Consider the following 106,542-nt stretch of genomic DNA (forward strand, 5'->3'; position numbering starts at 1 on the left):
AGTGTGAAAGACAGCTGATATGCTCTTCTGTCTTAACAAGCCTGGGAGAAGCTCCCATGAGTTGTTCATCTTTCTCTCTCTCACTTGAATTTCAATTTATGGCCAAGTTATTATTTTTTACATTATTTTAGAAAACAAACAGAATGTCTGTGAAGTATTTTCGGATATATTACTAATTTGTTTGTAGTTTGAATTAGGTCATTTATGGGGGAAATATCAATCAGGGAAGAGGGTTAATAAGTGAGAGAGAAATGAAAAATGAAAATCAACCTTGCTGTTGTATGCACAACGAAGAATGAAGCCAGCGTCAAGTTTCTATAGAAAAAGACTGATGATATTTCACTCCATCATCACACATACTGGTGAAACTGGCTAGGGCATAAACACCGACATCATCGTAGACCTTATCAATCCATCTTATGATTGTCATAAGATGATGAAATGTTGCTATCTTTTGTCATGAGAAGCGATGACAACCAAACATGTTGTTGCAGTTGCATCAAACACTATTGCAAAACAAATCATGCAGTCTGTCTTCAGGTGCTGTGCTCTGATATGGGTTATCTAGACATTCATTGACCTTTTTGGATTGAGACAGATTGGTAGTTACTGTAGTTAGGCCAATGGATTGCATAGGTAGGTATACAGTAGGTAGATATATACAGTAGGTAGATAGATACAGTAGGTAGATATACAGTAGGTAGATAGTTTCTTTAAGTATTTAACATATCGCTTCTTATAAATACATGCAGTTGAATCTATGTCATTTATATCAGTCTGAATATGAGCAAAATCCTCCATTATTTATTGCCGCTGGTTGTTTTTTGTATTGTTTCCAGTCTGTTCAGACATATCATTGGTAGATGACATACTGGTATGGTGTCACTGGCACTGATGGAAAGGAAGGCAGGGCCTCACACATACTGCAACCATGGCAATAGAGAGAGGTTAAGAACAGAATCACAATTACTAGGTAGATTGTGGTTAACAACATCTGTCTATCTATGTAGACTTGTGTTGTTGAATAATTCCTGGATGGGGTATTGGTTGTTCTATTTGACAGTGTATCAGGATGTTAGGGAAGTTTGTAGGTCTTGGTTAGTAGGGAATGCACTGGAAATATATTGGACAGAGAGATGACAGACATTTAAGACAGTAACCAACACTACATCAGAACTCACCTGTGGAGCAGGACACTGGAATCTCTTACAGAGAACAGGAACATGTGAAAGTTGAAGACGTAATGTTGGTGTTTTAAGACTGCTAGTCATTCTCAACATATCATAAGCATCCATATCTTTTGTGTTTATCAAACAGACATATTGTACATTGTAATATTGTTTTTTTTAATTCATTCATTGTGTAATATATTTATGGAACAAAGCTTTTGTGTTTAACCAAATGGTGGGCGTATGGATGAGAAAAGGGACTTATTGTATACGTAGTAGAATAGAATAGATTCAAGTAGAGTAGTATGACTGAGACGGGTGTTGGAGGAATTTCCACTGTCATCCATAGAACTACCCTCTGGAATAACAGACCAAAGTGGAGGACTTTTTCCAGCAACTTCCGTTGAGTTCATTGTCTTCAGATCTGTCCTATGAAGCACCAAGAAAACCCTGTTTCTACCCAGAATTTCTGTATAGATCATTGTAGAACAGTAACGCTCTAGGCTTCTCTCCGCTTATATCATAATAGTGTTTTTGCGGAAGTCATAAGGGGTTGAATCTTCCAAAGTGTTTTTTCATTAAGTGACAGACAGGGAGATTTCTAGCCAGTTAGAAGATATGGTTTTAGAGGATACATGCCCCGCCCCCTTTAATCTCCAACAACATTCACCATTCATTCAAGTTTAACAAGTGCAAAGACTTTTTGTTAGTGTATATTGTTTATATTTGAACTCCTCTCAGCCCCAGAACCTCTCTGCCTGACACAGCAGAAGTCTGTACAGAGAATAAATATCCTGTCCACATACTGTTCTTACAGACACACGACACCTTGACATAGGGACGTTTCGCTGCTCAGTCTAGTTAAACACTATGTATTTGCATGGCGGTGCATTCCATTGATTATAGCATTGGCCGCATAGTCTCCCGGTTGTCTGCTCTTGTAGGAAGAGTATTTATCTCCCTCCACATAAGACTAGGACATTCCCGTTGAAAAGCATGCAGGGTTGAACAACTAAAAGGTTGTTTAAAGAGCAAAGTTACAGTTCCCCATCATTATCTCATGTCAAGCTTGACACAGTGGAGAGCAAAGCCAAGATCCATTTGGATCCTTTTCATGACAGTACTATAGAAACAGTCAGATCTTCAGAACTAGCAGCCTAATGAGGACATGGGATCTTTGAATTAACAATGAGTTCTATTAGTATTTTGATTACAGAAAAAATGACGACATGTATTTGGTCTTTTTTTTCTTCCTCTTCATGTGATTTATTTGGCAAAATGTACTTTTTTTGTAAGTTACTGTAAATGCTGCACTTTACATATGCACCAATAGAGGGCAGACTCCGGCAGTATCAGTGGCTGGCATTGGTTCACAGTCAGTCCCATCTCTGGAGATTATGCAGATTTTATATGTAAATCTAACTGATTTGTCAAAGATCTGAGCAGATGTTTTAAATGTTATTTGGATGCAAACTGTCACTTTAAAGTTGTGAAAATTAAGATCACTACATTTTAAACTATCTAGTTTTGGTCTTCAGGGGAAGTAGTAGGAAGGTTGGTTTGAGGAGGTTGAAGGCTGACCCCTGGAATGTGATCAGAGAACTGAAGTGTCTGTGCCTCTGTAGAGACGGTGCTTTTTCAAAGGTGTTATAATTTTGTTGATTTTCTTTCTTTTATGGCTTCTGTGGAAATGGAACATTTTGGAAATGTGTTGTTTATTATCATTTTTTGTTTGATGCTGTAATTATAAAACTTATCTGACTGGGGTGAACTTTAATATATGTTGTTGGTTTTGACATTTTGTGTGTTTCAATTTGTGAACACTCAGTTACATGTACACATTTACTGTAATTTAATGTAAGGAGAGACTAACACTGACTTATTTAATACGTTTCACCATTTATCAATAAGTTAACATGACACACATAAAGAAGTGAATACAGTAATACAGTCAAACCACAATAGATCATTTATAAGGTGAAGTATCATTCCCCCTTGTTAGTGGCACTGCAGCCAATTTGGGCAGTAGCGGGACCCACTACTCACACTGATGGGCCCCCATGATATCAGTGAACAGCCAATCATCTTCCAGGGGCGGGGTCAGAACCTGATGTGGATGAGGGGTGTGAACTGGGGCCGGGAAGGATCTGGCCACTCCCTCAAAGGGAATACAACTCTGATTCATATCATCATTCACGAATGAGAAGGTACCATCTTGTTGGGGACAAGACCTCTGAAGGATGTTGGGGTCTGGGAAGTCACAAGGGTAGCCTACAGAGGTGGACAGTTGGTTTGGGTTAGTATTTAAACAGGTGAACTGCCTATCTGTACCTTGTCTTCCCACAGCACTCTCCAACATACACTGTGAGCTGCCCTGGCCACTAATGAAGTCTCTTATGGCTGTTACTGGATCGATAGAACATCCGTATCCAGATCCGTATTTATACTGCCCTCCATCACAGTCAATCCTCTCCATCTCAGATCTACCGTCACTCCTACTGCTGCTGGTGTGGAGCATCAACTTCTCTATGAAATTTTCGGATTGGTTCAGATACGTGATGTCATCAACGTGTGCCTTATCACCTAGGCTCCTCCCATCACCAGGATACCCCCAGATGGTCTCTAGATGGGCCGGCGGGTCCCCATCATTCTGTGGTTCAACCTCTGAGTCCCACAGGTTCAACATGTCCATTCTCTGGCTCTCCACTGTGTCACTGTCTGCCATATTGTTTAGGGACTGGAAGCAAGCGGAGTTGTCTGCGACCGTTGTGACCCCAAAATCACAGGAATCTAGGGACAGAGGGGAGAGTCCGGGGGAGAGGGGTGTTGGGTTGAAAGTTGAGGTATCCAAGTTTAGAGGTAGGGCCCTCTGGTTTTGAGTTGGGGCCGTGATATTTGAATTTGAGTCGTGTCTGAGTTGTGTTTCATATTTCTCTCTAATGCTGTCTATCCAGCTATAAAGGCTCTCCTCTGAAGTGACATCACAACTGAAGGGTTCTGTGTGAAAGTGTTCCTCCTCTTGTTCTAAGACAATGGTTTTCTCTGATGTTATGGATGATCTATAGTCAGTTTGATTTTCTGTTCTGCCCCACTGTTTATGAGTCATTTGGTATGTTCCTTTACTTGGAGTGTTGCTGTTGGACTGGTCCATTTGGAGATGTTTGGGGTTGAGTCTCCTCCATTGGGCTCCAGGGTCTTTCTGTTCTGTTGCAAGGGCTTCAGTTTCATGTGAACAAAGGGAAAGGTTTGCTTCTGCACTTACAGGAGCTGGAGGGGAGTCTGAGTCAACATGGGGGTTCATTCAGAGGGAGGAGAAAGGACAAAAGGTGAAGATAAGTATAAACATCATAGGAGCCCAGTTTGCTTAATTTATGCATCAAGTCACCTGGATAATTAAAGAGAGAATACCTTCTTTAGAGGTGCTGTTAGATTGGTCAGTGGTTATTGGCTGTCGTGATGGGGAAGGTGTGTCGCTATTCGCTACCTCCGTTGAGAAGAGAACAGACACAAGCTGGTGATTGGCTGCCTCTATCTCTGCAAACTTCCTGTTTGAGAGAAGGGGCAGTATAACATTTCAGTTTAAGGCATCTTATAATGGCACTCACTCTCACCAGAAACACATACGGTACACACACACCTCTGGATCATGTTGTGTAGGAAGCGCCGGTGGTTGACTTGACGTTTGGATGGCCTGTTCTTCCTTGGTCTCTGGAGTGTCCGCATCATGTGGCCTGCTGCTGATGTCACAAAGGTAAAGAGGTCGCGACCCCAGGGAACACCTCGCTCCACCCTGGGTTCAAAGGTCACAGAGTTGGATGGACGCATGGCTGGAAGGAGGAGAAGGGAGGGGGGAGTAACAGGTCTGGGGTGTTAATCGGGGATGTGGTGAGAGAGAAGGATGAGGTGGGAGGGGTAACAGAGGTTTCAACATTAGGAGAGGGGGATAAGGTCAAATATGAGTTTCCTTAAGTCCAAAGACATTTCTTGTGAGCTTCCCACCATATGGGAGCATATACCACTAGAAGTGGCAGCAGATATGACTTGTAACAGAACCATTGAAAGGTGGGAAACTCGTAGTGTAATCTTGAAGGCCTATCTACAATGTCTAAGTTAGAATTATTCACTTTCACATTTTCAGTGGAACACCAGAATGCAACAACAACAAAAATGTCAACCTGCATTAGACATGAAATCTGTTGCCACAATTGTGAAACTACAACAACTTCACTAAGTCTTAAACTGACCTACAGAAACAAAACCCACACAAGTGGGCTGGGCACTCCTGTAACATATTAGGGTATCCCATAATTGTTCAGATATTACATTGGTTTAAAACAATAACCAAAACCCTCTAATAATTGGTCCAGCCGACTCTTTTCAGGGAAGATTCTGTCCAAGGTGTAATTGGAATGATGAAATAATGGTCATTTAGCAGACAGAATAACGGTCCATTCAAGAATCAAACCCATAACATTAGGGATGCCAGCGTCATGCTCCAACAAGCTGGACCATCAAAACCACTTATTAAACAAAAACTATTCTACAATATAGAACAATACAAAGAAAACTCACCTTGGCACTGCTGTGTCTATTTCTAGCTCTGTAGACTGACTCCCAATAATGTGTCAGAAAGACAGGTTGAGGTACAGATGGAGAGAGAGGTGGGGTTTCGTGGCTGATTGTGTGTGTGTATGTGTCTCAATGACTCAATGCTGAACGTCACACATCAAGCCCCTGCTCTGAGACAGAGCAGCCTGACAAATGAAGAGTGGCTGGGGAAGTGAGGGATGAGAGACAGAGACAAGAAAGAGGGCAATTATCTGAGAAGTCAACTGCTTGTAGAAGCGTAGGCGCACATCTCCATTGTGAGGAACACTAAAGGCAGCTTGTTAACTACTGAAAGACACAACGCACCAGTTGAGGTACTTAACAAGCTGTTCATTATCACATTTTCTGAGCTCAGAGCTGAGGTGGTTGCTAATGGCACATTGCCCTTGAGGGTCTGCAGAGGTCTGTCCTAGCACTCTATTTTACATATCTATGGCAGCACAGCGAATGAATAGACTATCCTCACCGCATAACTGAATAACGGGTAGTGTGTGTGTGTGTGTGTTATTTCAAATAGGAAAATCTATAGGCCTCCATCCCAAAGTGGGAGCGGAAATGATTGCCACCATCTTATTCCATGTAATTGGGAGTTTGGGGTGAACTATTCCTTTAAATATATACACTGTGCTTATCATTGTAAATTCAACTTACCACATGTAACCAAAGGAGGGAAGTGTGGTTTCAGGAGTGGCATCTATTTTTAGTGCAGCCACATGCGTGAGACCAGAGGGTCGACTCTGACTTTGGGAAACGGCATGTTGGTATAGATTTGCTGACTTATACTGTGGACCATTACTTTGGTAAGTGACATCACCCATAACCCTTTTCCAGCAGTAAAGAGTAGGAGTGTGGATCTTTGTTGTCACTATTGGCAGTTTTGCAGCAAGTAGCCACATACACATGGCTGTGGCAATGAATGGGAATGTGTTGAGAAACGTAATACCATTCTCCCACCAAAGTCAGTTATAAACACACACGATCTGAGTGCATCAGTCAAATGTCCTGCATTTAATAGGCTAGTACAGTAGGCTACTTTAAAAGCATAGTGGTAGTAGCACTAGTGGTGCAGGGTAGCCTAGTGGTTAGAGCGGTGGACTAGTAACCGGGAGGTTGCGAGTTCAAACCCCCGAGCTGACAAGGTACAAATCTGTCGTTCTGCCCCTGAACAGGCAGTTAACCCACTGTTCCTAGGCCGTCATTGAAAATAAGAATTTGTTCTTAACTGACTTGCCTGGTTAAATAAAGGTAAAATAAAAAATTAATTCAAATTTAGGTTGATTGGTAGTATTGTACCAGTATGACAACTCTTGCTATTCATCAGATCTGTCTAATTCATGTTCTGAACACTACATTCTGTATCCCTCTACCTCTTTTCCTCCATGTATCCATTCACTCTCCCTCCTGCTTTCCCCATCTGTGCTTTTCTCACATGCTTTCATTGCAAATGAAGGCTACTAGGTAAAGCCTAATCACACTCCCTCTGACAGAACTTTGACCAGCCAAGCAGACCTCTCTGACCTCTGAGAACCTGCCTCTTATTGGCTGAGAATTCCATTGACCCACCCTTCCTTGTCCTCCAGCAGCAAGCACTGTGAATCTTGTGCCTCTGCCACTGCTGTGTTCCAAGCGGTGGATGAGACAGCTAAGTTGTAAGGTAAGTTGTCTCTCTCTTTGTCTAAAGCAAGGAGTCAGAGCTCAATTTGACAAGGCAAAACAACAAGGTTATTTTGTTTAATTTATCTATCATAGCCCACTGGATTTGAGGATTGGGTGGGATAATGTAACGAAATCAAAAGTCCACTTTTATCCAAAATAAACTGATCATTGAATCTAGCTTGTGATGCTGATAGCCTATAAGTAAGTGTAATATAATTCATTAGTCATAAGGAATGTTTTCTTTCTTATTCCATAATGTTAACACTTTGTTTCTCCCCTGAATTCACCAGTAACCATGAGTCGAGCCTGGGCCTTGTTTAAGGCCCACCCCTACATCAGCAATGTGGTCGGATACACAACCCTGTTCGCATCCGCGGACCTCATACAGCAAAGCATGCTTGGAGGGAAACAGAGTGGAGGATTAAACACAGACAAGGGAACACACATCATCCATGACTCAGAGGGGGCCAAGCTTAACATGGAGGGAACCAATATTTCCACTGGTACTAAAAGTGTCACAACATGGGCTGATATTGACTGGTCCCAGACCGCACGAGTGGCCTTTGTTGGGTTCTGTTTCCATGCCAATTTCAACTACCATTGGCTGAAGGGTCTGGAGAGGATGTTGCCAGGGGGAGGGGCCAAAAAGGTGTCAGGGAAGGTAGTGCTGGATCAACTGGTTGCTGCCCCCGCTACTATCAGTGCCTTCTTCATAGGTGTGTGTGTGTGTGTGTGTGTGTGTGTGTGTGTGTGTGTGTGTGTGTGTGTGTGTGTGTGTGTGTGTGTGTGTGTGTGTGTGTGTGTGTGTGTGTGTGTGTGTGTGTGTGTGTGTGTGTGTGTGTGTGTGTGTGTGTGTGTGTGTGGCTGAGGAGTAAGTTTCACACATCCCCAAGTGCTACACGTGTGTGTTGGTGTGATATAACTTCCAATGTGTAAGGCTTAAACATTGTTCTATAATATGAGTTACTCTTTTTAAGGTCTTAGTGTATTAGAAAACAAAGAGGACCCATTGGAAAACTGGAGGGAGAAATTCTGGACTTCATACAAGGTAAGGATGCAGAGCATGAATTAGTTGCTGAAGGAAGAGAGGAAAGTCTAGGTCACATTAATGGTCTCTGTTGGGGCTGTGTTTCTGGACCTAAGGAAGGTTTTTGATACTGTTAACCATGAGATTCTCATCACAAAATTGTCCAAGTTCAACTTTTCCCCTGATGCCTTGAGATGGATGAAATCATACCTTGAAGGCAGAACTCAGTGTGTCAGAGTGAGCAATGAGCTGTCGCCCACTCGTAGCTATGATGTGGGCGTGCCCCAAGGGTCAATACTGGGGCCCCTCCTGTTCAGCCTGTACATTAATGATCTGCCTTCTGTCTGTACTGGGTCTGAAGTTCAAATGTATGCAGATGATACAGTGATATATGTGCATGCAAAGAGCAAACAACAAGCTGCACAAGAACTCACTACTGTAATGGTCCAGGTTACAAAGTGGCTCAGTGACTCGTGTTTGCATCTCAATGTGAAAAAAACTGTTTGCATGTTCTTCACAAAGAGGGCAACAGATGCTACTGAGCCAGATGTCTATGTGTCAGGGGAGAAGCTCCAGGTGGTATCCGATTTTAAGTACCTTGGCATCATACTTGATTCCAACCTCTCTTTTAAAAAGCATGTGAAAAAGGTCATTCAAATAACCAAATTCAACCTAGCTAATTTCCGATTTATACGAAATTGTTTGACTACAGAGGTAGCAAAACTGTACTTCAAATCTATGATACTCCCCCACTTAACATACTGCTTGACTAGTTGGGCCCAAGCTTGCTGTACAACATTAAAACCTATTCAGTCTGTCTACAAACAGGCTCTCAAAGTGCTTGATAGGAAGCCCAATAGCCATCATCATTGTCACATCCTTAGAAAGCATGAGCTCTTGAGTTGGGAAAATCTTGTGCAATACACCGACGCATGTCTTGTATTCAAGATCCTCAATGGCCTGGCTCCCCCTCCACTCAATATTTTTGTTAAACAGAAAACCCAGACATATGGCAGCAGATCCACAAGGTCTGCCATGAGAGGTGACTGTATAGTTCCCCTAAGGAAAAGCACCTTTAGTAAATCTGCATTCTCTGTGAGAGCTTCCCATGTCTGGAATACACTGCCATCAGACACACATAACTACACCACATATCACACTTTCACAAAATGCTTGAAGACATGGCTAAAGGTCAATCAGATTTGTGAACATGGTCCCTAGCTGTGTGTTGCCGCTCTCCATGTTGTCTGTTGTCTGTAGCTTGTGAGGTGTTGGAAACACTTTGTTGCTTTTATGAATTTTGTCTTGCTGCTTTTTGTTTTATGTTGCTCTGTCTGTATGCTATGTCTTGCTTGTCCTATGTTGCTATGTCTTGCTTGTTCTATGTTGCTATTGTCTATATTGTAATTGTTTTTAATAACCTGCGGTTGAAAATTAGCCGGCTGGCTGGCTAAAACCGGCACTTTTACTGAAATGTTGATTAATGTGCACTGTCCCTGTAAAAATAAAAATAAACTCTGTCTCCCTCTCTTTTGTTGGGTATGACAGACTGGAGTGGTCTACTGGTCAACAATGCAGGTAGAAACAATAACACATTATATGCATACACACACACACACACACACTGATTCTCTCTCTCTCTCTCCATCTCTCTCTGTCTCTCTCTCCCCCTCTCTCTCTCTCTCTCTCTCTCTCTCTCTCTCTCTCTCTCCCCATCTCTCAGGCATTGAATTTCTCCCTGGTTCCCCCAGTTGCTCGTACAGTGTTTGTGGGTGGCATCACGCTGGTGTGGACAGTATTCCTGTGCCATTTCAGACAGCAGAAAGATGATACACAAACCAGACCCCCCTCTCACTGATATGGATGTTATTGGATGACAAAATTGTGACAACTATTTAATTGAATAGCTTTTATGTGCTGCACGCTTATAACTTGATTAAAGTAGTTATTTTAAAGAATGTGTTTTTCATCTTTGCATGATGGCCTTGCAGTTAAGAGCGTTGGGCCACTAACTGGAAGGTCGCTGGTGCGAATCCCCGAGCCTACGAGGTGATATATCTGTTGATATGCCCTTGAGCAAGGCACTTAACCCTAATTGCTCCTGTAAGTCACTCTGGATAAGAGCATCTGCTAAATGAAAGCAAATATATATATATATACACTGCTCAAAAAAATTAAGGGAACACTTAAACAACACAATGTAACTCCAAGTCAATAAATTTCACATGCTGTTGTGCAAATGGAATAGACAACAGGTGGAAATTATAGGCAATTAGCAAGACACCCCCAATAAAGGAGTGGTTCTGCAGGTGGTGACCACAGACCACTTCTCAGTTCCAATGCTTCCTGGCTGATGTTTTGGTCACTTTTGAATGCTGGCGGTGCTTTCACTCTAGTGGTAGCATGAGACGGAGTCTACAACCCACACAAGTGGCTCAGGTAGTGCAGCTCATCCAGGATGGCACATCAATGCGACCTGTGGCAAGAAGGTTTGCTGTGTCTGTCAGCGTAGTGTCCAGAGCATGGAGGCGCTACCAGGAGACAGGCCAGTACATCAGGAGACGTGGAGGAGGCCGTAGGAGGGCAACAACCCAGCAGCAGGACCGCTACCTCCGCCTTTGTGCAAGGAGGAGCAGGAGGAGCACTGCCAGAGCCCTGCAAAATGACCTCCAGCAGGCCACAAATGTGCATGTGTCAAACGGTCAGAAACAGACTCCATGAGGGTGGTATGAGGGCCCGACATCCACAGGTGGGGGTTGTGCTTACAGCCCAACACAGAGAACACCAAGATTGGCAAATTCGCCACTGGCGCCCAGTGCTCTTCACAGATGAAAGCAGGTTCACACTGAGCACATGTAACAGACGTGACAGAGTCTGGAGATGCCGTGGAGAACGTTCTGCTGCCTGCAACATCCTCCAGCATGACCAGTTTGGCGGTGGGTCAGTCATGGTGTGGGGTGGTATTTCTTTGGGGGGGCCGCATCAGCCCTCCATGTGCTCGCCAGAGGTAGCCTGACTGCCATTAGGTACAGAGATGAGATCCTCAGACCTTTTGTGAGACCATATGCTGGTGCGGTTGGCCCTGGGTTCCTCCTAATACAAGACTATGCTAGACCTCATGTGGCTGGAGTGTGTCAGCAGTTCCTGCAAGAGGAAGGCATTGATGCTATGGACTGGCCCGCCCGTTCCCCAGACCTGAATCCAATTGAGTACATCTGGGACATCATGTCTCGCTCCATCCACCAACGCCACGTTGCACCACAGACTGTCCAGGAGTTGTCCACCTCATCAGGAGCATGCCCAGGTGTTGTAGGGAGGTCATACAGGCACGTGGAGGCCACACACACTACTGAGCCTCATTTTGACTTGTTTTAAGGACATTACATCAAAGTTGGATCAGCCTGTAGTGTGGTTTTCCACTTTAATTTTGAGTGTGACTCCAAATCCAGACCTCCATGGGTTGATAAATTTGATTTCCATTGATAATTTGTATGTGATTTTGTTGTCAGCACATTCAACTATGTAAAGAAAAAAGTATTTAATACAAATATTTCATTCATTCAGATCTAGGATGTGTTATTTTGGTGTTCCCTTTATTTTTTTGAGCAGTATATATATATATATATATGTATACAGTGGGGAGAACAAGTATTTGATACACTGCCGATTTTGCAGGTTTTCCTACTTACAAAGCATGTAGAGGTCTGTAATTTTTATCATAGGTACACTTCAACTGAGAGAGACGGAATATAAAACAAAAATCCAGAAAATCACATTGTATGATTTTTAAGTAATTAATTTGCATTTTATTGCATGACATAAGTATTTGATACATCAGAAAAGCAGAACTTAATATTTGGTACAGAAACTTTTGTTTGCAATTACAGAGATCATAGGTTTCCTGTAGTTCTTGACCAGGTTTGCACACACTTCAGCAGGGATTTTGGCCCACTCCTCCATACAGACCTTCTCCAGATCCTTCAGGTTTCGGGACTGTCACTGGGCAATAGTGACTTTCAGCTCCCTTCAAAGATTTTCTATTGGGTTCAGGTCTGGAGACTGCCTTGGTCTCTCCAGGACCTTGAGATGCTTCTTACAGAGCCACTCCTTAGTTGCCCTGGCTGTGTGTTTCGGGTCATTGTCATGCTGGAAGACCCAGCCACGACCCATCTTCAATGCTCTTACTGAGGGAAGGAGGTTGTTGGGTAGCCTAGTGGTTAGAGCATTGGACTAGTAACCGAAAGGTTGCAAGTTCTAATCCCAGAGCTGACAAGGTACAAATCTGTCGTTCTGCCCCTGAACAGGCAGTTAACCCACTGTTCCTAGGCCGTCATTGAAAATAAGAATTTGTTCTTAACTGACTTGCCTAGTAAAATAAAGGTTTTAAAAAATCCATCCTCCCCTCTATATGGTGCAGTCATCATGTCCCCTTTGCAGAAAAACATCCCCAAAGAATGATGTTTCTACCTCCATGCTTCACGGTTGGGATGGTGTTCTTGGGGTTGTACTCATCCTTCTTCTTCCTCCAAACACAGCGAGTGGAGTTTAGACCAAAAATCTCTAATCTCTAGACCACATGACCTTCTCCCATTCCTCCTCTGGATCATCCAGATGGCCATTGGCAAACTTCAGACGGGCCTGGACATGCGCTGGCTTGAGCAGGGGAACCTTGCGTGCACTGCAGGATTTTAATCCATGACGGAGTAGTGTGTTACTAATGGTTTTCTTTGAGACTGTGGTCCCAGCTCTCTTCAGGTCATTGACCAGGTCCTGCCATGTAGTTCTGGGCTGATCCCTCACCTTCCTCATGATCATTGATGCCCCACGAGGTGAGATCTGGCATGGAGCCCCAGACCGAGGGTGATTGACCATAATCTTGAACTTCTTCCATTTTCTAATAATTGCGCCAACAGTTGTTGCCTTCTCACCAAGCTGCTTGCCTATTGTCCTGTAGCCCATCCCACCCTTGTGCAGGTCTACAATTTTATCACACAGCTCTCTGGTCTTGGCCATTGTGGAGAGGTTGGAGTCTGTTTGGGAGAGTGTGTGGACAGGTGTCTTTTATACAGGTAACGAGTTCAAACAGGTGCAGTTAATACAGGTAATGAGTGGAGAACAGGGGGGCTTCTTAAAGAAAAACTAACAGGTCTGTGAGAGCCGGAATTCTTACTGGTTGGTAGGTGATCAAATACTTATGTCACGCAATAAAATGCAAATTAATTATTTTAAAATTATACAATGTTATTTTCTGGATTTTGTTTTAGATTCTGTCTCTCACAGTTGAAGTGTACCTATGATAAACATTACAGACCTCTACATGCTTTGTAAGTAGGAAAACCTTAAAAATCGGTAGTGTATCAAATACTTGTTCTCCCCACTGTATATGTACAGTACCAGTCAAAAGTTTGGACACACCTTCTCATACAAGGTTTTTTCTTTAATAGTACTATTTTTTACATTGTAGAAAATAGTGAAGACCTCAAAACTATGAAATAACACATACGGAATCATGTAGTAACCAAAAAAGTGTTGAACAAATCAAAATAGATGTTAGATTCTTCAAAGTAACCACCCTTCGCCTTGATGACAGCTTTGCACACTCTTGGCATTCTCTTAACCAGCTTCACCTGGAATGCTTTTCCAACAGCCAACCAGCTTGAAGGAGTTCCCACATATGCTGAGCACTTGTTAGCGGCTTTTCCTTCACTCTGTGGTCCAACTCATCCCAAACCATCTCAACTGGGTTGAGGTTGGGTAATTGTGGAACCCCGGTCATCTGATGCAGCACTCCATCACTCTCTCCCTTACATTCCTGGAGGTGTGTTTTGGGTCATTGTCCTGTTGAAAAACAAATGATAGTCCCACTAAGGGAAAACCAGATGGGATAGCGAATCGCTGCAGAATGCTGTGGTAGGCTTGCTGGTTAAGTGTGCCTTGAATTCTAAATAAATCAATGAAAGTGTCAACAGCAAAGCACCCCTACACCATCCCACCTCCTCCTCCATGCTTCACGGTGGGAACCACACATGCGGAGATCATCCGTTCACCTACTCTGCATCTCACAAAGACACGGCGGTTGGAACCAAAACTCAGACACAAGGACAAATTTCCACGAGACTCGCTTGTACTCGTGTTTCTTGCCCAAACAAGTCTCTTCTTCTTATTGGTGTCCTTTAGTAGTGGTTTCTTTGCACCAATTCGACCATGAAGGCCTGATCACGCAGTGTCCTCTGAACAGTTGATGTTGAGATGCGTCTGCTACTTGAACTCTGTGAAGGATTTATTTGGGCTGCAATCTGAAGTGCAAATAATTGTAATGAACTTTTCGTCTGCAGCAGAGGTAACTCTGGGTCTTCCTATCCTGTGGTGGTCCTCATGAGAACCAGTTTCATCATAGTTTATGGTTTTTGCGACTGCACTTGAAGAAACTTTAAAAGTTCTTGAAATGTTCCGCATTGACTGACCTTCACGTCTTAAAGTAATGATTGACTGTCATTTCGCTTTGCTTATTTGAGCTGTTCTTGCCATAATATGGACCTTGTCTTGTACCAAATAGGGCTAACTTCTGTATACCACCCCTACCTTGTCACAACACAACTGATTGGCACAATCGCATTAAGAAGGACAGAAATTCCAGAAATGAACTTTTAACACAGTTAATTAAAGGTTAAATAAATAAATTACTAAAAATAAAAACAAGTCACACCTGTTAATTTAAATGTATTCCAGGTGACTACCTCATGAAGTTGGTTGAGAGAATGCCAAGAGTGTGCAAAGTTGTCATCAAAACTTTTTTGGGTTACTACATGATTCCATATGCATTTTTTCATAGTTTTGAGGTCTTCACTATTATTCTACAATGTAGAAAATAGTACAAATAAAGAAAAACCCTTGAATGAGGAGGTGTGTCCAAACTTTTAACTGGTACTGTATATTTGAGAAATGCATTTTTTTCTGACACAAAAACATACATATTTAAATATTTTATAAAGTTCAAAAATAAAGAGCCTGACAAATTACAAGGAGAAACTAGTTAAATGTTCTGTTCTGTTAATAAAATTGCCTATTAATTGTATGTAAATCACATGGTAAAATATAATAGACTACTGTATTTTGAAATGTAATTTGTTTTTCACATAGTGGTTTTATTGGTTAGAAAGTCACTTCACACTAGCATATACACAAATGATGAATGGATTAAATTAATTAACGAATAGAATAACATAAAATATAAATATAATAACTTTTGGACGACGTGATGATCACACAGGAAGTAATAGCAAAATAGCCAACGAAAACGCGTGTGACCTCCGTAATCGCGGAGATGTGTTTATCGCGAGACAGCGACCCTTCCTTTTTCCTTTCCATTCTGAGTCTAAGATGGTAGGTACAGATTCTGAAAACATCGTTAATGCTCCGACTTGATAATCTAAGTCCATCCTCACTTTTACAGTAGCACAACTCAACCATTTCTATGTAAATATTTGCCTTGATGTCTTTGGTTTGAATTCCTAATGGTATTGACATACTATTTGGCGTTTTAGCGATACAGTTCAGTCCTTCTCTACCGGGGGTTAGCGTCACAGTAGCTAGCTTGCTACCTGGTATTTTCACTAATTACTGAAAGACTGCGTGTAATTTAGACACAAGATAATGGTACTGCTGTTCGAGAAATTTCGGGAACTTTTGTATCTTCGTTTTGAGGCTTTTCCAAGGCCGAATGTATCGGATATCTGACTAGGTTGATGGCCCTAAATGAAAACGTGCTATTTGACCAGTGTTGGTGAACTATGTTACTCCACTGTCTCACTAGTTAGCCGCTGTGTATGAGACTGCAACGTTATGCTAAACGGTATGCCGCCAAATTCAAGTTGGGTATGATTGATTTGTGTGCTGTTTAGGTATGAGTTACACAGACCACGTCTACTAACGTTACAGTCGTTTGAGGCCTAGCCATAAAGCATAGGGTTCAGAAGCATGCAACGGTACTTTTCCTGGTACAGTGATCAGAAGTGTCATAAACAATGTGTAACTAATGATTTGGTTTTCAATTGATCAGTGCGCGAATGGCAAGTTTGCATGTATTTACCTGCACCATCTATTCCCAGGGAGTCGACATCCGACACAACAAGGACCGCAAGGTGCACCGAAAGGAGCCCAAGAGTCAGGATATCTACCTGAGGCTCCTGGTCAAGGTAAGTGTCACAACCTTTATACATTGATTCAAGTTAACATTAAGGCATTGTCATGTAAACAAGTAGTCCGACAACTACGTTGTTGATTTTCCCATCTTAATGTTATACTTTTTTTGGTTAATTGTAAAATCTATGCAGCACATAGCTCAAGAGTAACCCTTGTTAACATTTTACATTGAGTAGTCAATACTTTCTACTTAATAAATGTTTATGTTCTCTTCCCCACAGCTTTACAGATTCCTGGCCCGTCGCTCCACTGCTCCCTTCAACAAGGTGGTCCTCAGGAGGCTCTTCATGAGCAGGACCCACAGGCCTCCGATATCAGTGTCCCGCATGGTGAGTTACATCAATCCTTCCCTTTGCTGTGTTTGTAACCTGCTACAGAATCAAATTGCTACAATCAACTCAATTGAATGGCAGTAACGTTCACAGATTCAACGACTTAAGAGGGCAACAGTACAAGTGGGAGGACAACTTCAGCTGGTACTCCTGCTTATGCCTGTTGCGCTACAATGCTTTATTGGTGCTTTTGACACTTCCTTGCTCAAACATTCTAGTTAGGATTCTCTTTTGACCTTTGACTCCTATGTCATTGTTAATATACCTTCTGATGATTTGGTACCTTTGAGTGAGCTGGAGATCTTTCCACCTCTCATGTGACTTCTTGAACATGTCCCATTTGGGGTGGCAGGTAGCCTAGTGATTTTAGAGCATTGGGCCAGTAACCGAAAGGTCGCTGGTTCCAAACCCACTAGGTGAAAAGTCTGTCATACCCGTATTGCTCCTGTGTCTGCTAAATTTCTTAAATGTAATGGCCCAGTTTCCCAAATGCATCTTAAGACTAAGTTCATTGTTGGAGCTTTGTACAAGCTCAGCGGTTTCCCAAAACCATTGTTACTAAAATTGGACTTGAAACCGCTCATTATTTACTGAGTGTTCATCGTTGGATGCTTTTTTTTTGCCCATCTGCGTCACTTTATACACAAGCTCTCCGCTAAACATAGAATCAAGATGTTTCTGACCGCAGATAACTTCAGAACAAAGTTGACTACAAATACGAAGTTGCAAATGTCTTTGTTACAAATGAGCAAAGGATAATAATTGAGAAAAAAATATTGCAATGGAAACCGAGATGACCGCATTAAAACAGTCTAGGGGGGATATAAGTGGTATCACTGAGTGGTCATGACTTCAAAACCAACTTATACTCTATCATACTAACACTGTCAAATCCCAGCTGTACGATACCAAGGGTCCTACAGCTCATTAGGGATGACGTTAAGAGATTGACAGTTCTACCTTTTAGCACTATAGGGACGAGCAGAGTTGATAAAGAACATACTCCCTAGGCTACCGTTCCTTATGTCCTCTGTACCCCTTCAATTCTCTCAGTACTGGTTTAAAGAGATGTGTAGTTTATTTTCTGGCTTATTGTGGAAAGATAAGAAACCAATAATTAACCATACACTGTCCATGTCAAGAAGCAAGTGTGGATTAGCTGTTCCTGTTTATTTGTATTACTTGTCTTGTGACAGTAATTTGATCTCTATATCATCATTATCTCTATATAATCATTATGGTATTACCCCAAGTGCTACTGTAAGATAAGCCACTTGAGTTTTCATGTGATGTGGCAAAGATACTTCATAAAGGTTATCTATGCAGCATCCCTCATGTCCAATATGGAACAACCCCTTGTTTACTACAGGGAGAAAGACATTGGCTAATATTACCTGGCTATGCCAAAACATCAGTCAGGTGGGGTAAGGGATGGTGATGTCAAACCATTTTAAAGAGTTGATAGCAGAGTTTGGCTTAAATAATATGGCATTTCTACCTTATTTGCAACTTAAATCGATAATCTATTTCCTCATGGTGTTGATGTGGGATCTAAAAGTGATGGACAACAAACTAAGGGGGCGGCAGGGTAGCCTTGTGGTTAGAGAGTTGGACTAGGAACCGGAAGGTTGCAAGTTCAAACCCCTGATCTGTCGTTCTGCCCCTGAACAGGCCGTTAACCCACTGTTCCTAGGCAGTCATTGAAAATAAGAATGTGTTCTTAACTGGCTTGCCTGGTTAAATAAAGGTCAAATAAAAAAGGGGTGCTGCTAATTGGAAAGGAACGGTTTCCACCTTGTACAAACAGCAACATCCCTACTCCGTTACATTGGGAACAGGACTTGGGTGTATCTCTCACTGCAGTACAGTGGGATGCAATATGGAAAAACATTGATATCCAACTAACTGTAAGGTGTAAAATTATTCAAATGGTCTTACATAGGCTTATATTACACCTCACAGGTAGATTTTTTTTTTTTTTTTTTTTTAAATCAAAGCCTTTCAGAATTGTGTTGGCATGGCTGCGGTGAGGTTGGTACACAAATGCATATTTTATGGAAATGTCCAGACGTCAACATTTTTTGGACTGAGGTAGATATGTTGTCTGTCCTGTAGTGTGCCTGCTAGGAAGTAGGGTTGACAATATCCAACCTAGAACCACGCAACATATCACTGTACTGGCTTTCCTATCAGTCAAACCAACAATACTTCTGAATTGGAGAGAGTGTAAACCACAGTGCTTCAGCATGGAAGTCATGGATTTGTTGACTATGGAAAGAGTGTCATCGGCCCTCCAGGACTATGACAACGGGCTAGACTCTAGCAGGTCTCTGGGACATTTATATGTAAATCAAAGAGCCTTGCCTAATATATTAATACTCTGTATGTGTTTGAACTGTACACCCTGTTGAACTGACTTGAGTCCAGCCAGGTCACACAGGATAGGATAAAACACAGGCTACATATAAAAAAATATGCCTGTTTCAGTAATCTAAATTGATTTGATGTTCAATTAGTTATATTTTTATAATTGTAGGTTTTTGCCTCAATATTTCATGTGTAACATGTGCAATGATGACAAATCTTATTTGGTGCATTATTATTGGATTAGACAACTGCCTAAATATTTATAGTCAAGTGGTAATATCCCTCTAGGATCTGATCTGTCATCAGTATGATTTGAATGGAGAAAGTTGATCTGAGAGCTGCGCTGCCTTTCTTTCGTTCCGATCAGTATTGAGGCAGCTCCAACCATGCACTTGTGAACACTCTTGCAGTGTTGTGTTTTTGGGAAACTCATGTTACATATTCGCCAGTTTGTAGGAACGGTGCATCAATTAACCCTCGTTAGCCTAAGTTCCATTGCTATTGAGAAACCGGGACAATGTCCTTCCAGGTTTATTGATATGAATACACAGCTAAGTGAAAGCATCTTAGTATTTATCTTTACCCTGTGGCGGTTGTCCCTCGTCTGAACTATTTGACGTCCTCTTCAGATCCGTAAGATGAAACTGCCTGGTCGTGAGAACAGAACCGCAGTTGTCGTGGGAACCGTCACTGATGATGTCAGAATTCAGGATATCCCCAAGCTCAAGGTAAAGGTTGTTTTAACTTACTGGATGCCTGTTTGGCTCAGGCTTTTGCTCCAGCACTTAACACACCTGGTTTAACCTGGGGTGTATTTATTGAGGAAACTGTTTAAGAGAAAAACTAGCATTTCTATTGGACAAATTCAGGTAGGTCCCTCCGTTGCCTTTGCTTCCGTTTTAAGAAACGTTTTGCAACAATCGGCGGAGTAAATACACCCCTGACTATTTTAATCTGGTGTTGGGCTACAACAAAAGCCTTCACACCCTGTAACTAGGTAGCTCTTCTGGACTAGTGTTAGACTACTTCACTGAAAATGAATTAAGTGTTAACATGAGTTGCTAAACGTGCTCTGTTCTCCCTTCCCTTAGGTGTGCGCTCTGAAGGTGACTGACGGCGCTCGCCGCAGGATCCTGAAGGCCGGAGGTCAGGTCATGACCTTTGACCAGCTGGCTCTGGCTGCCCCCAAAGGACAGGGCACCGTGCTGCTGTCAGGTAAGAAACACTGCTAGTTTGAACGATGTTCAAGTTTAAAGTTATGCTGGGAATATTCTGTTGTACCTTTGCTCTACAGTCCTGTTACTGTTATCACCGCCACAGTCGGATTATGGCTAAACCCTGCCTGTTTCTAAAATTTCTCTTAAACCTAACCTTAACCACACTGCTAACCTAAATCTGCCTAAATTAAGGCCAAAAAGCTAATTTTGTGTTCATTCATTTTTACATCATAGGCAATTTTGGCATTGTGGCTATTAAGTAGTGACAGCCCTGTTACTCTGGTCTGAAACTCACTTGTTTTCCTTCTTTCAGGACCCCGTAAGGGCAGAGAGGTGTACAGGCATTTTGGAAAAGCCTGTGGAACCCCCCACAGCCACACCAAGTGAGTATTGTACCCCTTTCTTGAGATTGCTGCTCTCCTAGGGTTTCATTCAATATCTATCAACTTAGAGAATGTTTTCCAAATTGTTTGACAAGTTTGTTCCAGTTTGGTTTTCACTGAAAATCACAAATGTTTTAAACTGAGGACACTTTCTGAATATTGAGAACTTCGATAAGATGTTTTGTTAGTACGGGGGCTTGTTGTGGAGAGCCCTACTTTAGAATGAGGATACTAGATGTGCATTGTGTAGAGAAGGACAAACATGTTTCTCTTGTCATGTAGAAACAATTGTCAGTGTGTCTGAAATGTTCTAATCTATATGTTGCACCTCACTGAATTAGCCCCTGAGCCCAGTGTTAAAAAACAGCAATTGAATTCATTGTTAGAATTTAGTATTTCAAAACTGGTAAATGAGATGTGGGTCCTCTGTATAGGGATTTTGTAATCCAATCTGACCTTTAATCATCAGGAAGATATGTTTTTGCGTTTTTCAAAACTCAAAAGGCAGTGATTAGGGTTGTTTTAGATGGCGATAATCCTGATCCCACTGGAAGGGTGCATTCAGGGTGGGTTTATAAAGGTGAAAGGCTCTACAACCAAGATATGTCAATATAACTAAGGTGAGGAGGTTTAAAATACTCTTACATCTGAATTAATTTGACTGCAGTACAGGTACTGAATGTGGCAATTTGTTTGTATTGAGAAGTGTCAAATACAGGTATGATTTCAATAGGTCCACGTGAATCATGTAGATCTGAACTAAATTGGGGGGGGGGGTGTACTTAGCCGTGATGGTGAGAGCGGTGTGCAGACAGTGATTGTCCTTCTATTATGTTGGATTAATGAATCTTTTCATTTCGCTTGTAAGAACAAGAGCACAGGCCAGTCTGACTAGGCTTTGCGGTCAGGTAGACTGAGAGAGACTACCATAAAGGAGAAAGTCACGCATGCGACTTTACATCGTTGAACATCGCGAGTAACAAAAGTTGTCGTGTTTTTGGGCCCTCGCCAGTTTGCGTCCCTGCAAGTAAATGCATGTGCCTTTTTGATTCCGTGTTTAATCGTCACCTACAGGGGTTGCAGGTGTAATTGCAGGGTACAGTGAAAATCTTATGATATAAATACAAATACCACTATATACATTAGTTTACTCCTCTTGGGTTCCCTATGACAGTATAGTGGTAGTTCCATAACCTGTCCAGTAGATGGCGAGGGGTAGGTAGGCCTGTTCAAAGCACTGGACATCTGGATTCAGTGATCTTGATGTTGTGGCCTCTTGATCAGAATGATCCATCTGATTTTATTTTTTGGAAACGTCCAGATTGATCTTGAATTGCAAAACGGGGGATTCCAGGATCTGGATCATTCTGATCCAAATAAAAATGTTTTTGGTGTAGAACAATTTGTTGAACTCAATGTTTATTTACAAAATATTAAAAATGTATGCGCCTGAGATCCACTAGATTCACTTTCTCCAACCCAGTTATATCATATCAGTGATTACTTGAAGGAATGGAGAAGGAAAAATGCATAATTTAAATACATCAGGCCTAGCTGTATTTTGCTAGTTTTGTCCCCAGACTATAGCTTTGGTTTACATGAAGTTGATGGACTGGCAGATTTGCATTAATCTGCAGAATCTAGGAAGTGGTTTGAAACACTTAATCACTGAATTAATGGCATATCCTTCTCTCCCTCAGGCCCTACATTCGCTCCAAGGGCAGGAAGTTTGAACGTGCTCGTGGGCGCAGATCCAGCCGTGGATACAAGGCCTAAAGTCTTTTTTGTTTTCCATGGAATCTGATACAAATAAAGATGGCGATATAAAATGAATCGATGTCTCTGTCTATTTGGGGTTTTTCAGAGCTTTGTTGCGCTTGCATAGTACTTCACTCTAGACATTTTCTTGTGCAAACCTGATGGACAACTTGAATCAAGCTACTATTTCTATTCACTCCTAGGACCAGTTTTATAACATTTAGTACTATTAATACAATTGTTTTTCAGTGCCTTGTGTAATACTTTTATTTAGATAGGTGATGGGTGCATTGGAAGCATGGACACAGTCTAGCCTAGACCGTATTGACTAGACTGAGGACAAGACTGGACTCAGTGTCATGATCGACTGAAAGTTACTATCTGTGGCCTCCACAATGCGGTGCACTGGCGCCGTTAACTATTGGAGAATGTTGGTAGGTCCGGAATGTCTTTCCTTATCAGGATTGGACTTCCTCCCCGCCGCTCAAACTATCCAGTCCTCCCGTGTTTCATACACGCTTCCTGGAGGATAACCACAGCCGTCCTACGGAGCAAGCAAGCCGGGGAGGTAGAATGAGGTAATTTGAGTTCAGTCTATACAGTTGGATTGATATTTACACGGTTATTTTACCAATTGAGTATTAAGTAGCTATCTCCAAGCTAGCTAGTCAGCATATTGTTCCTAGCTGACGTTAGTGACATGACATTGTTTAGCTAGCTAATGACAAAATGATGGCCAGCCGGATAGCGCCTTGCTGCTAACGTTAGATATTGTGGCTAGACCGAGTTTTTAGCCAGGATAAACAACCAGTTGCGTTTATAACGTTATAGCTAGCCAATACATGATTTTCAACACAGCATTGTTGATTAGCATGCTATCCACTACTGTAATAAGTTGGGATATCTTATATTGTCTAGCTTGCTGCTAACCCCAATTGAACGGTAACTGCTTTGTATACTGTATTCCCTGGCGATGGCTACTGTAGCTACCAGTCAACACAACATGGGTAACTATAACAATTTGAAACGTCAGAAGTAGCTAGCTAACTTATCAGCTAGCTTGCAATAGTTACGTACAGACTGCTGAGCAATGATTATTAACTGTAGTTAACGCTTGTCATTTGCTAACGTTAGATCGCTACGAAACTAGTAGCTCGATGGCTTCATTCTAAGCCAACGTTATTTGTCAGTCGCTCTATCCTACTAGCTAGCCACCTGAGAACGGATCACTCATTTCTAAACAATGTTGTGTGCAAGACTGCCAAATGGATCCTAAATGTTCCGAGCACGGTCATAGTAAAACCAAATTAGAGCGGCGATACCCGCCACCCTACAAATGCACCAAGGTACCCGCACGAGCAAATGCACCAAGTATTTTTCTTTAATCAGAGGCTGCATATCTGCCAAGTCTTGATTGTCAGCACCTTAGATAAAAGTTATAGACTGAACATAACAATTCATACTTAAAGGGAAGCCTCTTATGGGTCAGTTTTGTTATGTAGTCTATGATGACTGAATCTGATAGACACTTAATTCAAGGTTTTCCAGGCTTCATGTTAACCAACACATTGTGTTTTCAGTCCATAGTATTTCACTAGTAACAATGTAAAGAACCAATTGGTGATGACTGAGTAAACAATATTTGAAGGTCGCTACGAGTTATGCCTGCCGAAGTCAGTCCTGGGCAAGAATCTGTCTGGTAGGCTCATCCGTCAATGAATCATACTTCCACTGGTTACAAATTGTGAAAGAGAGTAAGTAGACTCAAGACTGTCTGGACAAACGCCATCCGTCAATGTGTCCACCAAACTCGGTTAATTTCATTAGGCATACGTGGTAATAAACCAGTGCTCATTTACCCAAGTTAGGTCGTCGCATCAGTGAGCACAGATGTCAGGAACGTGTGATTCTAAATCAGCGTGGTTTAGCCATCATGGCATGACTTCAAGGAATCCTGGACATGGGGGATAATGCATGCACACAGATTGCCTAATCCAGTTTGAACCACAATCTCTCACGAGTTTGCTGCCCTTCTTTCACTTCTGCAACTGGCCAAAGAGTCACTCACCTTTTGGAACAATGTAAAACTGTATCGACTGTGAAACACGCATACGCACCACTCTAAACTTAGAAACAGGACATGTGGAGAGGACATGGTGAGGGAGCCTGTCTCAGTCACTCGGCTGGATTGTTGGAAAAGTTGATTTGAAAGTCATTTCCTCGTTTTCTACTGTTGTATTGTTTTCATAATGACTGCCTTACAAGGTGCTGCTGCACATGTTTGTGTCAACGAAACATAAAGGTACTTTTGGGTGGAGTGGCATTGATACTAGAGCTGGGAAGATAATTTTCAGTTTATCGTCAACAATCACTTATTGCAGGCATTTTACTGATATTGTTCATCACGATAAGTACTAGCCTATACTAGAGAAAATGTGGAGTTTAAATTGAAATAAGTTTGCTAATATGGGTGATTGTTAATGGGACAATTGATGGCTACGACCATCAAACTATTAGTACTAGTTTTAAAGGGACATTTTTATTGATACTAGTCACTTCCTTTTATGCTTCTTCAGCACTTGAATATATAAACTGAGTATTTTCTGCTGGAACACATTGGAAGCTAATAGATGACTAATACCATTATTTCTCTCTAGGTATACTTATCTATGTGAAGGAACATGAACATGGACCCTTGAACTCAAGAAATGAAACCCCCCTGGCACAATCTAGTAACATTTTTGAGTTTTTATCAGTTTTGTTTGGTTTTCCATCTCTGTCTTTGATGGATAACAACTGATTATGTGGCATTTTTCATTCAGATGACACTTAGAATTGGACATGGACCGCGTTGCTATCTCACTACTGTAAAGCCTGCTTGTCTCTTGAAGAGTGATATTTAAATTCTACCTTGACACACCTTTCTCCTGCCTCCACATATCTCTCATTTCTGTGGAAGATCTGGACGTTTGACATCAGCACTTACCACACAATGTTCCACTGCAATCTAGTGCTAATTAAATTGCTATAGCCTCCTTGCAAGACCAAGGTGTGTTCATTTTTGTCTGATTCATAGTTTTAAGATTTGTTGTATTTTATGTTATTTAAACTCTTGTTTGACATGTAGCCGTCATTTCTAAGCTGCACTTTATTGATAAATATCAAGATAATTTCAAACTGTAATTTAAGCATATCTTTGAGTTATGTATATTTTTAATCTTTAGGAGTATATATATTCTGTTTTAATTTTAAACTGGAAAAGTATATCGTTTTTGTTTACAAGCCTCATCTGTCTATCATTCCGAAATGGACAAATCTAGAATCTGATAGCATTTAAGGACAAGGCAGACATAATCTGGAATTGACAGATCTAAGATCTATCCTTGTCTTCGGCATTTGCATTGTGAAGGCTGGTGTTTCCCATTGTTTTTATCTGTTCCTCTGTTGACACACTAAAGAGAAGAATCTCCATCTGAAGGCCAGTGGGATCGTAGAACACGTGCAGATGGATTTCACATGTCAAACTCAGAGGTGCTTTTGTGGCGTTGCCTTTGCAATTCAAGCACTGAAGTGGAAGAATGATTTTAAGGAGGTTTCAGGGATAAATAACTTGTGTTTTAGTTTTTAAGACAGACTGACAGGTCTATAGTTATATTTTGGTCATCCCAGCAGATCCTAAGGAGAGGTGCTTCTATTTGATTCTCCTTTAAGGTGGCCATTAGTCGCCGAAATGAACTGACATGTGTATCACTACCTGAATTTAAACAGACTTATTCCATCCAACAAACTTCCAACTGCATGAAACACTCACACACCGTCCACCTGTCAGGAAACAGACCTTACCTACCCTAAACCTAAGGGTTGGAAGTCCGCTCCCCGTCAAGCCCGCCACACTAAGGATGCGTTCCCCAGAGCCCCCCATCCCATCCCCAGCTGAGGCGCTACTCCACTGCCAGTTCGGGGGCTGGGGAACGGGCAGCAGCTGCAACAACAGCTGCCCCAACAGCCCTGGAGGTCCTGGGGGTCTGTCGTCCCCTTCTCCCTCCCCCAGCCCCTCTCCTGCCTCCAGCTATGCCTTGACCCTCACCCCCTCTCACATCCACGTCCAGCGCCTGGCCCCCCGCCCTGGTAAAGAGGCACGTCTAATACTACCCCTGTCAGAGCTGGCAGGGTGCAGCTGTCCCCGCGCCCCTGCTCCCCCCTTGCTGGTTCTATACTGGTATCCCCCGGGGAGGCGGAGGAAGGGGGTGTCCAGGAGGAGGCAGGTGAGGGTGTACCTGGCTGAGGCCAGGGTGGAGGCTGAGAGGTGGTCCACTGCTATACAATGTCTACTCAGGGGAGTCGCCATCACTGCTGACACGGGTGAGTGTGTGTTCCACTAACACAGCTACAATCAGTTATCTTGTCTGTTTGTATGCTATGTTACAGTCCAGGCACAATATGTGTAGGGTCTGAGGTTATTGTAACATCCCAGTTGTTGGAATCAGTCTGATGTTATTCTAAATGTCCATCAGACTGGCACAGTGTCACCGTGTGAGAGAATGAAGCCAAATCAGCACTCGTTATGGCGTTTGGCGTCGACTACTTCTTATCCTGTGTACAGACTAACTGTGCCTTCATTAACTTTATGAGCACCATTCACTCCATAAAGTTTGTTTCCATTACTGGGAGCGTTTCTGTTAGTTATTGTTAACTGGAGTCATACTCGGTGATCTGAGGTCCTTTGTGATGTAGGAGGCCAGAGGTACAAGGGAATATAGGCCTAGGCTACTGTATGAATACCATACCATGCATGTTCTAACAGATACAGGTTAGTTCAGCTAATTTCTGACCATGCTAGATATAGGCTACTGCATAATGGCTGTGTGATAAGGAATGAATGGATATAGGCCAATGCTATTGTACTGTATGTACGTACATACATACAGCATGCTATGTTCAGTCAGGAGGCCTGACTATTAAAAGGCTAAAGTATTGTTTAAGGGTTCATTCATGTATGTGAACAAACATGTTATTTAATCTTTCTTGGCTGTGTGTGTGTGTGTGTGGGCTAGGTTATCCCTTTAACACTTACTTTCCTCTACTTTCTCTGTCTCTGCTCTTATCTTTCCTGCACACACAGTCTGTATCATTCAGCGTCTAACCAACACAGCATCCCTCCCTCCCTTCCAACTAACTCCCACCCCTCACCAAGACAAGCTCCCTCCCTCCCTTCCAACTAACTCCCACCCCTCACCAACACTGCCTCCCTCCCTTCCAACTAACTCCCACCCCTCACCAACACTGCCTCCCTCCCTTCCAACTAACTCCCACCCCTCACCAACACTGCCTCCCTCCCTTCCAACTAACTCCCACCCCTCACCAACACTGCCTCCCTCCCTTCCAACTAACTCCCACCCCTCACTCACCAAAACGGCCTCCCTCTCTTCTCACTAACTCCCACCCCTCACTCACCAACACAGCCTCCCTCCCTTCCCACTAACTCCCACCCCTCACTCACCAACACTGCCTCCCTCCATTCCCACTAACTCCCACCCCTCACCAACACTGCCTCCCTCCATTCCCACTAACTCCCACCTCTCACCAACACGGCCTCCCTTCCAACTAACTCCCTCACCAACACTGCCTCCCTCCCTTCCAACTAACTCCCAACCCTCACCAACACAGCCTCCCTCCCTTCCCACTAACTCCCACCCCTCACCAACACAGCCTCCCTCCCTTCCCACTAACTCCCACCCCTCACCAACACAGCCTCCCTCCCTTCCCACTAACTCCCACCCCTCACCAACACTGCCTCCCTCCCTTCCAACTAACTCCCACCCCTCACTCACCAAAACGGCCTCCCTCTCTTCTCACTAACTCCCACCCCTCACTCACCAACACTGCCTCCCTCCATTCCCACTAACTCCCACCCCTCACCAACACTGCCTCCCTCCATTCCCACTAACTCCCACCTCTCACCAACACGGCCTCCCTTCCAACTAACTCCCTCACCAACACAGCCTCCCTCCCTTCCCACTAACTCCCACCCCTCACCAACACAGCCTCCCTCCCTTCCCACTAACTCCCACCCCTCACCAACACAGCCTCCCTCCCTTCCCACTAACTCCCACCCCTCACCAACACAGCCTCCCTCCCTTCCCACTAACTCCCACCCCTCACTCACCAACATCTATTATCCATTTCAACATTCCCTTTTCTTCCAATTGTTTTGACTCTCCTTCGCTCATTATCTCTCTCTTGTCTCCTTCCTCTCTCCCAAACACTCTTCTTTTCTCACTGTCTCTGTGCATTAGTCTACACCCTCAGTGTCTGTCTGTGCATCCTCCCCCCATAGTCTTTCATCCTTGCTGTCTTTACACATTTTTCAGTCTCCTCTCCTCCTCCTGTCTCCTCTCATCCATCTATCTATCTGCCCTCTGTCCTCTTTTGTTTTGTACCTCCTTCCTTCCTGCTGTCTGCATTTCTTTATCTTCCTCTTTCAATGTCCTCCCTCTTTCTCCTTTCCCAGTTACTACCTCTCTCTCTCTCTAACTCCTTGTACTCTGTCTAGTCTGTTTCTCTCCCCTGCAGTGTGAATTAGACAACCTCCTAGCTGCTGGTTCTGCTTCTATAATGGCTTTAGTCAGAGATGTGTGCAGTTAGTGTTTGGTCCACTTCAACCCTATACAGTAGGTGCTGCTGTGTAGATAGGGCTCTGCTTGTTATTACCAGGTGTTTTGTGGAAGACTAAACACTGAAGTGTTCAGTTAAGTACCTTGTATCCTGTCCTGGGCCTTGAGGGCCTTTTCATTCTTCAAGATTTAATTATGAAGAGCCATTAGTCAAATGGAATCATTATTACTTATCTGGTCAGAGACAGTCCCTTTGAGATGAGCTGAAAGAAACCTCTAGGTTTCTTCCTAGGTATTGGCCTTTCTAGGGAGTTTTTCCTAGCCACCGTGCTTCTACACCTGCATTGCTTGCTGTTTGGGGTTTTAGGCTGGGTTTCTGTACAGCACTTTGAGATATCAGCTGATGTACGAAGGGCTATATAAATACATTTGATTTGATTTGAAAGAGGTTTGCCTTGTCACAGATACACTCAAGGTCTAAGGGTGGGAAACACTGTGCTTTATGGCAGGGTTTCCCAAACTCGGTCCTCCCCAAATAATCAAAGCTTGATGTTGAGTTGGTTATTTGAATCAGCTGTGTAGTGCTGGGACAAAACTAAAACATGCACCCGGGGGGGTGGGGGTCCCAGGACTGAGTTTGGGAAACCCAGCTTTATGGCATCACGTACGTTTGTTGTTCTCTTGTACGAAGCCTCGTATTTTTGATAGAACAATCAATCAATTTGTTTCTAATGATTGGCTGCTTTCCCTCAGAAATTGGCAAACGTCTACTGCCCCGTCCCCGAAGGCTGCTGCTATTGGTGAACCCCTTCAGTGGGAGAGGCCAGGCTATGCAGTGGTGTCAGACACACATCCTGCCAATGATCAGAGAGGCTAACATCAGCTACAACCTGATACAGACAGGTAACACACACCGTAACATCAGCTACAACCTAATACAGACAGGTAACACACACAGTCACGTCAGCTCTGCAACCTGATACAGACAGGTAACACACACCGTAACGTCAGCTACAACCTGATAGACAGGTAACACACACCGTAACGTCAGCTACAACCTGATACAAACAGGTAACACACACCGTAACGTCAGCTCTACAACCTGATACAGACAGGTAACACACACCGTAACATCAGCTCTGCAACCTGATACAGACAGGTAACACACACCGTAACATCAGCTCTGCAACCTGATACAGACCGGTAACACACACCGTAACGTCAGCTACAACCTGATACAGGCAGGTAACACACACAGTAACATCAGCTCTACAACCTGATACAGACCGGTAACACACACCGTAACGTCAGCTCTACAACCTGATACAGACAGGTAACACACACCGTAACGTCAGCTACAACCTGATACAGGCAGGTAACACACACCGTAACGTCAGCTCTGCAACCTGATACAGACAGGTAACACACCGTAACGTCAGCTACAACCTGATACAGTCAGGTAACACACACCGTAACGTCAGCTACAACCTGTTACAGACAGGTAACACACACCGTAACGTCAGCTACAACCTGATAGACAGGTAACACACAACGTAACGTCAGCTACAACCTGATACAGACCGGTAACACACACCGTAACATCAGCTACAACCTGATACAGACAGGTAACACACACCGTAATGTCAGCTCTGCAACCTGATACAGACCGGTAACACACACCGTAACATCAGCTACAACCTGATACAGACAGGTAACACACTGACGCCAGCTACAACCTGATACAGACAGGTAACACACACCGTAACGTCAGCTCTGCAACCTGATACAGACCGGTAACACACACCGTAACGTCAGCTCTGCAACCTGATACAGACGGGTAACACACACCGTAACATCAGCTACAACCTGATAGACCGGTAACACACACCGTAACGTCAGCTACAACCTGATACAGGCAGGTAACACACACCGTAACGTCAGCTCTACAACCTGATACAGACAGGTAACACACACCGTAACGTCAGCTCTGCAACCTGATACAGACAGGTAACACACACTAACGTCAGCTACAACCTGATACAGACAGGTAACACACACCGTAACGTCAGCTCTGCAACCTGATACAGACAGGTAACACACCGTAACGTCAGCTACAACCTGATAGACCGGTAACACACACCGTAACGTCAGCTACAACCTGATACAGGCAGGTAACACACACCGTAACGTCAGCTCTACAACCTGATACAGACAGGTAACACACACCGTAACGTCAGCTCTGCAACCTGATACAGACAGGTAACACACACTAACGTCAGCTACAACCTGATACAGACAGGTAACACACACCGTAACGTCAGCTCTGCAACCTGATACAGACAGGTAACACACCGTAACGTCAGCTACAACCTGATACAGTCAGGTAACACACACCGTAACGTCAGCTACAACCTGTTACAGACAGGTAACACACACCGTAACATCAGCTACAACCTGATACAGACAGGTAACACACCGTAACATCAGCTCTGCAACCTGATACAGACCGGTAACACACACCGTAACGTCAGCTCTGCAACCTGATAGACAGGTAACACACACACTAACATCAGCTACAACCTGATACAGACAGGTAACACACTGACGTCAGCTACAACCTGATACAGACAGGTAACACACCGTAACATCAGCTACAACCTGATACAGACCGGTAACACACACCGTAACGTCAGCTACAGCCTGATACAGACCGGTAACACACACCGTAACGTCAGCTACAACCTGATACAGACCGGTAACACACACCGTAACGTCAGCTACAACCTGATACAGACAGGTAACACACCGTAATGTCAGCTACAACCTGATACAGACAGGTAACACACTGTAACGTCAGCTACAACCTGATACAGGCAGGTAACACACACCGTAACGTCAGCTACAACCTGATACAGACAGGTAACACACACCGTAACGTCAGCTCTACAACTTGATACAGACAGGTAACACACACCGTAACATCAGCTACAACCTGATACAGACAGGTAACACACACCGTAACATCAGCTACAACCTGATACAGACAGGTAACACACACCGTAACGTCAGCTACAACCTGATACAAACAGGTAACACACACCGTAACGTCAGCTCTACAACCTGACACAGACAGGTAACACACACCGTAACGTCAGCTACAACCTGATACAGGCAGGTAACACACACCGCAACGTCAGCTACAACCTGATACAGGCAGGTAACACACACCGTAACGTCAGCTCTACAACCTGATACAGACCGGTAACACACACCGTAACGTCAGCTCTGCAACCTGATACAGACAAGTAACACACACTGTAACGTCAGCTCTGCAACCTGATACAGACCGGTAACACACACCGTAACGTCAGCTCTGCAACCTGATACAGACCGGTAACACACACCGTAACATCAGCTACAACCTGATACAGACAGGTAACACACACCGTAACGTCAGCTCTGCAACCTGATACAGACCGGTAACACACACCGTAACGTCAGCTCTGCAACCTGATACAGACAGGTAACACACACCGTAACATCAGCTACAACCTGATACAGACAGGTAACACACTGACGCCAGCTACAACCTGATACAGACAGGTAACACACACCGTAACGTCAGCTCTGCAACCTGATACTGACCGGTAACACACACCGTAACGTCAGCTCTGCAACCTGATACAGACAGGGAACACACACCGTAACATCAGCTACAACCTGATACAGACAGGTAACACACTGACGTCAGCTACAACCTGATACAGACAGGTAACACACCGTAACATCAGCTCTGCAACCTGATACAGACCGGTAACACACACCGTAACGTCAGCTCTGCAACCTGATACAGACAGGTAACACACACCGTAACATCAGCTACAACCTGATAGACAGGTAACACACACCGTAACGTCAGCTACAACCTGATACAAACAGGTAACACACACCGTAACATCAGCTCTGCAACCTGATACAGACCGGTAACACACACCGTAACGTCAGCTACAACCTGATACAGGCAGGTAACACACACCGTAACGTCAGCTCTACAACCTGATACAGACAGGTAACACACACCGTAACGTCAGCTACAACCTGATACAGGCAGGTAACACACACCGTAACGTCAGCTACAACCTGTTACAGACAGGTAACACACACCGTAACGTCAGCTACAACCTGATAGACAGGTAACACACAACGTAACGTCAGCTACAACCTGATACAGACCGGTAACATCAGCTACAACCTGATACAGACAGGTAACACACACCGTAATGTCAGCTCTGCAACCTGATACAGACCGGTAACACACACCGTAACATCAGCTACAACCTGATACAGACAGGTAACACACTGACGCCAGCTACAACCTGATACAGACAGGTAACACACACCGTAACGTCAGCTCTGCAACCTGATACAGACCGGTAACACACACCGTAACGTCAGCTCTGCAACCTGATACAGACGGGTAACACACACCGTAACATCAGCTACAACCTGATAGACCGGTAACACACACCGTAACGTCAGCTACAACCTGATACAGGCAGGTAACACACACCGTAACGTCAGCTCTACAACCTGATACAGACAGGTAACATACACAGTAACATCAGCTCTACAACCTGATACAGACCGGTAACACACACCGTAACGTCAGCTCTACAACCTGATACAGACAGGTAACACACACCGTAACGTCAGCTCTGCAACCTGATACAGACAGGTAACACACACTAACGTCAGCTACAACCTGATACAGACAGGTAACACACACCGTAACGTCAGCTCTGCAACCTGATACAGACAGGTAACACACCGTAACGTCAGCTACAACCTGATACAGTCAGGTAACACACACCGTAACGTCAGCTACAACCTGTTACAGACAGGTAACACACACCGTAACGTCAGCTACAACCTGATAGACAGGTAACACACAACGTAACGTCAGCTACAACCTGATACAGACTGGTAACACACACCGTAACATCAGCTACAACCTGATACAGACAGGTAACACACCGTAACATCAGCTCTGCAACCTGATACAGACCGGTAACACACACCGTAACGTCAGCTCTGCAACCTGATAGACAGGTAACACACACACTAACATCAGCTACAACCTGATACAGACAGGTAACACACTGACGTCAGCTACAACCTGATACAGACCGGTAACACACACCGCAACGTCAGCTACAGCCTGATACAGACCGGTAACACACACCGTAACGTCAGCTACAACCTGATACAGACCGGTAACACACACCGTAACGTCAGCTACAACCTGATACAGACAGGTAACACACCGTAATGTCAGCTACAACCTGATACAGACAGGTAACACACTGTAACGTCAGCTACAACCTGATACAGGCAGGTAACACACACCGTAACGTCAGCTACAACCTGATACAGACAGGTAACACACACCGAAACGTCAGCTCTACAACTTGATACAGACAGGTAACACACACCGTAACATCAGCTACAACCTGATACAGACAGGTAACACACACCGTAACATCAGCTACAACCTGATACAGACAGGTAACACACACCGTAACGTCAGCTACAACCTGATACAAACAGGTAACACACACCGTAACGTCAGCTCTACAACCTGACACAGACAGGTAACACACACCGTAACGTCAGCTACAACCTGATACAGGCAGGTAACACACACCGCAACGTCAGCTACAACCTGATACAGGCAGGTAACACACACCGTAACGTCAGCTCTACAACCTGATACAGACCGGTAACACACACCGTAACGTCAGCTCTACAACCTGATACAGACAGGTAACACACACCGTAACGTCAGCTCTGCAACCTGATACAGACAAGTAACACACACTGTAACGTCAGCTCTGCAACCTGATACAGACAGGTAACACACACCGTAACGTCAGCTCTGCAACCTGATACAGACCGGTAACACACACCGTAACGTCAGCTCTGCAACCTGATACAGACAGGTAACACACACCGTAACATCAGCTACAACCTGATACAGACAGGTAACACACTGACGCCAGCTACAACCTGATACAGACAGGTAACACACACCGTAACGTCAGCTCTGCAACCTGATACAGACAGGGAACACACACCGTAACATCAGCTACAACCTGATACAGACAGGTAACACACTGACGTCAGCTACAACCTGATACAGACAGGTAACACACCGTAACATCAGCTCTGCAACCCGATACAGACCGGTAACACACACCGTAACGTCAGCTCTGCAACCTGATACAGACAGGTAACACACACCGTAACATCAGCTACAACCTGATACAGACAGGTAACACACCGTAACATCAGCTACAACCTGATACAGACAGGTAACACACCGTAACGTCAGCTCTGCAACCTGATACAGACCGGTAACACACACCGTAACGTCAGCTACAACCTGATACAGACAGGTAACACACTGACGCCAGCTACAACCTGATACAGACAGGTAACACACACCGTAACGTCAGCTCTACAACTTGATACAGACAGGTAACACACACCGTAACGTCAGCTACAACCTGATACAGACAGGTAACACACACCGTAACGTCAGCTACAACCTGATACAAACAGGTAACACACACCGTAACGTCAGCTCTACAACCTGATACAGACAGGTAACACACACCGTAACGTCAGCTACAACCTGATACAGGCAGGTAACACACACCGTAACGTCAGCTACAACCGGATACAGACAGGTGACACACACAGTAACATCAGCTCTACAACCTGATACAGACCGGTAACACACACCGTAACGTCAGCTCTACAACCTGATACAGACAGGTAACACACACCGTAACGTCAGCTACAACCTGATACAGGCAGGTAACACACACCGTAACGTCAGCTCTACAACCTGATACAGACAGGTAACACACACCGTAACGTCAGCTACAACCTGATACAGGCAGGTAACACACACCGTAACGTCAGCTCTGCAACCTGATACAGACCGGTAACACACCGTAACGTCAGCTCTGCAACCTGATACAGACCGGTAACACACACCGTAACATCAGCTACAACCTGATACAGACAGGTAACACACTGACGCCAGCTACAACCTGATACAGACAGGTAACACACACCGTAACGTCAGCTCTGCAACCTGATACAGACTGGTAACACACACCGTAACGTCAGCTCTGCAACCTGATACAGACAGGTAACACACACCGTAACATCAGCTACAACCTGATAGACCGGTAGCACACACCGTAACGTCAGCTACAACCTGATACAGGCAGGTAACACACACCGTAACGTCAGCTCTACAACCTGATACAGACAGGTAACACACACAGTAACATCAGCTCTACAACCTGATACAGACCGGTAACACACACCGTAACGTCAGCTCTACAACCTGATACAGACAGGTAACACACACCGTAACGTCAGCTACAACCTGATACAGGCAGGTAACACACACCGTAACGTCAGCTCTACAACCTGATACAGACAGGTAACACACACCGTAACGTCAGCTCTGCAACCTGATACAGACAAGTAACACACACCGTAACATCAGCTCTGCAACCTGATACAGACAGGTAACACACACCGTTATGTCAGCTCTGCAACCTGATACAGACAGGTAACACACACTGTAACGTCAGCTACAACCTGATACAGACAGGTAACACACACCGTAACGTCAGCTCTGCAACCTGATACAGACAGGTAACACACCGTAACGTCAGCTACAACCTGATACAGTCAGGTAACACACACCGTAACGTCAGCTACAACCTGTTACAGACAGGTAACACACACCGTAACGTCAGCTACAACCTGATAGACAGGTAACACACAACGTAACGTCAGCTACAACCTGATACAGACCGGTAACACACACCGTAACATCAGCTACAACCTGATACAGACAGGTAACACACACCGTAACGTTAGCTCTGCAACCTGATACAGACCGGTAACACACACCGTAACATCAGCTACAACCTGATACAGACAGGTAACACACTGACGCCAGCTACAACCTGATACAGACAGGTAACACACACCGTAACATCAGCTACAACCTGATACAGACAGGTAACACACTGACGTCAGCTACAACCTGATACAGACAGGTAACACACCGTAACATCAGCTCTGCAACCTGATACAGACCGGTAACACACACCGTAACGTCAGCTCTGCAACCTGATACAGACAGGTAACACACACCGTAACGTCAGCTACAACCTGATACAGACCGGTAACACACACCGTAATGTCAGCTCTGCAACCTGATACAGACCGGTAACACACACCGTAACATCAGCTACAACCTGATACAGACAGGTAACACACTGACGCCAGCTACAACCTGATACAGACAGGTAACACACACCGTAACGTCAGCTCTGCAACCTGATACAGACCGGTAACACACACCGTAACGTCAGCTCTGCAACCTGATACAGACGGGTAACACACACCGTAACATCAGCTACAACCTGATAGACCGGTAACACACACCGTAACGTCAGCTACAACCTGATACAGGCAGGTAACACACACCGTAACGTCAGCTCTACAACCTGATACAGGCAGGTAACACACACAGTAACATCAGCTCTACAACCTGATACAGACCGGTAACACACACCGTAACGTCAGCTCTACAACCTGATACAGACAGGTAACACACACCGTAACGTCAGCTCTGCAACCTGATACAGACAAGTAACACACACCGTAACATCAGCTCTGCAACCTGATACAGACAGGTAACACACACCGTTATGTCAGCTCTGCAACCTGATACAGACAGGTAACACACACTAACGTCAGCTACAACCTGATACAGACAGGTAACACACACCGTAACGTCAGCTCTACAACCTGTTACAGACAGGTAACACACACCGTAACGTCAGCTACAACCTGATAGACAGGTAACACACAACGTAACGTCAGCTACAACCTGATACAGACTGGTAACACACACCGTAACATCAGCTACAACCTGATACAGACAGGTAACACACCGTAACATCAGCTCTGCAACCTGATACAGACCGGTAACACACACCGTAACGTCAGCTCTGCAACCTGATACAGACAGGTAACACACTGACGTCAGCTACAACCTGATACAGACAGGTAACACACCGTAACATCAGCTACAACCTGATACAGACAGGTAACACACACCGTAACGTCAGCTACAGCCTGATACAGACCGGTAACACACACCGTAACGTCAGCTACAACCTGATACAGACCGGTAACACACACCGTAACGTCAGCTACAACCTGATACAGACAGGTAACACACCGTAATGTCAGCTACAACCTGATACAGACAGGTAACACACTGTAACGTCAGCTACAACCTGATACAGGCAGGTAACATACACCGTAACGTCAGCTACAACCTGATACAGACAGGTAACACACACCGTAACGTCAGCTCTACAACTTGATACAGACAGGTAACACACACCGTAACATCAGCTACAACCTGATACAGACAGGTAACACACACCGTAACATCAGCTACAACCTGATACAGACAGGTAACACACACCGTAACGTCAGCTCTGCAACCTGATACAGACAAGTAACACACACCGTAACATCAGCTCTGCAACCTGATACAGACCGGTAACACACACCGTAACGTCAGCTCTGCAACCTGATACAGACCGGTAACACACACCGTTATGTCAGCTCTGCAACCTGATACAGACAGGTAACACACTGACGCCAGCTACAACCTGATACAGACAGGTAACACACACCGTAACGTCAGCTCTGCAACCTGATACTGACCGGTAACACACACCGTAACGTCAGCTCTGCAACCTGATACAGACAGGTAACACACACCGTAACATCAGCTACAACCTGATACAGACAGGTAACACACTGACGTCAGCTACAACCTGATACAGACAGGTAACACACCGTAACATCAGCTCTGCAACCTGATACAGACCGGTAACACACACCGTAACGTCAGCTCTGCAACCTGATACAGACAGGTAACACACCGTAACATCAGCTCTGCAACCCGATACAGACCGGTAACACACACCGTAACGTCAGCTCTGCAACCTGATACAGACAGGTAACACACACCGTAACATCAGCTACAACCTGATACAGACAGGTAACACACCGTAACATCAGCTACAACCTGATACAGACAGGTAACACACCGTAACGTCAGCTCTGCAACCTGATACAGACCGGTAACACACACCGTAACGTCAGCTACAACCTGATACAGACAGGTAACACACTGACGCCAGCTACAACCTGATACAGACAGGTAACACACACACCGTAACGTCAGCTCTACAACTTGATACAGACAGGTAACACACACCGTAACGTCAGCTACAACCTGATACAGACAGGTAACACACACCGTAACGTCAGCTACAACCTGATACAAACAGGTAACACACACCGTAACGTCAGCTCTACAACCTGATACAGACAGGTAACACACACCGTAACGTCAGCTACAACCTGATACAGGCAGGTAACACACACCGTAACGTCAGCTACAACCGGATACAGACAGGTGACACACACAGTAACATCAGCTCTACAACCTGATACAGACCGGTAACACACACCGTAACGTCAGCTCTACAACCTGATACAGACAGGTAACACACACCGTAACGTCAGCTACAACCTGATACAGGCAGGTAACACACACCGTAACGTCAGCTCTACAACCTGATACAGACAGGTAACACACACCGTAACGTCAGCTACAACCTGATACAGGCAGGTAACACACACCGTAACGTCAGCTCTGCAACCTGATACAGACCGGTAACACACCGTAACGTCAGCTCTGCAACCTGATACAGACCGGTAACACACACCGTAACATCAGCTACAACCTGATACAGACAGGTAACACACTGACGCCAGCTACAACCTGATACAGACAGGTAACACACACCGTAACGTCAGCTCTGCAACCTGATACAGACTGGTAACACACACCGTAACGTCAGCTCTGCAACCTGATACAGACAGGTAACACACACCGTAACATCAGCTACAACCTGATAGACCGGTAGCACACACCGTAACGTCAGCTACAACCTGATACAGGCAGGTAACACACACCGTAACGTCAGCTCTACAACCTGATACAGACAGGTAACACACACAGTAACATCAGCTCTACAACCTGATACAGACCGGTAACACACACCGTAACGTCAGCTCTACAACCTGATACAGACAGGTAACACACACCGTAACGTCAGCTACAACCTGATACAGGCAGGTAACACACACCGTAACGTCAGCTCTACAACCTGATACAGACAGGTAACACACACCGTAACGTCAGCTCTGCAACCTGATACAGACAAGTAACACACACCGTAACATCAGCTCTGCAACCTGATACAGACAGGTAACACACACCGTTATGTCAGCTCTGCAACCTGATACAGACAGGTAACACACACTGTAACGTCAGCTACAACCTGATACAGACAGGTAACACACACCGTAACGTCAGCTCTGCAACCTGATACAGACAGGTAACACACCGTAACGTCAGCTACAACCTGATACAGTCAGGTAACACACACCGTAACGTCAGCTACAACCTGTTACAGACAGGTAACACACACCGTAACGTCAGCTACAACCTGATAGACAGGTAACACACAACGTAACGTCAGCTACAACCTGATACAGACCGGTAACACACACCGTAACATCAGCTACAACCTGATACAGACAGGTAACACACACCGTAACGTTAGCTCTGCAACCTGATACAGACCGGTAACACACACCGTAACATCAGCTACAACCTGATACAGACAGGTAACACACTGACGCCAGCTACAACCTGATACAGACAGGTAACACACACCGTAACATCAGCTACAACCTGATACAGACAGGTAACACACTGACGTCAGCTACAACCTGATACAGACAGGTAACACACCGTAACATCAGCTCTGCAACCTGATACAGACCGGTAACACACACCGTAACGTCAGCTCTGCAACCTGATACAGACAGGTAACACACACCGTAACGTCAGCTACAACCTGATACAGACCGGTAACACACACCGTAATGTCAGCTCTGCAACCTGATACAGACCGGTAACACACACCGTAACATCAGCTACAACCTGATACAGACAGGTAACACACTGACGCCAGCTACAACCTGATACAGACAGGTAACACACACCGTAACGTCAGCTCTGCAACCTGATACAGACCGGTAACACACACCGTAACGTCAGCTCTGCAACCTGATACAGACGGGTAACACACACCGTAACATCAGCTACAACCTGATAGACCGGTAACACACACCGTAACGTCAGCTACAACCTGATACAGGCAGGTAACACACACCGTAACGTCAGCTCTACAACCTGATACAGGCAGGTAACACACACAGTAACATCAGCTCTACAACCTGATACAGACCGGTAACACACACCGTAACGTCAGCTCTACAACCTGATACAGACAGGTAACACACACCGTAACGTCAGCTCTGCAACCTGATACAGACAAGTAACACACACCGTAACATCAGCTCTGCAACCTGATACAGACAGGTAACACACACCGTTATGTCAGCTCTGCAACCTGATACAGACAGGTAACACACACTAACGTCAGCTACAACCTGATACAGACAGGTAACACACACCGTAACGTCAGCTCTACAACCTGTTACAGACAGGTAACACACACCGTAACGTCAGCTACAACCTGATAGACAGGTAACACACAACGTAACGTCAGCTACAACCTGATACAGACTGGTAACACACACCGTAACATCAGCTACAACCTGATACAGACAGGTAACACACCGTAACATCAGCTCTGCAACCTGATACAGACCGGTAACACACACCGTAACGTCAGCTCTGCAACCTGATACAGACAGGTAACACACTGACGTCAGCTACAACCTGATACAGACAGGTAACACACCGTAACATCAGCTACAACCTGATACAGACAGGTAACACACACCGTAACGTCAGCTACAGCCTGATACAGACCGGTAACACACACCGTAACGTCAGCTACAACCTGATACAGACCGGTAACACACACCGTAACGTCAGCTACAACCTGATACAGACAGGTAACACACCGTAATGTCAGCTACAACCTGATACAGACAGGTAACACACTGTAACGTCAGCTACAACCTGATACAGGCAGGTAACATACACCGTAACGTCAGCTACAACCTGATACAGACAGGTAACACACACCGTAACGTCAGCTCTACAACTTGATACAGACAGGTAACACACACCGTAACATCAGCTACAACCTGATACAGACAGGTAACACACACCGTAACATCAGCTACAACCTGATACAGACAGGTAACACACACCGTAACGTCAGCTCTGCAACCTGATACAGACAAGTAACACACACCGTAACATCAGCTCTGCAACCTGATACAGACCGGTAACACACACCGTAACGTCAGCTCTGCAACCTGATACAGACCGGTAACACACACCGTTATGTCAGCTCTGCAACCTGATACAGACAGGTAACACACTGACGCCAGCTACAACCTGATACAGACAGGTAACACACACCGTAACGTCAGCTCTGCAACCTGATACTGACCGGTAACACACACCGTAACGTCAGCTCTGCAACCTGATACAGACAGGTAACACACACCGTAACATCAGCTACAACCTGATACAGACAGGTAACACACTGACGTCAGCTACAACCTGATACAGACAGGTAACACACCGTAACATCAGCTCTGCAACCTGATACAGACCGGTAACACACACCGTAACGTCAGCTCTGCAACCTGATACAGACAGGTAACACACACCGTAACATCAGCTACAACCTGATACAGACAGGTAACACACCGTAACATCAGCTACAACCTGATACAGACAGGTAACACACCGTAACGTCAGCTCTGCAACCTGATACAGACCGGTAACACACACCGTAACGTCAGCTACAACCTGATACAGACAGGTAACACACCGTAACGTCAGCTCTGCAACCTGATACAGACCGGTAACACACACCGTAACGTTAGCTCTGCAACCTGATACAGACAGGTAACACACACCGTAACATCAGCTACAACCTGATACAGACAGGTAACACACTGACGTCAGCTACAACCTGATACAGACAGGTAACACACCGTAACATCAGCTCTGCAACCTGATACAGACCGGTAACACACACCGTAACGTCAGCTCTGCAACCTGATACAGACAGGTAACACACACCGTAACATCAGCTACAACCTGATACAGACAGGTAACACACTGACGTCAGCTACAACCTGATACAGACCGGTAACACACACCGTAACGTCAGCTACAACCTGATACAGACAGGTAACACACCGTAATGTCAGCTACAACCTGATACAGACAGGTAACACACTGTAACGTCAGCTACAACCTGATACAGACAGGTAACACACACCGTAACGTCAGCTACAACCTGATACAGACAGGTAACACACACCGTAACATCAGCTACAACCTGATATAAACAGGTAACACACACCGTAACGTCAGCTCTACAACCTGATACAGACAGGTAACACACACCGTAACGTCAGCTCTACAACCTGATACAGACAGGTAACACACACCGTAACGTCAGCTACAACCTGATACAGGCAGGTAACACACACCGTAACGTCAGCTACAACCTGATACAGACAGGTGACACACACAGTAACATCAGCTCTACAACCTGATACAGACCGGTAACACACACCGTAACGTCAGCTCTACAACCTGATACAGACAGGTAACACACACCGTAACGTCAGCTACAACCTGATACAGGCAGGTAACACACACCGTAACGTCAGCTCTACAACCTGATACAGACAGGTAACACACACCGTAACGTCAGCTCTGCAACCTGATACAGACAAGTAACACACACCGTAACATCAGCTCTGCAACCTGATACAGACAGGTAACACACCGTAACGTCAGCTACAACCTGATACAGTCAGGTAACACACACCGTAACGTCAGCTACAACCTGTTACAGACAGGTAACACACACCGTAACGTCAGCTACAACCTGATAGACAGGTAACACACAGCGTAACGTCAGCTACAACCTGATACAGACCGGTAACACACACCGTAACATCAGCTACAACCTGATACAGACAGGTAACACACACCGTAACGTCAGCTCTGCAACCTGATACAGACCGGTAACACACACCGTAACGTCAGCTCTGCAACCTGATACAGACCGGTAACACACACCGTAACGTCAGCTCTGCAACCTGATACAGACAGGTAACACACACCGTAACATCAGCTACAACCTGATACAGACTGGTAACACACACCGTAACGTCAGCTCTACAACCTGATACAGACAGGTAACACACACCGTAACGTCAGCTACAACCTGATACAAACAGGTAACAGACACCGTAACGTCAGCTCTACAACCTGATACAGACAGGTAACACACACCGTAACGTCAGCTATAACCTGATACAGGCAGGTAACACACACCGTAATATCAGCTCTACAACCTGATACTGACCGGTAACACACACCGTAACGTCAGCTCTGCAACCTGATACAGACAGGTAACACACACCGTAACATCAGCTACAACCTGATACAGACAGGTAACACACTGACGTCAGCTACAACCTGATACAGACAGGTAACACACCGTAACATCAGCTCTGCAACCTGATACAGACCGGTAACACACACCGTAACGTCAGCTCTGCAACCTGATACAGACAGGTAACACACACCGTAACATCAGCTACAACCTGATACAGACAGGTAACACACCGTAACATCAGCTACAACCTGATACAGACAGGTAACACACCGTAACGTCAGCTCTGCAACCTGATACAGACCGGTAACACACACCGTAACGTCAGCTACAACCTGATACAGACAGGTAATACACCGTAACGTCAGCTCTGCAACCTGATACAGACCGGTAACACACACCGTAACGTCAGCTCTGCAACCTGATACAGACAGGTAACACACACCGTAACATCAGCTACAACCTGATACAGACAGGTAACACACTGACGTCAGCTACAACCTGATACAGACAGGTAACACACCGTAACATCAGCTCTGCAACCTGATACAGACCGGTAACACACACCGTAACGTCAGCTCTGCAACCTGATACAGACAGGTAACACACACCGTAACATCAGCTACAACCTGATACAGACAGGTAACACACTGACGTCAGCTACAACCCGATACAGACAGGTAACACACCGTAACATCAGCTACAACCTGATACAGACAGGTAACACACCGTAACGTCAGCTCTGCAACCTGATACAGACCGGTAACACACACCGTAACGTCAGCTACAACCTGATACAGACCGGTAACACACACCGTAACGTCAGCTACAACCTGATACAGACAGGTAACACACCGTAATGTCAGCTACAACCTGATACAGACAGGTAACACACTGTAACGTCAGCTACAACCTGATACAGACAGGTAACACACACCGTAACGTCAGCTACAACCTGATACAAACAGGTAACACACACCGTAACATCAGCTACAACCTGATACAAACAGGTAACACACACCGTAACGTCAGCTCTACAACCTGATACAGACAGGTAACACACACCGTAACGTCAGCTACAACCTGATACAGGCAGGTAACACACACCGTAACGTCAGCTACAACCTGATACAGACAGGTGACACACACAGTAACATCAGCTCTACAACCTGATACAGACCGGTAACACACACCGTAACGTCAGCTCTACAACCTGATACAGACAGGTAACACACACCGTAACGTCAGCTACAACCTGATACAGGCAGGTAACACACACCGTAACGTCAGCTCTACAACCTGATACAGACAGGTAACACACACCGTAACGTCAGCTCTGCAACCTGATACAGACAAGTAACACACACCGTAACATCAGCTCTGCAACCTGATACAGACAGGTAACACACCGTAACGTCAGCTACAACCTGATACAGTCAGGTAACACACACCGTAACGTCAGCTACAACCTGTTACAGACAGGTAACACACACCGTAACGTCAGCTACAACCCGATAGACAGGTAACACACAGCGTAACGTCAGCTACAACCTGATACAGACCGGTAACACACACCGTAACATCAGCTACAACCTGATACAGACAGGTAACACACACCGTAACGTCAGCTCTGCAACCTGATACAGACCGGTAACACACCGTAACGTCAGCTCTGCAACCTGATACAGACCGGTAACACACACCGTAACGTCAGCTCTGCAACCTGATACAGACAGGTAACACACACCGTAACGTCAGCTACAACCTGATACAAACAGGTAACAGACACCGTAACGTCAGCTCTACAACCTGATACAGACAGGTAACACACACCGTAACGTCAGCTATAACCTGATACAGGCAGGTAACACACACCGTAACATCAGCTCTACAACCTGATACAGACCGGTAACACACACCGTAACATCAGCTACAACCTGATACAGACAGGTAACACACACCGTAACGTCAGCTCCGCAACCTGATACAGACCGGTAACACACACCGTAACGTCAGCTCTGCAACCTGATACAGACAGGTAACACACACCGTAACATCAGCTACAACCTGATACAGACAGGTAACACTGACGCCAGCTACAACCTGATACAGACAGGTAACACACACCGTAACGTCAGCTCTGCAACCTGATACTGACTGGTAACAAACACCGTAACGTCAGCTCTGCAACCTGATACAGACAGGTAACACACACCGTAACATCAGCTACAACCTGATACAGACAGGTAACACACTGACGTCAGCTACAACCTGATACAGACCGGTAACACACACCGTAACGTCAGCTACAACCTGATACAGACAGGTAATACACCGTAACGTCAGCTCTGCAACCTGATACAGACCGGTAACACACACCGTAACGTCAGCTCTGCAACCTGATACAGACAGGTAACACACACCGTAACATCAGCTACAACCTGATACAGACAGGTAACACACTGACGTCAGCTACAACCTGATACAGACAGGTAACACACCGTAACATCAGCTCTGCAACCTGATACAGACCGGTAACACACACCGTAACGTCAGCTCTGCAACCTGATACAGACAGGTAACACACACCGTAACATCAGCTACAACCTGATACAGACAGGTAACACACTGACGTCAGCTACAACCCGATACAGACAGGTAACACACCGTAACATCAGCTACAACCTGATACAGACAGGTAACACACCGTAACGTCAGCTCTGCAACCTGATACAGACCGGTAACACACACCGTAACGTCAGCTACAACCTGATACAGACCGGTAACACACACCGTAACGTCAGCTACAACCTGATACAGACAGGTAACACACCGTAATGTCAGCTACAACCTGATACAGACAGGTAACACACTGTAACGTCAGCTACAACCTGATACAGACAGGTAACACACACCGTAACGTCAGCTACAACCTGATACAGACAGGTAACACACACCGTAACATCAGCTACAACCTGATACAAACAGGTAACACACACCGTAACGTCAGCTCTACAACCTGATACAGACAGGTAACACACACCGTAACGTCAGCTACAACCTGATACAGGCAGGTAACACACACCGTAACGTCAGCTACAACCTGATACAGACAGGTGACACACACAGTAACATCAGCTCTACAACCTGATACAGACCGGTAACACACACCGTAACGTCAGCTCTACAACCTGATACAGACAGGTAACACACACCGTAACGTCAGCTACAACCTGATACAGGCAGGTAACACACACCGTAACGTCAGCTCTACAACCTGATACAGACAGGTAACACACACCGTAACGTCAGCTCTGCAACCTGATACAGACAAGTAACACACACCGTAACATCAGCTCTGCAACCTGATACAGACAGGTAACACACCGTAACGTCAGCTACAACCTGATACAGTCAGGTAACACACACCGTAACGTCAGCTACAACCTGTTACAGACAGGTAACACACACCGTAACGTCAGCTACAACCCGATAGACAGGTAACACACAGCGTAACGTCAGCTACAACCTGATACAGACCGGTAACACACACCGTAACATCAGCTACAACCTGATACAGACAGGTAACACACACCGTAACGTCAGCTCTGCAACCTGATACAGACCGGTAACACACCGTAACGTCAGCTCTGCAACCTGATACAGACCGGTAACACACACCGTAACGTCAGCTCTGCAACCTGATACAGACAGGTAACACACACCGTAACATCAGCTACAACCTGATACAGACTGGTAACACACACCGTAACGTCAGCTCTACAACCTGATACAGACAGGTAACACACACCGTAACGTCAGCTACAACCTGATACAAACAGGTAACAGACACCGTAACGTCAGCTCTACAACCTGATACAGACAGGTAACACACACCGTAACGTCAGCTATAACCTGATACAGGCAGGTAACACACACCGTAACATCAGCTCTACAACCTGATACAGACCGGTAACACACACCGTAACATCAGCTACAACCTGATACAGACAGGTAACACACACCGTAACGTCAGCTCCGCAACCTGATACAGACCGGTAACACACACCGTAACGTCAGCTCTGCAACCTGATACAGACAGGTAACACACACCGTAACATCAGCTACAACCTGATACAGACAGGTAACACTGACGCCAGCTACAACCTGATACAGACAGGTAACACACACCGTAACGTCAGCTCTGCAACCTGATACTGACTGGTAACAAACACCGTAACGTCAGCTCTGCAACCTGATACAGACAGGTAACACACACCGTAACATCAGCTACAACCTGATACAGACAGGTAACACACTGACGTCAGCTACAACCTGATACAGGCAGGTAACACACACCGTAACGTCAGCTCTACAACCTGATACAGACAGGTAACACACACCGTAACGTCAGCTCTGCAACCTGATACAGACAAGTAACACACACCGTAACATCAGCTCTGCAACCTGATACAGACAGGTAACACACCGTAACGTCAGCTACAACCTGATACAGTCAGGTAACACACACCGTAACGTCAGCTACAACCTGTTACAGACAGGTAACACACACCGTAACGTCAGCTACAACCTGATAGACAGGTAACACACAGCGTAACGTCAGCTACAACCTGATACAGACCGGTAACACACACCGTAACATCAGCTACAACCTGATACAGACAGGTAACACACACCGTAACGTCAGCTCTGCAACCTGATACAGACCGGTAACACACACCGTAACGTCAGCTCTGCAACCTGATACAGACCGGTAACACACACCGTAACGTCAGCTCTGCAACCTGATACAGACCGGTAACACACACCGTAACGTCAGCTCTGCAACCTGATACAGACAGGTAACACACACCGTAACGTCAGCTATAACCTGATACAGGCAGGTAACACACACCGTAACATCAGCTCTACAACCTGATACAGACCGGTAACACACACCGTAACGTCAGCTCTACAACCTGATACAGACAGGTAACACACACCGTAACGTCAGCTCTGCAACCTGATACAGACAAGTAACACACACTGTAACGTCAGCTCTGCAACCTGATACAGACCGGTAACACACACCGTAACGTCAGCTCTGCAACCTGATACAGACCGGTAACACACACCGTAACATCAGCTACAACCTGATACAGACAGGTAACACACACCGTAACGTCAGCTCCGCAACCTGATACAGACCGGTAACACACACCGTAACGTCAGCTCTGCAACCTGATACAGACAGGTAACACACACCGTAACATCAGCTACAACCTGATACAGACAGGTAACACACTGACGCCAGCTACAACCTGATACAGACAGGTAACACACACCGTAACGTCAGCTCTGCAACCTGATACTGACTGGTAACACACACCGTAACGTCAGCTCTGCAACCTGATACAGACAGGTAACACACACCGTAACATCAGCTACAACCTGATACAGACAGGTAACACACTGACGTCAGCTACAACCTGATACAGACAGGTAACACACCGTAACATCAGCTCTGCAACCTGATACAGACCGGTAACACACACCGTAACGTCAGCTCTGCAACCTGATACAGACAGGTAACACACACCGTAACATCAGCTACAACCTGATACAGACAGGTAACACACCGTAACATCAGCTACAACCTGATACAGACAGGTAACACACCGTAACGTCAGCTCTGCAACCTGATACAGACCGGTAACACACACCGTAACGTCAGCTACAACCTGATACAGACAGGTAACACACCGTAATGTCAGCTACAACCTGATACAGACCGGTAACACACACCGTAACATCAGCTACAACCTGATACAGACAGGTAACACACTGACGTCAGCTACAACCTGATACAGACAGGTAACACACCGTAACATCAGCTCTGCAACCTGATACAGACCGGTAACACACACCGTAACGTCAGCTCTGCAACCTGATACAGACAGGTAACACACACCGTAACATCAGCTACAACCTGATACAGACAGGTAACACACTGACGTCAGCTACAACCTGATACAGACAGGTAACACACCGTAACATCAGCTCTGCAACCTGATACAGACCGGTAACACACACCGTAACGTCAGCTCTACAACCTGATACAGACAGGTAACACACTGACGTCAGCTACAACCTGATACAGACAGGTAACACACCGTAACATCAGCTACAACCTGATACAGACAGGTAACACACCGTAACGTCAGCTACAACCTGATACAGACAGGTAACACACCGTAACGTCAGCTCTGCAACCTGATACAGACCGGTAACACACACCGTAACGTCAGCTACAACCTGATACAGACCGGTAACACACACCGTAACGTCAGCTACAACCTGATACAGACAGGTAACACACCGTAATGTCAGCTACAACCTGATACAGACAGGTAACACACTGTAACGTCAGCTACAACCTGATACAGACAGGTAACACACACCGTAACGTCAGCTACAACCTGATACAGACAGGTAACACACACCGTAACATCAGCTACAACCTGATACAAACAGGTAACACACACCGTAACGTCAGCTCTACAACCTGATACAGACAGGTAACACACAACGTAACGTCAGCTACAACCTGATACAGGCAGGTAACACACACCGTAACGTCAGCTACAACCTGATACAGACAGGTGACACACACAGTAACATCAGCTCTACAACCTGATACAGACCGGTAACACACACCGTAACGTCAGCTCTACAACCTGATACAGACAGGTAACACACACCGTAAAGTCAGCTACAACCTGATACAGGCAGGTAACACACACCGTAACGTCAGCTCTACAACCTGATACAGACAGGTAACACACACCGTAACGTCAGCTCTGCAACCTGATACAGACAAGTAACACACACCGTAACATCAGCTCTGCAACCTGATACAGACAGGTAACACACCGTAACGTCAGCTACAACCTGATACAGTCAGGTAACACACACCGTAACGTCAGCTACAACCTGTTACAGACAGGTAACACACACCGTAACGTCAGCTACAACCTGATAGACAGGTAACACACAACGTAACGTCAGCTACAACCTGATACAGACCGGTAACACACACCGTAACATCAGCTACAACCTGATACAGACAGGTAACACACAACGTAACGTCAGCTCTGCAACCTGATACAGACCGGTAACACACACCGTAACGTCAGCTCTGCAACCTGATACAGACCGGTAACACACACCGTAACGTCAGCTCTGCAACCTGATACAGACCGGTAACACACACCGTAACGTCAGCTCTGCAACCTGATACAGACAGGTAACACACACCGTAACATCAGCTACAACCTGATACAGACTGGTAACACACACCGTAACGTCAGCTCTGCAACCTGATACAGACCGGTAACACACACCGTAACATCAGCTACAACCTGATACAGGCAGGTAACACACACCGTAACATCAGCTACAACCTGATACAGACAGGTAACACACTGACGTCAGCTACAACCTGATACAGACAGGTAACACACCGTAACATCAGCTCTGCAACCTGATACAGACCGGCAACACACACCGTAACGTCAGCTCTGCAACCTGATACAGACCGGTAACACACACCGTAACGTCAGCTCTGCAACCTGATACAGACAGGTAACACACACCGTAACATCAGCTACAACCTGATACAGACAGGTAACACACTGACGTCAGCTACAACCTGATACAGACAGGTAACACACCGTAACATCAGCTACAACCTGATACAGACAGGTAACACACCGTAACGTCAGCTCTGCAACCTGATACAGACCGGTAACACACACCGTAACGTCAGCTACAACCTGATACAGACCGGTAACACACACCGTAACGTCAGCTACAACCTGATACAGACAGGTAACACACCGTAATGTCAGCTACAACCTGATACAGACAGGTAACACACTGTAACGTCAGCTACAACCTGATACAGACAGGTAACACACACCGTAACGTCAGCTACAACCTGATACAGACAGGTAACACACACCGTAACATCAGCTACAACCTGATACAGGCAGGTAACACACACCGTAACGTCAGCTACAACCTGATACAGACTGGTAACACACACCGTAACGTCAGCTCTACAACCTGATACAGACAGGTAACACACACCGTAACGTCAGCTACAACCTGATACAGACAGGTAACACACACCGTAACATCAGCTACAACCTGATACAGACAGTTAACACACACCGTAACGTCAGCTACAACCTGATACAAACAGGTAACAGACACCGTAACGTCAGCTCTACAACCTGATACAGACAGGTAACACACACCGTAACGTCAGCTACAACCTGATACAGACAGGTAACACACCGTAACATCAGCTACAACCTGATACAGACAGGTAACACACCGTAACGTCAGCTCTGCAACCTGATACAGACCGGTAACACACACCGTAACGTCAGCTACAACCTGATACAGACCGGTAACACACACCGTAACGTCAGCTCTACAACCTGATACAGACAGGTAACACACACCGTAACATCAGCTACAACCTGATACAGACAGGTAACACACTGACGTCAGCTACAACCTGATACAGACAGGTAACACACCGTAACATCAGCTCTGCAACCTGATACAGACCGGTAACACACACCGTAACGTCAGCTCTACAACCTGATACAGACAGGTAACACACTGACGTCAGCTACAACCTGATACAGACAGGTAACACACCGTAACGTCAGCTCTGCAACCTGATACAGACCGGTAACACACACCGTAACGTCAGCTCTGCAACCTGATACAGACAGGTAACACACACCGTAACATCAGCTACAACCTGATACAGACAGGTAACACACTGACGTCAGCTACAACCTGATACAGACAGGTAACACACCGTAACATCAGCTCTGCAACCTGATACAGACCGGTAACACACACCGTAACGTCAGCTCTACAACCTGATACAGACAGGTAACACACTGACGTCAGCTACAACCTGATACAGACAGGTAACACACCGTAACATCAGCTACAACCTGATACAGACAGGTAACACACCGTAACGTCAGCTACAACCTGATACAGACAGGTAACACACCGTAACGTCAGCTCTGCAACCTGATACAGACCGGTAACACACACCGTAACGTCAGCTACAACCTGATACAGACCGGTAACACACACCGTAACGTCAGCTACAACCTGATACAGACAGGTAACACACCGTAATGTCAGCTACAACCTGATACAGACAGGTAACACACTGTAACGTCAGCTACAACCTGATACAGACAGGTAACACACACCGTAACGTCAGCTACAACCTGATACAGACAGGTAACACACACCGTAACATCAGCTACAACCTGATACAAACAGGTAACACACACCGTAACGTCAGCTCTACAACCTGATACAGACAGGTAACACACACCGTAACGTCAGCTACAACCTGATACAGGCAGGTAACACACACCGTAACGTCAGCTACAACCTGATACAGACAGGTGACACACACAGTAACATCAGCTCCACAACCTGATACAGACCGGTAACACACACCGTAACGTCAGCTCTACAACCTGATACAGACAGGTAACACACACCGTAACGTCAGCTACAACCTGATACAGGCAGGTAACACACACCGTAACGTCAGCTCTACAACCTGATACAGACAGGTAACACACACCGTAACGTCAGCTCTGCAACCTGATACAGACAAGTAACACACACCGTAACATCAGCTCTGCAACCTGATACAGACAGGTAACACACCGTAACGTCAGCTACAACCTGATACAGTCAGGTAACACACACCGTAACGTCAGCTACAACCTGTTACAGACAGGTAACACACACCGTAACGTCAGCTACAACCTGATACAGACCGGTAACACACACCGTAACATCAGCTACAACCTGATACAGACAGGTAACACACAACGTAACGTCAGCTCTGCAACCTGATACAGACCGGTAACACACACCGTAACGTCAGCTCTGCAACCTGATACAGACAGGTAACACACACCGTAACATCAGCTACAACCTGATACAGACTGGTAACACACACCGTAACGTCAGCTCTGCAACCTGATACAGACCGGTAACACACACCGTAACATCAGCTACAACCTGATACAGACAGGTAACACACACCGTAACGCCAGCTCTGCAACCTGATACAGACAGGTAACACACACCGTAACGTCAGCTACAACCTGATACAGGCAGGTAACACACACCGTAACATCAGCTACAACCTGATACAGACAGGTAACACACTGACGTCAGCTACAACCTGATACAGACAGGTAACACACCGTAACATCAGCTCTGCAACCTGATACAGACCGGCAACACACACCGTAACGTCAGCTCTGCAACCTGATACAGACCGGTAACACACACCGTAACGTCAGCTCTGCAACCTGATACAGACAGGTAACACACACCGTAACATCAGCTACAACCTGATACAGACAGGTAACACACTGACGTCAGCTACAACCTGATACAGACAGGTAACACACCGTAACATCAGCTACAACCTGATACAGACAGGTAACACACCGTAACGTCAGCTCTGCAACCTGATACAGACCGGTAACACACACCGTAACGTCAGCTACAACCTGATACAGACCGGTAACACACACCGTAACGTCAGCTACAACCTGATACAGACAGGTAACACACCGTAATGTCAGCTACAACCTGATACAGACAGGTAACACACTGTAACGTCAGCTACAACCTGATACAGACAGGTAACACACACCGTAACGTCAGCTACAACCTGATACAGACAGGTAACACACACCGTAACATCAGCTCCAACCTGATACAGGCAGGTAACACACACCGTAACGTCAGCTACAACCTGATACAGACTGGTAACACACACCGTAACGTCAGCTCTACAACCTGATACAGACAGGTAACACACACCGTAACGTCAGCTACAACCTGATACAGACAGGTAACACACACCGTAACATCAGCTACAACCTGATACAGACAGTTAACACACACCGTAACGTCAGCTACAACCTGATACAAACAGGTAACAGACACCGTAACGTCAGCTCTACAACCTGATACAGACAGGTAACACACACCGTAACGTCAGCTACAACCTGATACAGACAGGTAACACACCGTAACATCAGCTACAACCTGATACAGACAGGTAACACACCGTAACGTCAGCTCTGCAACCTGATACAGACCGGTAACACACACCGTAACGTCAGCTACAACCTGATACAGACCGGTAACACACACCGTAACGTCAGCTACAACCTGATACAGACCGGTAACACACACCGTAACGTCAGCTACAACCTGATACAGACAGGTAACACACCGTAATGTCAGCTACAACCTGATACAGACAGGTAACACACTGTAACGTCAGCTACAACCTGATACAGACAGGTGACACACACAGTAACATCAGCTCTACAACCTGATACAGACCGGTAACACACCGTAACGTCAGCTACAACCTGATACAGGCAGGTAACACACACCGTAACGTCAGCTCTGCAACCTGATACAGACCGGTAACACACACCGTAACGTCAGCTCTGCAACCTGATACAGACAGGTAACACACACCGTAACATCAGCTACAACCTGATACAGACAGGTAACACACTGACGTCAGCTACTACCTGATACAGACAGGTAACACACCGTAACATCAGCTACAACCTGATAGAGACAGGTAACACACACCGTAACATCAGCTCTGCAACCTCAGTCGTTAACCGGTATCACACACACACACGGGTACAACCTCCTAACAACACGTCTCCTTTTCTTCTCAGAGCGACAGAACCATGCCAGAGAGTTGATCAAAGAGATCTCCCTGCCACAGTGGGACGGCATCATCATCGTCTCTGGAGATGGCCTGCTGCACGAGGTGTGTGTGTGTGTGTGTGTGTGTGTGTGTGTGTGTGTGTGTGTGTGTGTGTGTGTGTGTGTCTGACTCTGCTCTGCTTTTCTCTCTCCAGGTGATCAATGGTTTGATGGAGCGTCCAGACTGGGAACTAGCAATAAAGACACCTGTAGGTATCCTTCCCTGTGGCTCTGGAAATGCCCTGGCTGGCTCCATCAACCACCATGCAGGGTGGGTCACACACACACATCCGACCAGCTATGTGACACATGTGATGACTTGACCAGAGATATGAGACTGATTCAAACATAAACATGAAATATTTTAGAATGTCTTGTTCGATCAATGGTGAGAATGCTGGAGATACTAGTAGAACATTCCAGTTCAGAGTTCTGGTCCCATGGTGTGTCTGGATTGAATTAATAATTTCCCCACCACTTGATACATTTCTCAATGCTGATGAAAATAAACACGCACCTTTACAGTCACATACACACCCACAGTAGTTTTCATTGGAAATAAAAGATGTGCAGTCTAATTAGCATTGGGACGATATATGATTCTATCGAATATTGGGATGTTTGACATTGCCTAATATGTGAAGTCCAAGATGGTAGGTATATCGTGACGTCCAAGATGGTAGCTTTATCGTGAAGTCCAAGATGGTAGCTATATCGTGAAGTCCAAGATGGTAGCTATATCGTGAAGTCCAAGATGGTAGCTATATCGTGAAGTCCAAGATGGTAGCTATATCGTGAAGTCCAAGATGGTAGCTATATCGTGAAGTCCAAGATGGTAGCTATATCGTGAAGTCCAAGATGGTAGCTATATCGTGAAGTCCAAGGTGGTAGCTATATCGTGAAGTCCAAGGTGGTAGCTATATCGTGAAGTCCAAGGTGGTAGCTATATCGTGAAGTCCAAGGTGGTAGGTATATCGTGAAGTCCAAGGTGGTAGGTATATCGGGATGTGCAAGACTTCTGTATTTGAACTTTCAAAATCGAACGGTGCAGTCTTATAAGTTAGGCTGCAACGATATGTTGAAAATGAAGTCTAAATAAATGAAGACATTTTTTTGCCTTACTAAGATTATTTCATGAGAATGTGACTAGAAAATCATATATAAGGACAAAACTTGCACAATCTGGAATTATTTAGTCAATATTGGTGGCTCCCGAGTGGTTCGATTCCAGGCTGTATCACAACCGGCTGTGATCGGAAGTCCCATAGGGCGGTGCACAATAGCCCAGCGTCGTCCGGGTTGGGAGGGTTTGTCCAGGGTAGACCGTCATTCTAAATAAGAATTTGTTCTTAACTGACTTGACAAATTCTTTGAATGAACCTTTATTTAACTAGGCAAGTCAGTTAAGAACAAATTCTTATTTACAATGATGGCCTACCAGGGAACAGTGGGTTAACTGCCTTGTTCAGGGGCAGAACGACAGACTTTTACCTTGTCAGCTCGGGGATTCGATCCAGCAATGGCCCAACACTAACCACTGGCTACCTGCCGCCCCAAAAGTTAAAGGTTAAATAAAAAAGAGGAAATAATATAATAAAGTCGCCAAACGATCATATCGGATATCACAATATTTGGAGTAGCATATCGTAGAAGAGGTCTCCCCAAATATCACCCAACCTTAATTCTAATCACGGTCAACCTTTAGACTTTAGTTTCTTGATGTACAGCCCATTTACCTTATTAAAGTACTGTAGACTTTAGCATCTTCAACTAATCCTTATGCCTCTCATATTGTTGTATCAGCTGTTTCAACGAATCATCGAGACTGATAGAGATATTCTCTCTTCCCTCTTTCTCCTACCCCCACTATTCCCTCCCTCTATGTCCTGTTATTTCTTGAGTTCTCTCCTTTATCTCTGGAAGACACGTCAATAAATGAGTCCAGTCAATATAGTTCAGTCTGTTCTTTCATCTCTCTCTCCTTCTTATCTCTTGTGTTTTCTTTACGATGGTTTGTTTGGCCACCATTCACTGATTGTGTGTGTCATAAACATTGTTTACTTATATTACACAGTATTAATCTCCTCTCACCTTTCCTCTCTGTATTTCCATTCCTCTCCCTCTCCACATTCTCACCCTTTCTCCATTCTCTTCCATCCACTGTTTCCCTTGTACTTTTCTCTTCATCCCAGTTATGACATGTGCCTTCGGGAGCCTCTCCTCCTCAACTGCTGTTTTCAGCTCTGCCGTGGCGGAGTCAAGCCCATGGATTTGGTCTCTGTGACAACCAGCCCCGCCCCTTCTCAAAGTGGCCGCCCGGGTCTTCCCAGAAGGATGTTCTCCTTCCTGTCTGTGGCCTGGGGCTTTGTGTCTGACGTGGACATCGAGAGTGAGAGGTGTGTGTGTTTTAAGTTAATGGCGTGGCTGCGGTGCCGAGTTCTCTAGAGTCCCGATAGCTAGCTTCTGCACATGTGCGGGATTCTCTATTTTACTGCTCCCTCTGCAGACACAGCTTATCAAACACAAGCAGTACACTGAAGGGCAGTTTTTTTCCATCATCATTGCGAACATTGGCTAAGCAGGAGGCAGTCAACATAGTAGTTGAATGGTCGGCTGCCCAGAAGTGGAACAGGCTACTCAGGCAAATTTCAGTCATTGTCAAATCGTGCACTACTTGCATGATCATTGAGAAGCAAAATTACAGTTGTATGTGATTTGTAGTTTAAATGCAGATTGTTTTTGCCCCAATACAATGTGTAGACAGTTTCCTACATGTGCTACTGCAATATCCTTAGTTACAAGAGACAAAGTTGTAGCCTACATTAGCATACTATATATATATATATATATATATATTTTTTTTTTTTTGTAATGTTGGTTCAAATAGCTGCAGGTTTTATATCAATTTGAGGCAGAGATGTAGGCTCTACCATGTCTATCAAAAAGGTTGATAGCAAGGGTTCAGAAGAGGCTGAGTAAAGTGAAGGGAGGTGGATGTGTGTAAACTAACACATGGGCAGAACGTGATTCGGTTCTTTAACTCTGGGGAAGAGGCTTCCAGGGTGACGGGACAGGGCGCTTGCCTTCGGTCACTCATCCTTAAATTAAGTACATGCAATCTTTCACTGTACCTCCTTGATCACTCTTATTCCTAATTAATAAGTATTGTGTTATGTTCTCTGTTGTTGCCCTGGTAACTAAATGCTGTAATGGTGTGATGTTGCAGGTACCGGGGTCTGGGGTCGGCACGGTTCACCCTGGGCACTCTGGTCCGCCTGGCCTCCCTGCGCTCCTATAAGGGCCGTCTGTCCTACCTGCCCCCCTCCATAGTCGCCACATCCCCAGACGCCATCCCTCCGCCCCTGCGCAGACCCCTGTCCCGCAGCATCACTGAGGGCCTGGAGGGCTTCTGCCACACCCCCATCCAACGCACCAGCTCTGACATGGGCCTCAGCGAACAGAGGAGTCTGAGGAGGGTAGACACGGAGAGGGAGATGGAGAGGCAGAGAGAGAGGGAGAGGAGGAGGGAGAGGGCCAGGGGAGGGGGAACGGGGGTGGTCAGGGCGAGTAGCTTGGCAGAAGATAGAGAGAGAGAGATGGAGGGTGAGGTGGGGAGGTCAGGGACATGTTCGGAGAGATCTGGGATGAGTTCGGAGTCGAACGAAAGGGAAGATTGCAGGATGGGAAGGGAGGATGGGATGACGGGGAACATGGAAGAAAGGCCAGATGAGGAAAGAGAAGACGGAACGATGGAGCAGGACTCAGGGGTGATAGAGGATATAGAGGAGAGAGTGAGGAATGGGGAAGGTAGCAGCGGCTCAATGGATGGAGTGATGGAAGCGAAGGAGGTTGGAGAGGGGTACGGGGTGGACATGGGGCGAGAGGCCAACGAGGACCCAGAGGGGTGTTACTCGTACCCTGACAACCTCCAGCAGACCAGACTGGCTCTAAGGAAGAACTCTGCCCCTTCCAGCCAGATAGCTAACGCCTTCTTTAGCCAGCCCCTCAGCCAGGAGGCTGACCCCGTGTCTGGAGCCTCGTACAGGGCAGAAGAGATGGATCTGAACGGAACATACTTCCAGAAAGAAGCTTACCCACTGGACATCGCCCGGGAGAGAGCCCTCACCATATCCTCTCCCTTCAGACACTCTCCTTTCTCCTTCAAGCCCAAATCTCTGGACCAGAACACATCCCGCCCCAGACCCCTATCTCTCCTCCACCACCCCCACTCAAACTCCCTACCCCCTAAACTCCCCTCCCTGTCCCTCTCCTTGTCTCCCACGCCCCCTTCCTCCCCGTCCTGTGCCTCCCCTCACTCCTCTTCCTACCTCGTTCCGCGCCCCAACACCCCCAACTCCACCTCCCCTTCCCCGTCTCTCCAGTCCCCCTCCTTTACCTTTGACATTGCAGAGCCTGCTGGACCCCTCAAGAACCGCCCCACCGTCTCACTCCCTTTCAACCCCCCCAGGGATGACCTCCTGCCCCCCTTGGACCAGGCCCTGCCGACCCGGGACTGGGTGACCATCGAGGGGGACTTTGTGCTTGTACTGGCCATCTACCAGTCCCATCTCGGGGCAGACCTCCACGCCGCCCCCCAAGCCAGGTTTGACGATGGGCTGATCCACCTGACATTTGTGCGGGCAGGGATCTCCAGAGCCACCCTGCTCCGTCTGTTCCTGGCCATGGAGAGGGGGGCACACCTGTCTCTCAGCTCCCCCTATGTAAGCCACGTCCCAGCCAGGGCCTTCAGGCTGCAGCCCCTCTCCCCACGAGGAACACTCACTGTGGACGGGGAACTGGTGCCATACGGCCCGCTGCAGGCACAGGTAGAGAGAGCGATGGCGTGAGAAAGTGGAGTGGGCAGTTGCTAAGATTTTAAAACTGATTTTGAAAGCTTTTTTCAAATTAAATATTTTCACTAACAATCCCAGCTCGTAAGTGCATGTAAATCCACTCCACATCTATAGTACTGAACTGGTGTATTGTCTTTGGTACGATGTTACCCTCTGTATTCTGCCTGTATTATATTAAACCCTTGATGATGGCCTATCACTTCAGTGCAACAAAAGCTGTTAGACTTTTCTCTGGTATATTAATAACCACATTATACACTTCTAATACCTATCTTTAGTTCCCTTCTCTAAAGTATTATACTAATCACTCTATCGGTTTGTCTCCCTCAGGTCCATCCCTCTATGTCCCGGCTCATTGTCGGTGACTCTGGAGTGAAGATCACCCGATTCTGACAAGGGATTGGCTGACCAGATCAGCTGATACGACGCTCTCTCCAACTATATAATCTCTGTTCCCATCTACGTTCACAGAGAAAGGGGAGAAAAAAAGCCTCAGACTGAAAATAGAGCGAATAATTTCTGGTGTTTAATGGAAGGGATCACCTGCTGAGCAGAGCGGCGGTGCAGGACGCAAGCTGAGGGATTAATAGAGGATTTTAAAAACGGATGAAAACGAGCTTTGTTGCACAGCTGTTGGATTACACTCCGTTTATCCTGAGAAGCCTGTACCTGCATAGCCATGGGAACAAAATAGGGGGGAAACAAGTTGAATGTGTATGGGGGAGTGTGTATTCGGTGCATGTGTGTAGTGTATACATTCTAGTATGCACAAATGGCATGCAGAGATGCACATTTCCTGACCTTGCCTTACAGAGTTCAGATTTCTTTGTTCTCTATCAAAACTGTCCTAGAACAGTTCTAGAACTTCTTCAGAGGGAGCCACACCCTCATGCAGATCCCCTTCCGTATTGGAACCGCTGTCCTTCCCTGTAATGCCTTAAAGTACAACTCCTGTGACTTTGCCCTTTCAGTCTTATATAAGAAGCCTAAACCTGCGACAACGCAAATCTCCATTCACCAGAGGCTGGTGGGAGGAGCTATAGGAGGACGGGCTCATTGTAAAGACTGAAATGGAATGGTATCAAACCCATACAAAACCACATGTTTGACTCTGTTCTATTTATTCCATTCCAGCCATGACAATGAGCCTGTCCTCATATAGCTTCTCCCACCAGCCTCCTCTGCCATCCAGGTATATCAGAAGGGACCGTCCACTACAGGAAAAACAAAGCAAAGCTGATGAGCATACTGTGGTGTTAAGTTTGTATTGGTGTGTATGTAATATCTGTGAACAAAGGAAGTTAATTAGCAATCCCATGGAGACGATTACTCCTAGAATAAACCAGTAAAGTTAGATCGACACTGAAATAAATATAAAGCTCATTGAGTCCTTTTACACGGGTATTCCACAATAGGATAGATGGGACTGTTGAACATTAGTCATCATGGTGTATAGTGCATTTGCCTGTTTTTCTTCGCAAAAAGGGTGCATGATGATGATGCTAGATTATGAAGTTGCCACAGAGTGAACATGAGACTGTTGCTTGATCAAGTGTCATGTATGTTGTCACGGAATCCTCAGAGTCTCACAAAGAACCAGAATGCTGGTTGTTTTCAGCAAATAGTCACTAGTTCCACATGTGTAAACTGCCTTTTTACATACCTCTGTTGTAGTCCGTTTTAATTGATATAATTGTGAGTAGATTCTGAAGTGTTATGCAGCTGCAGAAAATCAACACTCGATTGTATTCTATCTCTTAGATAAAGGTTGCTGTTGAAAGGAACAAGATGTACTTGTCTTGCTGGTGTTATTTACCACATGACAAGCAGATCGTTTCCATAGGAGACAGTTACAAACTTAAACAGACAACATAAACTCAGTAAATGATTGATTACCATCTTGAAGATTTAGCTAGTCACAGACAAGACTGTGCCTCCCAAATCAAGTCATAGCCTACATTTCAGAAATGGATTTCTCAATGGTATGTAGCCTATACAGTTGAAGTCGGAAGTTTACATACACTTAGGTTGGAGCCATTAAAACTAGTTTTTCAACCACTCCACAAATTTCTTGTTAACAAACTATAGTTTTGGCAAGTCAGTTAGGACATCTACTTTGTGCATGACACAAGTAATTTTTCCAACAATTGTTTACAGACAGATGTCACTTATAATTCACTGTATCACAATTCCAGTGGGTCAGAAGTTTACAAAAAACTAAGTTGACTGTGCCTTTTAAACAGCTTGGAAAATTCCAGAAAATGATGTCATGGCTTTCGAAGCTTCTGTTAGGCTAATTTACGTCAATTGGAGGTGTACCTGTGGATGTATTTCAAGGCCTACCTTCAAACTCAGTGCCTCTTTGCTTGACAGCATGGGAAAATCAAAATAAATCAGCCAAGACCTCAGAAAAAAAATTATAGACCTCCACAAGTCTGGTTCATCATTGGGAGCAATTTCCAAATGCCTGAAGGTACCACGTTCATCTGTACAAACAATAGTATGCAAGTATAAACACCATTGGACCACGTAACCGTCATACCGCTCAGGAAGGTGCGAAAAGTGCAAATCAATCCCAGAACAGCAGCAAAGGACCTTGTGTAGATGCTGGAGGAAACGGGTACAAAAGTATCTATATCCACAGTAAAACAAGTCCTGTATCGATATAACTTGAATGGCCGCTCAGAAAGGAATAAGCCACTGCTCCAAAACCGCCATGAAAAAGCCAGACTACAGTTTGCAACTGCACATGGGGACAAAGATGGTACTTTTTGGAGACATGTCCTCTGGTCTGATGAAACAAAAATAGAACTGTTTGGCCATAATGACCATCGTTATGTTTGGAGGAAAAGGGGGGAGGCTTGCAAGCCGAAGGACACCATCCCAACCGTGAAGCATGGGGTGGCAGCATAATGTTGTGGGGGTGCTTTGCTGCAGGAGGGACTGGTAAACTTCACAAAATAGATGGCATCATGCTTCACCTGCTGTTTTCAACTCTCTAAAGACAGCAGGAGCGGTAGAGATACTCTCAAAGATTGGCTATGAAAAGCCAACTGACATTTACTCCTGAGGTGCTGACTTGTTGCACCCTCGACAACTACTGTGATTATTATTATTTGACCATGCTGGTCATTGATGAACTTGAATTTGAACTTCTTGGCCATGTTCTGTTATAATCTCCAACCAGCACAGCCAGAAGAGGACTGGCCACCCCTCATAGCCTGGTTCCTCTCTAGGTTTTGGCCTTTCTAGGGAGTTTTTCTAAGCCACCGTGCTTCTACACCTGCATTTGCTTGCTGTTTGGGGTTTTAGGCTGGGTTTCTGTACAGCACTTTGATATATCAGCTGATGTAAGAGGGTCTATATAAATACATTTGATTTGATCATGAGGATGGAAAATTGTGGATATATTGAAGCATCATCTCAAGACTTCAGTCAGGAAGTTAAAGCTTGGTCGCAAATGGGTCTTCCAAATGGACAATGACCCCAAGCATACTTCCAAAGTTGTAGCAAAATGTCTTAAGGACAACAAAGTCAAGGTTTTGAAGTGGCCATCACAAAGCCTCAATCCCATAGAAAATGTGTGGGCAGAACTGAAGAAGCGTGTGTGAGCAAGGAGGCCTACAAACCTGACTCAGTTACACCAGCTCTTCCCACTTATTGTGGGAAGCTTGTGGAGGACTACCCAAAACGTTTGACCCAAGTTAAACAATTTAAAGGCAATGCTACCAAATACTAATTAAGTGTATGTAAACTTCTGACCCACTGGGAATGTGATGAAAGAAATAAAAGCTGAAATAAATATTTTTTTCTACTATTCTTCTGACATTTCACATTCTTAAAATAAAGTGGTGATCCCATCTGACCTAAAACAGGGAATTTTTACTAGGATTAAATGTCAGGAATTGTGAAAAACGGAGTTTCGATGTATAAGGTGTATGTAAACTTCCAGCTTCAGCTGTACTTAGTATGTCTATGTTGAACGGGTGTTTTAGTTAACCTTAAAAACATATGATTCTTATGTAATTGTGACTGGAACAAATTGAATATGTCAGGAATTTAATCTCATGAGCATGTATCAATCAGTTATGCCATGTTTGACTGCTCGGGGCTGTTTGGTCCACAGTACCCCCACTGCTTGATATGGATTAGTCATGTCTGAGTAATTCAAGGCCTCTGTTCTCTTGCCTGCTAATTTTAGGCCCTGTTCAAATACTTTCAGATGCAGCCCTTCCTCCCTTCATTTTTTTATTTAACCTTTACTCCTTCCTCTGAGTAATCCCTGATATCACAAGACTTGATAGGTGAAGGCTATGTGATATAATCCTTGCTGATGCAGTGTCGCTAATCAGTTAGTTTATCAGTGATTACTTTAAGAAAAATATTTCATTTCAAACGTGGCCTTGGTCCCTAGACCAAAGCTGTCCATCCCTGGTCATGCAAAGTAAATTGACAGGATATACACCAAGCTTCCTTCTATGGCCTGAGGATAAAACATTTCACAAGACTGGATGATGGTTCTCGGGCTGGTGTCTTATGCATTATGACAAAATATTCACTCTCAATTTTAAGAGACTCGCTGTGACAATTTAAACCTGATGTACTGCTCAGTGTCTGTGACCAGGGTCCTACAACCGGGAATTCGGGAAAACTTTCAATAAATTCCCTGGTTAACTGAATTTTGCAACCCGAGGTGTGACCCCTTGCTAATGCCAGTAAGATGGATAGTCTATAGATGGATTGGCCTGTAATAAACTTGTAATTATTACTAAAATGAAAATATATACATATAATGTACAGTTCATAGTTATATTGTTTTTTAAATGTTTTTTCCTTAAAATAATAAATGTATCTTGTAAGCTTGTCTACCTCTCTACAAAATGTTATTTTCCTTGCATCAACCCCCCCACCCCCCACCCCCCCTCAGGAGTACCCAACATGTTTTTGTTGTTTATGGAAAGACTGCGTACCTGTTTAGTACACGTGGCATTGATTTGCTTTAGCGGAGGAAAAAATCACCCTACCGACAACATTCTTAGCATATTTATCTGGAAGACCATTGTTTGAAACGTGACTTAATAACGAAGTCTAGCCCTGGTGCCTGTCCGCTGATTTAATAAGTCTCAGTCCGCTGATAAACAAGGAAGCTGATGCCTCAGAACCTTTTCCTCCATCCCCCTCTCTCCCTCTCCTTTGACTAATCTACCCCTGCCACAGTGTCTTGTTATTGCCACCCCCTGGCTCCTCTTCCCATGGCCTCCCTCCTTCCTCTGTTCTTTGAAGTAGGCTCTCCTTCCTTTTGATATCTGATCTCTGAACCAGCCTGAAACTCATGTCTGTCTTTGTTGTATCTCAGAGAGCCTGATCAAATACATTGAAATGCTACCTTCCTTAGGTAATCACTGAATTGACAAGGTTGGATTGCAAACACGTGACAGGGAGGGAACCTTGCCTTCTCACAATACGATCATTACTGGATCACCAGGAGAAAGGATGCATTTTCCCTTCCTTGACACTCATCCATGGTGTGGGCCTTTATAAAAACCAATGTCTATCCTTTTGTGTTGGACATTTGTCAGGCAAAAAACTATATTGGCATATGTTTTCCCTAGGTCCAAATTGTATTAGAATTTGGAGTTACTTGACACTCCAGAGTACATTACATAATCATGTAGCTGCCCATGTGATCTCCAGGTCTGCCCTGTGAGAGGTCACATCTGACCTTTTCTCAGTGATGATAAGGAAGTGTGTGCTGAACATTGTCCCTCACCTAATTATTAAAGGCCTAGTGCAGTCAACTTTTTTGTTGTTGGTGTTTTACATATATTTCCACACTGAAGTTGGAATAATACTGTCAAAATGTGGATAATGCCCTTTTAGTGAAAGAGCTGTTTGAAAATACTGCAACAAAAATTCTGCCTGTTTTGGTGGAATGGAGCTTTGGCCTTTCCATGGTGAAGTCACCATGTGGTAAATTAGTTAATAGACAAATCAAAATCAACAAAAAAAAAAATCACATGCACCGAATACAACAATTGTAAACCTTACTGTGAAATTCTTACTTACAAGCTCTTCACCAACAGTCAAATCAAATTGATTTATATAGCCCTTCTTACATCAGGTGATATCTCAAACTGCTGTACAGAAACCCAGCCTAAAACCCCAAACAGCAAGCAATGCAGGTGTAGAAGCACGCTGGCTAGGCAAAACTCCCTAGAAAGGCCAAAATCTAGGAAGAAACCTAAAGAGGAACCAGGCTATGAGGGGTGGCCAGTCCTCTTCTGGCTGTGCTGGTTGGAGATTATAACAGAACATGGCCAAGATCTTAAAATGTTCATAAATGACCAGCATGGTCAAATAATAATAATCACAGTAGTTGTCGAGGGTGCAACAAGTCAGCACCTCAGGAGTAAATGTCAGTTGGCTTTTCATAGCCAATCATTAAGAGTATCTCTACCGTGCCTGCGGTCTCTAGAGAGTTGAAAACAGCAGGTCTGGGACAGGTAGCACGTCCGGTGAACAAGTCAAGGTTCCATAGCCGCAGGCAGAACAGTTGAAACTGGAGTAGCAGCACGGCCAGCTGGATTGGGGACAGCAAGGAGTTATCATGCCAGGTAGTCCTGAGGCATGGTCCTACGGCTCAGGTCCTCCGAGAGAGAGCATACTTAAATTCACACAGGACACCGGATAAGACAGGAGAAGTACTCCAGATATAACAAACTAACCCTAGCCCCCGACACAAACTACTGCAGCATAAATATTGAAGGCTGAGACAGGAGGGGTCAGGAGACACTGTGGCCCCATCCGATGATACCCCCGGACAGGGCCAAACAGGAAGGATATAACCCCACCCAATTTGCCAAAGCACAGCCCCCACACCACTAGAGGGATATCGTCAACCACCAACTTACCATCCTGAGACAAGGCCGAGTATAGCCCACAAAGATCTCCACCGGGGAGCCAACCCAGACAGGAAGATCACGTCAGTGACTCAACTCACTCAAGTGACGCACCCTTCTTGGGACGGCATGAAAGAGCACCAGTAAGTCAGTGACTCAGCCCCTGTAATAGGGTTAGAGGCAGAGAATCCCAGTGGAGAGAGGGGAACCGGCCAGGCAGAGACAGCAAGGGCGGTTCGTTGCTCCAGAGCCTTTCCGTTCACCTTCACACTCCTGGGCCAGACTACACTCATTCATATGACCCACTGAAGAGATGAGTCTTTAGTAAAGACTTAAAGTTGAGACCGAGTCTGCGTCTCTCACATGGGTAGGCATTCCATTCCATAAAATGGAGCTCTATAGGAGAAAGCCCTGCCTCCAGCTGTTTGCTCAGAAATTCTAAAGACAATTAGGAGGCCTGCGTCTTGTGACCGTAGCGTACGTGTAGGTATGTACGGCAGAACCAAACCAGAAAGATAGGAGCAAGCTCATGTAATGCTTTGTATGTTAGCAGTAAAACCTTGAAATCAGCCCTTGCCTTAACAGGAAGCCAGTGTAGGGAGGCTAGCACTGGAGTAATAATCACATTTTTTGGTTGTAGTTAGGATTCTAGCAGCCATATTTAACACTAACTGAAGTTTATTTAGTGCTTTATCCGGGTAGCCGGAAAGTAGAGCATTGCAGTAGTCTAACCTAGAAGTAACAAAAGCATGGATACATTTTTCTGCATAATTTTTGGACAGAAAGTTTCAGATTTTTGCAATGTTACGTAGACGGGAAAAAGCTGTCCTTGAAACAGTCTTGATATGTTCGTCAAAAGAGAGATTAGGGTCCATAGTAACGCTGAGGTCTTTCACAGTTTTATTTGAGACAACTGTACAACCATCAAGATTAATTCAACAGAAGCTCTCTTTGTTTCTTGGGACCTAGAACAAGCATCTCCGTTTTGTCCGAGTCTGAAACACAGGTTTCTAGCGAGGGCAATTTTGGGGCTTCACCATGTTTCGTTGAAATGTACAGCTGTGTCATCCGCATAGCAGTGAAAGTTAACATTGTGTTTTCGAATGACATTCCCAAGAGGTAAAATATATAGTGAAAACAATAGTGGTCCTAAAACAGAACCTTGAGGAACACTGAAATTTATAGTTGGTTTGTCAGAGGACAAACCATTCACAGAGACAAACTGATATCTAACCGACAGATAAGATCTAAACCAGGCCAGAACTTGTCCGTGTAGACCAATTTGGGTTTCCAATCTCTCCAAAAGAATGTGCTGATCGATGGTATCAAAAGCAGCACTAATGTCTAGGAGCACGAGGACAGATGCAGAGCCTCGGTATGACGCCATTAAAAGGTCATTTACCACCTTCACAAGTGCAGTCTCAGTGCTATGATGGGGTCTAAAACCAGACAGATTTAAAGATGAGTCCGTAATTAGCTTTCTAATGATCATGAACTTTTCCTCAAAGAACTTCATGAATTGATTACTGCTGAAGTGAAAGCCATCCTCACTTGGGGAATGCTGCTTTTTAGTTAGCTTTGCGACAGTATCAAAGAGAAATTTCGGATTGTTCTTATTTTCCTCAATTAAGTTGGAAAAATATGATGATCGAGCAGCAGTGAGGGCTCTTCGATACTGCACGGTACTGTCTTTCCAAGCTAGTCGGAAGACATCCAGTTTGGCGTGGCACCATTTCCGTTCCAATTTTCTGGAAGCTTGCTTCAGAGCTCAGGTATTTTCTATATACCAGGCAGCTAGTTTCTTATGACAAATGTTTTTTGGGGTGCAACTGCAAGGTTAAATTGAGTTCCTCAGTTAGGTGGTTAACTGATTTCATGACTAGAAGCTTTCTTTCAATAATGGCAGGAATGGAGGAGGTCTTTATCCTAGTGAGATTGCTAAGGCGAACACCGCCATGTTTAGTTTTGCCCAACCTAGGTCGAGGCACAGACATGGTCTCAATGGGGATAGCTGAGCTGACTACACTGACTGTGCTAGTGGCAGACTCCACTAAGCTAGCTAGCTGGCTAACAGCCTGCTGCCTGGCCTGCACCCTATTTCATTGTGGAGCTAGAGGAGTTAGAGCCCTGTCTATGTTGGTAGATAAGATGAGAGTTCAAGAAAGAATTAAGAAAATATTTACCAAATAAACTAAAGTAAAAAATAACACAAAATAACAACAAGGCTATATACAGGTGGTCCTGGTACCGAGTGTATGTGTGGGGGTACAGGTTAGTTGAGGTATTTTGTACATGTAGGGAGGGGTGAAGTGACTATGCATTGATAATAAACAGCGAAAAGCAACAGTGTACAAACCAATTGGAGGGGGTCAGAACTTTGAGGATCTGGAGACCCATGCCAAATCTTTTCAGTCTCGTGAGGGGGAAAAGGTGTTGTCGTGCCCTCTTCACAACTGTCTTGGATAGTTTGTTGGTGATGTGGACACCAAGGAACTTGAAACTCTCGACCCGCTCCACTACAACCCCGTCGATGTTAATGGGGGCCTATTTGGCCCGCCTTTTCCTGTAGTCCACGATCAGCTCCTTTGTCTTGCTCACATTGAGGGAGAGGCTGTTGTCCTGGCACCACACTGCCAGGTCTCTGATTTCCTTATGGGCTGTCTCATCGTTGTCGGTGATCAGGCCTACCACTGTTGTGTCGTCAGCAAACTTAATGGTGTTGGAGTCGTGCTTGGCCACGCAGTCGTGGGTGAACAGGGAGTCCCGGAGGGGACTAAGTACACACCCCTGAGGGGCCCCAGTGTTGAGGATCAATGTGGCAGAGGGAGATGTTTAGTCCCAGGGTCCTTAGCTTAGTGGGCACTATGGTGTTGAACACTGTAGTCAATGAACAGCATTCTCAAATAGATGTTCCTTTTGTCCAGGTGGGAAAGGGCAGTGTGGAGTGCAATTGGAACGGTATGCGAATTGGAGGAGGTCTTGGGTATCCGGGAGGATGCTGTTGATGTGCGCTATGACCAGCCTTTAAAAGCACTTCATGGCTACAAATGTGGGTGCTACGGGGTGGTAATAATTTAGGCAGGTTACCTTCGGTTCCTGGGCACAGGGACTTTGGTGGTCTGCTTGAAACATGTAGGTATTACAGACTCGGTCAGGGAGAGGTTGAAAATGTCAGTGAAGACACTTGCCAGTTGGTCTGCGCATGCTTTGAGTACACGTCCTAGTAATCCGTCTGGCCCCGTGGCTTTGTGAATGTTGAACTGTTTAAAGGTCTTGCTCACATCGGCTATCGAGAGCGTTATCATACAGTAGTCCAGAACAGCTGGTGCTCTCGTGCTTGCTTCAGTGTTGCTTGCCTCGAAGCAAGCATAAAAGGCATTTAGCTCGTCTGGTAGTCTTGCGTCACTGGGCAGCTCGCGTCTGGGTTTACCTTTGTAGTCTGTAATAGTTTTCAAGTCCTGCCACATCCGACGAGTGTCAGAGCCGATGTAGAAGGATTCAATCTTAACAAGAGAGTTAAACTATTTTGCCAATAACAGCAAGTTATTTTTTTTCAGACCACTCCCAGACAGTCCAAGCAAAATTTGTGTTTTTGAAATTACTCTTTGCTAAAAAAGTTTTTAGTTTGTTTTCAATTAAAATGAACAAAAATAATCACAGTAAGGTACTTAATATACTAATCTCATATGTATATACTGTATTCTATTCTACTATATTTTAGTCAATGCCACTCAGACATTGCTCGATCAAATATTTATTTCTTAATTTCATTATTTTACTTTAAGATGTGTGTATTGTTGTGAATTGTTAGATACAACTGCACTGTTGGAGCTAGGGACACAAGCATTTCGCTACACCCGCAATAAAATCTGCTACAAATGTGTATGTGACCAATAAAATGGTCATTTTCCAGGCAGTTATTGGGAAATAAACCAAGTTCTACGATATTGGCCAAAACAACCTCAGATGTTTGTGTCACATATGAAAGTGGCTTGTTATCACTGTCTTTGGTTGTGTGGCTTCTTTCTGGGTTCAGAAGTTCCTTACAAAAATGGCCGAAAGGGAGGACGTGTTTATTTAAAACAAAACGTTAGCGTCACTTCCTGTACCACCACCTCCTTTGTCTGTGCCCCAGGTTTCGGTACGCAAGGCTGGTTATTTATTTATTTCCTTTTTATTTGGAGGATATATTTTCATATATATCCATTACTTTTTCATTTATTGAATGACAGTCGACTCTGAAATATTTATGCCTAAAAGCAAAGCGCCAAAAATGGATGACCTGGACTACAGTAAGTATCACTACGCTAACGCTTCGCTTATAATAACACTCAGCTAGCCAGGTAGTTGTAACAGCAGGCATTTCACTACACAATTAGAGCACAGTTATCACTAAACAATATTAACGTTGTATGCATTATAATGTACTGCATGTTTCTCATATGAGAGTCCCATATAACCGCAGTCGACGTAAGCTAATAATACAGTACTGGCTAACGTTAACTCGCTAGTTAGCAAGCTAGCGAACTCTTTAGGCTTACTGGGTAACTAGTTGTAGCTAACTACTTATTGTAGTTTGACCACTCATCCAAATAGCTAGCTAACATTATTCATTACAGTATTGGTTACCATTTCACGTTAAACTTACCCACTGTCCTTCAAGAATCAAAACATTGAATAACTTAGCTAGCTCGTTAGTTATTCACCTCATTCTGAGGGGCGGGGTTGTTGTTGATTTACAGATGTCATTTAGCATCCCAAACACATGAACCCCATCGTGGCACAATAGTGGCTGGTCACTCTACCGAGGTAGTACTGTGGTTTGCAGAGATACTGTCGCCTCTATTTTTTTAAACTCCAGTCCAGGCTGGGGACCCAGAGGACTGCACATCGTTGTTCCAGCACTAACACATCTGACCTGATACAACTAATTAGATAGTGGCTTGATAATTAGTCTAAACAGGTGTGTTAGAAAAACAATCTATCCTCTGAGCGAAGAAGCTACAAAAATCAGTGCAGCACTGATAACAGGCCTAATCCATTTAGTTACTTTAGTTGAACACATCTGGGGATTGACAGTAGCTAGAGAGAAGTGTCATTTGGAATTAATACTTTTTTTTGTGCAAATTGTCCTTCATAGTTCACATATGCCGAAAGGGAGGACGTGTAAAAAAAATTTTTTTTAATGTAGATCTTATCTCTGTCCCCAACTAGTATTTGTCATGTCTAACCACTCCCGCTGTCACATTAGAGATTGTCAGGATTCCATGGAATGTTTCAGAGTGAAAGCCCTGCAGCCAGTGTTTTGACTTATTTGATTTTAAACTTTGTTTTTCCTCTTATCTACAGTACTTCTGTTCTGTGTCGATAGGCTACTTCTGTGCAATACTAGTTGGTTTTCTGAGCTCTGTGAACTGTTCTTTATCGATGAATAGGCTGTAAGGTTGAGTGCTCCAGTATATCAAGGCTGCAATGAGATGCCCTTCATCAACCGCCTGATTTTCCACACATTTCCATTTGACTAGACAACCAAAATGGAGGAATTAGGTACAGGTCAGTGAGTGGAGAAACTAGCAAGAATAGAGAGGGGAAATTGAATAACTGTTTGGAAAAGGGGATTGGATATGACTAGTTTTGTGTTTTGTAAAACACGGCTTTTACTCAAACGTCTTATTGTTTTCAGTAAGAAATGCACAGTAGCAAACAGACTTTGAATACTGTCCTATTTCAGGTCAATTTTAACTTAGTTCTCTCTGTCCCCACCATTTTCCCATTCTCTCCCATTTCCATGCTCCCTGTTTTTCTATCCCCATCCATCTTTTTATTCTCTCACCCCTCTTCTCCCTCCTTCCCTACAGTCCCGGTAGACCTGAGTCCAGAGGAGCGCTCTGAGCTGGAGGACATCCGTCGGAGGAAGGGAGCTCTGCTGCAGGAGATCCAGAGGCTCAGAGACGAGCTCAGAGAGGCCATCATAGAGGTGGAAGGACTGGAGACCAGCACAGAGGGCAGGTGAGAAAAACACAGATGGTCCCCTGAATATTTCAGTTCCATTATTCAGTGTGTAGCACAGTCCCTCCCCCCTGGTGTATCTGAAGTTGAATTATAATGGGATGATTAGAGAGAGTCCATGTGACAGCCGTGTTTCCCCAAATAACTTCCTATGCATTCAAGTAACCTCTGCATTTACTCAATATTGCATCTATGGCAACTTCACTTTTAAGTTTATGTAAAAAATTATAGCTTCCAATTGGCTTCTTCGACTATTCTCCTCTCCCTGGCAACTTCCCCAGGTCATAGCTGCAAATGAGATTGTGTTTTCAGTCAATGTAGCATTTCTAAGAGCTATTTTAGTGTGACTTCCCCACTCTGTCCTCTCCATTACCCTCTAACTGTATGTATAATTGATGAAGAGGTATTGTGTTGAATGAGATCCACTCCTTGTCTTTCCTCCCTGCAGTAAAACTCTACAGAAGAACAGGCATGTGGCCATGGGAAGGAAGAAGTTTAACATGGACCCCAAAAAGGTGAAAAGGGGACATGGAATGGATACATAAATCTGATCAGCTTTACTCTACAACCCCCTCCCACCACAACTCCTCTCTTTCACCACAACCCCTCTCCTGTCTGTCTTCTCATCAATCTCTTGAAGTGTTTACTCTCTTTTGATTGTAGTTTCTGTCTGTCTGTGTAGGGTATTGTGTTCCTGGTGGAGAATGAGTTGCTCAGACACACTCAAGAGGATGTTGCCCAGTTCCTGTACAAAGGAGAGGGACTCAACAAGACTGCTATAGGAGACTACCTGGGAGAGAGGTAACCATTCCCTCTCTCTACCTTGCTATTGTCTTTGTTATTGTTGGGCTGAACAGCATCAGAAGTCTACGTTCCTCTTCTCTCCTGTAGGGAGGACTTTAATCTCAAGGTCCTGCAGGCGTTTGTTGACCTTCACGAGTTCACTGATCTCAACCTGGTCCAGGCTCTCAGGTAAGCTGGGGTGTCCTCTATGATAAGCTCTGACATTTAATAAAAAACAGTACATCAATTTCAAATTGTAGAGGATAAAAACACTACATCAGCATCTTTGTTACCATGACAGCCAGTGCTCTCACTGACCTTTTGACCTCTGACCTTTGTGTGAAACCTGCAGGCAGTTCCTGTGGAGTTTCCGTCTGCCTGGCGAGGCTCAGAAGATTGACAGGATGATGGAGGCCTTTGCCCAGAGATACTGTCACTGCAACCCTGGGGTCTTCCAGAGCACTGGTACACACACTTACCGTTGTTACAACACAGAGGTCTACTAGCCACTTCTCATCCTATGGTTCCGCTCTCTCCTCAGATACGTGCTATGTGCTGTCGTTTGCTATCATCATGCTGAACACCAGCCTCCACAACCCCAACGTGAGAGACAAGCCTGGATTGGACCGCTTCATCTCCATGAACAGAGGCATCAATGAGGGTGGAGACCTGCCAGAGGACCTGCTCAGAGTGAGGGAGGGGAACATAGGAGCTATGGGGAGGGGCTAGGGGAGTTTCTGTGGAAGTGAGGTGTCGTTGGCTCTTGACTGAGTGATTGTTCATCTTTTTTCATCAGTTTGGAGGGGTTCAGTGGAATGTCAGTGGAATGTCTCTCGTTCAGATAAAATATCAGTGTGTTATAGTGAATCTCCCTGCTGTTAGTCTCTCCTCAATGGTCTTTCGCATTTAACCCAACCCCTCTGAATGTCTCTTGTCTCTGTCTACCACAGAATCTTTATGACAGCATCAAGAACGAGCCCTTCAAGATCCCTGAGGATGATGGGAACGACCTGACACACACCTTCTTCAACCCCGACAGAGAGGGCTGGCTCCTCAAACTAGGTGAGCTGGCCGTGGCGATGCCGGGTGGCGGGAGGGGGTACTGCGGCTTCTCTCTGCTGATCACCTCAAGGTGGTTTCAAAACCAAATATGGATTATTTGGATGGCTTAAAAATATATTAACATTCTGTAATGTCTGTAACGGTCCTGATTAGCCCCAGGGTTTTTGGATAGTGAGCGTAAACTTGTGTGCTCTCTCTCCTAAGGCTTTGTGCTGTTATGTGCCTGCTTCCTTCTCTCTCAAGTTTACACTAAAGATAATGATACACCGCCAATGTTCTGAGGCAATATTGCCAGACTTGTTGTCCAGCAATGTTGCCTAAAACATCGTCCATGTATTATGATCTTAAGACTGCCATTGCATGATGGGTAAATAGACAGAACTGTCCACACTGAGGGAGCTGCCCTTGGATTCTCATAAAATCAGTTTGTGTTTTCTCCGCTATGTTAAGAATAGGATTGGGCCACAGTAAACTGATCCTAGATATGTGTCTATGAGCGACTTCTACACGGAGCTTCCCTCAGTACCTCACTCTCTTGCATCATGGCAGTCTGAACCGTCTCCTCTCGCATGGTGGGGTCTGTGATCTGTTTGTCACTAATATCTCTGCCGTCTTCTCCCTCCCGGCCCTTCTCTCCCTCCCGACCCCAAAACCTCTGGTCCCTGTTGTCTCTGCTTCTCCCTGTGATTTCCACACTCTGCTGCTGCCGCTTGTTTCTCAGGAGGTATGTACTGGGAGAATGGGTCCATGAGAAACACTATCATTCTTATGGAACCTAAATGGCCAACAGGCATATAGAAGAAAAGTTATTGTCCACATATGCCTTTTGACAGACATCAGATGTCACATATTACCATGTGAGATGAATTGACATACAAAGGCACAGTAACATTGGACATGTAAGGCTATACAAGCTGTCTGAATAACTGTAATATCCTGAAGGTGATGTGTAGTAATGGAGTATTTACTTCAGTATGTGGAACAGTCAAGTGGAATGAGTTTCTCCAGTCCAGTTGGTATTCTGCTGACCTCCAGATACCACCCTGTCTCATGCCTCTATTGGTCTGTTCGTATTTCAGGAGGACGGGTGAAGACCTGGAAAAGAAGATGGTTCATTCTCACAGACAACTGCCTTTACTACTTTGAGTATACTACAGTAAGTCAACATTATAGCTGCCAAAGTGCCACTGTAGAGCAATGTGATGGAAATGTAATCCATTACAGAGAGGGTAAAGAGCTATGTAACAGAACATTGTAACGTGGATCAGTGTTCTGTACTACAGTGTGTATAATGTGTGTGTTCAGGATAAGGAGCCCAGAGGTATCATTCCCCTAGAGAACCTGAGTATCCGGGAGGTTGAAGACCCCAGGAAACCTGTGAGTTTGTTATCAATACATTTAGAATGTCAACATAGGACATGATCACTGCACCATTTCTCCTGACTCCCACTCTTCCCTCCCAGAACTGCTTTGAGCTGTACATCCCCAACAACCGTGGTCAGCTGATCAAGGCCTGTAAGACGGAGGCAGACGGCAGAGTGGTGGAGGGGAACCACAACGTGTACCGCATCTCTGCCCCCACACCTGAGGAGAAAGACGAATGGATCCACCACATCAAGTACGTAGGGAGGCAGGCAGGCATGAAGGGAGAGTAGGGTGTATGGATGGATACATTTAGAAATGCATCAGACTAACATTCTTCTATTCTGTTTCTGTTTCTTCCATCCCTCTCTCCAGCTCTGCGGTCAGCGTGGACCCCTTCTATGAGATGCTGGCTGCCAGGAAGAAACGCATATCGTTGAAGAAGGAGGAACAACCGTAGAACATTCCCTTCTTCCTCTCTCCTCTTCATCTCTCATTCCAACATGGGACACAAGCCTTTCTCTCCTCCCTAGATTAATTTCATTCCTCACTTTTTTTCCCTCTCTTTCTTTCTTTGTGAGGAGGACTTGTTGCTATCCTGTTTAAGAGACTGGCCAGCACAAACCGGCAGTTCAGGAGTTCACCACTCATCCACTACTGTCTGCTGCTGCTAGCGGCTGCTCTGTACGCTACCACACTACAAAGTGTCCACTACTACCCTATATACTACAGTTCACTCACTCAAAGCCTCCTTCTCGTCACAACACCTCTCCTTCCTTCTTTTCCTTGAAGTGAACTGTGAAATAAATGTGTATTTTATTCAGGGTAGCAAGCAGGGCCACTGAACCTTCCATCACAAACAGGTTGCAACTCATCAGTCTGAAGTGACTTCCTCTCCATCTGTAACTGATCTAACATTGGGGCAACGGTCCAGTTCTAACCGGTCACTGTGTGAAGGACAGAATGCCCGGTGGCTGAGGAAGCCACTTTAACCTGTTAAGATGCAGCCCTAGTTGTCTGCTGTGCTTTACTCTAACATCTTGGCTCCAGGTTAGCATGTCTATATCAGCATTATCAAAGTGCCACTTTTAATACTGTAGCCTCTATGAAGGAGATGACACTGGTCCTTACTGCTTAGCCTTAGACCATAAAAATGTCATTCTCATGTTAAATTTGTTATGATCAACCATCTATGGGAAATGTTCCCAGAAGAACTGACCAATAAGGCAACAATTGACCAGTGAACACTAAAAGACGACGACTCTTGTCAATGACCACTGGCGTTTCCTTCACAAGACTGTTAATAAACTCCCTCATACAGACACGTAAACTGTTAAACCCAATTCTATAATACGCTACAGTGGGTTTAAGAAGTTACAACGGCAGCTTATTACAACGTATACTTCATTTTTTTGTGAATACTTGTTAGAATATTGTTTACAACACAGATTTAATTTATTGTTTATTTTTGTTTGTTACATCTTTTGTTTTGTAAGAGCTACTGTAGAACTGCATGTGGAGATGAGGGTTAATCCTCCATACACACAGATGGACCAGACTCGTGTTAGTGTTGGGTGCATTTGAGAAAGAGTGTTAGTGTTCCCTGTTGACACAATAGAATCAACCTCCAATTGGAACATTATGATTATTCAGGACAGGAGAGTGATGACATCACAAAACATTTAGGATAGAAATGTCTAATATAGAACAGGCATGGTTCTATGTGGTATGGAACAGGGAATCCTGTCAGTTCTATACATTCCATTTCTATCTGCACTGTTGATGATGTTGCACCGTCCTGAAGGAACCTCTATTACCCTCTAAGAGCCTGAATGAATGAGGCTCACTGAAGCACAAACAGGTGTCCCAGATGCCTGTAATGGCTTTCTTTCAGCCATAACCATCATGGATATATGAAAGGGCTGCATAGGTGTCCTTCATAATACTGATGCCCATCCAATCCTGTCAGATCTGTGACCTAAAAGGAAAGCAAGCTATGGGGGGTTATTGGGACATCACCCTATGATAAGTCTGAAACGACCTGTCTATTATAAGAACTGAAATGATGGTTCTGAAGTTGAATCATCAGTTAAGCCAGGAAAAGGCATCAGATTCCTCTTAATGTGATTGAATTGAAAAGGACAACAAACATGGAGCACTAATATATCTTTCAATATTGTAATTGCTGAAATATTAAAATGTATTAAATGAATAACAATGTTAAGGATACATGTGTAATGATACATTATGCCTGAATTGACTCGTAGATATTTGCATTAGTTGTTTTTCATTGGATTAACATTTCATTAGACTGAATATGGCAAATGCAGAATTAGGATTGTCTGCTGCACTTTATCAATATTTAAGCAGCTGTACCTGCTTTAAAGAGCTGTACCTTTTAGATGGCAATACTAACTGCATCTGTAGTAGCCTCCAGTGGTGGCCAGGCTGTCCTGCATCATCCTCACTGGTTGTGATGAAGGCTTTACAAATCCATATTTTGATCACTTCCGGCTCTGATAACAAAACTACAGAAGTTTTACTCTAAATGTTGTTTACATAGGAAAGTCTAGGTACAAAAAAATGTTCTCTTAGTCTTTTCTAGTTATTCTCTGAGTATTTGATGTGACAGACACACAGCAGCGAGCCAACCTACAGGCAGGGCTGCTGTACACTACACGACACTAAAACACAGTAGACCTATCTGGGTATTCTTGAAGTGCAAAGTTGCCAAAATGGAGTTGGGACGTCCACCACTACTTCTGTCCCCCAGACCCCAACATCACTACTTCTGTCCCCCAGACCCCAACATCACTACTTCTGTCCCCCAGACCCCAACACCACTACTTCTGTCCCCCAGATCCCAACACCACTACTTCTGTCGCCCAGACCCCAACATCACTACTTCTGTCCCCCAGACCCCAACATCACTACTTCTGTCCCCCAGACCCCAACATCACTACTTCTGTCCCCCAGACCCCAACACCACTACTTCTGTCCCCCAGACCCCAACACCACTACTTCTGTCCCCCAGACCCCAACACCACTACTTCTGTCCCCCAGACCCCAACACCACTACTTCTGTCCCCCAGACCCCAACACCACTACTTCTGTCCCCCAGACCCCAACACCACTACTTCTGTCCCCCAGACCCCAACACCACTACTTCTGTCCCCCAGACCCCAACACCACTACTTCTGTCCCCCAGACCCCAACACCACTACTTCTGTCCCCCAGACCCCAACACCACTACTTCTGTCCCCCAGACCCCAACATCACTACTTCTGTCCCCCAGACCCCAACACCACTACTTTCTGGGATAGTGTTTGATTTAGTATTTATTTATTTTTGTTTTACAGCAATGTAAAGATGGATAGGTCATCTGTGCTATATGTAGCAAAAACAAAACCACGGTACACGGGTGCCAGTCAACTGTTGTGAAACAATAAAAAGTGAACTGAGACAATACTCATTTACAATGTAAATGTGTTTATTACAGTGAACGGTATTCCCCAGAACCTTTTATTCCATTGTGACTAGGGTTGCAAAATTCTGGAAACTTTCAATAAATTCCCTGGTTTTCCTGAAATTCTGGTTGGAGATTTCCCAGAATAAGCAGGAAATCCAACCAGGATTTGTGGAAAACCAAGGATTTAATTGAAAGTTCCTGTAATTTTGCAACCCTAATTGTTACCCACTTATAGCCCAAGTGTTTGCGTGACCCATAGAGAATAACTAGGGCCCTAAAGGTCGATTTAGCATGGGTTGCACCATTGAAGACTTTCACCATTTTGAAGTAGTCAACTGGGTGGGTCTTTCTATGGGTTAAGGAACGATCACATGATTCCATCTGGGTAATCAGGTGGGATCAGCCAATGAATTATACTTGTGAGCAAATATTCCATAACTGCAGGTGACAGTAAATCTCCAACCTTGGCTTTATATCTGTTTTAACAACACAGTACAGGTGGCAGTGTGGACACTCAGTTTGTTTGCCAATTCGCAGAAGAAAATGGACTGCTTCAAAATGGAGAATGCTTCAATGGCCCTGTCCATGAACTCACAGACGTCGTAATGGGACAGATTCAATGATGCGAGGTTGATCTAAATCTATGGTGTGACCCACCAAATGTAGAAAACCCTACAATCCAGACCAAATCCAGCCATGACCCATGACAAGCTGGCCATGGCCCAATTGGGTCTTGACCCACCGTTTAGGAATCAGTGACTGGGACAGTCTGGCCTATCTCCTGAGTGATGCTGGTACACAAAGGAGATTCCATGTTCCAACCAGGAAGGGCAGGAAGAGACATTAGGGCACTTGTCAAAATCATTCCACGGAGGGCCAAGTGTCTGTGGGTTTTCACTCCTCTCGTGTACTTGATTGATGAATTAAGGTCACTAATTAGTAAGGAACTTCCCCTCACAAAAACCCACAGACATTAGGCCCTCCATGGAATGAGTTTGACACCTGCATTAGCTGGAGCAAGATCTTAAGGCTTAAATGTGTGGTCTAAGTTCACACCTGAGCTGTGAGTGCCTGCATGGATAACAAGGTCAATCAAGCAAATCTCCACGGTATAGGACACAAGAGGTTGGTGGCACCTTAATTTGGGAGGACGGACTCGTGGTAATGGCTGGAGCGGAATGAGTAGACTACTATCAAATATATCAAACACATAGTTTGATACCATTCCATTCGCTCCGTTCCAGCCATTATATGAGCCAACCTCCCCTCAGCAGCCCTCCACTGGTATAGGCCACCCCATCTCTAGCGCCACCTGCCCTGATGTGGTGATCTGTGGGTACTGTAGTGTGGCCACATTGGGTTGCTGAGAGATTGATTGTGTGTGCTGGGTGTTAGTAGCAGGCTATCAGCAGTGAGGGAAGCAGACAGGTCAAACAAGACGTCAGGTGCAGTCTGAGGTCAGAATGGGATTCAAGAACATAAATGGATTAGTAAACAAACATTCAAACAGCCACATCAAGGTTTTTATTTACAAATAGTATCAAATCATTTCTGATACGTGTGCAGTATCCACAGACAACGTCTACTGATAGAAACACAGCCAGATCAAACATTTCCAAAGCCACAATGTTATTACAGCAAATGTTATATTAGCCTAATATAACATTTGGATAAAAAAGGAATTTGAGAAATGTTTTATAAATTTGGCCATCAAACAACAACACGATTTCAAATAAAAAGGTACATACATTGACAAATAAAGTAGTACAAATAAACACACACTTTTGTTCAATATCAGTAAATAACAAGAACTCAATTTCAGTGGAACTTTCTTACCTGCTAAATACAAAGTGCATTGTGAATAAAATCGTAAATCTGTTGCTTGTCTGATTCTTGGTTTAGGGGTGAAACTTGACTCCTACATTAAAAAGAGAGATAAAGAGAAATGTGGGGTAACTCCCTTACATTTTCACTCCCCTACGTAGTAGCATGATTCATAATACATTAAATCAAGCTTTAAAATGAGTTGTATGTGTACTAACAAAAATATGAACTCAACATGTAAAGTGTTTGAGTTTGAGTTTGAGTTTATTTTATTTTTACAGGGTCAGTGCAGATTAATCAACGTTTCAGTAAAAGTGCCGGTTTTAGCCAGACGGCTAATTTTCAACCGCAGTCCCTGGGCAGGTTATTAAAAACAATTACAATATAGACAATAGAGACATAGGACAAGCAAGACATAGCATACAGACAGAGCAACATAGGACAAGCAAGACGTAGCAAACAGACAGAGCAACATAGAACAAAAAGCAGCAAGACAAAATAAATAAAAGCAACAAAGTGTTTCCAACACCTCACAAGCTACAGACAACAGACAACATGGAAAGCGGCAACACACAGCTAGGGACCATGTTCACAAATCTGATTGACCTTTAGCCATGTCTTCAAGCATTTTGTGAAAGTGTGATATGTGGTGCAGTTATGTGTGTCTGATGGCAGTGTATTCCAGACATGAGAAGCTCTCACAGAGAAAACGGATTTACTAAAGGTGCTTTTCCTTAAGGGATCTATACAGTCACCTCTCATGGCAGACCTTGTGGATCTGCTGCCATATGTTTGGGTTTTCTGTTTAACAAAAATATTGAGTGGAGGGGGAGCCAGGCCATTTAGGTTCTTGAATACAAGACATGCGTCGGTGTATTGCACAAGATTTTCCCAACTCAGGAGCTCATGCTTTCTGAGGATATAACAGTGATGATGGCTATTGGGCTTCCTATCTAGCACTTTGAGAGCCTGTTTATAGACTGACTGAATAGGTCTTAATGTTGTACAGAAAGCTTGGGCCCAACTAGTCAAGCAGTATGTTAAGTGGGGGAGTATCATAGATTTGAAGTACAGGCAAACTTCCTCTGTAATCAAACAATTTCATATAAATCGGAAATGAGCTAGGTTGAATTTGGTTATCTGAATGACCTTTTTCACATGCTTTTTAAAAGAGAGTATGATGCAAAGGTACTTAAAATCAGATACCACCTGGAGCTTACCCCCTGACACATAGACATCTGGCTCAGTAACATCTGTTGCCCTCTTTGTGAGGCCCACAGTTTTTTCACATTGAGATGCAAACACGAGTCACTGAGCCACTTTGTAACCTGGACCATTACAGTAGTGAGTTCTTGTGCAGCTTGTTGTTTGCTCTTTGCATGCACATATATCACTGTATCATCTGCATACATTTGAACTTCAGACCCAGTACAGACAGAAGGCAGATCATTAATATACAGGCTGAACAGGAGGGGCCCCAGTATTGACCCTTGGGGCACAATCATACCTTGAAGGAGTTCTGCCTTCATTCATCTCAAGGCATCAGGGGAAAAGTTGAACTTGGACAATTGTGTGATGAGAATCTCATAGTTAACAGTATCAAAAGACTTCCTTAGGTCCAGAAACACAGCCCCAACAACGCCCCCTTTGTCCATCTTGGACTTCACATTTTCCAGAAGAAAGCAGTTGGCCGTTTCTGTGGAGTGTTTCGCTCTGAAGCCAAACTGCATGGAGTGTAATATGAAGGTGCTGTTGTTGAGGTGGGCAATCAGTTGTTGACACCACAGGTAGTATACTAATGGGCCTATAGTTACTCACGTCAGCAGGGTCGCCTGATTTAAAGATGGCCGTTATTATGGCTGACTTCCATACCCTTGGAAACACCCCGAGACCAATAGATGTGTTGGTGACCTTAGTAATGGGGCCAATGAGTGACTCTTTGTAGTTTTTAAGAAAGGTAGAGTTCAGCCCAAACACATCTTTGGCTTTAGAGTTCTTTAGTGAGCTAATCACCTTGTTCACCTTTGACTCAGAAACCTCCCTTATGATGAAGACAGGTTGAGCGTCATTCACTAGCACTGAGCCCAAGAAACCAGTGGAGGGGTTCTGTGTCAGTACCCTGACAGAGTCAATAAAGTAGGAATTGAAGGCTATTGCTATTCCGACTGCATCCTGTGTTAGATTGTTATTCACCATGATTTCTAGTCTTTTTGCAGTGTTACTATGGTCTTTCCCTGTTAACTTTTTTAGATTCTCCCAGGTCAGTTTAGAATTTCTCTTTGCTTCACCAATTATGTTAATACATTTTTTTGCCTTTGCCTGTCTGATTTCTTTCATCACCTTATTTCTCAACATGGTAAACCTACGTCTGTCATGCTCTAATTTGGATCTTAGGGCAATTTGTAGAGCATAATCTCGTTCTTTCATCAGTTTCCAGATTTCTCCATTTAGCCAAGGAAGAGTGCTCTTTTGGCCAGGTTTGGATTTGATTTTCTTTAGCAAACTATTTATTGTAGTCTGGATTGTGGATAGAAAAACTTGACTATCAGCTTCCACGTCTGTATCGGACAAGCGATCATTCCAGTTAATTCCCTTAATTGCGTTTTCAAAATAGCTTAATTCACTCTTATGTATTCTTAGGTATTCAACAAGTCACCCTGGTTGGCCCTTTAACTAGCTGTGTAAGGTCAAAGGTATTAGTGATCCGTTTGAGGGTTTTCCTACTAAACTTGTCTTCATAATTAATGTTAAAATCTCCCATTAAGATTACCTCTTTCCCAAAGTCACAGTCCCTAAGCATGGTCCCATGTTTCATGAGCTGAAATAAAAGATCCCAGAAATGTTCGATACGCACAAAAAGCTTATTTCTCTCAAATTTTGTACACACATTTTTTTACATCCCTGTTAGTGAGCTTTTCTCCTTTGCCAAGATAATCCATCCACCTGACAGGTGTGGCATATCAAGAAGCTGATTAAACAGCATGATCATTACACAGGTGCAGCTTGTGCTGGGGACAAAAGAAGGCCACTCTAAAATGTACAGTTTTGTCACAACACAATGCCACAGATGTCTCAAGTTTTGAGGGAGCATGCAATTGGCATGCTGACTGCATGAATGTCCAACAGAGCTGTTGCCAGAGAATTGAATGTTAGTTTCTCTACCATAAGCCGCTGAGGCCTGAGGAGTATTTCTGTCTGTAATAAAGCCCTTTTGTGGGAAAAAAAACGAATTCTGATTGTCTGTGCTTGGCTCCCCAGTGGGTGTACCTGACTCCCAAGTGGGTGGCCTATGCCCTCCTAGGCCCACCCATGGCTGCGCCCCTGCTCAGTCATGTGAAATCCATAGATTAGGGCGTAATGAATTTCTTTCAATTGACTGATTTCCTTATATACACTGTAACTCAGTAAAATCTTTGAAATTGTTGCATGTTGCATTTATATTTTTGTTCAGTATACATATAAAGGCTCATAAAGCAAATTTCTTTGCTGGGAATTCATGTCTCAGGTAAATCATTGAAACATTTTTCTGAAATCAAAACAATAACACAAAGCTAGAATCCTGAATTGAAACCATAACAAAGAGGTCACCCCACCTCTGTTTTGGTATAAAGCTGAGATATGGGCCTGGAGAAATGTAACCACTCTTAAATTCATAGACAGAGCTGTGGATGCAAAGACTGACCACCCATGATATCAACATTATCAGTTTTACCCATGTTTGGAGGCTATACAGTGTTTGTTTACATTTACATTGTTTACAAATATTGGAGTAAAACAAGCTTATATTTTGGGTTCTGATATGGTATGACATTTGAACTAAGCTCATGATTCATTTCTAAGTTATATTCTTCAAGAATCAATGGGTATATATCATTAATTTATAAGTCCAAAAATGGATGTAACAACTAAGGACTCCGGCTTTAAGGAAATGTACTCAATGTACTATTTCACAGGACAACAGGAAGAAAAAAAGTAGCTGTATGTTTCAAGGAATCTTCTTTCAAAGAGAATCCATTGGTCAACCTCACGCTCTCCTTCTACCTATGTAACCACTTTCAAAGTCAATTATACAGGCCCACTATAAGGATGCTGTGTACCGTAACAACAATATCTATTGATCTTCATCAACTATATGACAATATGTCATATTATCCTTGTTGTGACATTAAAACAGCAGTAACATTTTAGTAACACTAATAAAGGGTCAAATAGAAGCTAGAAAAATAGATACATATACAGAGCCTTCAGAAAGTATTCACACCACTTGACTTATTCTACATTTGTTGTGTTACAGTCTGAATAAAACATTTATTACATTTAGATTTTTTGTCACTGGCCTACACACAATACCCAATAATGTCAAATTAATAAAAAATGAAATGTCTTAAGTCAATAGATAGTCAACCCCTTTGTTATGGCAAGTTAAAATAAGTTCAGGAGTACAAATTTGCTTAAAAAGTCACATAAGTTGCATGGACTTTATTGTGTGCAATAAAAGTGTTAATGTTATTTTTGAATGACTACCTCATCTCTGTTCCCGACACAAACAATTATCTGTAAGGTCCCTCACAGTCAAGCAGTGAATTTGGCTGTGACAGGAGAAAATTGATCAACAACATTGTAGTTACACCACAATGCAAATCTAATTGACAGAGTGAAAAGAAGGAAGCCTGTAGAGAATAAAAATATTCCAAAACATGAATCCTCTTTGGAACAAGGCACTAAAGTAATACTGCAAAAAATGTGGCAAAGCAATTCACTTGTTGTCCTGAATAAAAAGTGTTATGTTTGGAGCAAATCCAATACAGCACATTACTGAGTACCACTCTCCATATTTTCAAGCATAGTGGTGGCTGCATCGTGTTATGGGTATGCTTGTAATCGTTCAGGACTAGGGAGTTTTTCAGGATTAAAAATAAATGGAATAGATCTAAGCACAGGCAAAACCCTCGAGGAAAACCTGTTTCAGTCTGCTTTCCAACAGACACTGGGAGATTAATTCACATTTCAGCAGGACAATAACCTAAAACACAAGACCAAATCTACACTGGAGTTGCTTACCAACCAGATGTGAATGTTCCTGACTGGTCAAGTTATGGTTTTGACTTAACTCTACTTGAAAATGTATGGTAAGACCTGAAAATGGTTGCCTATAATAAACAACCAATTTGACAGAGCTTGAAGAATTGTAAAATATTGCACAATCCAGGTCTGGAAAGCTCTTAGAGACTTACCCAGAAAGACTCATAGCTGTAATCATTGCCAAAGTTGCTTCTACAAAGAATTAACTAAGGGGTGTGAATACTTGTGTAAATGGTTATTTATGTATTTTATTTTCAATACATTTGCAAAAATTTCTAAAAACATGTTTTCACTTTGTCATTATGAGGTATTATGTGTAGATGGATGAACGTTTGTTATAATTTAATACATTTAGAGTTCAGGCTGTAACACAACAAAACATGGAATAAGTCAAGGGGTGTGAATACTTTCTGAAGGCACTGTATATATAGTCCATTTCATTATCAAAACATTTTAATTCCATAATAGTCATAACACAGTCTCTGGGAATGGGGGTCTACCGTCTTTCAGACTAAAAGGAAGGCATAGTTTTAGTCAGGTGGTAATATTAAGTGGAGTGGATTCTCTATCCTGTGTGATCTCATACCCCCTCTGGATCGGAAAACAATCCTTCTTCGATAGGAGTACTTTTAAGTATGTGTGTGATATGGATCCATTGGTAATGTCATAATAGTTGGTTGTCCTTAGTGACAGGGGTCGAAGGGGTACTTGGTGACCCCTCCGTGGAGCTCCACCAGGTTCTCGGACCAGGTGATGACGTCCCCACTGAGGTGGCTGTTGCAGGAGGCCAGGCTGTAGATGTCATGGGCCGTGAGGACATTAGCCCACATTTGGAGGTCAGAGATGTCCCCCATAAACGCCTGCGTGGCGTCGAAACGACCTCCCAGAGTGTCCTGGAGGAGAGAGATAAGGTCATGTTAGGCTCATTCTAAAGTTAGGATTTGTACTTAAGAAAGGAGCCATAAATGCATTTAAACTAAACAATGGGGTTTGTTTGTGGCTAGCTTTGGATCACATGATGCTGCTGAGGGAAGGACAACTCATAATAATGTCCGGAATGGAGCGAATGGAATGGAATTGAATGAAAACCATGTGTTTGATGTATTTGATACCCTTTTACCTATTCCACTCCAGCCATTACCATGAGCCTGTCATCCCCAACCTCCTGTATGTATGGTAGGTGGTAGTCAGCATTCATTATATGACAAAACCTATCTGCTGCTCTAAATGAGACAAGGTCAGGGTTCAGAGGTCAGAGGCTAGGATTACACAGTAATTACTCTGACCGCAAACACGATCACTGTTTCTGAGAGAAAGCCCATGCTAGTGAAGTGACTGCTTTTGTGGTTGGTTAAGGGCGCACGCACAACAGTCCTTCTGCTTGGGCTGCGTTTACACTGGTGGCCCAATTCTGATCTTTTGCCCAATTATTGTGAAAAAAACAATTAGTGGTAAAAAATAAGAAGATCAGAATTGTGTGACTGTGTAAACATAGCATTCTAGACAGCCGTGGCGTGATACATAAAGGGAGGCTATACTAGGATAAGGGCTGAGGAGGGAAGGAAGGGAAAGGGGATACCTAGTCAGTTTCACAACTGAATGCATTTGCCATGACGTTGCCCTCTTGGGGATAGCGAGTACCATCCCCCTCTCTCTGCACCATCCCCCTCTCTCTGCACCATCCCCCTCTCTCCCTCACCCCCTACCAACAGGCTCTGTTAGGCAGGTCATAAATTCCTTGAGGAGTTCTCTCCTCATGGCCAGAGTATAAGAGAGAGTGAGTTTTCAGAGGAGAACAAAGGAACCTCTTCTCCAGCATATAACTTGAGAATTGAACAATGTACATGTTTTGGAGAAGGTGTACGCGGTCGAGGAAGAATCCAGCTACGCGGTCGGGGAAGAATCCAGCTACGCGGTCGGGGAAGAATCCAGCTATGCGGTCGGGGAAGAATCCAGCTACGCGGTCGGGGAAGAATCCAGCTATGCGGTCGGGGAAGAATCCAGCTATGACCGGTCGGGGAAGAATCCAGCTATGCGGTCGGGGAAGAATCCAGCTACGCGGTCGGGGAAGAATCCAGCTACGCGGTCGGGGAAGAATCCAGCTATGCGGTCGGGGAAGAATCCAGCTACGCGGTCGGGGAAGAATCCAGCTACGCGGTCGGGGAAGAATCCAGCTATGCGGTCGGGGAAGAATCCAGCTATGACCGGTCGGGGAAGAATCCAGCTATGCGGTCGGGGAAGAATCCAGCTATGACCGGTCGGGGAAGAATCCAGCTATGCGGTCGGGGAAGAATCCAGCTATGCGGTCGGGGAAGAATCCAGCTATGACCGGTCCATTTCGTTTAATGATTGTGAAACTCATGAGAGACAATACAGCCACATTACCATAACTCTGTTTATACAAGAGTCTCAGTTATGAGGCTTGCATCTAATTGTTGTATAAAATGAATGAGTAAAGATTAAACTATTTGTGAAATTGTGTAATGTGATTTTAAACTGTTTAATGAAAGGGAACCCAATTCCCTTTAAAGTTAACTAAGACATTGGCCCACCCCATGAGCACAGACATTGATCTGGCATCATGGGACAGCCTTTTTCTGCTCTTCCGAATATAATCCCCACCTGGAGAATCATTTTCAGACCAAGCTTACCTCAATTATGAGCGGGCTAAGATTTGAGCCCAGACTAGTACCTCATCACAGAAGGAGTTCAGGTTTGAGTAGATTGCTGAATCTTTTAACCATACCACGTGGTTAAACTCTGAGACTATCGATCCGGCAGAATAAGAGTTACTCTTCGATACTAATTAGTAGTCAGCAGCTAGAAATGATGTACCCGTGAATGCGAGGACCGACAACCGCAGAAACATCTATTCTATTACAACATTGCTGAATGTTACTCTGAACATTCTAACCACAGCAGAGAGAGCGAGGGCGGACAAACTTTCCAACAGAAACAAACTTTCCAACAGAGATCACGACGACACACTGAGTGTAAATATATATATTGATTGCAATTATTCCCGAATGAGTGAGCGTTCATGTGCAAAGGATTGGCATTTCAATTGTTATAATTATCAACTTTGTAGTGTCTTTTATCTCAGTTGACCCCCACTTCCCTTTTGTCCATCAAACCGCGATACCGGTTTAGCCCACTAGGTCACATTCCCTATCATTTCCTTGTAACCATATCTACTTGTTTGTTTGTGTATGCATTTCTTTGATTATTTAGTTAGTTAATAAATAAATGATTGAGACACTTGATGTATGGATGACTCATAGTGAAGACTGGGATCGTGCAGATAGCCAACAATTTACGATGTTTGGAATGAGACTAACGTGAGGTAAAGAATAATTCATTAATTAGAATACTAATTGATCAGATATTAAAATATCTGAAAGTTATATTAGGATAAATATAACTTTGTAATCTGAATATTTTCCTTGGTGCCCCGATTTCCTAGTTAGTTACATTTACATTATTAAAAGACCCACATTCAACAGAAATGTGGCTTCCCCATTTAACCTAACCTCTCTGAATCAAATCAAATCAAATCAAATTTATTTATATAGCCCTTCGTACATCAGCTGATATCTCAAAGTGCTGTACAGAAACCCAGCCTAAAACCCCAAACAGCAAGCAATGCAGGTGTAGAAGCACGGTGGCTAGGAAAAACTCCCTAGAAAGGCCAATACCTAGGAAGAAACCTAGAGAGGAACCAGGCTATGTGGGGTGGCCAGTCCTCTTCTGGCTGTGCCGGGTGGAGATTATAACAGAACATGGCCAAGATGTTCAAATGTTCATAAATGACCAGCATGGTCGAATAATAATAAGGCAGAACAGTTGAAACTGGAGCAGCAGCACAGTCAGGTGGAAGTTGAAACTGGAGCAGCTGATACAAATTATATTATGTGTAAGTATTTCATTTTCATTTTCATTCAGCAACTGAATCAGAGAAGCTCGGTGGGCTGCCTCAATTGGTGTCCACTGCATAGGCGCCCGGGGAGCAGTTTGTTGTTGTTGTTAACTGCTTTGCTCAAGGGGTTAATGAGTGAGGTCGCAGGGAAAATGGCTTAGTGTGCACTTTTCTTGTCTTGTGTAATGCAGAAGCTTTTTGTAGACACTCAATAACCAACTGAAAGAATTTGAAGATTACCTGTTCCTGTCCGAGGATGAAGACCCCTCCAGGTTTGATGGGATGCCATGCGGACAGGTTCTCTCCAGAGCCCCTCTTCACCCCGTCCTGGTACGCCTCCCACTCACCGTCCCTCGTCGACCACGTCACACACACATGATGCCACTTTCCATCGCTGATAGAAAGGGGCAGAGTCACTGCCTGGGGGGAAGGGAGGAGAGTAGGGATTGAGTACCACCAAGTTGACAGCACAAGGAGATAACTTGTGTGTTTCCAGTAGTAAACAGGTAAAGATTTGTACTACTTGATGACTTGGTAGTAAATAAGTAGTTGAAACACTACAGCTTTACTACACAGGCTTGTCAATAGTAATCAAGTAGAGGTTTTACTACTTGATGTTGGTAGTAAATAAGTGGTCATACTACAGGCAGACAACACCGGCTTTTCGTGACCACAAAAGACAAGACAGGAAGTAGTTGGCTGTTGTTAGGTAGCTACTGTTTTTGCCCATCCTGAATGTAATCCTCTCCCATCCTTCGTCGTCCTGTCTTTCATAGTTAGCTCTTATGCTGACACCAGTTCCTTTAAGTTTTATGAATATTTTCATGTCGTTGTTTAGTCGTTTATATAACTTATTAGGAAATGAAAAAGGATCAGGAGAAATTCAGTAGTGATCAGTGGTGACACTACATGCACAAATGGCAATAGAAATTCAATAGGGATTGAGTAGGCATACAGAAGTAGGCTTTGTGTAGTAATTCAATAGTGAACATGTAGGAATTGTGTAGGTATGTGTAGGTTTTAAGTAGTACATAGCCAAAAGTTCCGTAGTTACACAGTAGTTATTAAGGGAGAATTATGTAGTGGTTTAAATAGGAAATATGCATTGTTCACCATTGATGAACGGTCCCAATTTGTCACTCATTACCATTTAAATGACTACATGAATCACTACTGGTTTACTACACATCTCAACAGCAATCAAACAGTAAAACCAGTAGGGTTGTGTAGATCTTGTGCAGTATTGCTGAGTAGTAACTCCGTAGTATTTACTGGGTATATACTCAGTGAATTACTGGGGGGGGGGGTCTCTAAATTATGCAAATTAACTACTCTCCTGTTTGTTTAAAATGTAGTGGTAAATATGTTTTACAGTGGTAAATATGTAAATAAATGCTTCCAAATGAAACAAATACCCCCACCTCTCTGTCATTGTTTAAACCATTTATTTATATGTGCCAGCACTGTCCACTCAGTAGTGCTGAATTTCGGCCTAAGTTCCTTTACACATAGATTTTCCTTTGTGCTTCCTAATTTTTGCCATTTGTTTGCCATGTGTTCTTGATTTAAAAAATGGCCTTTATTCCAATCGTTAGACTTATTCTTTGATTTATCATTGTTTGCGTTTGTCAGTCACCTGTTTAGAGCACTCATTAGTTGTTTTTCAGGTGCGTGTGGGTACTGGTGTTCTCTGTGACCGAGGTAAAAGCAGATTCATGTTGGATATTTCCTTACGTCCACCAACAGCAGTTAGGGACCGTCAACATAGTGACAAATCACATTTTTTAAATGCCAATAGCTCTTTAAGCATTTCTCCTAAAACTTTCAAAACGAGTTGTAGCTAACTCCATGCTATAGACGCACATTGCACACACTTTTTTTACACTATTTTAAATGATTTATTTATTTTAACCTCAAACAAGGTTTATAATGTACACTCAGTGGGCCTACACATTGCACACCCTTTTGTTTGTCCATTTGCATCTCATGAGATTTTACAATAATATTTTAAAGATTCAAATTTCAATAGCTTCTCTTAGTCTCATGACCTACAACCCTCAAACTACTTTCAGAATATCCACCGAATAGCCTTATATGTAGCACAACCTTTTGTTTGTCCATTTTCATCTCACAGAATTTTACACATATTTTCAATGTTTTTCAATGTTTCTAATTTCAATAGCTCCTTGGTCATGTGACCTACAACCCTCAAACTACTTTCAGAACATCCAGTCACTAGCTTTATATATGGCACACCCTTTTGTTTGTCCATTTTCATGTCAAACAATTTGACATACATTTTTCAAACGTTCAAATGTCAATAGCTCCTTGGTCATGTGACCTACGACCCTCAAACTGCTGTCAGAATATCCACTGAGTAGCCTTATATGTAGCACTTTCGTTTGTCCATTTTAATCTAACGATTTTACAGTAATTTTCAATGTTTTTCAATGTTTCTAATTTCAATAGCTCCTAAGTCATGTGACTTACTGGACTCAAACAAGGTTCAGAATGTACACTCAGTGGGCCTACACATTGCACACCCTTTAGTTTGTCCATTTCCATCTCACACAGTTTTATATAAAAAAAAAGTACATTTAAAATGTCAATAGCTCCTTGGTCATGTGACCTACTGGACTCAAACAAGATTCATAATGTCCACTGACTACCCTTCAATATTGCACACTCTTTAGTTGGTCACTTTTCATCTCAGGTGATTTGAAATGAATGTTTCAAACTTTCTAATTTCAATAGCTCCTTGGCCATGTGACCTACAACCCTCAAACTACTTTCAGAATATCCACTGACTAGCCTTATACATGGCACACCCTTTCATTTGTCCATTTTCATCTCACACGATTTTACATTAATTGTCTGCTCTGCTCCCCAGAAGGACAGTGTCACTCACACCTATTCACTTGGTCCTTCTCCCTGGGGCCTTCCTGACCTCCAGGCAGGCCCCCATTGATCTGGTGACCTCTGACTCCAGGCTTCTAGGCCTACACTCCCTGCCCGCCTGCCTGCCCTCTCCCTGGGTCTGAGAGTGTATAGCTTACTCCCTGGAACCACAGATCTCCAGGCCGCCATACCTACTCTCACTACCCGGCCAACACCCCTCTCACTGGGCATCACCCATCACCTCGTCCCGGCAGGGGCTCAGCATCTCCATAACCTTGCCCACCAGGCGAACCGGGACACCCACACTTAAGCACCCCTCCCCAGACACTAAGACGTCTATATTCCCGCTGTCAGGGACCATGTGCACCTGGTAACCCGCCCGCTTTTTTCCACTCAGAGACTAAGTCTCCAATCCAACCTCCATGGCCCCCGAGTCCAGCTGCCCCTGCTCGGACTCTGAGTGCCCCCCGCATTGATGGAGGCCTCCTCGTGCACCTGGTAACCCTTTGACTTCCACAGCGAGACCCAACCTGACTCACAGTCCCACCAGAGGACAAGCCCGGCCGGATGGGCGACCACCACCTAGCCCCCTACCTATCCAGAGCCCCATGTTGATGTCTTACACCTTCTACCTTCCTGCCTGGGCTCTAACACACTCTGTGTCTGGCCTCTGAAAAAAGTTTGTACTTTGTTTACGCTCCCTAACTAATTCAACTAGGAATTCAAAATGCTGCTCACATCGCCATGTTTATGAGCTTTGGAAAGCAAATGAATATCCAAATCGTGAAAATAAGACGTGCAATATTGTACGCAATTTTTCCAACATCATGATACTTATTTGGAGTCTGTGGCTCAAGTGGTTTGAAAGCTATTGAGGTTTGAAAGCATGAACATCCGTTGAATACCCAACTTGAAACTGTCTTGACCTCGGTTTCTCTGTGCCATCTGTGGCCAAAAGTAGTAGACCATTTATTTCGCTTTATTATTTTCTATTAATATTTGTTTTCTTTCCTGGATCAGCTGATGATGGTAGACAATATTACTAGACAACTAGTATCCAGCTAGACACCAATGTGCATCCAATCCATCCAACAAGTAGCCTATACGTTAATGACAGTAGGCCTACAAGGTGACTCTTTGGTTAGAAGAGGATAAATGATTAACGTTCAATGTTCTAATTCAATTGTTAAATGCTTAATAATGATAAATAACACTGTCATCAATTTCATCAATGTAAAGACAGAAAGGAAGTGTTTTATGTCACACGATCTGTGAAGACTCCAAGCATTAACTCATTAACTATGGACTAACTCATGAACAAGGGTGGAAAACATGTTTTGATTTATTTAACTCATGTATTATATTGGATGTAGGCTACCGGTTCTGTGTGTGTTCATGTGTGTAAAATTGCCTCTGCTGAGAGGGTAGGCTAACAGAAGTGATGTAAGCCTACTGGAAGGTAAAAGGTAGGCTAACAGAAGTGATGTAAGCCTACTGGAAGGTAAAAGGTAGGCTAACAGAAGTGATGTAAGCCTACTGGAAGGTAAAAGGTAGGCTAACAGAAGTGATGTAAGCCTACTGGAAGGTAAAAGGTAGGCTAACAGAAGTGATGTAAGCCTACTGGAAGGTAAAAGGTAGGCTAACAGAAGTGATGTAAGCCTACTGGAAGGTAAAAACAACTGGCAATAAAGATAAAACACCACATAACTGTCTACCAGTAGATCTATTTGAAGTTCATGGTAATAGGCTTACACATTGTAGCCTAGTCTGGTAAGTTCACTGTGTGTTAGGATGACCAGACCATCCTGTTTATCAGGTGTCCACACTTTTCAGGCTACAAAAAAGGTCCATTTGTCAGCAAGAAGCATCAATTAATGTAGGCCTAATCAATGGCAATGGCTGAATTTCAATAGGCACACTTCTTGGTGTTTTGTAACACATGTCTATTTCCATTCATCAAATGGCACAAGTATACGGTTGAAATCGGAAGTTTAGTCATTAAAATGTGGTTTTCAACCGCTCAACAAATTTCTTGTTAACAAACTATACTTTTGGCAAGTCAGTTAGAACATCTACTTTGTGCATGACACAAGTAATGTTTTGGGGGGGAGAAATGTCCTCTGGTCTGATGAAACAAAAATAGAACTGTTTGGCCATAATGACCATTGTTATGTTTGGAGGAAAAAGTTGGATGCTTGCAAGCTGAAGAACACCATTCCAACTGTGAAGCACGGGGGTGGCAGCATCATGTTGTGGGGGTGCTTTGCTGCAGGAGGGACTGGTGCACTTCACAAAATAGATGGCATCATGAGAAAGGGAAATTATGTGGATATATTATTGAAGCAACATCTCAAGACATCAGTCAGGAAGTTAAAGCTTAGTCGCAAATGGGTCTTCCAAATGAACAACGACCCCAAGCATACTTCCAACGTTGTGGCAAAATGGCTTAATGACAACAAAGTCAAGGTGTTGGAGTGGCCATCACAAAGCCCTGACGTCAAACCCATAGAAAATGTGTGGGCAGAACTGAAAAAGCATGTGCGAGCAAGGAGGCCTACAAAGCTGACTCAGTTACACCAGCTCTGTCAGGAGGAATGGGTCAAAATTCACCCAACCTATTGTGGGAAACTTGTGGAAGGCTACCCAAAACGTTTGACCCAAGTTAAACAATTTAAAGGCAATGCTACCAAATACTAATTGAGTGTATGTAAACTTCTGACCCACTGGGAATGTGATGAAAGAAATAAAAGCTGAAATAAATCACTCTCTACTATTATTCTGACATTTCACATTCTTAAAATAAAGTAGTGATCCTAACTGACCTAAGACATGGAATTTTTATTAGGATTAAATGTTAGGAATTGTGAAAAACTTAACTTAAATGCATTTGGCTAAGGTGTATGTAAACTTCTGACTTCAACTGTACATGCAGTTTGGATGCTGGAATTATTTTAATTTTAATTTTTTTTGAATTTTTTACCCCCAATTTCGTGGTGTCCAATTGTTGTAGTAGCTACTATCTTGTCTCATCACTACAACTCCCGTACGGGCTCGGGAGAGACAAACGTTGAAAGTCATGCGTCCTCCGATACACAACCCAACCTAGCCACACTGCTCCAACCCGGCTGGATGTGCGCTGTGTGTCGGCGGAAACACCATGCACCTGGCAACCTTGGCTAGCGCGCACTGCGCCCGGCCCGCCACAGGAGTCGCTGGTGTGCAATGAGAAAAGGACATCCCTACCGTCCGACCAAGCCCTCCCTAACCCGGACGACGCTAGGCCAATTGTGCGTCACCCCATGGACCTCCCGGTCGCGGCCGGTTACAACAGAGCCTGGGCGCGAACCCAGAGTCTCTGATGGCACAGCTGGCGCTGCAGTACAGCGCCCTTAACCACTGCGCCACCCGGGAGGCCCATGCTGCAATTATTTTAAAGTGGATGAACGCGCATAGGTAGCCTACATTTTGAAGTGATTTGTTTGACAATCAGATGAAAATATCATGACTGGTTGTGTTAATGTCACATTAAAAGGTAATACATTTTTTACAGTTTAAATAATGTCTTTATTATTAGTCCCATAAAAAAATTGAAATCGATAGAGACCCACAAAAATCATGGTGTAATTCACCCTCTGTCTGAGACTGTCTCCACCTGCTGTCTAAGTAAGCTGCTCTCTGACGTCATCGTCACACCATTAAGACGGATCACTGGTGTCAGAAAGTCCATTCGGTTAACCTTCGGAGTTACAATGCTCTTCAGTGTAGCCTAGTTATTATATACTGAGCTTCTGAGCTACTGAGTCCAACAGGCCTTCTGGGCTAAACCTTTGGCTACAGAGACGTGGCTTACGTGGTTTTTATCCTCACAGCTGAAGTGTTAAAGCCAAGAGAGTTATATAGCATCCACTCTGCCCATGTCCGAATACCCATTCTAGCGTACTATACTGAACAAAAATATAAACACAACATGCAACAATTTCAAATATTTTACTGAGTTACAGTTCATGTAAGGAAATCAGTCAATTGAAATGAATTCATTCGGCCCTAATCTATGGATTTCACATGACTGGGAATACAGATATGCATCTGTTGGTCACAGATACCTTAAAATAAAGGTAGGGGCTTGGATCAGAAAACCAGTCAGTATCTGGTGTGACCACCATTTGCCTCATCCAGTGCGACACATCTCCTTCGCATAGAGTTGATCAGACAGTTGATTGTGGCCTTGTGGAATGTTGTCCCACTCCTCTTCAATGGCTGTGCGAAGTTGTTGAATATTGGCAGGAACTGGAACATGCTGTTGTGTGTTTGTTTGTTGTCTGTAGCTTCTGCCTGCCCATACCATGACCCCACCACCACCATGGGGTACTCTGTTCACAACGTTGACATCAGTAAACCGCTCGCCCACACGATGCCATACATGTGGTCTGTGGTTGTGAGGCCGGTTGGAGGTACTGCCAAATTCTTTAAAACAATGTTGGAGGTGGCAACAGCTCAGGTGAACTATCCTGCAGTCAATTGCATGCTCCCTCTAAACTTGAGACATCTGTGGCATTGTGATGTGTGACAAAACTGCACATTTTAGAGTGGCCTTTTATTTTCCCTAGCACAAGGTGCACCAGTGTAATGATCATGCTGTTTAATCAGCTTCTTGTTAAGCTACACCTGTCAGGTGGATGGATGATCTTGGCAAAGGAAAAATTCTCACTAAAGGATGTAAACAAATTTCTGCACAAAAGTTGAGAGAAATAAGCTTTTTGTGAGTAAGGAAAATGTATGGGTATCTTTTATGTCAGCTCATGAAACATGGGACCAACACTTTACACGTTTCATTTATACTTTTGTTCAGTGTAAATAGTATGCAGAAAAAAATCGTTTTATAAATAGACTGACATTTCAAAAATAGACTCCCACAATTCGTTAATTTTGGTACAGCAAGTAAATTTCTCTGATTATCAGCTGTTGTCAAACACGTTGGAAAAGATGAAAAGGCGAGTGAATTCCACTAGACCAAACACCGAAATAAGTATGCAGTTTAGGTATGTAATACACTAGGATGGGTATTCAGACATGGCCACTCTCCACTCAACGCTCTCTCTCCTCATCTCACCTTGTCATCCACCAACAGCTCCATGGGGTTGTTGCCCCACTCGATCAGCACCAGTTCGTTGGCCTGTCCTGGTACAGAGTAGGAGAAGGGGGTCCCCAGCCCGGGGCCTGCGCCCCCCTTTATCCACAGACACAGGGTGAGGGCAAAGATCTCGTGGAGGAGGGTCGTCTTCACCTTCCCGTGCATGTAGTTGGTTCTCATGGGGAAACCGATCTGGAAGGCATCAGGGTTCTTGGTCTTCTTCCTGCTGTTGGTACCTGTGTGGTGCAGGTTATTCAGTAGAGAGTCCAATTTGTTGTTGGAGTGCAGGCCAGCCCTGGGCCCTGGTATGTGATAACCCGTTCTCTGCAGGTAACCATGGCTATCTGCCTCGTTGTCGTGTTGCCCATCGTCATGGTGATCATCGGGGTGGTCATCATGGTGACTGTCATCGTGATGCCCGTCATCGTCGTGGTCTTCATGGTGCCCGTCATCATGGTGATCGCTGTTGTCATGGTGATTGGGGCTGCTGCTGAGGGCAGCAGCGGTGTGGTGCATCTGCTGCTCCAGAGCACTGATCTTCCTCTGGAGGAGCTCCTTCAGAGAGCTGGAGTAGGTGGTGGAGGTGTTCCTTGACTGCTGGGGAGGGAGACACAAACACTACCCTTCTTTACTGTTGACTACAGTACGTACATTCTTTTTTTTATTATGGTTGAGATTGAGAAACAGATTGAGAGATATGTGAGTTTCTACATCGTTGACTGGTGGTCTCTCTGTGGGACAGTGATGATAGGCAGATGGCACGGACAGCAGAGGGTACAGATCGGAGATCAGTGTCAATTATCATGATCTCCACTTACAGCCTCATAATCAGGCCACAAACCTGGACGACAAAGCCTGAATTACGAGAGAAAGCAAGAGAGAGAAAACAGGTAGGAATGATGTGCCCTGCCCAGCTCCATCCAGCTCCAATCATTTGACCCATCTACCAAGCTAACCTAACTCTCTCTACCAATCTTAAACTCACCCAGCTAGCTCTGTCCTGCTCATCTCAAACCCACCCACCCAGCCATACCAAACCCTACCAAGTGTACTCGAGCAGAATCCATTTAAACCAGTGCTCAATAACCTTGTCTAGTGTGCCCATTTTGACTTAGACAGGGTGATCATCCAACCCCTAAAGCAACTTCAATGTCAGGCCAGGACCGGTTATGCCAGGGATGCTAGTCTCTCTCTGTGCCAAGACTGTTCTGCTCCAGACAGTCAGACAGGGCTGGCAGTGTAGCAGAGGAAAGGGACAATGGTGATCCTTGATTGTTTTTACAAATAAAGGATTTTGATGCCAGGAAACAAGATGTAGAACTCTGTCTGCCTGTGGCAGATGGTGTCTCGCATGGCAGGGTGGTACTTTCATGTGATTAACTGATTAACAGATGTAAATATCCCGAGCTCTTATTCAGCTTGAGTTGTTTATTTGACCAAACAATCCAATGGCATGTGCATCACCTGACCTGAGACAAGACAAGGAAGTGACACGTGGAAACACATTACACCCCTCTTCTTTTCTCTCTCCCTCTCTCTCGCGCATTATAATATAGTAATCTGCCATTTAGCAGACGCTTTTTACAATTTAAAGTAATCCCTTAATCCTGATTTTAGTCTCTGTCTCTCATCCCTCTGTCATTCTTTTATCTCTTTCCTCATGACCCCATCCTATCTCCATTATCTCTTTTCTGTACTAAACGGAACTTTCTCTCACCTGCAGGTTATCCATTCTCTCTTTAAGGGCCTGCAGCATCCTGCCCAGTTCTTCCGGCGATTTTGATGATATCATATCCTCTGGTGTTGCGTGTTTATCCTGCCCCCTGTTGTTATGCCCACTGTCCGAACGATGCCCCCCATTCCCAGGGTAGTGTCCGGCTGCATCCAAAGCATGGTTGTTGTTTCCATGGTGACCCTGCTGGTTGTCATGGAGACCGTTGTCAGCGTAAGGCAGATGGCTGACAGCCCCTCCGTGATGAGATGGAGGTTCATGGTGGTCGTTGTGAGCCACGATGCCTGGCCCAGAGCCCTCACACAGGGTGAGCTTGGCGGTTAGCTCCCTGATGGTCTCTCTCATATCCAGGATGGTCTCTTTCTGCTGCACCAGGCTCTCTCTCAGGTGTAAAATACTGGTTTTAGCCTCCTCTGTCATTCCCCACCAGCCATTATTGTTCGGGGACCCTACAGGAGGAGTGTGGTGCCCTGCCCCGCTAGGCCCCATGACTGGCCCCCCAGAGGGGAAGCAGGCAGGGTCGGTATCGGCAGGGACGGGAATGCAGATGAATCGCGGGTGGCCTCCATAGTCAGGCCCTGGCATGGCAGAGGTAGGGGAGATGAAGAGGAGGATGGTGGAGAGGATGAGTGTTTGTAACGACGAGGGTTTAGAGATGCACTTGTGTCCCATTTTCAGCACTCTTTGAGTATGGTTTGAGGTTGAAGAAATAGACTTCAACCTTTCTGATGTGAGTAAGTTTAACTCTTTTGAATTAAAAGCAGCATGTCCCAGAAAAGCTATATTCCAATAGCTCTGTGGTCTGATACCTCTGAAAGTTTCTTATTTTATGGTGTGGGAGAACCAGAGCTGTTGTGGAAAGCACCTGCAAGAAAAGTATGAGGTTTAGAATGCAGCTGAGTAACTTTTGGTCTAGGACAGCACACGAAGTAGCAGGGACCGGTAGTTCCCCTTCTATTGCTGTGGATGCTGTTTGGAAGACTACAAGGCTGCAGTTGTAGGTATGGAAGCCAGTACTGTACTCTAGGCATGGCCTTACACAGATCTTTGGTGGTCTCAAAGTGAGAAAAAGGGTGCCCCCTTCCAAAATGACCGTCATTCCATTTATATTTTTCTACTGCTCCTGTAGCCAAATTCTCCATGATTTGTTTAAACATAGGCTTTACTTTTCTACCACAACACACTCACTCATCATACATTGTAGACTAAGCCAGCTCAAAGATGAAAGAAAGTTAGTTAATTATCTTGCTAGAACCACTACCGCGGTCTATCAGTATCTGATAATCGCTGATGTAGACTAGATGGATCAGCTAGTTAGCTAGGCTATGCTGTCAAAACAAGCTAGTCTTTACTTGAATTTGTTCTGCTAACAAACAATCAAACTGCAGTCGCCCCCTTCCCTGTCCCTGTCCCTGACCCTGTCCCTGACCCTGACCCTGACCCTGACCCTGACCCTGACCCTGACCCCGACCCCGACCCTGTCCCTTCCCTGTCCCTGTCCCTGTCCCTGTCCCTGTCCCTGTCCCTGTCCCTGTCCCTGTCCCTGTCCCTGTCCCTGCCCCTGACCCTGTCCCTGACCCTGTCCCTGTCCCTGACCCTGACCCTGACCCTGACCCTGACCCTGACCCTGACCCTGACCCTGTCCCTGACCCTGTCCCTTCCCTGTCCCTGTCCCTGACCGTGAGGCAACACGTGCTACTAACCTACTACTGGCGGTACTCATTGTAAACCGATAGGCAATTCGTTGCATTTGAAGTTACAAGAGAGAGAATAGACTAAATCAAATCAAGAGTCATTGTTTTTTTTGTTTTTTTACACGCACGTGCCTGACTGTAGTGCAGTATTCCATCTGCAGGGTTGATGCATTAATTGGCTTTTGAGAGATTAATCAAGAGATTGGCCTGGAATAAAACAAAATCACAGAGTACCGATAGCACACACACCAGATCATTATAACAAAAACACAAAAATATAAGTAAATCAGTAAGAAATAAAGTGAGCATCTAAGCCTTCACATTATTAAGAATAGAGTATGTTCTGAAATTATAATGTTGTTTATACTGGCTGCTTAAGAAATCTCTTGATGATCAGTCACACCTTGTCATGTAAGTTCAAGCGTCTGCTGCTCTTATTTCTATGATCAGCCCGATTGACAGTTTTCTATTGTGGTTTTACGGTCTACCATAGCAATCAGACACTCCTAATCACATCTAATCACCATTGGATGTATTTTTACAGTACCGTAAATAAAGATGGGCACGTGGGGTTACAGCTAAAACCGTGATGGCCACCTGTCGCTCCCAATCCAGACATTGTTTGACTCAGTTCAACTGCAGAGTTCAACTGACAATCATTCATATGGCCATAAAGAGAGAGATAATGTCTAATATAATATAAGCTTGAAGATGAGTTTGTGACTTGAATCCGCTGTGTAGTGCTGGGACAAAAACCAAAACATGTACCCAGGGGCGGCCCCAGGACCGCGTTTGGGAAACACTGGCTTAGAGGAGAGCCAGATTGTCGAGCCACACAACCCTGTTTCACCCAATCTCAATTCTTTGGCCTTTTTAGCCCTACCTTTATTATCTTTCACAGATCTTCCAATTAACCTAATTACAAATACCTATTAGGGTGACAGAGTCGAGAGACAAGAACGTTTTCCTCTGCTGTGTGTGTGTGTGTGTGGGGGGGGGGGGGGGGGGGGGGCTTTACTTTATAGTAGGCCTACGGGCACCATATGGTTAAAGTGGGCATTGAAGTCAGTGATTACAGATACATTTAAAGCTGACGGGCACATTTAACACTAATTAGAAAAGGGCTGACCAACAAAAACATAATATCTGCTCATATGGTGGCTACGTTTGCAATTAAGTAGAGTTGACCAAAGCCAGAAGGAGACCACCGAAGCATGACAATATCATTTCCAGGGATGGGTTGTCAATTACAATCTAATTGAGGATTTAAAAACAAATGTGGATTTCAGTCATCTAGATTGAAGAACAATTGACCCCAATCCTGGCCTCTACACAGCACAACCAGAGTATATCGGATAAATGGGTCAAATTAATATCAATTGAGTTGAATTTCACTAGACAGGTTTACAAAGTTTGTAGATGACCCCTCGGTCAGTCAGAATGTAATGACAGAGACCCATAGACACACTTGTAGTAATGGATAGAAAGCATCACGTTGGAGAGAAATACACCTGTATCTAACGTCAAACTGAACTTGAAATAATCTAATTCATCTTGGAATGAAAGTCAATAAATCCAACGTGAATGGTCATAATCTACACATTGTTGAACAGAAACAAAGTGTCCTTACCTGAGAACCTGTGTGTCCTGCTTCTGTTCTGTTGGTCAGTTAGTAAATCCACCTCACCACATACACTGATCAGATTGGGAGATTTACTCCAGGGGAGTGTGTTAACACATCTCTCTCTCTCTCTCTCTCTCTCTCTCGGCTCACACCAACCTTTCCACAGTCTCTTTCTCTGTAGGCTATACTACATGCTGTAGGGTTGGGATCAATTCCATTTAGATTCTGTCAATTCTGGAAAGTTCATATCAGAAATTGAAAAGGCAATTTAATTTAATTAATCAATATGGATTTTCAATTGAGGAATTGAATTACGATTAATTTAGTGAACTTTTGTAGTTGAAATGGAAATAACCCCAACAACACTGGTGATACATTGCATTATGCTCAGACGACACCTGCTGCATTTCTCATTTCCCGCTGTCAACTTTACAGATTGTCAAGCCTTAAAATTGACCATGTACTCATCCACAAACACTAACACTAACACTCTACTATCTTCACTGCCACACGCGGTGGTTCACCTACATCTTAACAGGATAATTGGCCTGATTAATCTGCCTGTATACTCCAGACAGTCTGACTGGCAGCCTATAGCCCAGCCCTGTCCAGCACAGAGCCTTCAGACCAACAGATGGCTGCTCGTATTCAGGTCAATTAGAGGAACACGCTCAGCACACACAAACAAGACTCAGGCAAAGGCCAGATATACACTCAAATCAAATCAAATCCAGTGGTGTAAAGTACATAAGTAAAAATACTTTAAAGTACTACTTACAGTACCAGTCAAAATAGTTTTTCTTCATTTTACTATTTTCTAAACTGTAGAATAATAGTGAAGACATAAAAACTATGAAATAACAGATGTGGAATCATGTAGTGACCAAAAAAGTGTTAACAAATCAAAATAGATTTGAGATTTGAGATTCTTCAAAGTAGCCACCCTTTGCCCTAATGACAGCTTTGCCCACTCTTGACATTCTCTCAACCAGATCCACCTGGAATGCTTTTCCAACAGTCTTGAAGGAGTTCCCATATATGCTGAGCACTTGCTGGCTGCTTTTCCTTCACTCTGTGGTCCAACTCATACCAAACCATCTCAATTGGGTTGAGGTCAGGTGATTGTGGAGGCCAGGTCATCTGATGCAGCACTCCATCACTTAACCAGCATGGCTACCACAGCATTCTGTAGCGATACGCCATCCCATCTGGTTTGGGCTTAGTGGGACTATCATTTGTTTCTCAACAGGACAGTGACCCAACACACCTCCAGGCTGTGTAGGACTATTTGACAAAGAAGGAGAGTTATGGAGTGCTGCATAAGATGACCCGGCCTCA

At 44.4% G+C, this 106,542-nt stretch overlaps 6 protein-coding genes across 12 annotated transcripts; 4 read left to right on the forward strand and 2 right to left on the reverse strand.

Moving 5' to 3' along the window:
* Window positions 1-1,990: 1,990 nt before the first annotated feature.
* On the reverse strand, window positions 1,991-7,332 carry c16h19orf85 (chromosome 16 C19orf85 homolog). The gene is made up of 4 exons (XM_031803404.1): window positions 7,296-7,332; window positions 4,807-4,996; window positions 4,578-4,714; window positions 1,991-4,448 (listed from the first exon to the last, which is right to left on the reverse strand). The coding sequence occupies exons 1-4, from the start codon at window positions 7,330-7,332 to the stop codon at window positions 3,208-3,210; spliced, it is 1,605 nt and encodes a 534-aa protein (XP_031659264.1). The 3' UTR covers window positions 1,991-3,207.
* Window positions 6,488-10,374, forward strand: LOC109885953 (mpv17-like protein). 3 transcript variants are annotated; one of them, XM_031837960.1, is made up of 6 exons: window positions 6,488-6,577; window positions 7,265-7,431; window positions 7,724-8,149; window positions 8,411-8,481; window positions 10,009-10,038; window positions 10,184-10,374. In XM_031837960.1, exons 3-6 carry the CDS (start codon window positions 7,729-7,731, stop codon window positions 10,316-10,318), a joined length of 657 nt encoding a protein of 218 aa, XP_031693820.1. In that variant the 5' UTR covers window positions 6,488-6,577; window positions 7,265-7,431; window positions 7,724-7,728; the 3' UTR covers window positions 10,319-10,374. The 3 variants fall into 3 exon arrangements, with proteins under 3 accessions (XP_031693820.1, XP_031693826.1, XP_031693824.1); XM_031837966.1 differs by having other exon boundaries at window positions 6,490-6,577; window positions 7,358-7,431; XM_031837964.1 differs by having other exon boundaries at window positions 6,491-6,577; window positions 7,361-7,431.
* A 5,369-nt stretch (window positions 10,375-15,743) lies between these two features.
* On the forward strand, window positions 15,744-22,794 carry rpl18 (ribosomal protein L18). The gene is made up of 7 exons (XM_020477732.2): window positions 15,744-15,843; window positions 16,569-16,655; window positions 16,884-16,991; window positions 19,991-20,089; window positions 20,453-20,576; window positions 20,892-20,961; window positions 22,662-22,794. The coding sequence occupies exons 1-7, from the start codon at window positions 15,841-15,843 to the stop codon at window positions 22,735-22,737; spliced, it is 567 nt and encodes a 188-aa protein (XP_020333321.1). The 5' UTR covers window positions 15,744-15,840; the 3' UTR covers window positions 22,738-22,794.
* Window positions 22,795-23,020: 226 nt separating this feature from the next.
* LOC109884473 (sphingosine kinase 2-like) lies at window positions 23,021-63,782 on the forward strand. 2 transcript variants are annotated; one of them, XM_031837946.1, is made up of 8 exons: window positions 23,021-23,297; window positions 25,377-27,081; window positions 30,087-30,236; window positions 56,836-56,930; window positions 57,022-57,137; window positions 59,059-59,262; window positions 60,093-61,692; window positions 62,050-63,782. In XM_031837946.1, the coding sequence occupies exons 2-8, from the start codon at window positions 26,619-26,621 to the stop codon at window positions 62,110-62,112; spliced, it is 2,691 nt and encodes an 896-aa protein (XP_031693806.1). In that variant the 5' UTR covers window positions 23,021-23,297; window positions 25,377-26,618; the 3' UTR covers window positions 62,113-63,782. The 2 variants fall into 2 exon arrangements, with proteins under 2 accessions (XP_031693806.1, XP_031693811.1); XM_031837951.1 differs by lacking the exon at window positions 23,021-23,297 and adding an exon at window positions 24,319-24,418.
* An 8,933-nt stretch (window positions 63,783-72,715) lies between these two features.
* Window positions 72,716-81,302, forward strand: LOC109884474 (cytohesin-2). 3 transcript variants are annotated; one of them, XM_031837970.1, is made up of 13 exons: window positions 73,631-73,784; window positions 74,054-74,171; window positions 74,477-74,627; window positions 75,076-75,142; window positions 75,310-75,428; window positions 75,519-75,599; window positions 75,763-75,875; window positions 75,952-76,100; window positions 76,361-76,473; window positions 77,550-77,628; window positions 77,778-77,849; window positions 77,936-78,090; window positions 78,210-81,302. In XM_031837970.1, the coding sequence occupies exons 2-13, from the start codon at window positions 74,153-74,155 to the stop codon at window positions 78,292-78,294; spliced, it is 1,203 nt and encodes a 400-aa protein (XP_031693830.1). In that variant the 5' UTR covers window positions 73,631-73,784; window positions 74,054-74,152; the 3' UTR covers window positions 78,295-81,302. The 3 variants fall into 3 exon arrangements, with proteins under 3 accessions (XP_020332029.1, XP_031693830.1, XP_031693831.1); XM_020476440.2 differs by lacking the exons at window positions 73,631-73,784; window positions 74,054-74,171 and adding an exon at window positions 72,716-72,910 and having other exon boundaries at window positions 76,361-76,472; window positions 77,552-77,628; XM_031837971.1 differs by having other exon boundaries at window positions 73,631-74,165.
* Window positions 81,303-86,258: 4,956 nt separating this feature from the next.
* LOC109884479 (neuronal pentraxin-2-like) lies at window positions 86,259-105,432 on the reverse strand. 2 transcript variants are annotated; one of them, XM_031837973.1, is made up of 5 exons: window positions 105,211-105,432; window positions 101,872-102,751; window positions 100,134-100,748; window positions 92,366-92,545; window positions 86,259-89,102 (listed from the first exon to the last, which is right to left on the reverse strand). In XM_031837973.1, the coding sequence occupies exons 2-5, from the start codon at window positions 102,556-102,558 to the stop codon at window positions 88,893-88,895; spliced, it is 1,692 nt and encodes a 563-aa protein (XP_031693833.1). In that variant the 5' UTR covers window positions 102,559-102,751; window positions 105,211-105,432; the 3' UTR covers window positions 86,259-88,892. The 2 variants fall into 2 exon arrangements, with proteins under 2 accessions (XP_031693833.1, XP_031693832.1); XM_031837972.1 differs by having other exon boundaries at window positions 100,134-100,751.
* Between the last annotated feature and the right edge of the window lie 1,110 nt (window positions 105,433-106,542).

The sequence above is a fragment of the Oncorhynchus kisutch genome, linkage group LG2 (assembly GCF_002021735.2).
Source record: "Oncorhynchus kisutch isolate 150728-3 linkage group LG2, Okis_V2, whole genome shotgun sequence".
Classification (NCBI taxonomy): Eukaryota; Metazoa; Chordata; class Actinopteri; order Salmoniformes; family Salmonidae; genus Oncorhynchus; species Oncorhynchus kisutch.

Coding starts and splice junctions, on each gene's coding strand:
- c16h19orf85 (XM_031803404.1), bottom strand. CDS start 7,332: ATGGAATTCTCAGCCAATAAGAGGCAGGTTCTCAGAG. Junction 4,715..4,806: donor CTACACAACATGATCCAGAG/GTGTGTGTGTAC, acceptor TCTCTCAAACAG/GAAGTTTGCAGAGATAGAGG. Junction 4,449..4,577: donor TAACAGCACCTCTAAAGAAG/GTATTCTCTCTT, acceptor ATGTTGACTCAG/ACTCCCCTCCAGCTCCTGTA.
- LOC109885953 (XM_031837960.1), top strand. CDS start 7,729: ATGAGTCGAGCCTGGGCCTTGTTTAAGGCCCACCCCTACATCAGCAAT. Junction 8,482..10,008: donor AATTCTGGACTTCATACAAG/GTAAGGATGCAG, acceptor TGGGTATGACAG/ACTGGAGTGGTCTACTGGTC. Junction 10,039..10,183: donor TCTACTGGTCAACAATGCAG/GTAGAAACAATA, acceptor CCCATCTCTCAG/GCATTGAATTTCTCCCTGGT.
- rpl18 (XM_020477732.2), top strand. Junction 16,656..16,883: donor ACCTGAGGCTCCTGGTCAAG/GTAAGTGTCACA, acceptor TCTTCCCCACAG/CTTTACAGATTCCTGGCCCG. Junction 16,992..19,990: donor CGATATCAGTGTCCCGCATG/GTGAGTTACATC, acceptor CGTCCTCTTCAG/ATCCGTAAGATGAAACTGCC.
- LOC109884473 (XM_031837946.1), top strand. CDS start 26,619: ATGCGTTCCCCAGAGCCCCCCATCCCATCCCCAGCTGAGGCGCTACTC. Junction 30,237..56,835: donor CTACAACCTGATACAGACAG/GTAACACACACC, acceptor TTTTCTTCTCAG/AGCGACAGAACCATGCCAGA. Junction 61,693..62,049: donor ACGGCCCGCTGCAGGCACAG/GTAGAGAGAGCG, acceptor TGTCTCCCTCAG/GTCCATCCCTCTATGTCCCG.
- LOC109884474 (XM_020476440.2), top strand. CDS start 72,844: ATGACAGTCGACTCTGAAATATTTATGCCTAAAAGCAAAGCGCCAAAA. Junction 75,600..75,762: donor AACCTGGTCCAGGCTCTCAG/GTAAGCTGGGGT, acceptor TGAAACCTGCAG/GCAGTTCCTGTGGAGTTTCC. Junction 78,091..78,209: donor GAATGGATCCACCACATCAA/GTACGTAGGGAG, acceptor CCCTCTCTCCAG/CTCTGCGGTCAGCGTGGACC.
- LOC109884479 (XM_031837972.1), bottom strand. CDS start 102,558: ATGGGACACAAGTGCATCTCTAAACCCTCGTCGTTACAAACACTCATC. Junction 100,752..101,871: donor AGAGAATGGATAACCTGCAG/GTGAGAGAAAGT, acceptor CTCCCTCCCCAG/CAGTCAAGGAACACCTCCAC. Junction 92,546..100,133: donor AGCTGTTGGTGGATGACAAG/GTGAGATGAGGA, acceptor CCTTCCCCCCAG/GCAGTGACTCTGCCCCTTTC.